Source organism: Vespa mandarinia, chromosome 23, assembly GCF_050613455.1.
Source record: "Vespa mandarinia isolate Hongniang chromosome 23, ASM5061345v1, whole genome shotgun sequence".
NCBI classification, from domain to species: domain Eukaryota; kingdom Metazoa; phylum Arthropoda; class Insecta; order Hymenoptera; family Vespidae; genus Vespa; species Vespa mandarinia.
In genome coordinates this window covers 1,589-145,767 of record NC_140832.1, presented here as the reverse complement: position 1 = coordinate 145,767, position 144,179 = coordinate 1,589, and the positions used below count along the sequence as shown (strand labels likewise).

The 144,179-nt window shown below is 39.7% G+C and overlaps 7 protein-coding genes across 17 annotated transcripts; 4 read left to right on the top strand and 3 right to left on the bottom strand.

The window, feature by feature from the left end:
* Positions 1 to 30,048: 30,048 nt before the first annotated feature.
* LOC146872271 (cytochrome P450 6k1-like) lies at positions 30,049 to 32,022 on the top strand. The gene is made up of 5 exons (XM_085663656.1): positions 30,049 to 30,593; positions 30,668 to 31,036; positions 31,111 to 31,298; positions 31,374 to 31,662; positions 31,740 to 32,022. Exons 1-5 carry the CDS (start codon positions 30,065 to 30,067, stop codon positions 31,910 to 31,912), a joined length of 1,548 nt encoding a protein of 515 aa, XP_085519782.1. The 5' UTR covers positions 30,049 to 30,064; the 3' UTR covers positions 31,913 to 32,022.
* A 923-nt stretch (positions 32,023 to 32,945) lies between these two features.
* Positions 32,946 to 35,403, top strand: LOC118450049 (cytochrome P450 6k1-like). The gene is made up of 5 exons (XM_035885431.2): positions 32,946 to 33,728; positions 33,838 to 34,206; positions 34,269 to 34,453; positions 34,729 to 35,017; positions 35,111 to 35,403. The coding sequence occupies exons 1-5, from the start codon at positions 33,209 to 33,211 to the stop codon at positions 35,287 to 35,289; spliced, it is 1,542 nt and encodes a 513-aa protein (XP_035741324.2). The 5' UTR covers positions 32,946 to 33,208; the 3' UTR covers positions 35,290 to 35,403.
* A 3,122-nt stretch (positions 35,404 to 38,525) lies between these two features.
* Pde9 (phosphodiesterase 9) lies at positions 38,526 to 93,842 on the bottom strand. 4 transcript variants are annotated; one of them, XM_035885404.2, is made up of 10 exons: positions 93,189 to 93,842; positions 74,203 to 74,401; positions 53,062 to 53,981; positions 48,817 to 48,941; positions 47,971 to 48,178; positions 47,452 to 47,566; positions 42,636 to 42,873; positions 42,159 to 42,545; positions 41,776 to 42,027; positions 38,526 to 41,651 (listed from the first exon to the last, which is right to left on the bottom strand). In XM_035885404.2, the coding sequence occupies exons 3-10, from the start codon at positions 53,195 to 53,197 to the stop codon at positions 39,651 to 39,653; spliced, it is 3,462 nt and encodes a 1,153-aa protein (XP_035741297.2). In that variant the 5' UTR covers positions 53,198 to 53,981; positions 74,203 to 74,401; positions 93,189 to 93,842; the 3' UTR covers positions 38,526 to 39,650. The 4 variants fall into 4 exon arrangements, with proteins under 4 accessions (XP_035741297.2, XP_085519776.1, XP_035741298.2 ...); XM_085663650.1 differs by lacking the exon at positions 93,189 to 93,842 and adding an exon at positions 77,664 to 78,230; XM_035885405.2 differs by lacking the exon at positions 53,062 to 53,981.
* A 2,580-nt stretch (positions 93,843 to 96,422) lies between these two features.
* Ada2a (Transcriptional adapter 2A) lies at positions 96,423 to 99,114 on the bottom strand. Of its 3 annotated transcripts, XM_085663654.1 has the most exons (4): positions 98,908 to 99,113; positions 97,341 to 98,705; positions 96,817 to 96,997; positions 96,423 to 96,668 (listed from the first exon to the last, which is right to left on the bottom strand). In XM_085663654.1, the coding sequence occupies exons 1-4, from the start codon at positions 98,969 to 98,971 to the stop codon at positions 96,494 to 96,496; spliced, it is 1,785 nt and encodes a 594-aa protein (XP_085519780.1). In that variant the 5' UTR covers positions 98,972 to 99,113; the 3' UTR covers positions 96,423 to 96,493. The 3 variants fall into 3 exon arrangements, with proteins under 3 accessions (XP_085519780.1, XP_035741315.1, XP_035741313.1); XM_035885422.2 differs by lacking the exon at positions 97,341 to 98,705 and having other exon boundaries at positions 96,433 to 96,668; positions 98,908 to 99,100; XM_035885420.2 differs by lacking the exon at positions 96,423 to 96,668 and having other exon boundaries at positions 96,856 to 96,997; positions 97,280 to 98,705; positions 98,908 to 99,114.
* Positions 99,115 to 105,786: 6,672 nt separating this feature from the next.
* Positions 105,787 to 119,658, top strand: Nep2 (M13 family metallopeptidase neprilysin 2). Of its 4 annotated transcripts, none has more exons than XM_035885411.2 (11): positions 105,796 to 105,945; positions 106,041 to 106,173; positions 114,220 to 114,365; positions 115,787 to 115,924; positions 116,017 to 116,262; positions 116,364 to 116,575; positions 116,664 to 116,840; positions 116,913 to 117,407; positions 117,488 to 117,779; positions 117,871 to 118,121; positions 118,233 to 119,658. In XM_035885411.2, exons 2-11 carry the CDS (start codon positions 106,142 to 106,144, stop codon positions 118,569 to 118,571), a joined length of 2,328 nt encoding a protein of 775 aa, XP_035741304.1. In that variant the 5' UTR covers positions 105,796 to 105,945; positions 106,041 to 106,141; the 3' UTR covers positions 118,572 to 119,658. The 4 variants fall into 4 exon arrangements, with proteins under 4 accessions (XP_035741307.1, XP_035741306.1, XP_035741304.1 ...); XM_085663653.1 differs by having other exon boundaries at positions 105,806 to 105,945; positions 106,020 to 106,173; XM_035885414.2 differs by having other exon boundaries at positions 105,787 to 106,173; positions 115,820 to 115,924.
* Positions 119,659 to 119,732: 74 nt separating this feature from the next.
* On the bottom strand, positions 119,733 to 122,041 carry eIF3g1 (eukaryotic translation initiation factor 3 subunit g1). Its single transcript, XM_035885423.2, has 3 exons — positions 121,885 to 122,041; positions 121,068 to 121,517; positions 119,733 to 120,993 (listed from the first exon to the last, which is right to left on the bottom strand). Exons 2-3 carry the CDS (start codon positions 121,513 to 121,515, stop codon positions 120,578 to 120,580), a joined length of 864 nt encoding a protein of 287 aa, XP_035741316.1. The 5' UTR covers positions 121,516 to 121,517; positions 121,885 to 122,041; the 3' UTR covers positions 119,733 to 120,577.
* A 42-nt stretch (positions 122,042 to 122,083) lies between these two features.
* Positions 122,084 to 128,052, top strand: scaf6 (SR-related CTD associated factor 6). Of its 3 annotated transcripts, none has more exons than XM_035885415.2 (8): positions 122,084 to 122,246; positions 122,616 to 122,786; positions 123,592 to 124,255; positions 124,330 to 124,401; positions 124,920 to 125,316; positions 125,395 to 125,798; positions 125,894 to 126,259; positions 126,378 to 128,051. In XM_035885415.2, exons 1-8 carry the CDS (start codon positions 122,228 to 122,230, stop codon positions 126,670 to 126,672), a joined length of 2,388 nt encoding a protein of 795 aa, XP_035741308.1. In that variant the 5' UTR covers positions 122,084 to 122,227; the 3' UTR covers positions 126,673 to 128,051. The 3 variants fall into 3 exon arrangements, with proteins under 3 accessions (XP_035741308.1, XP_035741309.1, XP_035741312.1); XM_035885416.2 differs by lacking the exon at positions 122,084 to 122,246 and adding an exon at positions 122,287 to 122,467 and having other exon boundaries at positions 126,378 to 128,052; XM_035885419.2 differs by lacking the exon at positions 122,084 to 122,246 and having other exon boundaries at positions 122,645 to 122,786; positions 123,654 to 124,255; positions 126,378 to 128,052.
* Positions 128,053 to 144,179: the final 16,127 nt, after the last annotated feature.

The window sequence follows — 144,179 nt, the reverse complement described above, 5'->3', positions numbered from 1 at the left end:
ATTTTTCTCTCCGACAGGGGGGCGCAACCTTTCCTAGTATAAGGACGGGACACGCGCGTTCCGAAGCCATTGAAAATTTATTGAGAAATCGAGAAAGTTGATCGCTACCTCGAACGCACACGATCAACTCGTCCATCCGGACGTTCTTCTTGCTGAGTGCCAGAAAAACAGAGAGAGAGAGAGAGGGAGAGAGAGAGAGAGAGAAAGAAAGAAAAGGGGAGCATTGTGTGAAATTACAGCCCTTCTTATGGTAATCGCGCCATCACCGATTCTTACGTGCGTATACGTACGTACATACGTGCCCGATAGCCAGAGTTACGAAAGATCAGGACGATCTTTGTCTCGCGTCGACTTTTACACGGCCCAGAACAGGAACGTTTCCATTCTCGACGACAATGATTTTACAATCTAAGCGCGTGCGAACGGCATCGAAATACCGAACGATTCGAATAGCCCGACTCGGACGCAACTCGGACGAAATATTCGACTCGAAAGGAAATAAAAAACATTTTGTGCAGTTCGCGGAGACACGGCAAGAAGAATATTCGAACGAGCGCGAGCTCGTCCGACTCTCATAATACCGATAACCGGACCGGCAAAAGGAGCCAATTTATCAAACGCGCTCCAGCCTGACGTTTCGAGGTCAGCGCCTCTTTTTTCGGCGTCTCGAACGATCGAAAGGTAATTAAAAGAAAGGAGCAAGGAGAATGTTTCGGAGGGAAAAGAAAAGAGGATATATCCGAGAGAGAAAGTCGGAAAAAATCTGCCCTCCCTGGGATCGCGTTTAAAAGTAACTCCACACCCCTTTTTCTTTGGCGTGAATTCGCGAGAGACTCGTCGGCACCATGGTTCCCACAACATCCTTTGTCCAGTTTGGCGCGGCGCGAGAAAGAGGGAGCGAGAGGGGGACAAGAGGGCGGCCGGACCTCGAACTAAAACTAAAACTAGTCTAACTGCATCCTGACGTCATCCGCGGCGCGATTCGCCTTAACCTTGAGAGTGCTCCTCTCTCCCCCGCCCCGCCCCACCCGCCCGCCTTCCTCCTCGCCGTCCCGTTCCCTCTCGCTCCATCTCATCTCGTTCGAGCGCACGCGCTCGTACAGCCTCTCGCGAGAGAGCGAGCGGTCGAGAGTGGTGTAGGAGAGGTGAAGAGCCGAGAGGAGGAAAACGAAGCGCGCCGTGCTTGGCTGAGAGGAGAGAGGAGAGCGAGGGGGATGCGCAGCTTCTTTTGTTTGGACCACCGCGGCACAATTAAAGTTCGTTCACACGTTTTCCTCGAAATTTAATCGCGATTCGCCCAGGTCCTCCTTCTCCTTCTCCTCCTCTTCCTCCTCCTCCTCCTCCTCCTCTTCCTCCTCTCTTCTTTCTCTATGCGAAACGCCGTCCACTTTAATTATCGAAGCCAACTCGAGAGAAGTAAAAAAGAGGAGCGTCAGAAAAATGAAGTATCGGGCGAGATAGAAGGACGAGAGGAGAGACAGGAGGAAGATGGGAAGATCGGGAAACGTGGTCTCGGCCGAATACTCGCGTTCGACCTCAACGATATTTTTTAATTATCGCTACAGTACCGTAGAGAGCGTTCGACCTATTGAAATCTTTCCAATCCTTTTGTTTTTCTTTTTTTTTTTTTATTTTGTAATATCATACGTTGACATTTTATAATGGAACGTAAAACTAATGTCAGCAAGCAGGTTTCAAACAAGCGATAATCTAAATAAAATAAAGAGATTGTAAATCTTTGTCGAAGGATGGAGCTCATTAAGCAAGTACGTTATATGAATTTCGCGCTGGCCAATTAGTTTTTATGATTCACGTCTCCTCGTATCGATCGATAAATCCGTGAGCGTCGGAACGGTAAAGAAAAAAGGAATCGATACCGATCGTCTCAGACTCGTATAACGGAGAACGTATATACGCGAGGACTAATTCCCGAACTAATAATAAGATCTACTACTACGCTCTGCTCATCTCAGGTCGGCGGCCGTCTTGACCACGACGATCCTCGAGCCGATCCATCGGCTCTCGTCGAGAAGGAAATAATTCAAACTGCGATAACCTATAATTTTCGTTCTGCCGTCCCGCGAGAGATCTTATCGTCGAACAAACGAAGAAATATCATCGATACTATTGGTAAATACAGAAATACCGTTCCCGTCGGCGAATACCGCGGGGACCAGTTTCGTGGTATTCACATTAATTTTCGATGCGTCGTCAATCCGCTGTACGAGAGACCGACTCGGATTTCTTCTTTTTCGTCGTCGCCGTCGTCGTCGTCGTCGTCGTCTTAGTCTTAGTCTTACTCGTTCTCTCTTTTTTCTATCTTTTACTCGCCGATCATCGCCTTTTCCACGAGTTTCATTCTCGTATGAACGCGAACTGCGAGAAAGAAAGAGAGAGAGAATGAGAGAGAGGGAGTGAGAGGGGGAGGCAGACGAAGGATAAGGAACGACAAAAATCCTTTGTTCGCGTCCATAAGCGAGTACCGATCGAAATTCAACTCACGCTCTATTCGCGTGCGTATTTGAAAACGGACGCGTACATTCTCGTCGAGGAGGATATATCGACCCGAGTGTCCTCCTTTTCTCTCTTTTTTTTTTTTTTTTTTTTTTTTTTTTTTTTCTATTATTTATGAATTTTATGAAATAACATAAACGTTTCTCGTAAAATAATGTCGAGAAAAGAAATATTTTCAAGTACGTGCGAGTAAAGAAAAACGTTCCTTCTTGCATGTTGATTGCCATGAAACGATTAGGCATCGGTCAAAGGAAATTCAGGTAATCATAATTATCATAACTGTATATCACGACGATTTAAAGGAACAAGTGCACTTGGTGCGACTATGAGGGCGACCGAGTGAAAGCGCAAGGGAGGGAACTAGAAAGAGAAAGGGAAGAAGAGAGAGAAGGTGGAGGCTTGGAAATTCTTTTGTTTCGCGAACAATGTTATATACTGGGTATTTCCGACGACACGGTAGGATCCATAAAAGAGCTTTAAAGACTGCCGTCATGTCGCATTGTATTTCAAAGTTCAGGTAGGCAAGAAACGGTATCTCGTAGGACTAAGCCGTACCAATAGTACTTTTCCATAACTTTCTCTTGACAAATACTTCTTTTAAGTAATTTCGTAAATTAATTTTTAAGACGATGATAAATTATGTAATAAATAATGTAATATAACAGTCAAAGTAAATTTAAACGTACATTGCAATTTTTCCAACTTAATTACTAAATCTATTTCTAAAATTACTCAACATTGATATATTGTAATATTTGAAAGATATAAAATTTTACAAAGGAGTATTTGAACTTGATTGAGAAAAAAGAAAAACAAAATGAAAATATTTCGGAATCGAGAAACTTTATAAAGAACGTTGGTTGCAAAGCTCAAAAAATGCAAGTTCTATGGATATAGAAGGAAGGGGAAAGACGGATAAAGAGGATGGTATCGGCGGCGACGATGATGACGACAATCGGTAATTTCTGCGGTCATCGATCATCTCTCGACGTTTGGCGATTGGTCGACCGTACGGATTTGCTGCCGAAATTCGGAGCGGCGATTGGCCAACACCGAGTGTGAGAAAATCTTCCGCAAGACTACTACTCAATGCCTGCCAGTCGAGAATGATTTATCCTGATGACGGACGCTCTTTATCCTTCTCCTCCGTCTCCTTTTCTCGCAATTCGTCGATATCGACACAACGCGAAACGATGCAAATTATCGTCAAAATATCGCTTTTTTCCTCGAAGCAATTCGCGCTTGGCTAGAATCTTTCATTTCAACTGGAGAGACCATTGCGTGCTCTATCTCTCTAATTCTCTCTCTCTCTTTCTCTATCTCTCTTTCTCTCTGGTTAGCCCTTTCGACAATAGGTAGTGATCGAGCTATTTTCATCGGTTGCTGTCACTCGTATTTTGGCCAGCGAATGAAAAAACGATGCATTGTTACGAACAAAATTTCGCGCGTAACGCTTCCGTTGCACTTACGCCACCAGTGCTTGTTACACGAATATATGCATTTTATCGATAATCGCGTTCGATAATCAATGAGCTTTCGACGTAACGATCACCCTGAAAAGATGGATCGTTTGGTTCGTTGATGCCATTTCACAACAAGGGGTAGATTAGAAATGGTAAAGATAATGAGATAGAGTGAAAATAAAACGTTGGAGTTACTAGTTGGATCGATTTAAAGAAGATTCTCATTCTCATTCTCTCTCTCTCTCTCTCTCTCTCTCGTTCCTTCGTTCGCCTCGTTCTCCGAAGCGATCTCGAAATAATGCAAACGTTCCGACGGTATCTGCTTACGAGAGCGCGGGATCTGCAGTCTCTTTATGAGGGTGCATGTCAATGACCCGCTCGTCGAGGGCTGACATAGGGGTGGTTTCGCGTCGGTGGGAGTACGAAGGCACGTTGCCGGCATGTTTCGGCATTTTTCCGAGCACCGACGGGGGAGTGAGCCGCTTTGCTGTCGTTGCGACTTTGTTGGGGTAGGTTCGTGAACAAACCTGGGAGCGATTGCATCCCACCTATATTGCGGCCTATTCATCGAACATTATAGCCAGTCCTCTATTCACATTGTTTCCACTTTTATGCTCGTCAATTTTTTCGAACGTGATGAATGAAGGATCAACGACCATACGATCCATAATTTTTTTTATCTCCTTCTCTCACCTTCGTCTCCGATAAATAATTAATTATATCGAAAATGAAATGGGATCGTTCGAAAGATCGATCCGATATTCGTATTTAAAATGACGAGGTAGGTGCCCCTTCTCGGGGCTTCTCCATAAGATTAGATACCGTAAATGGACACGGCTTATCTCGAAAGAACGGACGGCTGGAGCTTGGCTCTCGAACGATAAGACCGAGCTGAATTTCTCTTTCCCTTTTACGATTTCGACCTTGTCGGTTTAAAAAGTTTGCATTTTTACCGAATTTTCCTACTTCCCGGCTCTTCTTCCACCCTCATACGTCCGTTATCGTATCTCTCCGTTTTCTCATCTTTTTCTCGTGGTGAGGCTAAATTCGCGATGAATGGCGTTAGGTGGAATAGTTCCAAGTAAATCCATAAATCTAACGCGATATCGTCGGCGCTATCGTAACGCGTTCGAGTGGCAATGGCTTTGCTCTAACAAAAACACCATCTTCCGCGTGCACTTGGCGTTGACTGGACCAGGTGATGCCTGAATACATGTAATTTATATATATATATATATATATATATATATATATATATATACATGTGTGCGCGCACATACATATACATAGATACATATATATATATATATATATATATATATATATAATATATGGATATATACAAGGTCGTAAATCCACAAACGGAGGCCGAGCTAATAGTGGTCCCGTCCGTACAATGTTATTAATCACGCGAACGCGTTACCGAGGGTCTTGCGAACTTAATTAATTAAATCATATAATAGCCGGAGAAACTAGAGAGGAACTCCTCCGCGCGTTATTCCTCTTTCTCACCGGGCGCCTCTCCTCTCTCGTCCCTTACCTTCGACGGTACCCTTCAACGCTATCGGAAGCGTCCATCAACGGCAGCATCCCCGAGGCATTGTTTCTCCCTACTGTCCAAACCTCCTAGCGAGCACGGAAGATATCTTTAGAACGCGCTCGTAAAGGCCAAGTAGCCAATTCGCGAGAGTCGTCTCAAGACTGAAAATTAACGCTATACGAAGGGTATGGCTGGGTATCGCCTCGATAAAGCCGATCTTGGTAATATCTAAGATAAAAGTAAATAGGTCATTTATGCGCACTAGATATTGCGACTATCCTCTTCGCCGGGGCATTTTCTTTCCTTCGTAGCCACGTTCGTAGAAACGTTTCTTCTCCCGACGAATCGTGAATCGCAAGATGGGTGGAACGAATCGCGCGGACGGGGAAAGGCGTTATGCGGGAGAGAAAAGATATTGGCGAGAGTTTAACGCTCGGCAGGAGATTATCGCGAGCCCGATATTCTCGATCTCGAACGATACGGGGATTGGTCTCGCGTACCGAAGCGCTCCTTCACGGAGTTTCGCCTTCGAAACCGTGCGTAACCGTGCATAATGCCGGATGCGTCGGATCGATAATCGCTTCTTTCTCTACTCTCCCCCCCCCCCCGAACCCCACCCCTTCCCCGATAACCTTGGCCAACGCACGGAAAGAGATTCGTCTCCCCTTCTTTTTCTTTTCGCCCTCTGGTCATCGTTTTATCAGTGAATGCTCGTTTGGCGGCAACGGCACGCATCATTAAGCTTCCAGCGTGCCGTAACGTCGACGAAGCTCGCTCGCGCCAACTTCGGTACGTGCATGCCTCCTTCCCACTGCTCTCCCCTCACCGCCTTCTCCTCCTCTTCCTATCTCCGGCATCCCTCGACGAAGCCGCCCTCGCAAATCTCCCTCGCAAAGCACCCTTCCTCCCGTTTCCTTTTCTACGTCGGCTTCTCTCCTCGCAGATGACTCCTACAAGCGTACGCATACACCTACGTTTTCTCGTCCACCCTTTCGCATTCCTCCACCCTCGGAGCTTCAGCCCGATTCCCCTTAACGCTAATTTATCTTAATTACATTCTACGCGCGTTGGCGTGCACGAGTGTGCGTTAGTGTCACTTTCGTGCATGTGTTTGCTACGACTCTCTACGTTCGTTCGCTTAAATGTGCGCCTGGATACGTCTACGCTCGCGGCTACACGCGAGCTTTAATCTTCGCGTCACGGAATATCCGCTTCGTGTCCGTCCTAGGGCCGGATTTCGGCTCTCTCTCTCTCTCTCTCTCTCTCTCTCTCTCTCATATCTCGCGCGCGCACGCACACACACACACACACATGCGCGAGCTCTATCCTTGCCTTCCTCGTTTCCGCATCGATCGTTGCTTCGCCCAAATTTTCGGCTCATCCCTCGAGCTTCTTTTTTCCAGCGTATTTTATTCAGTGTCATTTGACTCGATAGAACTTATTTACGATCTTATTTTTCGTATATGTACGATTTCGAATCGGCGAAAGCCTGAAACGAATGTGGAGACGTATTTGCTGCACGTTAATCTCGAGATTGGCCATTAGGATTCAGTGTATGGCGTCGGCCTTGCCGCTGGAAGATAAGGGGGTAATTTCTGCTCGCCGAGGGGGTCAGAACTGGCCGTAGCTCATCTCTCGAACGGTTCAACATCCCCCATGGGGTGGTCGCCACGTTCTCTCTCGCACGGCCGAGCATCACATCCTTCTCCTTCTGCAACGAAAGTACTTCGCAATGATCTTGAGCCGAAAGCTCGGTCTAAGCTCAACGCCATCGTTACCACCTTCGTCTTTCCCATCCATGCAAATTATATACGCGGGATTTTAGGACGTACGAGGGGTCGCTCCTCGAAAACTTCATCGATCGATCAAATATTCTCCTAATAATCGCGTCCTTTTCTAAAAGTTACAGAGACATAATTTTGCACTCGGTCGTAAAAACTTTTGACCAGGTCATTCTTCGTTTATCCTTTATATTGATGTTTTTTTTTTTCATGTTTATGTTTATGCGCCTGCCTCTACAATGATACTATTAGACGATTAGATTCTTAGATAATTGTCAGGACCAGTGTTGGTGAAGATTTGGAAAAGGATCTTTTTATTTTCTTTCCTTTAAATCGTATTTATTTTAAATTTTCCAAAAATCAGTTTCTACATACGCCTCTTTTTTTCTCTTTTTTCCGCCTTACCGTACGCAGTTAGAGAATCGATTTTCTGGAATCGCGTAAGGTAGGAGAAAGGGGGTTTCCTTTTGGTAGGGGCCGTCGCCTTTCAGATTATTTACGAACTTCTCCCGGGGCTTGGTGTCCTCGTGGCGTTTTTCGGTGGCGCTGCGAGGTGCCGTAGAATTTTCGCGTGTGCCGTGGACGAGGTCCACCAACCCCTTTCGCTTTTACATCCGGCCAACACCCTCCTAGCCATTTCTCACCCCCGCATTGGCGTAAAGAGCCGCAAGTCAAAGTTGGACCGAGGATAAGGCTATAAAACGTTCGTTCCAAGTTATCGAAAATTACGAGTCGAACGGAAATTAACGATAATGAATTCGTTAAATCGAAAACTGTTCCTACAAGTTGTAATTGAGGTTGAACGAACTCATTATACCTCAGATTCAGAATGGTATCTAGAAAATTATTTCCCTCTTATTTCCATCTTCGATTCGATGATTTATAAAGCGAGGATCGACATACTTACCTAAACTTTTCTCTTGTTTCGCGATCTGTCAATCGGCTAAAAATACCGTACTCGACCGAGGTGAAATCGGTCGAGTACGCCAATGCTTGGTCCAGCCCTTGGTCAAGGGAGGTTTAGGTACAGTGCGGGCGTATAAGCACACGAAAGGGAGAAAACGGAGAAAAGACGAAGGGTGGTCGACGGGGGGGAGTCGGGCAGGGAGAGAAAGAGAGAGAGAGAGAGAGAGCGAGAGGCAAAAGAGATCGCGAAGGCGTGTGCGTGCGGACCTTTACAGAATTCCGTAGGATCGCACATTTTCCGTACGACTCGCACACTTTTCCATGCGTCACGTGTACCTACATATATACATGAACCTACATATATATATATATATATATATACACGGATATGCTCGTATGTAAATAACGTCGATGTGGAGCACGTGTGACTACGTGTGGGCGAAGTAGCCAGTGGCAGGCAAGCAGCAGGGAGCTTTACCCCGGAGGAACTTTCGACGGAGATGGAAAATGTTCGAGGAGAGGGATTGAGAGAGAACGTAAGAAGGGGTAGAGGGACGAAAGAGGGTTGAAAGAGGGAGGTGAGAGAGCGGCGAAGGGTGGCTCCATCTCCTGCACTCCTAACTAACATGTATTTTGCATAAAGCTTACATTACTTGAATTACAATGCCGTCTCGTACCCTTCGCCGACGTCCACCTACTACGTAGGATCGCGAGGAGAGGAGATGCTGCCATGTAAATTGCTTCCCGGAGCTTCGCCAAGTTTGCGCGCAAGTGCTACTCCGAGTATACACACACACACACACGCACGCATACACATGCTCGCCCTTATGTTAGGCCGGCCAAACCTTCCTAACGTCGCTCTTCATGTTTCACGCGCTTACTTTACGTTTCCATGTGTGTGCCTTTTCCTAGGTGCGATATCCTGAACACGATGCACCTTTGCTACTTCTTCTTAGACATCCCGAATAGCAGGGAGGAAAATTCGTTATCTCGATCATTCCGTAACGTCTCTCGACAATTATCGAGACCGATCTGCACGCGATCGATCTTTTTTTTCTGCTTTTCGAAAAGAACAATTTTCAAAGAATTTATCGGCTTTTTCAATGACCCACATTTACGTTACTCGTTATCAAAGAGACCGCGTTTCAAAATGTAAAGTGCTTTCTCCTTAAAGAGGAAAGAGAGAGAGAGAGAGAGAGAGAGAGAAGAAAGTTTCTCGAACGAAATTAATTTGTTTTTGAGGGAGGAACTTTCGGTGCGGTGGACAAAGGCTGTATCGGCTTTTCCCAAGCCATATCCCCCTTTTCCTTGCCCTCCTTACATTATTCACGCTACGCGCGTATACGCGCAGGAGCTTATGTGTGTAGGTACATACTATGTAGATACATGCATATGTACGTACGTTGGTGCGAGAGCTAGCTGGCTAGCTAGCTAGCTAGCTCGCTCGAATACACGAACGTAACGAGCAAAACTGGCACCCCGTGCCTGAGATAATGGAAGCTGGATGCTGGAAGGAGTTTGAGCCGTGTACGCGTGGGTGGTGGATAATTACGCGTCTGTGTCCTTGATGCCTGCCTGCCTCTGTCCTTTCTTCCTGGTAACTGACTCACGCTCATACGACAAGAGGGTAAGCAAAGAAGTTGATGCGATCTCCGTAAGGCGGAAGGGTGCCAGGGGTTATCGGCAATCTCGTAACAAGGTGTAAATCATCGTCTGGCTTCTCTCGTCGTTTCCAACGCGTCGGAAACGATAAGTCGATTACAAAGTTTTTAAACGATGCCCCAGACAATTTCCATATCGCAAGACACTCCCGTAGAATGTATCTTCGATATAGGTTCCTAACTTACAACTACAACTATTCTTAACCGGTGATATAATATTTCGTAGTTTTTCAAAAGAAAGAATTTTTCCAAGAAATGAGAAAAGAATAAGGAACGGTATAAGAAGGTTATTACCGAAGCAACGGCCTTCGCGGAGACGGTGAGAATACTTGGAATGTTTGAAAATCATAATGAAATTCCGTCGGCCCTGGAACCCTTTCGAGACATATATATATATGTCTATAATATATATATATATATATATATATATATATATATATATGTATACGCATATATACATGTACGTGCATACTATTATATGGTATATAAAGATAGCATATATATCGAAGGACGGTGCTCTTAATCCGTCTACCAGGAGTATACGTCGTGCGAGATAACTTATTTAAGTGGAACAACGTAGAAGAGGAAACCCGAGAACTTGCGTGCGTCTCGTCTTGGCGAGAAGCGCGGACCCGTTCTACTTTGTATGTACGCACGCTGACATCTTACACACCCTGGGCACCCTCCGTCCACCCACTTAGCCACCCTTCCTCCATCCAGCATCCTCCTTTCGCCGTGGTCGAGGAGTCGGGGCAGGAGGTGGGCCAAGAGATCAATACCGGCGCCCCCTGGACCAGAGCAGCCTTCGTCCTTCCACTCTCCTCCTCCTCCTCCTTCTCCTCCTCCTCCTCCTACCAAGCAGCTCCCACGTGTGTGAGCGCTGGACCTCTTAGAATCACCAACCTCCAAAACCCACTCACACCACCGCGTGGCAGCCACCGCCGTGGCAACCATCCTAGGGCCATCTACTCTCACCCACGCCAAGAGCTTTAAAGCGATGTGCTCGTATTAAACGGGTCTCCGTATCTCCCCCGTAAGTCCCTCGACTTGCTCGCTTCTGAGCGTCCTTTCACGTGCAATCTTCAATGGTCTCTCGAAATTTTAATAATCTAACCACTAAGAAAGTTATCACGTAAAATCTATAAACTCGTCTAATTCGCACGGTAAAATATCTATCGACCGCTTACGTTTCTCTCTCTCTCTCTCTCTCTCTCTCTCTCTCTCTCTCTCTCTCGAGCTTCCGCGCGCACTCTTCCCCGGCGAAAGTCCCTTTTGTATTTTCCAAGGACGGATTACCAACTGACATCTTACGAACCCTTCGTTCGACCGTACCACGTCCCCGGAGGAATTCCTAGATGCATCGCCACGATCCCTTGTTTAATCACGCTGATAACTTATGCTGCTCTCGGCCAGTCGACAAAAAGTCCAGCTTCTATGCTGCGGACGGTTGCTTTAGAGACGGACACTTCTATCATTTCGTTAGCCATCTCGAGTTTTTGCATTACAATTAATCCACGAACGTAATGGCTCGGATCCTGGCCACCTGGTCCTCGACGTTTTACAGGACAATGGCGCGTTCTTTGCTTTCCTTCTCTTTCTCTCTCTCTCTCTCTCTCTCTCTCTCTCTTTCTTTCTCTGCTCCCTCTCTCGCTATCTCTCTTCCGGTTTTCATTAGGGGGACGTACGAAACGACCTGCATCTCGAGTCGCAACTTCACGCGGGATCCTTCTCGCGTAATCCTCTGCCGTCTTTCCTTTAAGGGTGCAGACGAGTGAAGTTTCACGCTCGTCGGAATTTCGTCGAAAGGACGAGATGGCCGCAATCTTCGTTACGTGCGTCACGGTAAACTCTCCTTGTAATAGTAAAAGTATCCTAATACGGGAATATTTTAATTTTAATTTCGAGCGAAAAGTTATAAAATCGATAAATCTATTTGACAATATCTGATCGATAAATCTATTGTTCTAAGATATTCGATCGAATAAACCGAATGGAGAAAGAGCGCGAATCGAGGTCAAATCCTTCGAGTTTTTCCTTCGATTAACGGTTCGATCACGCTCGGATAGGTCAATTAATTCGGAAGAGCCGTTCAATCGGGACGAGTAGAGTAGGTACGGGGCCGTGACCTTACCGACGTGGCCTCGGCTTGGCCAGAGGTACGTTGCTCACCCTCTGACCTCTTGCCCGTGGTACGATTACACGCTCGTCAGAGTTAATGACACCGTAATGATCGTCCGGTTTATAGAGGCTCGCGAGCCAATCGTCGTACCGAGGGAGGTGCGAGGTATCCACAAGGGAGATTCTCCCCGATGACGGATGGTCATCGCACGCGGTTATCGAGGGAAGGACAGCGCGAGGCCAGGACCTTCGGATAATCCTGATTAATCGCAGGAACGCAAGCCGGCCCCCCCGATGAAAGCGGCTGCCTTTCCACTTTCGAGTGTTACAAGCCGACAACGAAGGGTTGCACTTGAACTACATTCCGTCCTCTGCGGTTTTCTCTTGCGGTCGACCCTTTCGTACGCTCGACGAAATTATAAATGTTTTCTCATCTATCACGTTTCTCGATGAAAAGAGGCGTCCACGTTAACACCGTATTTCGCCCAAGGAAAGGCCCCTTTCCCTTCCTCCTTTCCTAAAAATAAGCTTCCCTCGAAGTATTAATAAATTGAATTCGATGCGATTTGAAAACTCTGCCGATAACGTCGGGACTATCGGGAGAGTACAATACGCTATTCGATCGCTCCGACAAAGTGAGGAGGGAATTGGTTTACGGAGAGAATACTCTGAACTTTCTTTCTCGCGAGGCAAGAGAGAAAGAGAGAGAGAGAGAGAGAGAGAGAGAGAGAAAGGGACTCGAGGCGACGATAAAACGGTCTTATATCCGAGCGAGTGGAAAAACCAGATGGAGGAAACTAAATTCTTAGCTGGCATCTCTCGAAAAGTTCTATTAAAGAAAGAAAACAAAAAAAAGAATAACATACGCGAAGCAGCTTAAAGATTTCAAGCTAAAAGGCTCGAATTTAATCGAATGCAAAGACATTTTTTTTTCGGTGGATATAAAAGGTATTGCGAATGCCGAGAATATATTCGCGAGTATCATTCGTTATCGATCGAAATCGTCCGTGGTAAATGCGAGAAAGAGAAAAACAGATAGAGACGAGGACACGTAAACTTTTTTCCGATAAGAGTAAGCTCCGTGAACGAGTCGAAACGAACTGTCTTTTCTTTGAAAACTTTTGAAAAGGCGATATATTATGATTTGGGTGTTGTCATACGTAATCGAGTGGGAAGAGTTTTATCGACTTTTCGATTCTCTTCGAATCTTATTTAAAAATCCAAACGTAAATTCTATTTCAGAAAATTGAGCTTCCACGAAGAAATCAAAAAATTCCCCCGGTCACGATCTAGACGTACGTCTACGTACGTGTTACGAAGGGAATAAAGGAAACCGAAAAATCTTGGGAAGCGAACTCACGTTCTTCTAAATCCTATCGAGTCGACGTCCGGCGAGAAACAGAATGCCGAACTACCCCTTCTTCTCCCGATATTGGCCACCTTTTCGGGGGGAGGAGAGGAGCTCACGATCGGGCTGTCGGCCGGATCCTATCCGATTTCGGTTGGCAGGTCGACGGCACGCGGGCCCACTGGTCAGAATGTTTCTATTGTTCCTCGTGTAAAAAATTCGGTAACGCTCCTGGTACATATGTAAGTAGCATTCGATGACGAAGGTACGAAGGTAGGAACCTTTTTAAATGTTACCAAGGCACGTCTTCTTCTCGTTGCTTCTTCTATTTGACCATGGTCGATGATGACGATGATGAGAGAGAGAGAGAGAGAGAGAGAGAGGAGAAGGAGCAAAGGGTCTAGGTAGACAACGCCCGGCTTTTCGGAATATATGTAGCGAATCGCACACGGTCAACGGACTCGGCCAACCATCCGATGGAAAGAATAGCTACGGAAGAGATAGAGAGAGAGAAAGAGAGAGATAGAAAAAGAGACTCGGAAGAGAGAAACTCGAAAGATAGGCGACGGAAGAGAGAAAGCGACAACTGTCGTTCAACGGAAAGTATGCAAATCGCATGGATTTCCATGCTTGGCCCACTCTCGCGAGCAACGAACTTTGCCTTGACTTTGGCCGAGATCTTTGCCCGTGGCGTGTGTCCATTAAAGTCTTTCGTAATTTGTTCATTGAATGAGAAAAAATATTGGAGCCAATTACCAGGAACGTTGGACGTGTACGTGCGTACGAGAAAAGTACGAATCGACGTAAAGAAGAGAAGGAAAAAAAAGAAAAAAAGAAAAAGGAAATGCGTTCCAACGGCATATGAAGAATCTGTCCCGTTCCCGAAACGGTATCGTTTCCCTTTTATAAAAGCGAAAGACGTCGTCCTTGGTGTTGCGAGCTCGAACACATTTATTTCAAGCCGGCAGGTGTAACAGGGTCTTACACGAGCGTTGCTCATAATCGGCACTTCTTCCATGCTTGGTGGACCACGTCTCGTTCGAGCACGTGGCTGCGTTCCTCTTGGCGGGAGGTAACCGGTTCTTCTCTTCCTCTTGCGTTCTCGCTCGCGACAATGACCAATGGCCACTTTACGAGCACCGTCAAAGAGCTTCTCCTAGCACGTGCCTCCGATCGCTCTACCCCTTAATCCATCGATTTCATGAATTACCAGATCAACTTATAAACGTTTATCCGACGATCGAAGGAATTTATCGTTTCGACAACAACTCGTTGCCTTTTTATCAAATTACCTTACGTGCTCCGTGAGTTGAGTACTTCCTCGCAAGTTTGAAAATAAATTGTAGGGTGCACCGCGACGTGTTGTACACGAGCAACACCCCGCATTTTCGTTAACCTCGACGAAACGAACGGTACGAGTCCGTCGAGAAAATCATTAATCACTCGTAAAACCCAGGAACGCTTTCGTATCGCGCGTAACGACTTGAAATATTTTGCTCGTCGTTCGGCCATTCCAAGTTGTTATATATATATACATATATATATATATATATTTCTTTCGGTGCAAACCAATAAAAAGATTTTCGATGTTTACGATTAAGCTCTACACGATATAGAACGTATAAATATTATCCGTTATACGAGTCGTCGTATATCGAATAGGAAAGCGTGTTTAGGGAAGAAAATCTAAGAAAGGGGGTCGCGAGGTCTATGCAAAATCCGCGCTAACGATTCCAATGCTTTAATCCAATTTCCTTCATGGCCGTTAATATATGCCAGGTATTAGGATACGATCCTCTCCTCTCGGAGAATTCTAAGCCAATTCGGCCTCTCGCCTTTTCTCTCGCATACGTAGACGATCCTATCGTCGATAGGAGAGAAATACCCCAGGTACTCGATAATCCCGCGAACGTATTCGAAAATCGTGATCGAGTTCGCCGTTCAACGGCTTTCGCATTGATACTCTGGGCCGGTGGCATAACATTTCCTTAGAATTTCCTTCCTAACTCATAAATCGGTACGTTGCGCGACTAGAAAAAGGGGTAGAAGAGTATTGGAAAGGAAGGGAGATAGCCACTGAGGAAGGAAAGAAATAGCGAGGGAACATTATAATGTTAAAGGGATGCCACCTAGTCGTGGTGGATGGGAAGGAGGAGAGAATATAAAAGAGAGAGAGAGAGAGAGAGAGAGAGAGAAAGAGAGAGGAGGAAATAGAAAGAGACGGTGGATTTCGGTATATCGAGGAAGTGGGGAGAGACGTTTGAAAAGCCGATGCAAAAGGGGAGAAATTAAAATGTAAAAGGGATGATGTGCTCGGAGAATCGGAGCTAGGCTTTTTACTCTCTCTCTCTCTCTCTCTCTCTTTCTCTGTCTCTCTCTCTCTCTCTCTCTCCCTCTCGTTCGCTCGCTTGCAAGCTCCTACTTTGCTACTCTTCTTTGGTTCTCTTTCCCAACTCCATTCGACTCTTCCTCATTTACGTCGCTTCTATCCCTTCATACCTTTCTCCGCGTCGTCCATGCAAGAATAACCGTCAGATTCTTCCTAGAGAGACACGAATATTATTCTTGCGTTGAAACATTTTGCAAAAATTTTATAATAATAAGTCAAACATATATCTCGTTGACGTATTGATTTCTAGAGAAACCTTATCACGCTCTCGGAGGATCGACGACCCAGCTATATCGTTTAAAGATCGTCTTTATCTGACGGATATCGATCGATGGGGGGTAGAAAGATTCGTTTTTCGAAGGGATGCTCTACACAATGGCTACAGGTGATCTGCTCTATCTGTGAGAACGTTCTCACAGCATCCTCGGGAACAGTCACCCTTTCCACAAGGAGCAAGACACAGAGAAAGAGAGAGAGAGAGAGAGAAGGAGAGAGAGAGGGAGCGAGTTTTCGTTTCGTGCTTATTCGTGCGCTACGTTCTCTACCAACGCTTTTTCGACCGTATCTATTTTAATGCACGCGTACGTGTGTTAGGCAAGAAGCGTCTCCTTCGATAGGATGCTAGGTGCTATAGTGTTTTTGGCGTACCCCTTTTGAACGGATAAGTTCGCCCCTTGATCGTCGACGCTCCACGGATCGTATAATGGTAAACGGTTAGGGACATATTTCTTTCGAGATGCGTATCCGTCGATGAGAGACAATCGAGGAAGAAGGAGAAAGGGAAGATTCTACGTGACGTAGAATACACGCGAGACGACACGAAGAACGAGCTCGTTTTTATTATAAAATAAAAAGACTGACGAGGGTACTTTACGGAATCTCCTTCTTCGTCGGTTCTATTTTCTTATTTTCTGTAAAAGACGAGCTTACACAAATTACTTGTATATAAAAAACACAAAGGAATATCTTTCGTTTCTTTTTACCGCTCGTAAAATAAAAAAAAAAAAAATAAAAAAAAGAATTTTCTCTTTAATACGAAGCACTTTTATGTCAGAATATTTAAATAACAATTCGTTGAAAGAAGGGACCGAGTTTCGATACAGGATGCACCTGCGCGTCAAATTCAACGAACATTGTACTTAATGCGATAATTAAAAAAGTGAAAGGACGGTGAAAAAACGGATTGATCCCGTTCAAAGCGCGCAAAGATATAATTAATATCCTTGAAAAGATCTGTTCGACGACGATCGCGAAAAAAAGGACACGTTGGAAAGCCCTGTTAGTTTTGTCGAAAGTTCGAAGGTCGAACGTCGATTGACTCGTTCCGGCAGCAGATTCGAACTCGCGCGTCCATTGACTCGAATTGACCCCTAGGCCCCAACGTCCGGTTTCTCGTCTGGACCTCTGACCAACCAACAGGTCCCTGTCACGGTCCCATTAGGATATCGCTTCTTCGATGGTAACCCTCGGAGCAAGAAAAGAGAGAGAGAGAGAGAGAGAGAGAGAGAGAGAAAGGAAGAAAAGAGAACAAATCAAAGCTGGCACGATTTCGTGCGACGCGGCTGCAACCCGAAAGCTCGGATTGCATTTTGGGGTTGCCTCGTAAAAAAAGATTACACCGATCCAGTTTTAAACGAGGTACTACGTGGCGTTATACGTATGCAAATCCGTAGAAAAGAAAAAGAAACAATCGGAAAGATTGAATTCCGAGCGACAAATAATAAGAGTACGAGGTAGAAGACAATTTCTTCAAATATTATTTTCCTCCTACTTGATTTTTTCTTCGGACAGGGTCTTCGTTTTCTATGTCCAGGTTCTCTACGATCAGACTTCAACTGACTGATCGAGTTTGCGCTCGAGCAAATAGAATGAAACGAAAGCGGTCACCATGCGTCCCAGCGGTGACGAAGCGTTTATAAACATTCGTCGGAATATTTTTCAAATATTCATTCAAAGGGAACTCTAAGCTCCGATCTGAGCTCCTTTCGAAATTTAACGAACGATGCGGTTGTCGCAGTTAGCGTAATACGAAATGTACATAGGAAAAAAGGGAAGACGAAGAGCCAAAGGAAATTTAAGGACGACTTCTCTCTTGATTGAAGTCATCGTACTCACGGATGAGGACCTACCACAAACGTCTCCGAGCAATCGCGGACGTTTTCTCCGGATCCTGCGTCTACTCTTCGAAAGCAAATCCTTCCGGTCTTTCGTAAGTATCCGTGACTCTTGATTTTTTCCTTCTTGATGTATACCGAGCGTGTGCACGGATCCTATGCAAATAACGGTAACGTACACCTCTGGGAAAATTCCGACGATTTCCGAGGATTTAGCAAGGAATTACGACTTTCCTCGTTACTCGTCGAATAAACGAGTAAGATCTCTCTCTCTCTCCCTTAGATCGCCGTTAGACGATTACGAGCCCGTGTCGCCGTGCGAAAGCGACTATCTTGTAAATAAAGAAGGGAAAATAACGTCTTCATCCTTGTATCTCGGGAAACCGGACAACATAAGGAGAACATTGTCGGAAGGACAAATCCTATGCAAATCTATCGTATGACATAAAGCGACGAACAGAGTTTTTCAAAGGATCGATCCGGTCGTGAATAAGGGAAGCACGCGGAAGTACGGATAAAGAGTATTCACGGTTAACGAGTCTAATTACTCCTTCCTTCCTATCGTGCTCTACGATCCGACCATCCTGATCCTTATTGTGGCAATATGCGATACGCCTTGAGATAGAGCCGGTTAGCACGAGTTAGGGTATCGTTGCTCATCATCGATAGGGTCATCACCGTGGGATCAACGGGTCATCGGAGTCGAGCGATCGGCCCACCGACTACTTGACCGGTTCGAAGAGCGGAAACACGGAGCCGGACGATCGAGTCTTGGCTTCACGAGTGGTGGACAGCACGATCACGGTGGACAGCACGCGCGCTAGCCCGGTACAGGTTGCTTGATCCTCTTGACAATGAAATTCGTTCCAAAGTACGAGAGAACGAGAGGATCTCGATCTACCGGTCGCGCAGGTCCTTCCTTTAATTCGAAACTGAGCAAGACGTAAAGGAGACGGACTTTGATCAACGGTCACCTCCCCATAGAATCCAGAGTTCGTGAAAGGTCAACTCGTATTCGCGTGGACAGCTCGCTCGACCGGCTTTGTTGCTTTTCCAGGATCATCCAGGGAAGCTCGTTGACGGATTAAAAGACGAGCGCGGCTAATGTGGTCCTACGAATCGAATCCCGATTGACCCGAGCGTGAGACACGAGCGTGTAATCCATGTACCGGACGTATCGCGTAGGGAACTCCTTTCCAAACAAGTAATAAAAATGAATATACGACTGCAAACAGAAGGTAAATTAACGACAGGTACTGTCCGTCGACGAGCGTCTCGTTAATCACGACATAGAGTTAATCCGAAGAAAGATGGGGCTGCATAAAATATCAAAGACAATGACTTTTCAAAAGGATAAACACAGGCAAATGGCGCAAGGTGGGTTAAAAAGTTAAGCAGCTGCATGGAAGAGAACGAACGAATTCAGCGAAGGGTGGGAAAAGCGAAAGTCTTCTCGCTGCTCTTTCCGCTTCCTTCCAGTCGGATGCTGCAAGGGAGTGATCTTTCTCTTCTACTTGGTTCTACGTTACGACGACTGATTCTCACCAAGCAGCTGTTGCCGTTTCGCCGTCTCTGTCCTAAGATCGATTGGTAGATCGTTCCAAGTATTTGGAATCGAACGACATAAAGCGATTTCTGCGTCTCGGCTTTGGCGAAGCTTGCCTCACTTAGCGATATAGTAGTAGTCTACCTTTTGGAAAGATTCCAACGCGAGAGAAGAAGCCCTTTCGATGCGTAAACGATATCGGCAATATCAATGACTTTTTCCATCGCTCGCTAAACGTTCCCTCCTTCTTTTCCGATCTTCGTATTTCATTCTAAAACGACGATTCCACGTTGAAAACGAATCTAAGATACCACGTACCGCGAATGGTGTATTTATCAACCGTTACGATGACAAACGGCCGACGATCGCGCGGCGATGTATTTCTCGTTGGATCTTCGCGCATGGTACTCCTTAGAGAAATGAACCTGTTGCGGGGCTTCATGGACGCCATTAACATGGCCCCACGGTTAACTCCTTTCTCCTTCGTAACGTAGCATTCGTGATCCTCGAAACGTTGACGAGATTTGGAGGCCCTTACAAAAGCGACCTTTTTTCAAAAGACACACAAGCCTTAGATAACGTGCGCCTAACTTTATTTATTTTATTCTTTCTCTACTGTTGCATATCCATGACGTTGGAACAGCTGCAGAATCGGAAGAAACTAACCGAGTGTGCACTTGTTGCGCCTGTCGAATCGATGCACATGGACGATGCACCTGCGCACAAACTACACGATAATGTACGCGATCATTATGCTCGATTACAAACTTAATCGCATCGAACGATTATCTTTAACGAGGGCGTTTCTATCGAGATATGCGGATGGACAAGATAGGCGATAGGATTTTAGTATTAGACGATTTCATTCCATCGAAAAACGTATCGTTCTATCCGAAACTTGATCATTTCCATGTGGCTTAGGCCTTGTTTCTCGCAAGTTTGTCAGAGCATTGTCCTTCTTGGACGTAAAAGGACGCCAAGCTGTGAAAATAATTGCGCTCGGAAAGACAGAGAAGAAAGAGACGAAAGAGAAAAAAACGGTTCCCAGGATTCGAATAGCTTCGTATGTCTCCTATAAAGGGAAGATTGTTCTGGCTCTATTCTATGGGGTGGGATGGATGAAGCGGAGGGTTTTGATTCGTTCGTTCGTTCATTCGTTTCTTCGCCAAGAGGCTACGACGTTGATGCGCGAAGGGTGCCTTGGAGGGATGCTGCTGCATCTGCCCCTTTAGTGTAATGATATCTGGAAAAAAAGCATTCAAAGACTCGGCCATCAATTTTCATCCGTAAACGGGACATGCTTTCTCCTTTCTAGTGCGCGCGCGCGCTCGGAAAAGTAACGACAGATCGGATTTTACGTTTACTTTTATCCGCGACAAGTTTTAACGAAAAATGTTTTTTTTTGTTTTGTTTTGATTAACGTTAGCGGCAAAAGATGATTCGGAGAAACATTTAAATTCGCCGCCACGTCGAACGCGTATTTTTCGAAGGAAGCCGTCGCCAAACACTTGGCGAATTGTTGAGTACGAGTACTAAACTCTCAGGAGGAGGAGTTTTAAAACGTCGGTGAAGATCGTGGACAGATAGTACGCTTCGAATCTGTTGCCGTTAGAACGGCCGAAAGCGCATTTTAGAGAAAAAGAATTTTCTGTGCTTCCAGCTGAGTCAGGCACTGCAGGGTGCGGGAGAGGATGAAAAGGGATTCCTCAAAGAGGTTCTCAACCACGTGTTTTTCTTTTCAAAACGTACTTCCCTCTCGTATTCGTAAGGAATAATCAATAACGTTGGATCCATCGATTAGTCATGGATAAAATTTATTGAATACGTACGAAGTCGTACGTTCGTTTGTACGTCATTATTAAATATCGATCGGATAAAAATGTTATGAATATCAAATTATAGTAATAAACTCACTCTTAATGCGATTGAATGAAAGAGATTAATACTTTATTAGTTTTTCGCTATAGACAATACCTCGACCGTCTCACACCGATAATATCCGTTATCTTCGAAAAGGGGGGTGAGAACCTCGAACGTCTAAGACCTACAACGACGGAGTTTGATGCCGCGCTACACTCGGCAATTATATGGACTGTGGAAAGCCATACCTTTTCGTTTCTAAAGTTTCACGGAGCCGGTACTTCGCTACGAGCTCAAATTCCTCTCTAAATTCGTTACGCTATCGGCGAAACTATCAAAGTATGAATATACATACGGTCGCAGCTAAAACTTCAATTATCGAGAACTCGCATGGAAGCTCCTATGAATTTCTCGGTATGTTTGTTCTTGCGTGACAAACAATATCGTTATCAGAATTCCATAAATTCTGTTGTTTAAAATAACAATATCAAACAAATATCGACTCTGTTACGTTCTCGAAATGCAAAAGAAAAGCCATTAGTTTAGTCGATGTCAAGTTTGATTGTCAAAAAATGAAAATCGAAAGATCGAATGTCAAGATGGAAAGTTATCAGGGTGCACTAATGCGCCCAAGATCTCGAGTACAATGCGATTTTTGAAGAGAGACGCGTTGGAATGGTCATTTCACGGGCATTTTCGTATTGTTCCTACGGAATGGTGGAGAGAAGTGGCAGATAGGGAGAGAGAGAGAGAGAGAGAGAGAGAGGGAAAATGATGCGGAGGGAGAAGAGAGAGCGAGATGGAAGCGCAGGGTCGACACCCTATATTTTGGTCTCATTTTACTAAAAGGCGATCGTATTTCACGATTCCTCTCGATGCGAGGACAATACGCTTGCGTGCCGTTTTCAATTCTTCGCTTCTGCTCTTTCTCCCTTTTTCTCTCTATTCTCTCCATCTCGCTTCTTTGCGGTCCCGTCTCTCCTTCGTTTTCTCTCCCTCTCCTTCTCTCTTTGCTTCTTTTTCTTTTTTTTCTTCGTCCTTACGATACTTTGTAACACGACTTGGGGAATCAGAGTTTTTTCCCTATCGAATCCTCGCCGTTTTTCTTTTCTTTTCTTTTTTTTCTTTGTTTTTTTTTTCTCCCTAGATCTCGCCCGACATCGTTCGCGCATAGAGACGCCCTCATTTGTCCGCAATTTAACCAAAAATGGAGCCCTCTTTTAGACTATATTTATTCGTTCGTCTGACCGTACGTCTTTTTCCTTACGCGAGCGTGTTCTTTCTTTGTGGATAATTCCGCTCGAAAAACGATATATATATATATATATATATATATATATATATAGTATATAAATATATTGGCAAGAGATCGAATGGCACGAACCGCGACGGAGGAGCGTGGAAATTTGCTAAACAACATTCTAACATTCGTAACGGGCGACTTCGAATTTTGGCGTTTAATTCGCCAAGTACAACGATAAAAAAAGAAAAAGAAAGGACGTTGTCGTTTGTTAGATCCCGGTGGAAAATTCGAGCCAATGGTAGATCGTGAAACGGGTCGCTAGGAAGGATCCGCGCAAGGTGGACGATCACGAAGGACGAAAGGTCCTCGAAAAAGTCCTCGGTCCGACCGTACGTCGACCGTATGGCCACGCGCATCGAAAAGTTCCGCCTGACAATGGCCCGTCCGTTGGAAATAGAATCGCCCGAGGTATGTCCGCGTATGAACCGTTGATACGGATTTGAATATTAATTTAGGGTCGTCCACGGGAGACGTTGTCGTTCAGGGTGCCCCTAGGTCACTCTCAGGTCCTTGTTATCCGTTGCTTCGGGTAGCCTCTTAATAAAGTTCCGGTACCGTTTCGCGATACTGTAACGGAATCGCACGCATATATCCTCGGTCGCGTAGTCGTCGTTCGTACGTATTCAGGAGGCTGGACGATGCTATCGGTGTGTACGGAGGAAGAAAAAAAAATAAAAAAGAACAAAGACGAAAAGAAACGAAAAAGAGAGAACCCTGTTGAGGCCTCATGCGCTTGATACCTCAGGTTGGATTTATCGTAACGGCCGCTTTTCCGACCTGTTTACGAGTTTAGCGACGCGAGGATACACAAGAGAAATATCTAGGTAACTGGGCATTTCTCCATTGCCTACGTTCGATCTCATTATATACCAAGAATGATTCGAATGATCGAAAGTACGAATCGCGAGCGTTTTCGGGCTGATCTCTTCGGGATCGATTTTCAAGGAGATTCTCGGCCAAGCTGGTTCCCCGATTCCGGGAAAGGCTAATTAACTATTCGAGTTTCGGACGAACCTCGACTCCGCGCCGAGGAGTTATTAGAGTGTCGTAACAACAATGTTCGATTCGTAAATGACAGGGAGAAATTAACGTTCAAAAGATTGATTAACTCGGTTTGTTCCACCTCTTCCTATTTTTTATTATAATATCGCGGCCTTCCCTAAAGAGAAACGCGGACAGCAACGGCGCGAAATTATCGGACGCGAGCGTGGAAATCACAACGATGTTTCGTATAAATTCAAATTATCATATTAATGTCATCGTGTCATCGTCGCATTATTCACGTATCCCGCGACTAATATCTCATAATAACCGCTCGGAGCGTATAAATTCTACGACGGTTTCTTGGAAGTCGATAATAGTTGGTCGATGAATTTCGGGCCACCCGTTTGCCGAGAGCCTCTTTCTCTCTCTCTCTCTCTCTCTCTCTCTCTTCTTAGTTTCGTCTCCTTAGTATAAAATACTAAAAGGTTCAGAATCAATGTTATTTAAAAAACACAAGACTGGATGGAAAAATCTCTGTCTCTGTTTCTCTAAGCGATATTGCTCCGGCATACTTTTTCAAAATTATCGCAAGAACGATAGCCGCGAGCCTCGAAAAAGGACAAAGTACAAAGGAACGGTATATTATACCTACTTGCGAGTTAGTCTCTCACGCTTTCGAAAGTCTCGGGAGAATTTGTAGCCGCGAGACACAGGGAACGTTCCCTAAAAACAACGACGGATCGATCGCGCACAAAGGAAGAAGGAAGCGAGCGCGCGAACGAAATAAAGAAGGAGGAAGTCCACTTTCGAAAGCGAGCGTCGAGATATTTCAGGGCAATAATTCAATTAGCCCCGAAGATTTAGTATCGCGGACTCCATAATTCAAAAGCTTCGGTATCGCAGGAAAAGAAAGAGAGAAAGAGAGATGGCAGACTCGGTTAGAGGCACCTTGGCATAAATTAGAAGAACAATGCTCGGACCAAGGTGGACGAAAGGTAATGGCCGCGAGGAAAAGGGCCGCGTGGAATAAGGACGCTAATAATACGGACCGACGTGTTGGAGAAGAAAACGCAAGAGCAAGAGCGAGAGCGAGAGAGAGAGAGAGAGAGAGAGAGAACGGACATTGGCGAATATTCATGCGTAATGCATGCACGTCGTGTGTCTCGGTTGACCTCCCAAACAATTAGAAAGGGTCCGAGATACACGAGTATAAGCGCAAAGAAGCATCGCTTCTGAGAACTAGAAAGAGAATACTACCCTTCCTAGCTTACGGAGGGTTGCGTTTCAATTTTCCAACGAACCGTTATATCGCAACGTCCTTCCAAAAATAAAAACGTTTCGGCCATTTTAAAAGATTTAATCGTTTCGAGAATCGAGAAAGATGAAAGACTCGACAAGTGGAACTTGGAAATCCGTCAAGAGTCTTTTGGTTTCGTCGTTACTCGTCGTAGCTTCTCGCTTTAAGGACATATTTATCGGTCTCGGAGCCAGAGGGAAGGGAAAGGGTCAGGGAAACGAGGAAGGGACACGGCGTCGCTCGAAAGAAGTCTCGAAAAGAAAAAATGCTGACAGGAACCGGTAAGGCCCGTGCCTCGAATCGAGAACGAACTGATGTCGATCGACTCGCTCGCTTTCCGGCCCTAACTGTCCATCCTTTGCCGAGGAAAAGGTTACGGAGAACGTGGTGGACGGTGACCCCTTTTCTTCGGGGTCATCCGGAAGGGTCACTGATGTCCGACCGATGACCCGGGCCCGCCCTTACACTCCCGTCTACAATTATAAATGCATTAAACCCATCCCCTTTTACAAGATAATATTTAAATCGTAGCGGTGTCAGGAAGGGCGACCGCGCCCTTCTTCTTCTTCTCCTTCTTCTTCTACTACTACTACTGTTCTCTTCCTTTTCGAAGAAAAAAAGAAAGAAAGAAAGAAAGAAAGGAAGGAAGGAAGGAAGGAAAAGAAAAAAAGAGGATTCTCGCCGTTTGTCCGAGAGCGAATTTATACTCTCTCGCGGTGCGCCGTCGTCCGTACGATTTTTATTGCGTGCGTATTGGTGTTACCGTGCGTGTACCTGCGATTTTATTGCGTGTATTTTCTGTTATAAATTCACCGTAGGACTTTTGGGGTTGCGCCCGTACGTAGCGAGAAAAAGAGGAAGGCGAGTCCGCTATTTTCCTACAACCCTTTTGCTCGTGTCCGCGTACGTAAACTATGTTAGGAGAAGGGATAAATTTCTGCTCGGGAACTCGGGGATTATTTTTCTACGAGTACTTGCCCTGGGAAAGCGTCCGTCGAAAGCGATTTCGGATTTCTCGCTAAACGACGACAAAGACGAGTAAAAGACGAGTAGGGAGGATCCGGCTTGGCAGAGAGCGTAACTCTCACGAAAGAATCTCTCGTATATCTCTCGATGATCGCGTGGCGCCTTTAGAATGGACCGAGCTGTCGTCTCTGTGCCAATCGATTTCTTAACGATAAAACTCTGTCCTTTTGGTCGCAGTTTGGTTCGATCGAAGGGACATTCGATCGAGATAACTTCCTTTTTCTTTTTTTGTTTTGAGTGCCCGCATATATCGACTATATCAATCCAGAACGAATGATTTATTAATAATTTAACGATATATGTATCTTTGCCATTCGAATGAACCTTTAAGGACATATCGGATGAGACGAAATAATTGTTTCTCTTTTTAAGAAATTCCAGGATTAATTTTGTCCTCTCTCTCTATCTCTCTCTCACTCGTACTCGTGCAATGTCTCATGGAGACGAACGAAGGTAGATTGACTTTCAAGAGGAAATTCTATTCTCCTGCTTATACGTGCTCGGTCCGTATATACACTCAACGTGAGCGGCAAGCCAGCGGTAATTTCGAGAGGATTCCGCGTTCGCGACTGGCCGCTTCCGGTTTCGCTTTTCCTACAACCGTCCCGTTAAGTGACTCGACCAATCCGCGGTTGGTTTGTGCGCGTTGGAAAATCTGGCCGGCAGAGGAAACTACCTTCAACGAAGAGGGCGAGAGGGAGAGGAAGAGAGAGAGAGAGAGAGAGAGGGAGAGAGGAAGAGAGAGAGAGAGAGAGAGAGGGAGAGAGGAAGAGAGAGAGAGAGAGAGAGAGGGAGAGAGGAAGAGAGAGAGAGAAAGAGAGAGAGAGCGCTCACAATAGCATTCTCGAGTTAACGAGTAGGAAGCTTGACGCGTGGTATTAAGGTCGACTCTCGGTGCTTCCTTTATTGTTCGTTATTAGGAAAGTAAAGAAGAAAGTGAAATGTAATGTGTAATGTAATAAATTGAAAGAAAAGGAAACTAAACTTTCTATTAGATAGTTTTGGACTTTTGAAAGGGATAAATGGTATTTCTATTCTCCCCTATGATCGATTCTGCCGTCGCGGACCGGTCGAGATATCGAATAAGCAAAGTTCCTACGGCTCCTGTCGCGTATCGATCCAAATTCCGATTCAATTTTCCACGCCCCCGGCAAACGCGCTTCGAGCGGCATGCATTAAACATCGTGCATCGCGCATACCGCGCTACTAATCCACGGCCGGTTATAAACGCGCTCCGACAGACGCCTCCTACGAGCTACGCGAGCTTAAAATCGAGCACCACCGGGAGAGTTCCTCTCCCTATTCCTCCATCTCGAATGCCCTTCTTTCGTCTGCGTCTGCTAGAGTTTGACGATCGAATAGTCGTCGCGACGGAACTCGAGTATCCAGTCGGACTGATACGCGTATTATGTAATCGAAGTAATGCTCTCTCTCTCTCCCCCCCTCTCTCTCTCTCTAAATATATATACTAAATATGTATATATATTTATTCGCAAGTCGGTCAAAACTTGATAAAGACAAGGAACGTGCGAGCTTCCCTTTTTTCATCACACTCCATATCCAGCAGGATCCAGTCTATTATTAGACGTAATGGTTCGAGAAAAGTTTCATTAACTTGTTCGATGCCTAATTCATGAGACGACCGACTATCCCCGATCTAGACCCGATGGGATACCGTATAATCCGGTCTCCGTCGTCCGAGGATCGTTTCGAGGAAGGAAGATCGAAAGAGAACGCCTCAAATCGATATCTCAAATAGCACTTTAATAGAAACTTACAATTACATCACTCGTGAGCGAGTAACTTTGAAGGAACTATTTTAAACCTCACCGAACGAATGTAGAGTTAAAATTTCTTATTATAAGAATTACTATAAACGTTCGAATCTCATTTAAAAGTCGCGCCACGTATTTGCCATCTGACGGAGATCAAAGAAACTATTTGCTTTAGTTATCGAAATGACCGGTACGCGGCGCGACTCTCCTTTTCCGTAATTATCGACGATCAATATCGAATAGCGCCACTTTATCGACTCATCAAGTTCGTGCCTGTGTAATTCGAATCAAAGTCGCATCCTTTCGAACAATATTATCGACTTTACGCGGCTTCTCTCGTTAATCGTAGGTGTATGAAGGTACCTACGAGGTCAAAGGGCAATTATTATTTTAACAGTCATTATCGAGAAATAATAATGTTGAACAAATCGCTGGAACGTTTACAAAAAGAGCCTTAGCTGCGATCCTGTCGGATCCTTTTCTTCCTACGCGAAATCTACCGTTGGATACACGAGACGATTATCCGTACGATTTCCTACAATGTATACTACTCTCCTTCATTATCCTCGGCCCGCAACCAGGATCGTCACGAAGGAGCATTCTCGCGAGCTCGCGTGTAAGCCATACGTTTTGCGGCGTTTTACACGAGAAAGAGATTTACTAAATAATCGGACGATGGAAGATATTGCATGCGTATAGGTTGCGTACGCGCGTCTGTGTACGCCGTTTCGCCCACATCAGTGATTCTTCTTTTCGAAGAAAAATCTAAAAGAAAAATCTAAAAGAAAAATTTCATAGACCTTCAGACTCGAACTCTCGAAAGTTCGCGTGTGAGAAAAACGGTAGCTAAGTTCGAGGATTGAAACAAACTAACTTACATCTAAAGCCGTCTCTCCGCGGACGTTCTGTTAATCAGCGGAGAACTGAGCGAGCGAGATAGAAAGAGAGAGAGAGAGAGAGAGAGAGAAAGAGAGAGAGAGAGAGAGAGAGAGAGAGAGAGAGAGAGAGAGAGAGAGAGGGAGTAGTTAACTACTAGATAGATACTCGACGAAACAAAGTTTAACCTCGCGTGATTAGTCGAGTCGGCACGATACGCCATGAGACATGAAATTATCGCATCTAAGATTTTTTTCTTATTTTCTCGTGTTTGGAAATAACAATTTTATGAGTTATTACGATATAGCTAATATCGTATAGTTTAACGGGGTCTGAAAAAGAAGCGCAAAAGTCGTTATCATGTCACAATTTATTCTTTTTTTTTGCCATTATTCATTTACATAATATAAGTAATACTTATTATCAAAGGTTGTTATATTTTACGATAAATGCGTAATCAACATATAAACTAATGCAGAATTTTATTGTATTTTATTGTTTATTTATTTAATTTATTTATTTAATTATACCCAAAATAATTTTTCGGAATAATAAATAACCGTTTACTGTGTTATAATATTATCGCAAATTAAATTTATAATACGAAGTATCGTCTCTTCGGTCACTTCTATCGTTAAATTTGGATTTTTTCTAAAGTAGGACAGAGTTATACTTTCCCTTATACATCATTGCGAAAAAATCTCAAGTACGGATGCTTTCTCGATGGTAAGAAATTTCATGGACGTTATGTAAATGCAAATAAATAAGAAGAACGATAAATGAAAGAATAATAATAGAGCCTTTGGTCGAACGTTCTGAAATCATATACGAGATCGGCATATGAACGTTTAAGGGACGTACGGGGGTTTCAATATTCCGCACGTATACGTGACACGACATATTTCGTGACGTATAATGATTCGCCGTAGTAGTACGAAATTACTAAACTCGCTTAAATATCCCGCTAGAGATATCTATCTTTTACATATAAATGCGACGACGGTACGTCACTTTACCGAGCTATTACGTCCTAAAGAATCAAAGAAAAATTCATTTTCGCTATTATTATTTTCTATTCGATGGAAGAAAAAAGACGCTATTTTATTGTATTTTATTAACGACGATTTCCAATTATTTCAAGCAATAATCGATTTCACTCAGAAATTCGAGAAATTGCGTCTTGCTTGAAAATAAGAAACAAACAAAATTACAGATAATATTTGATAGTATTATGGATGTAGTGGAACGAAGATTATTTAATACATACCCTATCTCTATAAATTCCAACTAAAAACGATATCAACGCCTCAGTCGTGTTACAAAGTTTATTACCATAGATCATATTTTAGCAGTAAAGCGAATCAAATTATTAAAAGCAATCATTGCCGCGGTTATATTATATCAACAAAAAATAAACCGGCGCTGTTCGATAACGATTTCGTATAAAAACATCCTAATGCATTATATATCTTTCGAAAAGAGAAAGGAACGAAGTGTTGGTTGAAAACTCTTTTCGTGAAGGCTTTTTTTTCAAATATTTCCAAAGAAGTTCTTTCTGTGACGATGGGACTCATCGACGACTATTGGCTTTTCATTGGTACGATCTGTCTCCTCTTCCTTTTGACCCTTATAACGACGATATACATCTATATGACAAGAAAATTCGGTTATTGGAAAAAACGCAACGTATTGGAAATAAAGCCTATTCCATTGTTTGGTAACTTTGCCGATGGCTTTTTCATGAAAAAATGTCCTGGTGAATTCATAAAAAATCTTTACGACGAATCAAGCGGATCACCGTACATGGGCTTTTACATCTTCGATAAGCCTTTCTTTTTGATTCGCGATCCTGATCTCATCAAGCACGTTCTCGTCAAAGACTTTGATTATTTCGCCGACAAGTATTCTAAAACAGATATTAAGGATCGACTCGGTTGGGCGAATCTCTTCATGATAAAAAATCCAGCATGGAAATTTCTTCGATCGAAGTTAACGCCGTTTTTTACGAGTGGCAAATTGAAGAAGATGTTCGATCTGATGGTTCATATCGGTAACGATCTCGATACGCATTTAGAATCTCTTTCGTTGAAAGGTGAGATATTCGTTGAGTGAACAAATAAAATCCGACTTTATAAATATAATTCTTTCGTTTCATTTCAATCCTAGGCAAAGGGAAAACGATCGATGTTAAGGATATCTGTGCGAAATTCACGACCGATCTTATCGGCATCACGGCTTATGGCTTGAGAGCCAACTCATTGAACGATCCTAACGCGGATTTTCGAAGGTGCGGTAAGAAAATCTTCGATTTCACTTGGTGCCGCGGCTTCGAGATTCTCACGATGTTCCTGATGCCGTCCTTGATTAAATTGGTAAGGCCGAATTTCTTCGGAAAAGAGAATTGCGACTTCCTTCGAAAGGTTTTCTGGGAAAACATCGAGCATAGGATAAATACGGGAACGAAGAAGAACGATCTTATCGATCTTCTTATCGAGTTGAAAACAAATTACAAGGGACAAGAATTTCATGGATTCAGTAAGTCCAAAATACGAACTAATCTGATCCGATCCGATGGATAATGTCTGATCGATCGTTTGTCTCTCTTTTAGAATTTGACGGGGACGATTTGGTGGCCCAAGCGGCCGTATTCTTCACCGGGGGCTTTGAAACTTCGTCGACGACCTTGGCCTTCTCGTTGTACGAGCTCGCCCTGCATCCTGAAATACAAACGAGATTAAGAAAGGAAATTCACGAGGCTCTCGCGAGCAACGACGATCAACGGGTTACCTACGATATGGTAAGATAAGATTAATCCGTCTTTCATATATTATCCAATTGACTTTCTTCAAATATTATTTTGATTCGCTCGAAGGTCGTCTCCTTGCCTTATCTGGATATGGTCATCTCGGAGACCTTACGAAAGTATCCGGTATTTCCGTTCATCGAACGAATTACTGGCAACGATTACAAAGTACCTGGTCATGATTTAACTTTGGAAAAGGGAACGCCAGTTTACATATCCAGCATGGGACTGCATTACGATCCACGATACTTTCCCGAACCACATGTCTACAATCCCGAAAGATTCAACAAAGAGAATAAACAAAATATAATACCGTATACGTATCTGCCTTTCGGCGAAGGTCCTCACATGTGTATCGGTAAGTGTAAACATTTTTTTCTTCTTTTTTTTTCTCCTACAATTAGTCACTAATTATTTTTTATTCAATTCTTACAGGGCTCCGACTTGGTCTTTTGGAATCTAAATACGGTCTTGTACAGATATTAAGAAAATATCGAGTTTCGCTATGCGAAAAGACGCTGATACCTATACGCTTAGATCCCAAAGGATTGACCATTACGGCATTGGGAGGATTGTATCTAAACATAAGTGAACTTGAGAACGATTGATCATTTCCTATATTTCATATTATAAATGTATATCCTATATTTCATATTATACATGTATATAAATGTATATCCGTTGATACATATATTAGGAAAAAAAAAATATATTGCAAATAAAAAATGAATTTACAATGATTCATAGAAAAAAATATCAACGAGACAATAAGCATTAATATTATTACTTTTTCCCCCGACAACGCGATAAGTAATGTATAATTAAGAAAACTACAAAGGAAGAACATTGCTATGTAATTTTCTCTTGGAGGAAATATGCGTATGATGGAGCACTTTCAATAGCATCCTACTTAACATTTTTTTTAATCGTTCATTGACAATTATTACTCTGACTAGCCAATTATTTTTATCAAAGAGTAGAAAAAAGAAAGAAGAACAAAGCGAAAAATAAGAAAATCAACAAACGATCGCAAATTCCTCGCTCGGAGGAATATGTACATTTTATCGTAGAAATACGTTCGAGATGCTATTCAGATATTAAATCGAAATAAAATGAATTAACGGATAAATCGGATTAAATTGAAACGCCCGATTCTAGCGAGATGACTTTTTATCACCCGGCTATATGCACTTCAAATTTCAAAATAGTGCATTGTATAGATCGAGAAATCGGAATAATATTATTAGCAAAATGAAATGAGAGTTCATTGCTCAAACAATTAAGCATTTTATTTTAATATATATAATATAATATATAATTATATAATATATAATTATATTATATAATTATAATATACATATAATATATATGATATAATATATATTACATCATATGCATATCATTATATATTATATCATATATATTATATATATATATATATATATATATATATATATATATTCGATTAAGATAAAGTGAAATAGGAAATATTTTATAAAATCAAAATGAAAGTGTTTTATGTTTGTTAAATTATCCATTAACACGCACAAGACGATGATATAAGAAAATGAGATACGCTATTGGAGGGAGAACTGTTGGGAGGGATACGTATTCATAAATACAACTTCGCCAAACAAGAACGCAAAGTTCTTAACCTTCCGTTCTTTAGAAAGGTAATTCGCCTGCGTCGTAATGAGAAATTAAATCTCTCGAAGGAAAGTGAAAGTAAATAGATATTTAACTACAGTTTAGTTAGTGATATTATTTCGAATCGAGATAGATATCAATTACTCTAGGCAAATTTTTCGATCGACACAACATTTCTATAATTAAATAGATATATTTTTAAAAGAGTTCGGTTCAGTGGAAAGTTTTCAGTGCAGATTACATACGAGTTTGAAGAAATGGCGATTCTAACGGCGTACTGGGGCCTCGACGGTATTGTACTTTTCTTCTCCCTTTGGATACTCGCTTATCTCTATATGACGAGAAAATTTAAGTATTGGCAGAAACGCGGGATAATGGAAATCCCACCGTTACCGTTTATTGGCAATTTTTGGGATTGCTTCACCATGAAAAAATCTTCCGCGGAGTTCGTCCAGGAGCTCTACAAACGATCCGAGGGATTACCCTATATAGGCTTCTACATATTCGACAAACCCTTCATCCTGATACGCGATCCTGAGTTGGTAAAAAACGTTCTCGTCAAAGATTTCAATTATTTCTTCGACAGATATGCCTCCCCGGATGTGAACGATCGTTTGGGCTATGCCAATTTATTTATGATGAAAAATCCTGGCTGGAAAATTTTAAGGGCAAAGCTCACTCCGATCTTTACGTCCGGTAAATTGAAGAAAATGTTCGAGTTGATGATCGAGATTGGCAACGATCTCGATAAATATCTCGATTCCTTAGGATTGGAAGGTAGGATACATATTTATTCATATATGTACGTATATATATATATATTTTTTTTTTACGAATTAGTTGTCACTTAGAACGAATTGTAATCACAGACTCAATGTCTCTACAGATAAAGGAAAAAATATGGAGATGAAGGAGATTTGCGCGAAATTTACCACCGATCTAATTGGCACGACCGCCTTTGGCCTTCGAACTAATTCCCTAAGCAATCCGAATGCCGAGTTTCGTAAATATGGCCAAAAGATATTCGAATATAACTTTAGTCGGGGCTTCGAATTCTTGTCGATATTCTTTATACCGGGCATCGTCAAATCAATAGGCGCCAAATTCTTTGGGAAAGAAGTCAGTAATTTTCTTCGTGACACTTTTTGGAACGTTATCAACGAGCGAATAGCTTCTGGTAATAAGAGAAACGACCTGATAGATCTGCTGATCGAACTTAAAAAGACTTACGGCGATGAGGATCTCGGCGGATTTAGTAAGTAAAATCGAACAAACGATCGATAATAATTTACTGGCCTTATATACCTATTTCTTTAGAATTCGACGGTGACGATTTGGTCGCTCAAACGGCCATCTTCTTCTCGGGTGGCTTCGAGACCTCCTCGACGGTTATGGCCTTTACCGTTTACGAATTGGCCCTTCAACCTGATCTCCAGACGAAACTCAGGGAAGAAATCCTGGAGGCTATAGATAAAAATAATGGAAAATTTACTTACGACATGGTAACATCGTAAACTATAATTACAATTTCAACTGTGATAATATATAATTAATTTAATTCATTGCGAGAGCGTAATATCGATGAAAGAAAAAAAAAAAAAAGAAAAACAACTTTCGACACTTGAATTACATAACAATTTTTTATCTTTTCATTTAATCATATCTACCGCAGCAGCATAGTCGCGATTACGTTCAAGAAAAATTTCTGTAAATTTTTTTAATTAATGTCGCATGATGACGCAACGTTGTTTTTTTATTCCCTTGCTCGACACTTTAGGTCACCACTTTACCATATTTAGACATGGTCGTCTCGGAAACGCTTCGAATGTATCCACCGTTGGGTTTTTTGGATCGCATCGCCAATCAAGATTACAAAGTCCCTAATTCCGATCTGATCATCGAAAAGGGTACTCCTATTATGATATCGATGATTGGAATGCATTACGATCCCCAATATTTCCCTAACCCGGAAAAATTCGATCCTGAAAGATTCAACGAAGTTAACAAGAGGAACAGACAGGGTTACGTTTATTTTCCCTTCGGCGAAGGACCCCACGTTTGTATAGGTAATAACTATACTTTTAATTACATTAGGACGATTAGGAACGATTTCGATATTCATTAACTTATCCTTTTTATCGTTTTTCTTTTCATTTTAGGAACACGCATCGGACTTTTGCAGGCCAAACTAGGCTTGATACATTTACTTAAGGAATATGAATACTCTCCGTGCGAAAGTACTATTATACCGATGCGTTACGATCCGAAAGGCTTAACGACCACGCCTTTAGGCGGTATACAATTGAACGTTCGCAAGTACGTCCAAAATGTTGCCTGAACGTTTTTCAACTTTACTGGTTTTTAGACTTACGATATTTATATTATTTCGCTGATACATTTAAAATTCTTATGTCTTTAAAGAGACAAAATAAAGGAACAAATTATTAATTTACGTTTTTTCGCCTAATTTCTCTTATTAATATCCAATCTAACGTAAATCTACGAATGATGAGACAAATTTTTCGTTTCGATTAATGGAACAGCTTCTTCTTTTATTGAAATAATACCAATTTAAGATACACACGAGGAAATATTGTTTTTAACCCGGCTCGATCCTTTTCACGTATCTTTATCGTTCCCTTCGTCTCATTCGCACAATTACATTTACAAAAAAGACCGATCTTATGGCCGTAGAATTCAACCATGTATCGCTTGGACAATAATATTAGTATAACATTGTTATTATTACGACATATTGGAATCAAATGGATAGATAAGTACCACGCAATAGACATTATCATCGTATATACTTTATTCGCCTCGTTCTCATTATTATTTTCTATGTGTGTGCGTGCGTGCGTATGTGTGTGTGTGTGTGTGTGTGTGTGTGTGTGTGTGTGCATGTGCGTGCGGGTTACGATGATAATACATCGTTCTTTCGTTTTATTTTCTTTCTAAATGTCATATCAGCGTGTTAGCTGCGATCTATAACTGATCGTCAAATTTTTTTATGATCTAATTACCGATTTTGATTTAGAACATTTTACTTAGACGAGGAAACGAACGAGATCATTCGTGTCTTTATTTTTACATTTATTGGCACAAGGGCGAAATTCTTTAAACAACTATCGAATTAAATCTATCCACACGGATCGGAATTTATCGCCGTAGTTGGACAATAAGTCGTCGACGCATTTTCCGCAATGCGGAAATTCTTTTTTTTTTTTTTTTTTTCATGCCGTTTTTCTTTTTTTCTTTATACGCAGCTTCTCTTACACACACGTTACATCATTAGATTATCATAGTAGTAACTCGCCCGCGAGCTTAAGTTAACAGTATCCTTTTATTTCTTTCTCAATCTCTCCTCAAAGTCTCCTTAATCGTTTGCGTACCACGAACCATTTTCGCGCTCTTTAGATTTTGTGTCGAAAAAAGCCAGGACATTTGACCGAAACAGACAAATGACGACCCACCTGAAATTTGTCAAAACGCGTTCAGCCTTTCAGACGCATGTACGTCGCATCGCTATCAGTAATCCATTTTATATTTTGTAGTTATCTATTCTAAATTAATAGAATATATATATATATATATATATATATATAATATATATATATATAATAATATATATATACTATTAATATATATATATATATATATATATATATATATATATTATATATATATATATTTTTTCATTCATAACTTTATTTTATGTATTGCATATATGTTTGTTTACCGCATTGAACATGACAAGCGCTATCGCGCTCTTCGGCTTTTTTCGATATGTAATCGACGAAGCGCGATTATGCTCCTTGGCGTTTTTCGATTATGTTTTGTCTGATACGCAAACGGTTAAACTCTCGTATCAGCTAAATATATTTCTATCCGTACATAGAACTGTAATTCATGTATATATATATATATTTTTTTTTCTTTTTTCTTTTTTTCGTTCATTTGTATACTTATCTTTTTCCTTATATACGACATTGGGTCAGTTCGTGCTATTTTCATATGAGATAAAATAAGCAGTTTAATCTGTACTTTATGAATCTCGTTCGTTAATCTATGGATTGGGAAAGACGACAAACGGATAAATTTGTCGTATTGTTCGATAGGACCAACGCATGACAGAGGAGAATCGGATTCGACGGTGCGCTTAATAGGATTTTAATATTTCACGACACTAAAGTAAATTCTCTTTGGAGATAAGAGAAGCTGTGACAGAGATCGACCGGTTGTATTCCGTAATTGACAATGGTAATTGAAATATGAGAAGGACACGTAGTGCGAGTAAATAACGAATTGACAAGTGAGGGCGGTGTCGCGAGGATGCGACCCGCTTGGCCCATTTGATATCGATTTCAAAGTTTCAACTTTTTGATCGCTGCTCTCACTTTCCCTTTTTCTTCTTCTCTTCCTCTTAGCACGTATCACGCGCATTAACCATGCGCGGTCAGAGAATTATATCTGCTATTCGATCGACTCTAATTTATATATACTAACCGATAAAAAAGCATTAGTATTAAAGTGGACATTTAAAAATATATTTCAAATTTTTGTTTTGATGCTTTAGTTCGATTTTCGCGGAAACGCGTTTTTATCGTTCATACATTTCTCGGTTTTTAAGTAAAATCGTAAGACGCTTCGAACATTCGATAGAGATACGTTTTTAACGATCCATTTGGAATTCTATCGAGCGATATTGATTGTCCGGCTAGATTAAAAATCTTCTCTTTTTTTTTTTTTACCAGTTTAGTTAGAAAAATTGGCCCACATTTATTCGGCCATATGAGAAGAGGGTAAGATTAGTAATTAGGAAAATGACAAATAAATACGTAGGTCAGGCACAGATAGTGTTTGATAATTGATCATATATAGTCTATACATTTACTTTACGCGGCTTTCACTCTCTCTCTCTCTCTCTCTCTCTCTCTCTCTCTCTCTCTTGCTCTCTCTCTCTCACACACATACTCTCTCTTTCTCTTAACGCACGGCGTAGCACTCTCGTTCCTTCCAATTCTCATTCCACGATTTCGAATCCTTCCGAATTGCCAACATATACCGATATAAAAGGTAGTCCTTTTTTTCTACTCGCAATCTTTAGGATAAAAGTTCATACATCTAAAGGAAGTTTGCACATTTATAGTCGTAAGAGACAGACAGACGATCGACGAATCGATATACATACGTAGAACAATATTTGTTTAGTATTTCCAGGAAGTGACGATTTTTGATTCGATGAAGAGGCGTGTCTCAAAATTTAAAAGTATCATTAGAGTCAACTCGTAGACATTGCTCGTCGCATTCATTTGATTTCTCAATTATTTTCCTTCGATAAAACTTAACGAACCTTTTTCCTCGACGCAACGAAAGGAAAAGGTTGAAAGGAACGTTAGGCGCGTTAACGCAAAACGATCGTTGAGATCGTCAAAGTCGAAGGGTAAACTTACCCCCTAAACAATAAAGCTACGGTCGTTATTAAAAAAAAGAAAAAAAAAAAAAAAAAAAAAGAAAAAAAGAAAAAATTAAAAAACTAAAAAATACCCTAATATAGGTTCAGGCTCTCCCCCTCTCCTCTCCTCTCCTTCCCCCCCCTCTCTCTCTCTCAAAAACAATAACGTAAGACTAGAGTTCAACAATACGTGCGGTTTCTTAATCGCTTACGGACACGCCGATGTAATAATAGTATAAAAATATAAACATTTAAAAAAAGAGGAAAGCAGAAAAAAAAGTAATCGAAGATTAAAAAAAAAAAAAAAAAAGGCGCGTGTTTCAACAACGTCGAGGGATCGAGCGGTCGATCGTTCGTCGATCGTTTCACCGATCACAAATCAGAAAGACAATTAGGCTGCGTCTTTCTTATTTCCACTAGAGCTATCTCTCATACCTATATCTTTCGTTCGTTTCTGTATCATACACGCAAGAGTCGATCCGTCTACGAATCGACATTTTTTCTCTATCTAACTAGCATATCCTATGTATATATACATATATAAACTTGTTGTGTGTGACGTGTCTTATATGTACACAAATAGCTGCACACATGCGTAAAACGCGCTTAAGCGACACACGTATGCGTACACAATGTGTTGTCCGATGTCGAACGAGACGAATACCTTAAGGGCGTTTATTCTTCTACGCTTACCTCTTTTCCGTATATTCATATATATATATATATAGGTATATACGCGCATCTATTCAACGAACAACATTGACATTTACTCGTTAGGCTGTGCCATGATTCGACAATAAATAACCTAATCTATGTTTATCGAAAAAAGAAAAGAAAAGGAATGGAAAGTAAAGGGAGGAAGAAGAGAGGGAAAGAAAGAAAGAAAGGAAGAAAAACAAAATATAAAGAATAAAAAGAAGAAAGGGAGAAAAAATGGCGTGACGCGTAGGAGGTCGCGTAGCAAGGGAAAAATGAGATGCTACACCGAAATCCAAGGAATTGGAAAGTCTCGTTAGAAATTTGGTCGATTCCATGGTCGAAGCGCGACTCGCTGGAACACCGGGAAAAAAATTTGGTAGCGATTTGGCAAATCAAATATCGCGCTCGATCGCGAGCCGAAGAAGAGAGTTTCTTCTCGCGCTAAATTAGCTGTTGCAGCAGAACGGCTGTCGCGCCCACCATTCTCGACGCGACGAATTGGAAGATCCATCTCTTTCGGCTCCTCGATCGACGCGAAGGACGTATCACTTGATCTCATCGCGGCTCTGAGATTTCTGTGATTGGGGATGGACCGGGGTCGACGAGGACGGCAACTCGCTCGTCGTTTGTCTCTTTGGCCGGAAACTTGCGGCCAAGGAGGATATCCAACCGGTCTGAGAGTGTTGCGAGCCCTGATCGTGCAACGAACCGCTGTTGCTGTTGCTCCTGGTGCCGTCGATGCTCATGCCTGACTTGAAACGCGAAAAGAGACCCGGCGAGGATTTCTTCGAGGCGGCAGGCGATGAGAACGCGTTAATCTTTTTCCTTGCCTTTAACGACTCCTTACAAAGCATCGAGTCTAAACTACCCGTATGCTGAAGGTCCTCCGCTTTTTTTGCCTCCAAGGAGCCCAAAAGAATATTTTCAGTTTGCTTCGTGATCTTTGATATGTCCTCCATACTGGCGGAGCTCCGTCTGATTTCGACTTTTCCCATATCCTCGGCGTCCTCGTATCCGCACGGCGACGAGCTATCCGGATTAACGACTATCTCCGGTTTTTCCCGTTGTTGCTGACCGATGCCTCTAGAAGGGCGCACCTCGATCTCCTTGAACTCGATGTCTATGTCTATGCCGATGTCGATGCCAATGTCGAGGCCCTTTTGCCCCTTTGAACATTTACCTTCCGGATTCGATAGATTTCTCCGATGCTTCGATTCGATCGACTTATTCTCGCCGGGTAAAACTTCCAACGAGGCCGACGATTTTCTTTCCTTCGCGAAGACCGTCTTCCAACCCTTACTCTTCGAATCCTGCATCTTTCTCACTTTCGGCAACGTCATAGCCCTCTTATCTATAGCCCTCGACAGCTCGACTACCGTCGTCGGAGGGATCTTTCCGGCGTCCTCCTTGCTCGCTACTACTTTCCTGAGATTACATCGCTTGCAAATGCTCGGAGGATCGCGCTGCTGCTGCTGCTGCTGCTGCTGTTGCCGGCGCCTGGCGATAGCGGTGCAAGTATTAGCGCTCATGGAATTGTTTTTATTCAGACTTTTCGCCACGTGTTTCGTGGCTCTTGGACTAGGTGAATCTTTGGAGTCGAAACTTATGCTCAAACGATCCGTAAAGTTCCTCAAACGCGATAGCAACGACTTGTGATTATTCGAGGAGTTGCTCTTGTCGTCGCAAGAGCAACGCAAAGAGACGATCGATTCTCGTCGAATTATCGGAACGTCCTTGCGACCTATCCCGGAAGAGGATTGATGCTTCGAGCCATTCCTTCTGGTACGTTCCTTTTGGAAGTCACCGATCGCGTTCCCGTTACCCTCGACCACCTGTATCTCCTCGTTGATGACGTTCTCATCGAAGAAAATGGAATCGTCTCGCTCGAGTTCTTCGAGTATTTTACTGCCGTCGATCGATCTCACGCTAACCGGCGAGCTAAGATCACTCCCGAGATTGTTCTCGCCGCGGCTACGTCTCCTCTCCCTCTCCCTCTCGCGCTCTCGATCGCGCTCGCGCTCGTGTTCCCTCATGGCTCGCGCAAGCTCGTAATTGTGATAATCCAAGGAGGATTTCTCCTTGCTGCCCTTCCGGCTACCGGGATAACTCTTTCTGCCGGAATGCGTGGCAGATCCAACGGTCGTACCCTCCGTCGAGATTTTAAACTTTAACGTCTTCTCACTGATCTCGACTTCGGTTGCCGTCTCGGGATCCGAACTCTCGAGATTCTCCGCTTCCTCGATCGTTAGATCTTCCGTCGTAATGTCCTCCTCCGTCGAGCGCGATCTCGAGTGAATAGTACCGGCGGAACGTTTAGAGCGCATGCTATGAGACGAGGTAGATTTGACGACCGCCGTCGTTGCCGATGTCGACGTCGACGTCGACGTCGAGGCCGCGGCCGTTGAACTAGTCGCGACCTGGGCCAAAGACTGATTCGATTCTCCGAGATCTACCACGCTCTTACGATGATGCCGCTCGTCCTTTGCCGCCTCGTTAAGTCTTCGATAATACTCGAGAGCTTCTCTCACCGGTCGCACTATGAGATCCTGCAAAGAGAACTCCGTTTGACATATATATGGATATCTAATACGTACCTAATTATTTGATGTTAAAGCCGAACGACACGACAAACTGGTGGGTATCATCAGCGAGGAATATTGATTGCGTTACCTCGAGTTCGGGAAACAGCTCGCCGAGGGCTTCGAAGAGAGGAAGAAGAACTAGGCCGATAAAGCTGCACTGCGACGAGGGTTTTGTCACTTTGTCACGATCCATAAACGGAGTTACCGGAAGCCCTTCGAGTTTCTCCGCGTCGCTCTGCTTGAAGAACTCTTGAAGCAACCTGTCCAACCACGGTTCCGCGACTTCCATAGGCCGTGCCTCATTACTGATGTCGGCAACCTTTATCAGGATCATCGATAGCTACCGTAAACAGAAAAAGAATTTTATATCGTTCGTGTACTTGGTCCTAAAAAAGTGATTTTCCATCGTCAAGTTTTAAAAGAGGTTTTGTCTCGTTAAAACGACGAGATAAAATGATTATGAACGCATACCAGATTAATGTGGGCCCTGTTCGAGTAATCGAAGTCCGCGATGATGTCGGTGAATTGCGCTAGTATCTCGTTATGCCTTGCCATGTCGGTTGCGAGAATGCATCGTATGATACCTTCGCGCACCGTCCTGTAGGTCGAACAGTCCAAGGACGCCAAGATGTTACACTCGGCGGACTCTAGGACGCGAAAGGCCACCGAACAGTGATGATTCTCCAGAGGCGAGATATCGTTGTAACGCAGGGCCAACTCGGTACGCGCGTTTATCTGATAGATGTTGTTGTAGCCCGGATGATCGAGGTCGTGGCATATGCAGGAGACAATCAGGACGAAGACCTCGAGGTTGCCGATCCGCGACGGCAAATCCACCGCCCAAGCTATCGCGTACATCTGCGTTTTGCAAAATTACCTTATCTATACATTTATTCCTCGATCGCGCATATATATCATATGATTATTTGACGATTAAATCGTCCTTACCATCTGAGCGACGCAGAAACAATGCCGGAAGTTATGGAATGGCACCTCGTTGTAGTTTATGTAGACCTCGTATAGAAAGTTCCTCAGAACGTATAAGGGAATGTTGAACTTTTGAGGTAGGTCGAGCTCGACGAACATCGTTTGCAGCATCAGAAGGAGCTCCTCGTCTTCCCATTGTCGGGCATCGAAGGCCGGCGAGCGAAGCCATTCTCGAACGTTCGATGACATGGCCACATCGCTGAAACGATTCCCAAACATCAAATCAACGATATTACTTAAGGCCGCGTCTCGACGAAAGGAAGAGAACAGAATTATTTCAATGAAAATGATAACGAGCTACGCGCTAATTGCCAATCCAATAATTTAGGTCGGCGCACGAAATCGCATCGGCATCGTGATAATGCACGCTTCGCGACGGTCGCTATTATTGGTACGCCACATCTGATTATTAGTCGGCTAACGGCGGCTTAATAGCATTTTGCGGTAACGCGCTAAGAAGCTTACTACGTCGCCATGGCGAATAACACAATTCATTCCATTCCATCGTGACAATATGCGTATGCGTTTCTATGATTAGCTGTATAAACAATATAGATAATTATACGAGCGAGTTCTCTCTGTACAACTCGTTAATGATATTAAAAGATAAGTTTCGTCTTCTCCTCCCTTTCTCTCTCTCTCTCTCTCTCTCTCTCTCTCTCTCTCACGAGCTTGTTTTATCCATCGTGAAAAGAACTACGTTTTTCATTTATAATTAATACAACTACGAGTTCTCCTCGAACGAGGAAGAAAAATAAAAAGCATCCGGAATAATCGTTCTCCAATTATCTCACAATTATTATTCATTATCCTTCGTTAAGTAGCATGATTAATTAACGAGTCAGATTTAGGTAACGTATATTATCAAAAAGGTCATAAGTCACAGAATTTTCTCAAGAAATACATTGTAATAAACTTGAGATTCGCGTTAAGCAAGCTTTGCCATCGACTATTTGCCGTCTTTTTAGTCAAACCACGCAGGATTTGTGTCCCGTAAAGCAACGCTTCGAAGCACCCCTTTTGCTTGATAATCATCGACGAGGAAACACTGGTGAATTACGACAAACGAGAGCCCTACCTAATGCACCGTATTGAATCGAGTGCGGGAGAGTAAACGGTTAAAAGGGAGCTCAAAATCCTCGGATTATTGATGACCCGGAACCGACAGCAGGATTTACACATCGAGTGCAGCTCGGTACATGCTACTCGCTCTTTTCAAGCCGCATCGCTCGTGTTTATGTTCGCTGCTCGATAATACCGTCCAACAATGTATTCCTGCACGCGCGCGCGCGCGCGCAACTCTTACAGTGCTAAAAGAGTAAAGGTCTCAAAACAAAAAAAAATATTCCTTATAGCGAATTTAATTAATGTCTCCTTAATAATAATGTCCCTAAGTAAAGGTGGATATTCGACTCTTTAAAAAGCGTTAATTATTCTCAAGATTAGTTTACGCCTGATGCGACTCGACCCGAAGAATTCTTAATAGAATTTTTTCCTCTTAACGCGAAGTAATGTAATTCACGTGAAATTATGAAATCATTCTTTTTCTTCTTTTTCCTCTTTTTTTTATTGAAATCCTCGGCGTTTGTTTGCGCGGAAGTATGCTTCTCCAATGGGAAAATGAATTTTTTAAGCATCTAACGCGGAGAACGACGACATGAATTTTCCACGATTCAGTGAGAGTGGTCCACCCATTTCGGGATTCAATTTACGTCCCACGGTAGTAGGACGGTAATCTCGGATAAAGTACCAGACTCGTCGAGCTTAATCGCCTACGAAATGCTTTCTCTCGTGCTACTCTCGCGCATCCTCCTTTCCATATCGCTGACCTACGGGGACATTAGATTCCCCGTTGCTCTTATGTTGAATTCCAAGCTTCGAGTTAATAGCCAACACCATTGGGTGTGGGAGTAAGGGTACGACGTGGAATGGTGTCTTCTTTCTTTTTCGAGCCCTAAATAAATGTTTGTGGTGGCACCGAGCGGTAACATTCGAAAAAGAACGAAGCGACGAGAATCCGAAAGCGTATTGCATCTTTGATCTTCGATCTTTAATCTCCCCTTTAAGAGTTCATTGATTTCGATATCGCGCGAACTAAACGTAAATTGTACGATAAGTAAATCGATTTACTCTACCAAGTTCGATCACGCTTTGTAACGCTTTCTACGAAATGCACGATAGCCCACCCTCACGTTTAGTCAATTAATAAAGAAATTAACGCTGACCAGGATTTAATTAATTTATTGACACTTTGCAACTAATCGATTAAATTTCCACTCTCCCTTTGAGGAAAAATTATATTACAAGTTTCTCTATTATTAGTATTCGAAGTAAGCGTTCGGCTTACGCCAGTTTATAGCGTCACGTTATAAATACAATTACGTCGCGTATCTCGCTTTAATCGTCTCAAAGTTTAAACTCGCAAACGCAAGAACTGAAAGGTGTACCTACGTGTGCACCTTGGGACCGTAATAAAAGTAAAATCAATTAAGGAACACGCGAAAGGGTTGCCTCGGAGGCATCTATAAAGTCTTCGTTATTGGATCTATGGCAGAATGCCAGTTTTACGAAAGCTGCATAAATCGATATACACAACGGCGAAAGATGTGAAAACGTTGTATACCGGTGCCGGCAAAGGGTATCTCGGAGCTACATAGACGATTCTACGTACACGGCGCTACGTAGTACAACCACATTCCTCGACATTGCTCAGATATGCATATGCGCGAAAGCTCCTATTTTAAGATTCCCCAAGTTGTTCCGCGCTTCCTCGAATCACCATTTTCCATCAACGTGACTTCCATTTAGAAACGGACGCAATTCCCGGGGACCGATGTCGGCTTTCGAAAGATGATAACAATTGTTTTGGTGGGTCTTCCAAAGAAAAAACCAATCGCACTAACCTTTCCTACTAACCTTTATTACGTTGGGTTTCTCTCTCTCTCTCTCTCTCTCTCTCTCTCTCTCTCTCTCTCTCTCTCTCTCTCTCTCTCTCTCTCTTCTTTCCCTTCTCCTGTTTTCTTCTCACTGATATTATAAAGTACCTATGATGTATAAAACTAAATTCCCCGCTGGAAAATGAAAAACAACGAGCTCGACTTTCCTTTTTCCTCTTTCCCTATCGAGACGAAAGTCTCGACTTAAAAACTCGTTAGATCGTGGAAGAAAAACGAAACTACCGTTCGACGCAATTTTCGAGTATCAACGCTTACGACACTTCTTCGCGTCCGCAGGGTCTTTTTAGCCAAATGATTTTTGTTTTGTACTCTTAAAAAAAAAAAAAAGAAGGAAAAAAAAGAAGAAAAAGAAAAAAAAGAAAAAAGAAACCTTCTACGGAGTTGATAAAAATGACCGCATCACTTTCAATATTTTCTTCAAAAGCTAGACGAAAATCAACGATAACGAGGCATCGAATTGACGAGAAACGAGCGTTACAAAGAAACTTTTTAGATGGATTAAGTGTACCAAACATAAAAAGCTCGTGTAACGTCATACGAAGAGCAGAAAATCAAGAAGATCGTTTCGTGTCGCCTGCAATAGGGAAAATATGTACGTCTCAAAGACGTACATATTTTTAAAACTTTATGACGCGTCCGCTTTGGTCCTTGAGGCGAACGCATAAATTCTGCAATATTAAAAAAAGATTGGCAGCTGGCCAAAAAATTTTTAACAGGCTACGCGACGAATCCAAGAGATCTCGATCCTTCGTGAATATCGATTCGATCTAAACATTTTTCCTACGGCTATACTAAAAGCGCTATCGAATAAGCAATTCCACGATGCACTACGATACAAGGAAATAAAGTCGAAAAGAGAATTTCAAAATATTTTCCATCTCGTCCACTTGGACGTTTGTTCCAATTTCTGTATACGCGCCACTTCCATTCGATGGCTGAAAAGCTTTGAATGTGCGGGCGAGAGAGAGAAAGAGAGAAAGAGAGAGAGAGAGAGAGAGAGAGAGAGAGAGAGAGAGAGAGAGAGAGAGAGAGAGAGAGAGAGAGAGAGAGAGAGAGAGAGAGAGAGAATAATAAGCGCCAAGCATGGAACGAAAATTCTCTTCCATTCCGGTAGAAATTGAAACGATTGAAAGCTGCGAAATATCCGCGTCGAATCGAATTCTGTAATCGCAAATCGACGTCGATAGGTTACTTTGACGTTTCTCCGAAGCGTACAATTTTAACGGGATAATCTCGAAGCGTTCGAAAAAAAGGTATGATCTACGCAAGCAGAGATATAGGTACATTTATTACGCGTAAATGATACAAGACGCGTCGCTGGTAAAAATCGTAACGTTGGATAGGCTCTCAATCATACCAATTATAGCCAAGTACGATAGACAGCTCCTCGTTCGTATTACGATCGACGAAGATATAACCGGAAACAAGAACGTATTGTCGCTTAATAGATAGGATTATAACCGGTGTTTAATCGTCTTGGGCCACCGCGACCGATGATGACCCATTTCGAACACAAAATGCACCCTCCTCTCGGGTGGGTATTCCAATCAAACATTCGACCACCTATAATATATGGGAACAATTTTGTCGATGAGACCACGACGTATAACCAATGTTCATCCCAACGATATGCGATAACGAATCGACGATGATTGTGAAAAATTTTAATCCTCCGAATGGCGTATATCGATTCATCTTATTCTCTATCCATCTATTTACTAATGTCAAAGGATAAATGGAGAGAATGTTAATGACATTTAAAAATGTCTAGAAAGCGTAAGAAGACGAGTAAAGAAATTAGATCAAGTTCGTCGACTTACCAGATGTTGAGGAACTTTTCTCGCACTTTACGCTTTATGCCGTCGCTCTTCCGACGATATTGTAACCTTCTACATGCTTTCGAGGAAATGGGTTCTGGAAGTTGCTTGTAGAAACCTGAAAATGACGCGATTACAAAGCTGCGTTACTCCAACAATGATATCTCTTAATTATGATTCATGGATATTTCCAAATAGAACAAACGATATTGGTTAAGCCAACGAGGGAAAACTTAGGACTGACACCGATTATTCCCCCATTATTTTTCAACCGAAGTAACTATCGTTCGACGGCACGAAATAAATTTCGACCGGAGGATGGGCAAGAAAGAAAAACCATCAAATTGTCAAGGATGGTTTTCGGCCAGCTCTCGAATAAATATAATTTACTTGACCGTTCGAAACCGTCAAGGGTATCGGTTGGAGACGAAATACGAGAAGAATATTTCAACTCGATCTACCGAAAAGCGCGAAGTGAGCCTACCAAGGACGATCCTCATAATATCTCGTCGGCTTACTCACCCAGCCAGCTGAGGTGCTCGGTAGTCTCGAGCTTGTTCTTGAAGCTGTCGACCTGCCTCTTAAGTTCCCGAAGTGCCAACGGTGGTGACGCGCAAATGGCCTCCTGGTGCTCGCGCAGTTCCCGCTCCAGGCTCGCCACGCGGCTCTCGAGTGCCCGCAGAACTTCTAACTCCATCATCCCCGAGGAGGCGGGGTGAGCACCGACGACCTTGAACAATATCGCCCTCTTACAACGACACCCTTTTATAACGACACTCGCAGCGACGCCTTCCATTCTTTCTTTCCATTATTTTTACACCTTTCACACATGTCTCCTCATTATTTCTTCTCTTCCATTATTTCGGAAGAAGAACTCTTGATTCTCGCGAAATTTCTTTCAAACGTTCTGATAAATAGACCGCTCGATCACAACCTCCCGAACCCGATCCTCCTTGAATTATAATTATGCATTAGATTCTGGATTAGATTCAATTTTATAAAAGGGATCGACGACTTATTGCGCTCGAGCACTATCGAGCACTATCGTCGTCCTCGCAGTATTCGATGCTTATTCGTGCACGATTCGCGGGCCATTGAACGATTTGTAACGTTGTACAAAACCGATCCCCGTGCATTTCCCGACGTTGTTATCAAATCGGATTATACCGAACCGAATTATGCATGCACCAAATTATTCGACACAAGCTGGATTACTTCGAGCACGTTACTCGAGCACGTTAATACGCGAATATACATATCTACGAGGATGTAAGCGATCTATATATTCGAGGGATATATTCAAGCTATATATTCTCTTCGATAAAATCCATTGTTATATGTCGAATGTTAAAATTGATGTACTCTTACCTGAAGAACATAGGGCGTGTCGGGAGTATTTGCCGGCAAGTGACACGAAATATTCAGGAGCTTATCTCCCTTGCGAAGCTTCACGATATCCAGAGGTCCAGCCTCCGCAGCGTTTCTAAAGAGTTCTGAAATATTCGTAAAAAGATTCGACGATTAATCTACCTGATCACTTTCATGGTATACGTCGGCGATACGTAAGACGAGAGAGAAAGAGAAAGGGCTAACGATGCGAAAGAAAGAAAGAGAATAGATCGTAATAAAACGACCATGTGCTTATATTTCATTATAGATCCTTTACAACGTATACGGTACACGTTATCTATACGGTACGTCTAAGGATACTTTTGTCGTATGTCGTAGGTCGTAAGATGAAAAATGAATTTTGCTCAAAGTCCCTACGATATGTGTACGCCGTCGGATTATCTCGGTGATCATTTACAAATTCCTTTCGCTTCTATTATTTTCTCTCGCGTTTGCGCGTCGGATCCTCGTCTATGAAAGATCGTAAAAAAAGAAATTTCGCCTACGTTATCTCGCATTATCGACTGGAAAACTAAAATTCGAAAGGAAAGAGGCCGCTGATATAACGGCCATAAAGGCGCCTATAAACTGGAAAAACTTTATCCCATTTACGTTCGGTAATAAGACGCGCTTTGATTTTACAAAGGCGATGATGAACAACGAGCGAAAGAAGCTGGTAAAAGTGTTACTTGCATGAACTTTCGTGAATAAACAACGGGGCTGACGGCGGCTTTCGATCGAAAAAGAAAAAAAAAGAAAAGAAAAAAAAAAAGACTTCGCTCGAGTAAAGCTCGGAGATTAGTGTAATAGAAATAAGAGAAAGAAAAGGAAACGGGTTAGATGCGCGATCCTACAAATCGAACTAGGAGTATTCGGTTACTTGCAAACGAATAGACGGTGAGCGCGAGCTTGCGCGTCTTCTTTGTGTGTCGTAAGGTCACTCGACCATAACTCCTCCAGAGTAAACTTCGCATCGAGCGCGTTCATCGTTTGTCAAGTAAACCGCTCTAATTGATTCGAAAACTAGGAGCGGCCTCTATAAGCATAAGAGAAAGCCATGTTATCTGATTCTTAAGTACAGTTCGTATTTTTAGTCATGACGCTCGATCTTTGATCTTTTCGACCTTAGAATATTTCTTCGAAATCAAACGAATCGAAAAAAAAAAAAGAAAAAGTAGCGGAGCTATAACGCGCAAATATAGACGCACCCACCTCTATCCCACCGTATCTCCTGCATCCCTTCTGTCTGCGAACACCGGCCTGCCAAGACGAAAGATTTTATTCCTACGCATTGACTCGCTAAGCGGTTCTCGTACCTTGGCCGTTTGTGCTTTTCGGCAAGGCGGTTTATCCGCCAACGTTGCCGACGGTGATCGAAAGCGCGCGAACGATCGCCTCTCGGGACGATTTTTACGACCGACCGAATCTTACTCTCTCAATGTTCCTCCGGCGAAGAATAAACGCGTCCGCGACGGATAGTAGCGAGACCAAGAGAGAAAGAGAGAGAAAGAGAGAGAGAGAGAGAGAGAGAAAGAGAGAGAGAGAGAGAGAGAGAAAGAGAGAAAGGGAGATGCCGCAAGAGGAAGGAAGAGGAGAGTCCATCTTCTGCTACCCGTCCATTGGCTCTAATAGGATAATGAAACGTGAATCATGAACGTACGGCGGACGATTATATTTTTATTCTGACCCACGCTCAATTTATTCATTATTTTGTTGAGGCCAATATCATTGGGACGAGGTGCAGGAAGCCATTGTACTCGGAATGTATCGCCTCGCGAGTTTCTTGATCGTTGTCAATGAACTATGTACCTAACCATCCAACATCGGTTCAAAATGAAATCGATATATCGACAAACGTCGTATATTGCGCATAATGCGGTACGGCATTACACGCATAATAACTCGTTAGTCCCTTTTACGGTACCCGCCAACGATAGCGGAGAAGCTTGCGACACTTTTACTCTCTGCTTATGAAGAATCTTACTAAAAGATGCATTCGTTCGAGCGAAAGAAAAAAAAGAAAAAAAGAAAAGGATTGCTACAAAGAGAAATTAATTTGGATGCTAATTTTTATTCACTCCTAATAAATTTCTCATCCTTTCTCGATCTCGATTGGACTAGTCGGATCGTTAGTAAAATGGCTTTCAAAGGGCTACTGTTTTCAGAAATAAATGAGTGGAATTTCACGTCACGGTCGTTGGTAATGGCCAACAGGAATTTCCGGAAATTCTTGAACGAGAACGTTGATAATTTGTTAGCACTCGATTTCCGCTCGAAGCTCCCGTACTTTCGTTGCATTTCGTTGCTTTCCGGAACCACATGCGCGTAACAAATTTAGCAATCTTTGAAAAGTAGCCGGCTTCTCGCGTACATTTGAATTGCCTCTACGCGAATACGAGCTAGATGTTTAGAAACGAAACGAAAGTTTAACGATATCGTAAAGCCCAACGTTATAATAAATGTAATAATTAATATTCATTTTTCTCCATCTTTCGACAATCAGTCTATTCTTCACAAAGAGCTCTTCTATAACAAAAAGGAATTCATCATGATTATAAAACGTAATTATATTTCTTACTCGGCCAACGTTAAGGACCACTATTCATAATTTGTATAAGAAGCGACGACGTAAAAATCCTTTCTTCTTTGTCGCTTTTCTTTCCTTACAGATCTTTCATACAGACGCGAGAATATTTTTCTTTTCGAAAAGGAAACATCGAGATACGAGAAAGAGATACGAAAAAAAGGCATTTTCCTTTTTTTACGTTTCTTTTCGATGCGAACTCGCGAGATGAAAATGAAAGCGAAATCGTCGATATTCGATAGCGGCCCGGTAAATTAATGAATTTCCAAGAACTTCCTAACGAAGAAGAGCCCGGGAAAGCTTGTTCGGTGCTCGTAGTCGTTCGATCGATATTTACCACCGCCTACTATTTACTTCCACCTAGTAGTATTACCATTTGTTTCACGAGCTAAACCTAGTATAAATACGCATATATACGCGAGCGCTTACGAAAGGTCCGACGTAACGAACGGTCCAGTGTACCGTTCGAATGAAAAATTGCGTCCCCTGCGAGGAGCACGCGCACACGTGACTTTCCTCGATCGAACGATCCATCGAGGAACCATCTTTCGAAATTCTCAACTTTCTACGCTATACGAGTCACGCGCAAGATAGGTAATTATAAGTATAAAAATATATCTCATCTCGGTTATCCATTTCATATTTTTACGGGAATTTGCTTTCTCCGAGTAATTGAAACAAACTGTTGGCTCGAAACGACTTTTCCAACGAAAAACAGCTGGCGTTAAAACGAACAAGTTTCTCGTATGGTCGAAGGACTGTTCTCTTAAATAATACTATCCCTGGCCGGGTGGGTACACCCACGGGAGACGAAAAGCTATTCTTGCGAACGCATGATAGACTCGCCACGGAAGAAAAGATCGATACACCAAGTTGAAACGTGAAGTTTCGTTAAAGATTCTACCTATCGGGGCATGCACCTGTTATCGGTACTCATTATTTTTCTTAAATAATCATAATCGGTAAGGATCAAAAGAGAGAAAGACCGACTTTCGATCGGCGATCAAAAAGAGCTCCTATAATTTTCCATCGTACGCAACCGAGTACGCTATTTAAGCAGCCGAGAGAATGCAAGTTAATTAACATAATAATCTTATCAATGATGCCTAAGTAGAGAAACGTTTAACCGTTCGTTGTTTCTTCCGCATCCAAAGAGGTCTCTATCGAACGTGTCGAAGTACGATCGATCGTATGAAAATCAGTCGAATCAGTCGAATAGTTGAATCGTAGGTGAGAAACGTGACGAGGATAAAACGATTCGTCAAATATTCAAAGAACGGTACGTAACAAAGAGAGGAGAAGCACACGGTCGATAGGTCACGGCATGAGAGTGAAGTAAATACGAGTACGTGCAAACGTAACGCGTTTCCTGTTGTAGTAATCTAGACCGTCCTATTACGGCTTATACACGAGTACGTGTAACGTAAAATCAAAGGGACGTGTTTCCCGATAGGGACAGAACTACTCTTCAAACTCATGAAATTGGTTCCGACAACGAGCAATCGAATTCTCGCCAATTTCAAGTTGATGACGGTGGTACTTGAAATATCGAATGAAATTTGATATTAAAATGGATAAAGGAAAAGAGGTACGGAAAAAGAAAGTAAAAAAAGAAAAAATAGTCGAGTAGGAAGACCTACCCTTCAGCTCCTTGTCCGTAACCTGGTCAGAGCGATAGGTTGCCGTCTCTCTGCGGTCGCCAATGATAAAGTGAATATTGGTGTACTCGTCGTCGTCTTCATTGTTGTCAGTGCCGTTCCTCGTTTCGAGGTCCATGGCCGAAGGACGAATCGAAGAAACGTCGTCGCCGTCGCCCTTTCCGTCCTCCTCACTCTTCTTCTCGTCGTCGTCGTCGTCCTCCTCCTCGTCGTCGTCGTCGTCGTCGTCGTCGTCGTCGTTGCCCTCGTCGTCGGTCCAGCACCGGCTCGCTCCACCTCCCTTTTCCTCCTCTTCCCCCTCCTCCTCCAGGTCTTTACTCTCGTTAACTTTTCCGGAATGTAAGATCTCCGGCAACAATGACAACAATCGGAGGGCGGTAGATAGAAACGGGCGTGGAGTGCTAAAGATAATAGCGTCAATGGCGATGGTGATGGTAGTAGTGGTGGTGGTAGTGGTGGTGGTGGTGGTGGTGGTGGTGGTGGTGGTGATGCTAACACCCTCGACGAGCTCATCGTCGCATCGCCGGCCCGGCGGCAGCACCCGGGCCACCACCGATCGCTCTCGTCGAGCTCTCTACTACGGTAACTTCGTACGATGGCACCGATAGGGACCAATATGGCAAGGAGAACGACCAGAACGTTGACGAGAACCGATGCCGATCGGTTTTTTCTTCCGTTGAAAGTACAAGGATGTTGGTGACGCTGGACGATGACGACGGCGACGACGACGACGACGACGGCGACGACGACGACGACGACGACGACGGCGGCGACGACGACGACGACGACGACGACGACGGCGACGGCGACGACGACGATGATGACCAACAACGTGGCATCGGTGACGACGACGGTCTCGCTTCTACTACCAACTCGCACCCGTCTCCTTCATGTTCCATTCTCTGCAACACGTACAATAAACCACGGGTTAACCTCGGCCTGCGTTTCGCGCCGATCTGACAACAGGTGTCTATTCCGTATGGCACGAATTAAATTGAGGACCGATATCAACGGTAAATTTCTTGTTTCTCGTTAATATCCTTTAGCCATGTTCGCGCAACGTCAATGTAATCCCGACAAATTTACGATTTCTTACCGATTTCGCAGACGGAAATTAAAAGAGTCGGCGTGATCAAAGACGTATCGTTAAAACTATCTAACTAACCGTTCTCGTTTCAAAAACTTTGTCCGACCATATTTTCCACGAAAGAAAGATGCAATAAATCTGTTTGAACGTGTAGGTATACACGTAAGTACATTCCGTCGATCGAAAGACAAAGTGTATCCTCGATGTTCGAAATTCACGCGTAATTAGCTCGACTAAAACTTTACCGCAACTAGCGTGCAGCCGCAAGCCGCAACGCTCTCGACTAGGTGGTACGACGCAACCGCTCTAACGTTTTCATTTCCTACGATATATGGATGGTGTATATTATATAGCGCATAATATCAACCCAAGGCTATACGATATTCGTCATACTTTCGTTCAAAGTTTGTTCAATGTTTTATTACCGAGAATGGCATCGCCGATATTAGAAGCGTCGCATATTCGCGTGCTACCATGCTCGGTAACTTCCGGAGTCAGCAAAGATTTCTCGAGAGAGATCGAGGCGAGACATCGAGAGATAATCCGAGAAAGAAAATAATCTCCTGTTTACGACACTATCGGCGTTTCGATCGACGCTTCGTTCTATAACTTCGATAAAGTCTCTTATTCGAGTCTTTTGGCTCGAGGCATGCGACGACAATCGATCCGATCACTGCGTTTCTTATTCGGATTCTCCTCGGGAAAGACGAGTCCGAATTCGACGTCTCGAATTTTGTCCTTCATGACGCACACACGCACGCACGCGCACACGAGTATATTCAACGAGGCTATTTCAATTTTATTGAAGGCTTGGCTTCCTCACTCCTCCCGCTACGATAGATAGGATGTTAACCAAGATCGTACATCTTGGCGAGATACTCTCGGTATCAATCGGGAAGACGTTGTATTTAATTAGCCTTCGACCTTACCTCGCTTCGCGTATCGTCTGATAATGAACAATCAAGTAACTCGATTAACGCGATTCGCTGAACCAAAAGAGAGCCAGCCAGCCTCTTCACCCTTTGATATTTTTAACTTTGTTCTCACAAAAGGAACTCTTTCTTCTATCGTTACGATCCTCTTTTCGAAATATTTCTCGAATATCTCCTTGCCTGCCCACCTCCTACCCCCTCTCCCAATCCCTCACTCACCGTCTAATAATAATGTACGTACGTACATACGTATACGTATCGGTCGCACCTTAAAGATTCTATCTCGTAGGATCGAATCTTCGAAAGAATCACACAACTAGACGAGAAAAAACAGAGAGACGAAGCAATAACGTAGCCGAACGCTCGACGTGGTATATCCTTCGGCGCTTTGGCAGTCATTCATTTCATCCGATAAGCAAGCGTCTCAAGGTTCGTTTATTTAGATACGACAAACCATTGAACAACTCGATGTATACAAGTACGTATATTCTTGGAGCGAATCGCTGTCAAAGAAACACGAAGACTTTGTTAAACACGAGAAAGGGCTTGGGTTGGTAGCATCGATCGAAATATTTTATATCGGCGACAAATGTTTTTTTATAATGAACTCATTGAGGGTGAGCTCTACCTCATTGAGATCGCCGCTATATACACGTATGTATGTAGGAACGTACCTTTCTTCAACTCGTATAATCTATATTATGAAGTCGATAAATCAAGACAAGTTGGACAATAAATTTCAAACGCTGTTATTTATTTCTTCTTCGATCGAACCACCGTAATAAAAGTTCGTTTGAATCGCTGTCATTACTAAAGAAAAAGCACCGTTATGGTAAAATTATACAGCGCGAACGGTAAAGCTGAATCGAAGCGTGAACATCGGATGGATGCTAAAGTTAGCCGAACGTCGATCACCGATCGTATATAAGCAAGTACGTAAGGACCGCGTAATCGAAAAAATCCGTGCGAACCGAAAAACTCTTTATCGCGTATGACTGATCGTACGCTTTTACTTCCTACTACGGCTCCTCCTCGGTGCCATCTACGTTTCCTCGATGCGACGACTTCCATCGGGATGAGTCAGGGAAAAAGGAAACGTGCTAACGAGCCCCGGTCAGCATTAATTGTGACATCCTCTCGACGGTGCCGTAGCACTTCCGTCGCACGATCGCCTTGAAGCGAAGGAAGCTGCCAAGACCTCAACGCCCACGCGCGCCGACAAGCTCGAAAGGGCTTTTTCCTTCGAGCCCTTTTTTACTCTTATTCTCTCTCTCTCTCTTTATCTCTCTCTCTCTCTATCTCTCTCTCTCGAGCACTCTCTAGTCTCTCGGTTCATAGGTCGCAGAGCGTTTAACGCTCGCAAAGACGAACATAATTTCTCATCGCTCTTTCTCTCTTTCATTAAGTTTATCTTAATCGACCGTATTTCTCCATGTGCAATTAAACGTTCGGCGAATAAAATCATCGATAAAAATCAAATCTAAATCCAGAAACATGACTGGGAATATTCCTAGCCGATCGCGACGAAGTAGGATTCAATCTTCTCGTCACGTCCAAATCGTTGCAAGCAAAGAGAAAGCGTTCCGACAGAAACACGTTAACGGGAACCCAACACCCTCCTGTCGATCGGTCGGAGACGCGTGCTAGCTGCGCGCACGTCTGCCTTCACGACGCCAAATACCCAGGTATCGCATAGGTTTTTGCATATCGAGGACGCGTCGTCGGCGCGTCCGCAACTTCCGTGGGAATTACGTTACGTCGATAGCTCGTTTGAAACGTATTACGGTACGCGTCAGGCTAGACGCGAATACCAGGGGGCCTCTATTAAATTCCGAACGCGTAATCGAGCGTGCACGGCGTCTATCCGTGCCGACCGTTTTGCCTTTCGGCTGTTAACCTAACGACGAGCTCGTTGTCCCTCGAGCAGTTACGTTAGTAAGAAAACCGACTTCGATTCCCTTCTCCTAGGTTCGAAGAACCTAAGACCGGGGAGCGAGATAATTAAAGGAGAATCGCGTGAGAGATCTCCTGTCAAAGGGAGCGGAAGTTGGAATTGCTACGCGTTAAAAAGGAGAGTTTCGCTACTCCCCTTTCCTTTCTTCCGTTTACCTTCGACCGGAATAATAACGCGCCCGTGCGCGCCCGCGATAACGATATACCGGAATATATACTGTTTCGCTTAACGATCATCCTTCCTGCTCTATTAATTCTCGATGGATTCGAGGATAACGAGGTGCCTCTTGGCTTTGATTCTCGCTAAGAAAGCCTTACGATGCCTTACAACGAGAAGAGGTCCCCTACCTTAACACCTCTATTATATTATATTTATGCATTAATCGCTTCTACTCCTTTATCGTTTGACAACGCCAACGCGTTACGAAGAAACACAATCTTGCGATCCTTCGGATCGAACGTTTTTCAAACTTATTGATCTATCGAAGCTACGAGAGTAGCGTACTTTGAAATTAGAATTAAAGGCAAAACTGAGGAAAAGAGAGAGAGAGAGAGAGAGAGAGAGATGTTGGCGATCTAAAATTGCCTTTACTCTTCTTCCAATTTTATTTCTATCTTTTCCTTTTGCAAACGATTTATAAAGCCATCCGTACGAGTAACAATTACCAGCGAGTTCGTGCTTCGATCCTTTCGAAGAAAGTTTTTATTTGGCTCCAAGTTTGAACGAGTTATAAAAATCGAACACGACTCGTAACATTGCGAAAATAAATTGCTTCATGTTCGGGCGGTCAAAAGCCTTCTCTTTTTCTTTCTCTTTTTTTCCCTTCTTTTTCGATCGTAGTAACTTTACGACGAATCGAACGACATCCAGTTCCATTCGTGCCAAAGACGACGACGACAGCGGCGGCGACGGCGAATAAATCTTGGATATTATCGCTCGTGCGTCACACTTCTTCCTACAATCTGAAAATATAACGTACGATGCGGCACGAGATAACGCACATATATTGCATACTGAATATATAGATCTACGATATGCTATCCCGCGATGAAATTTTCCTTTTCACCTTTTACATAGATATAAATATATTGTTTTCTCGTCTTTTCAATTTGGCACGAAGGCGCACGAAGACGACTTCAAAGGACGAACTAATTTCATTAAAATCAAGTCTCAAGCTTGCCAACAATTTCAATGGCCCATATTTTATCCCCCGTCATTTCGCGTTTCCTCTTCGATCCAACAAAATATCATTTACAATGGAATTACAAAGTTTTCTTTGTCCTTTGCAATACTCCGTATACTCGCATACTTACATTACTCGCATTACATACCATCGAATAAGCGCTTGGGTACGTGAAACAAGATGCGGCGATAATTCTACGATAGTTTATAACGATTGCCATGATCTTGAAATATCTATCTATTCAGAAACATTACGAGGCAACGTCCTTGTCCGCTTATCACTCTTTACTACATATAGGTATAGTATATCTCGGGTTGATGACATCATCTCAAGAAAGAAAAGGAAAGAGGAGGGAGAGGGGGAAGGACGGAAGAGGATTATAAAGCAAGCCATACGCGAAAAACTCCAACGTCCGACTCGTCGCTGGCCATATCTGCCGAGCTAATAGTAGAAAAAAAATATTGTCCTTTTATCGACAAAGGCCGAAAAAGCTTTCGTACGATTGAATCAAATCGAAGGGCAATAATTTCAATCGAGCATAGATTCGATAGACGAAGAAGAAAACGAATCCGATGAAATATGAAAGCAGTCTTTCTTCCTTGTCCGCTTTACGTTTGCTTTCTTTACGAGAACATCTCTCTATTTTAATCGGCTTTTGTAAGGCTCGTGTACTACGATTTGACTCTAAGGTCACCTAATTGCTCGCGTAATTGCTTCCTCCCTGTAATAAACGACGAACAAGCTGGAAAGAATTATGCAAATACGTATATCAAAATGCAATTTTGGCATCGACTAAGGTATTAGACATTTATTATAGAGATTATCTTTTCGAAAGAATGAGAAGGAAGAAGAGTTTAAAGTGCCTTCGAAGAAGTTGTGTACAATTTTCGTGAAATTCCCAGCGATCCGCTAATTAAAATTGACTTTGCGATTAGTTTTCCCTCGATAAATGAATTCCCCGATAATTGTAAATACACCAAACTCCCATTAAGGGCCTTTTCCCATTTTATCATTGTTACGTGTAGTAATCGGCGAGCTTTAAACGGAGCGAGAAAAGGTTCCACGAAATGGAAACTGTGTCGAAAAGTGAAAGCGAGTCGAGGAACGGGATTGAGCTTTTCTCGACAAATTAAAACACGATCGTTCATGATGCGCATTTATCTATTAATCCCGCAATCGCTATGTCGCGTCAACTCGATCGGATGTAATAATACGGTAAAACGCAATCATGACGGTGCTAGACCTCCATCAAAGTGGATCGATACAAAACGAACGATTAACATTCATAGGGGATATCTTTAGAAATCAAATTCTGATACGCAACGACGTCCTTTGACCACGCGCGGTAATGTAATTGACGTACGGATAAACACAAGGAAAATTTTAATACCGCACGATGGAATGATAAACTATCGTTTGAATTTACTCGTGAGAACGAGCTTTTGGCGGATGATTTTAACGATGCATCGCTTTCAACATTTTGTCCGTGAAATCATGCGTTTCCACTCGATCGCTCGCTCTCGATAAAAGATTAATATTCAAAGCATCGAATGTGACGTTCGAGGGACTTCCACGTTTTAATTGTATTTCATTGTTGGCTGCATTCAATTCTATTTTCGATGAGATTTTCTTTTATTTTTCTTTTCCTTCTTTCTCTTTTTTTTTTCCCGCCCATTTGATTTCATCGCGTCCGTCCAATGTTTTTCACCTTGACTACGAATTATCCATATCCTCTGTCGTCGGTTGTTTTAGAAAGATAATTAAAGTAATAATTAAAGCATCGATCTCGATCGAGATCGATCTTTGAAAATGCACGTTATCTTCGATGGTAAAATGCACTACGCGCGACGTAACGGACTTGTCTAACGTGGTGGCCCTTATCTCGAAACAGGCATGGCGCTGTCGGTTTCGTTTATCGATGTCCTCGATCATACGACGATACAACTTTGTCAGATCGTAACGTTAAACGTGCGAACACGTACATTATATTATTATTATATAGACGATTAGAAGAATGAAAAGTTGTCGGATATGCTTTACCTTCGTTTCTACCTTCTAAATTGATCACGACTCCGGGACACGTTCTGACCGAAAAGTTCCTTTTCATTCGATAAAATCCATCTCGGCTAATCCCACCCAACTCGCGATGCTACCCAGCATTCGATCAATTTTCTCTTACTCTTTGCTCGAATTCTTTAAAAACGGATTACATCGCAACCCATCGATATCTTTTCGATAAAATAATTTCTAAGAAACTCCGCTGTAAATACTATTCGCTCGAGCACGAAATTCGATCTTTATAAATGACAGAGAATGACAGGATGAAGGAAGGCAACAAACGTTTCTCTCTCTCTCTCTCTCTCTCTCTCTCTCTCTCTCTCTCTCTCTTTCTCATGGAGCGGCTTTTCTACAAAATATTACATCTTCCAAATAGATTTGGATTAGAGCAACTATAATTAATTGGAGGTCTCGCACGGCGTGACCTAAATGAAATCCCTAGTCCGATGGCGTTTTTCTTCCGAAGACAAATTCTCGATTAGTTTCGAAGAAAAATTTAGTCGACGCGACCGGCCGGTCAGCTTCTTTCGATATTAATGAATGTTTCCTATCGTCTTCATACGCGAGTTTCGTCATTGAAATACTACTTAGAGCATTGACTTTGCTTAACGATCGGGATGATTTCACTTTTGATTAAGACAAATCGCTATAACGAGACGTCGTATATTTCTACGGTCTGGAATCGTTGAGGTAAATCGACGAACGAGAACCTTTTACCTTTAGAATTTCCCACTAAAGCAACTAAGGCATTTCCTACATGAACGGATACTTTGACGACGTATCTTAAAGCGATCCCGAAAGCATCGATACATCCGATCTCTCTTTTTTTATTTTTATCCTTTTATCGCGCATACGTGCGCAATTTCGTTCTCTTCGATCGCGTAATAAAGATGATTCTTCGACGGCTATTATACGATGCTTTTCGAATGCATCTGAACAAAGCGGAAATTTCCCGTTAAATTTTATGAAAATTTTTCAAATTTTTCCTTCGCACAGAATCAACCTCGTTCCATTTATCCGCGCGCTCGTGCAAAGCGATTTAGTAAAATTTCCACAAAGAAATAGCCGATTAAGCTATGATCAAGATCGTGGACGAGCGGGATGGAGATCCCGTCTCTCTCTCGTCGGACGTTCATTTTAAAACAAATAAGTAACGATATAAAAAAGACGGGTTTTTAAAGGCAAAAAAAAAAAAGAAAAAAGACAAAGAAAAAATTGTAAAAAAGAAGATACGATCGTTCGACAGGATATCGAAATACGCCGACACATTTTGCCATGACACAGGTGATGGCGGCGCACGGTCTCTACGACGATACGCAAAACTCCGTTGGAATAACAAGATTATACTAGTATCTCGAACGCTTCCGAGAGTCAATTTCTCCTCCTTATTTGCACTGGGAATTCTTCCCTTCGCAATGACGTCCTTTGCTTTACATCTTGCGACCTTCTACATATGCACCTTCTCGCTCACTCGCTATGTAACTACGCATCTTGGTCTCTCGCGCATCTCATTTTAATTACATTATTTCCTTTCCCCCTTTTCCCCCTGCCTTTTCCCTCTCTTTCTCTCTCTCTTTCTCTCGCACGCGCTCTCTTCTCTTCGCATTGAAAATCCTTGGAATTTATTTTCCTTCCGCCAACGTTCCCGAGAAAAGTCGTAAATAAAAGAAATAAACTTCTCCGTTCTTCAATTATTTTATATGAATTTTTCTCGAACTCGTAATAATACGTCTATATACAAACAAACGAAGAAGAAAAAGAAAAAATATGTAGCTACGCAATAATGAGCCTCGAGAGCGAGGTCAGAGTTGCGTATCGATTGCTCGTTATCGCTCATATTTTTAGACGGATACACCCACGACGAAATCTTTTACGAGCGTGCTGCTAAAAGAGAAAGGTAGAGAGCAGGAAAGAATTTAAGATCGTAAAAGTGGAAGAGCCAACAGCCTCGGGTCACGCTGTCGCTGATTAAACGTACAAGTTAGATGGGAGGTAGAGCAATAAACCGAGGAGAAAGGAGGAGCCAAAGCGGTAGTTTTCCATCTATAAAATTGTTAGAGCACTTTGGAAAATGAAGTCCCTCGAAGCTTTATCTTTTCCTTCGTCTCTCATTCCTTTTCGGAGTTTCGAGCGAAAGCTTCCAAAACATAACGCTCGAAACGTTTGTTGTCAAAGTGCGAAGAGAACGGGAAGAAGAAGAAACTAGTATAATACTAGTATAATACTAGTGTTTTCTCTCTCTCTCTCTCTCTCTCTCTCTCTCTCTCTCTCGCTCTCTTGTCTACAAAAGATGAAAGAAAGCGTAAGAAAAACGATAAGTGCCAAGAGATTCCGAGCTCGCCGGAAGAAAACAAACACTCGTTAACGAGACGCATCAAGGCAGATTGAAGAGATTTCCTGCCGCGGGTCAACTATCTTTTTCTCGTCTGTGCTATAGGCGCAACCTGACGGCGACGCCAACGACGCCGACCAAGACCAGAGATTAATTCATCGAATTAAACGTCGCACAATTGCGTTACAAGTCCGAGTCGTAGGGAGTTTTTGCGAGTGTCGTGGTTCATCTTTGTGAGGGATGATGCGCATTGATCAATCTTCTCTTTTTCTTTCTCGCACCATTTCTCTCTTCGTGACCAGAGCCGAGTTCCATGGAAAATCGATTAAACTCGAGCCGATTTTTATGATTCCTTTTGATTTCGATTTTCATACGTATACCTGGATATCTTTCTCGGGAGAGACGGAGGGTGGGTGAAGGGGATGAAAAAAAGCATAATTGAATCGTATCGATGGTTGTCGTGCTTAATGCACTCGCAAACGTCGACGCTCGTTAATCGTAAAATTAGCAAAACGATCATCTCGACTAGGTAATTAGCAAAGTTTCACCGAACCAAGATATGATCTCGCAGCGTTTAGAAAATTACTTATCCGTTGGATTAAGCCGAGCGAAGCGTCGCAAGAAATTAATGGAAGACGAGGATGATATCGTGTTTAATTAGCGTACGCTAACCTATTGTTCCACCGATCCGTGTCTAATTTGTTCTCGGTGTATTCACTTGACTAGAGATCGAAATAACTAAACGGTGTCAAGATCCTCTCCTGTCTCGGGGCCGAACGTGCTATCATCTTTATATTATTAATACAACTATTTCGTACTAATTCATTAAGACGTCTCTACACTACTAATCTACGTGATGTCGACTCGACTTACCAATTAGTCGACTATTGTACATGGTATGAAATACGTACGTGTGATTCAACGAAACGCAGATTTTCCCTTTAGCTCTCCACGCCAATTAACTTTATTTTACAACGGAGACAGAATCCTCAGAAGTGTTGCGTCTACGCGGAGTAGAGTATTAAAAGTTTGACTTTTAGGCAAGCGAGAGGGTGGATGATTGTAAGCATAGGAGAGCTCGTTTCGTTGTTGTAAATAAACTCTCTCACTCACTCACTCTCTCTCTCTCTCTCTCTCTCTCTCTCTCTCTCTCTCTCTCTTCTCCTCCTCTTCCTCCTTTTCTACTTCATCGAAGGCCATTAGATCGGACATAAAGCCGATAGAAAACGATGCCATAGCCGGGCGCGTACCCTACCGACAAAATGCATTATCGAGCGGTGCGAGTAGCTCCAAGGCGGATTGTTCCCTCGCTTGTGGTAACAGTATTTACGGAACACTTAAATGGTATCCTGTCTCGGGGACCACTCCTCCTCCTTCTCCTCATCTTCATCCTCCTCTCTACTGGTCTGTACGCACGGCAGGCCGCTCTGAAAGCGATACTATGCACATACAATCGTAAAGTATGCACTATTATTATGTCCGCGATAGCGCGCGTATAGACATTGCTTTTTACGCGAGCGTGAAAACGATTTGGTCGAAGAAAGGAAAAAAATGTCTGCTCGCCCAGGAAGAAGTTTCGACATTGAGAGAAAGAGAGAGAGAGAGAAAGAGAAACAGGATAACTTAAAATGCGCTACATCCTAGCGACATTCTCTTTACAAGCACGTTTATCGCGCGCGCCTACAAATGAAACTTTCAAACTTTCTGAGATACCTTTGAACTCTAAAGTAAACGTATCTAATTCTCGATAAAATACTACGCGAAACTTGTTAGAATTGAATTCATCGTGTAATATCGTTCCCCGTGTCCGCTGATATCGATTTATTAAATAATCCAACGTACACGTGTATTCTTGCGAGCGAAGTAAACGTATCGGTCTTATCGATCGATAAATCTCTAATTCACAATTAGCACGAACGTAGCAAGGTAACGTGTAGTGGACGTTATCGCCTCATGGTTGCGTGAAATATCGCGATCGTTAGCTCGCGCCGATAGTTTCGATTAGATCGACGAAATCTAGTCTTTTCGAAACTCTAAAGGTGCTCGCGCGTCGCGGTGCTACGTTAGCGTGTTTAACTTTGACTAGGACCAACGTACGTAATATACTTATGCTTTGGACACTTTCACGCGATCACTACGTAAATACATATATTTGTAGCATAGATATCGTACAAACGCGCGCGCGCGCGCGCACGCGCATACACACACACACGAGGTCGTTTGTCCCGGCCACTTTCCTTTTTCTATATAATTCACGCGATACCTGTTCTTGAAAGAGGGAAAACGCATACAACAGGCTGTAAAAATACGTCGAGTCACCTCGAGCGCTAACGTACGCGCTCGAAACAGAGCGATTTCTGAAAAGTGTAATGAAAGAAAAAATGGCGTTCTAAGTTGACGAGAAAAGAAATGGGATTCGTTTTCAAAAGTTGCGAACGATTTTAATACACCTTGATTAACTTTCCCATTGACAAACTTTCAATCCACTGATACGCCCTGGGAATTTTATTATTTTTGAGGAATGTCCGTACGTAGTATAGATTGCGGAGAAACAATGACCATAATACCTTTTGTTTGCGACGCTTTCTCGGAACGTAATCGCGCGATAATACGTACGCGCATTCGCGTAAATAAGCGTGGCGTCTTTCCTTACGATCAACACGACATAACATACGTAAATATGTACTTACGTTTCTTCGAGCGAGGGGGAAGAGTGGAAGAGACTTGAAAAAACAAAAACGTATCAACGACGACGTTAATTACACGAACATAATCATAATGATTTTTTTTCTACCGTATATTTATTTTCTCTTTTCGCGATGAAAGCAGCGATGAAGCATCGACGCCCAAAACCCGAAATTCTTCGATGAATGACCAACGACAAATACAAAAACAGTTTCATATACCGTGCGCCGATGAAAATGCTCATCGGTTGCGTACGTGACTCTGGGCTTTTCCCCCTCCCCCTCTCCCACCCTGTAAGAAAATAACAAAGGACAGTTCTTTTTATCTAATCGATCGCTTTCGACGAACCCCTCGATATATACTTACGCTCTTATGCTCAGATAATTTTACAATCATATGGACAGTGCGGTGGCGGCGAATCAAGAGTAACGTTCGAGTGCCAATAATGTCAATGATGTCAAACGTAGATTGATTTTTTTTATTTAATCTATTAAAATATGTAACAAAGAAAAGCTTAAACTATGACGCACGACGCGTACCATTCGATATTCCTATCTAGACTGGCCGGATTTGCGTTTTGTTCCTCGTAGCGTTTCTCGTTGTTGTCACGACATTACGTCGTGAGGAAAAAAGAAAACACGTGACCTCCTTTTTCATACAATGCCGAATAACAAAGCTATCGCCGATCGAAATGACTAATCCTCTTCCGAGAAAGACCCTCTCCTTTACTTCTCTTCAAGGTTACGTCGCACATTTGTCTCTATATATTTTTCTCTCGACAATTTCTATTTTTCCCTTATTCGAATGTAATATCGAAATAATGCACACAATGATGCACCTTGAACGAGGATCGAAAAGGAACCAGACAATTTGTGATTTCCTCATCACAAATATCCGACTCCTTTTATCCGGCACGTATATTCGATATTTCAGAACGACTTACACGTTTCTTCTCCCTCAATTTCATTTCTACGATTTTCTAGAATTACTAAATTCTTCAAACCGAATAAGAGGAGAGGGTCGCCTCGAGATGCAATCGTTGTTCTCTCTGGGGTCGAATTAAGAGAAAGAAAAAAGCTAATCGTAATAACAGTTTTTTCTTCGAAACTCTTTGACCGGTCATTTAGTCCATGTCGCAAGCCGCTTACGTAAGCGTTTCACTCGACGAGCGAATGCACTGGAAGATTACGGCTGATAAACGCGTTACATTCACGAGGTCAACCACGACGGCTTTTATGAATGAACGGTTATACGCGTCGCGGTCGTGCGCTCACCCGGCCGCGACAAAAGTCAGACAGAAGGCTCCCGACCGTAATCGATCGTAAAGCGGTGGATGAAAAATGAATCGCGATCTATTCTACTAGACATCTCTTTTTCCGAGTGTTTTTTTCAATGCGATAATTGCTCACTTTTTTAAGCCGCTTACGATTTGGAAGAGACGATAACGTCGGACGATAATGAGAAGATGCTAATTGCAGCTCGCTCGTTAGAGCAAAAAATCATCCATCGCCACGAATATAATAGAGGTAGGATCTTATAAAATAATATTGTTGTCGCTGAAGGAAATGAAATACGACAGATGAAAACTGTTTACCTTCGGATGGAGATAATTTAATCCATGCTTTGAACGCAACAACGGCTTTTGCAACCGAGAGTAAGGTCGTCTTCGGAAAATATACCTTCTCTCTTCAAGAGCGCTGTAAGACATCACGATCGATACGTATAACGACGATACGTTCTCTCTTAGATCGTACACGATAACAATAGATAGAACCCCGTTCGACGTCGATCTCGATAAAGTCTCGTAGGAGCCCCGAACAGCATAAAACGAACAAGACTTTTTTTTCGGAGATGGACGGGAACGACGACGACGACGACGAATTTATTTTCTTTTTCCATGGGAAGCCTTTAATACGACGTGCGATTATCAAGTCGTCGATTTAAAATTAATTTGGACAAAATTGAGAATAAGCGAACCGATCTGTCGAAATTGCGAGACATCGGCATTTCATTAAGCGTAAATCCTGCGGTCAACTTGAAACAGTAATGGTTTAACCTTTGACATATACCGGATAGTATGTATACTGGACGCGTCGATGTTGGTCATAGGCCAAAGGGTCCGACATTAAAGGGTGACATTCGAATCGATCTGATTATCCAGGAACTCTTCTTCCTTGATTAATAATCTTTGTCTATCGCTGCGAATATCAATGTTTCCGATCGATACGTGCATTTTTGCATCTTACGACGTAAAGTCCACCACGCCTAATGCTTTTTTAAATGCGTCGCCTTTAAAAGTATCGCGAAAGCAAAGCGATCGAAATTATCACGAGGGCCGGAACTATCTCTGTCCTACTTTACTACCCTTTTTATAAAGGCTTACAACGCGTCTAATGCTACGATACGAGATTGTCGCGTATGAATAGCAATAAGGTCGCGAGCAATCCTCGTATCCACGGTACGAGGATAGGCGTTTCTTTATTATCTATACCTTAATGTACCTTGCATGCATCTACTCGACATATGTACTCCTCTTGTGTAAAGAAATCGTTTTAAGAAATAACGACGACGGTAACGAATTCTTTTTTCGTCTATAACGCGTATAGCTATAGGAAAGAAAGTAAAAGAGATTCTTTACCGAGAGACGTCTCGCTCTCTTACGATCGATAAATTCTTCGTATATCTCGTCCGTTGTTTATGGAGCTCCCTTTTTCTTTTGATCTACCATAGGAAATACCTATCTCGTAAATATCATCTAGGAGTATCCTGAAATCGAAACGAGAAGCGAGAAGCGAGAAGCAATAGATAGAATTTATTTCTTTCGTAGTGTTTTACAATAGGAAAAGTGGAATTCGGTAAACAGTCAACTGCTTAATTGATTTAAAGGCATTCGTAGTGCGTACTCGAATTTCTTTTCTCTTCGAAAAGCGAGAAAATGTCATGACAATGATCATCTCAATAGTCGCATAATTTTTTAAGGCGAATCATTTGTGCTTTTACATTTTGTGATTACAACCTAATCCACATCGTTAATTCCTTCTCGAAACGGTCTTTTTATTCCAACTATAACTAACCGTGTAATTTCTATCGAGTATGCTTTAGCCATTAGTGGAACGTGTGCTCGATCGAAGCTATAGTTTGCCACGGTTTTAACCCTATGCCCGATATTCGCATATTCTCGTCCCGTAAGAACGATATGCTAATACGCATCGCACTATATGTATATATATATATATATATATATATATATATATATCGCGTTAACCGATATTTCTCTACACCGAGAACATATTAGCATACGTAAATACTTACGCACCTGTGCGATTAACATTTCGTGACTTTAGATAATTCGCCCTATTCGGTCCATCGATAGATCGACCGATCGAACGAATGAACGATTATTTATATCATAATAATTTATTCGTATGCGCTCATCGATTCGAAACACTTTGTCAAATCTAAAATAAATCATTTCATTTCAAGTAGCGTCCAAACACTGTCACCATTTCCTGAAACGTAAAGCTTTCCACGTTTACATGGACGCCTGCTCGTCTATACCGTAATATCCGTGATGCAATATTTTACCCTACTACGTTTAACGTTTTTATCAGCTCTTTAAATAAAGTCTCCCCGTTAGATTCCCAATATCGACGTCGGCATATTCTCTTACTACAACGTACCTCTCCTGTTAATGAAAATTAACAGTAGCTCATGATTTACTGGCAACATCCCCAATGACGTGTACGAAGAGCAATGCAATAGCATCAGACGCACACACATATATATATGTATATATATATATATATACATATATATAAAGTACATACAGATATGCCTATAATATTATACACATACACACACAGCATGTATGCGGAATATCGATAATCCACACTCGGAAACGCGTTGGTTCGTCGTTAATCGAAAACCCCTATTCGTTTTATGTCGAATGGGAGGTAATATTTTATTTCGTAGCATTAATCGCGTTTATTCGATCGAAGCCATTTTTTTATTGGCGTTACCACGAATCTAGCAGTAGCAAACTAATACGCGTAAACGTAAATGGTGCCTATAAACGTAGACGTACGTATCGTTGTCGTACTCGAAAAGTTCGTTCTACTTTGACAGTTACCGTCTTTAGAAATAATCGATTTATTTCTAAAATGTGGGACTCCAATAGCGGCAAGCTCCAATCGATATTATTCGCTATGGTATGCATATCGTGTGATATATCGCACGACAACATATCGAGCTAATGGCTGCTTAACTCTTTAAAATTATATTGCATTCCATATAAATAATTAAGTTTCGCGAGTAAATTTTATCGGAGATTTTTCTTTATTTCGTAGGCATGTACTTAGTTTTAATTAAAAAATTTGAAGCTACTAATCAAATTGGTTCTTTATCCCTCCGTTCTATTGTCCCTCATCCACGTACATGCTCGTACCGGTGCTGGACCAATTGGATTTTGGTCCAGCACCAATGATAGATAATTAACGGGAAGCTCGCGAACGGGAAACCGCACAGAAAGCAAATCTACACGTTCGATACTACAATAGGGTTTCTCAATATCGAGATTTTGTCAATTTATCGGCCCCAATTCTCACGCGACGAAACTGTTCATTAATTTTTCCTTTGGTCTCGTTTAGTCCCGCGCGCTTATCTCGTGAGATACGCCGACGAGGATAAGAAAATTGAATTAGTACAATTCGCGTTTCTTCGATAAAGTAATTTATAGGATGCGCGTAAGACGACCTGTATTAGAAAAAAGTTTTAATATTTAGTATAGGAATATTTGTATAAGCAAGTGTACATGTGTAATGAAGGTTAAAGTCTTGTCATGTAAGGTATCGGAGAGAAGGGAAAGTTAACGCGCCTATAAGCTGCATTCATGCAGACGGTGGCAGAAACACGTCATTCAATATTCCATCGAGTGCAACGCTTCGGTCCCTTGTACGACTGCAAAACGGAATATTTTAAGGCGCAACGGTTCCGTCTTATTGAGACAGTTTAGAACGTGATTGGTCTATCACGGCAGTCAAGTCGATTCATTTCCGACTCTGTGTGCGTATGATTTACAAAGAATTAATAAAGCTACGTGAAAAGCATTTGCTTTAATCGATCTACAAACGTTTACAACGTTTAATTAACTTTCTTAATCTATCGCTCGAGAGACATAAGTAATAATGATTCGAAGGGAAAAAAGAAGATAGATAAATAAACGAATGAATGAACGAATGAATGGGTGAATGAATAAATAAATGGATGACGGAAGTTGATAATTCTTGGATAAAGGAAGCTCGACGCGCAAAGAAGTAGCTACGCAAGCAGCAGCCATATGCAGGCATCTACTCCTCGAAGCAGCACTTCCTTGTTTGCCGTGTTTCTGCAAGGATAGATACGTACTACGTCTATGTATACACATAAATGCATAGTATACACATAAGCTGATGAGCACGTATGTACATGATGCGTACATGACAGGGTATGTGCGCCGCGTATGGTGCGTAAGCGGGACTTCGCCGTTCGTTCGTTAACGCGTGTGTGCGAACGTGAAACGAGAGGCATATAGTTTACGCCGTGCATCCAGTCGGGAAACGTGGCGCCAACAAAGAGGAACGAGCCGGCCCGTGGCTATAAATAGACATAAGCGCAAGATAATAATCGATACTCTGATGCCCACATAACGAATCGATTTATATACGATTTATATACGAGTTATGTACGAAGCCTTGTGTACATATGTACGTTAATGCGCATGACCGTGCATTCGTGTTCTCTCCTTTTCTCTTTCGTGCATGTGCACGCGCTGACACCACACACATATGTGCACCACGCAGTGGCGCCAAGAGGACGAAGGCGGTAGAACGCACAATAAATAAAAGGGGAAACGCGAGTTCGTCGTCGCGTGCGCTTTATATCTCAATCGTTTCGTCATCTCATTTCGATAATCTTTACTTCGAAAATACGACTCGAGAATGACTCTTCGACACGGACGATTAAAAAAGATACAAGAAATATTCCCGATTCGATAGTCTCGTTTAAACCGCTAATATCATTAATATTTATTAGTCCAAGAAGCAGCGCGTAGAATCGTTCGGCGATAGAGAGAGAGAGAGAGAGAGAGAGAGAGAGAGAGAGAGAGAGAGAGAGAGAGAGAGAGAGAAATCCTTCCTAGATTATCTTAATTACTTACTTGTTTACTGTCGCAGTATACACAGCTCGTTTGCATGGATGTATTCGAGTGCTGTTTCGAATGTTCGCCTTGACGAATGTTTAACGCCATTAAGTCGACGAGCTCGAAGCTTTTATACTCGAGATTCTCGACTAATACGGTTATAAATGGATCTTCGGTTATAAACGTAAATCGAAAAAGTTAATTTTTAAATCATTACGAAACAAGAAGCTTTTCGTTTTATTTACGAATGGTAACTCGAAACACTCGACGCACTTACCCTACGAAAAAAAAAAAAAATTACATTTCGGTACAAACATAGGGAAATTTCAAAATGTTTTCACGTCCGTTGTAATTCGAAACGTATCAAAGATATACGTTAAGCGATCTCGTTATGATCGCGATACCTTTCGCTCGTTATAAATCTCACCTGTATTTAGATTGGAGCCGCGATATAGGAAGAATCGAAAAATTTTCCAAATAATTTCCATTCTAGGTAGGAAACAGATACGTAGTTTAAACTTGCTACGTATTTCATAAAATCGTGTCGAATGTAGAACGCAAGGAATTTAAAATAACCTACTCCGAAATTCAAATGATATGAGTTTTAACGCGAAAGAGCTTCATTTCCCGTTTATTTGTCTGCGAAATCAATTTTACGTCGAGTCGTCGAAATATTCGACGAATTTCTTTCGTCTTTATGTAATCTTCACGAGAAGATGTCAAGAAATGGTCAGATATTTTTCTTTTTTTTCATCTCGTTACGATTCGCAATTCGACGCGATAGAGAAATTTTGTCTAAAGTCTATAGCGAGGAGTTTTCGAGGAATAACGTATTTCGCGCGTTCGGAAGTTGCACGAACGGAATGCATTATCGAAGGCTCGATTGCGCCTATTCTAGCTGAGCGCATTGTACCGGGCACGAGCACTACGTTTCATTATTCCTCGGAATCTCAAAGGAGGATTTTTGCATATTGCAATAAAAAGAGGACACCTGGCGAGAGATAAGTTGGAGAATAACGGATGTACCTACATACGTAGACATCGCACGAGATAGGAATTTTATAGACGAAGGGAAGGATTCGAGGGAAGGTACTTCTTTTTTTTATTCTTCTTTCTTTTGCTTTTTGTTTTTTTCTTCTTTTTTTTTTTCTATACCCAAATACTCACCACGTCTTTTTTATGAATAGAATAAAGAACAAAGCAACTTACAGTCGTAACGACCAATGGGTTTAGACTTCGTAGAATGCGAGGGTAAGGGAATAAAATTTCCAATAATTTAAATTAAACGATCATCGAGAGGCTCACGTACGATCAGGATAATACGAACATTGAGGATTACACGTATTTCTATCCTCGCATAGAGCTCTTTGTTTGGCTCGGCACTTCCATTTACTCGGAGAAAAGGAAACGAGATGCGTGGGTCCGTGCGTGCGTGCGTGCGTGCGTGCGTGCGTGCGTGCGAGAAAGAAAGTACAACCACGACCGAAGAAGCATCGCGTATAAATTCAACGGAAAACATAGATGTGGTCCATTACGGGAAAAGGCACGCCATCGGATAAATGGCAAATCCGGAAGCCGTGACGTAAGATAAAAGCTCTCGAGCGATTGGAAATCTGAAAAGAAAAAGTGGATTGCTTCCTACGACTAGCGATAGCGTTATCGAGACGAACCATTGAAATACAGCGAGAGCTAATAAAGTCTTCGAGTATGTCAAAGAAAGCGTTTAGCTAGAAGATTACAAGCGCGAAACTCGTTAAAGATTTTAAATGAGTACTCTTCGAAAACTTAGTACTTTTCTACGTCGATACAAAGATATTTTAAGTCGCAAAAGCAAAAAAGGTTAATATAGAAGAGGAAAAAGATTTTCTCTCTTGGCATCTCGAGGGCACGTGTAAAACGTTAGCATAAAGTAAGATGAACGGGGACATGGAGGAAGACGAACGGAGGCAATAGTTGTCAACGTTGAAAACGCGAGGGGTCAGCCAAGAGAGTCGATCGACCGACGAGCGCGAAGTTATTTCTCGCGTATAAAAGCTAAAACCACGAAAGGTTAGAAAAACCTTCACCTTGTCTTTCGGGTTCACAGTCGGATCCGTGATGGACCCGAAAGTACGACTAAAGAATTAATCACCGTAAAGCTCCTATTTCTTCGACGACGATATAAGATGTTGGATTTTTCTCTAAAGATTAATACAACCTCGGACATTCTTTGAACGAAGAGAATTCTATTGAAACATAGGAATGAACAAAGCTCCGTGCTTCAAGTAGTGTTCGCTTATCGAGCCAAAGTAAAACAATCGAACTACTACTACTACTACTACTACTACTACTACTACTACTACTACTACTACTACTACTATTACTACTACTAGTACTACTACTACTATTACTACTACTATTACGGTCTAGAAGATATTCTTGTAGCGTAAATAAATCTCTTTTGTTAACATTTCCGAGAAATGAAGGAATTCTATCCGAGGAAAAAATGGACAAAATGGGAAGACGGAAGAGTGAAAAAATGAACGAACGAAAAGGACTCGCCGTATCGAATAATTCTTTCTCATATTTCTCGAACCGTTATTCGAGTTTCCTTCGGCAAGACAGCTTGTTTCCTACGTTGAATATAAACATTACGTGCTCCCATCAAAGATCTGACGATAATATTTCCATGAAAAAGTCGTACCTATTCGTGAATCAAATGGACTAAGGAGTCTTACCTCTTATCCCGAACGGCGGCGATGTAGAGAAAGGAAAGTTCTCCGTCAAAGTTTCGCAAAAGAAATCAAAAGTACACGTCTAATTTATATGCGGAAAGAAGATCTTCCAAAAGATTTTGCGCGTAGACCACGGCCGAAGCATCGAACGTTGTTGAGCTTTCAAGATTCGAAGGCCATGGCTCCTCAATTGTTTCGCTATCTGGAACAAAATAGACACGATGTCAGATTAGATTAGATTAAAGTACTTCAGTTAACGTCATAACTTTTCTACGAACTTGCGCTTCGCACGTGATTTTTTCTCGATTAGGAAGAAGAAGATGAGTCGTGCTCTCGCGAAAGCTCGCATATTGTATCGAGAACGGGTAGTAGGGGCGTGCGTATCGACGAAATTCTATTGGAAACATTTCAAACGATTGAAAACAATGGCAATCAAAAATATAATAACGAAACGAAACGAGAGAAATTGCGGCGCAATACGTCTCACGTTCCTTTTCAAGGATCGTCAAAGAACGAGTCAATTAAAGACCACCCAATGCGGCATCTCTCCGGTCTCTTATTTTTCTCTCACCTCGCTCGACATCGTAAAATGGGAAACGTGCCAAGTCGACGAAGGAACATCGATTTTCCTACCTCTCTCTCTCTCTCTCTCTCTCTCTCTCTCTCTCTCTCTCTCTCTCTCTCTCTCTACCGCCTCTTAGTATAATCCGATATTTTCATATAAAATCGACGACTCGAAGGGACGTTGATTCCGTTTCTCGAGAGATTTTTCGTTAAAGACATTTTTTAATGATCCCAAAGGGAGTTTCCTACTGGTTTCGACTCGAATATCGAATTATACTCCAAATTTACCGGCGAATTTCACGTTGCGTGAAAGAGAACCAGAAACGCCGAGGGAGCTCTTCGTATTGATCTTCCTATTTCCCTACCTAGCTCCAAAGGAGCGGCCTGCACTTTCTGTTCGAAGGTAATAAATCGTTAAAGAACTTGACAGAGAAAGAGAGAAAGAGAGAGGAAGAATTTTCAACGAGTGTTCACGCGGAATCGCGTGTCCTCGAACGATGCCGCGTCCATCCGACGCTCGAGATAATGTATTATTTTTTTTTTTCTCTATAAGGATTACCGATTACGAGCAACGATCGCGAGAAATGTAGAAATAAAAATTTCAAGCAGGCTTATTTTAGCTCTCGAGGAAGCGAGTCGACCTCCGGATAATCCCTTCTCTAATCTTCCTCTCGATCGACGGTATCGACCAGATTCAATCTCATAAGACGATTCCTAGCATTTAAATGCTCGTAATATCGCAAAGTACCGTGCTTTACGAGTCTGAATGCGACTCTGGCGTGCTCGCGAATTGTCACGAGGACTTTGTAAAGATTAACTTTGACTCGTCGACTCTGATATAAAATAGTATTAACGTCGCGTCGCGTACGAAGACCCTTTAAAATAAATCAAATAAATTTAAACGTTTAACCGTACCTTTCAACGAATAAAAGACCAAGTTTCTCTTCGAAGAGAAAAATATGTTATGCGGTACGGTAGAGCGAGTCTCCGTTTAATTCGTTAAAGGCCATTCTCATTTTTTTTTTCTTTTCTTTTCTTTCTTTCTTCTTCGACCGACCAACACTGAACGCGTACCGGCAACGACTGACCTTTCGTTAGCACCGAAGAGTTTGCAAGTTGACTCCTGCGATAAATATTAACAGGCTGTCAAACGCGTACGCACGTAGCTCGTGCATATCGCGGAGCTGTTAAAGGATAGAAGAGCGCGCGGCGGTAAATGTTATGGATCGGGCACACCGCCGTTGAGGATACGCGGCGGGCACGATAAGAGCTTCCTTTTTGGCTTTCGCTCTTAATTGCTCATTTTTATCGCTCTTTTCTACCGGCCTACCGAATCGCCCCCGGACTTTCGTCCCGAGGTCGTTAACTCGACGGTCCGCCGCCTCTCCTCTAATGCCTTTCTATCGTTGATTCTTAAGCATACGATCCTCGTGGGGAGGGAAGGGGGAGAGAGAGAGAGAAGGGATTTAAAAATTTTCTCTCGTACACGGATTGGCTCGTATAGCTATTCAAATATTTATTCAAATTCGATTCCAACTTCCATAACCACATTTGCAGATTTTACAAAGGCCAAGAAGCTTCCCTTCTCTCGGGAATAGAAGAAAATAGCTCGATCTCTCTTCTGGCTCATTCTCGCGCCACCTTTCCTACCATACGCTAGCGTCTACGTACATAAGCGTAACTGGAATTTTCGCGAGTGAACGATCACGAAAGAGATTCCATGAATTCCATAAATTCTTCGCTCTTCTCTCCGCGATTCCATGCGTTTTTACTATGCGACCGCGGTATTTCCGCTTCACGTCGATCGAACTCGGAATGCGCGGATATTATTCGAATATGCTCTTTCGAATATAGCTTACTTCCGCCTCATGGGCGATGGAAACGGACGGTTAAAGATTTAACATTACGGACTGATTCTTTCCGATACGAATGGACACTTATTTGAACGAGTCTCTCGAATGTTATACCGCGAATGTTGTACTCTCGAATATTGTAGATCGAATAAATTCGAATTTCGATTTCTTTGTTCGAGACGACACTTGACCCAAGACGTCCGAGTGGATTGTTGAACCTACACTCGAGGTCTCTGACAGCGTGTCTGCAAGGAGAAAACGGTCTGGTTTCACCCCCCGGGGAGTGATGAGCGATGAGGTAGCCAATAGAGAGAGGTAAGAGAGAAAAAGCAAGCGAGCGAGAGAGAGAGAGAGAAAAAGCAAGCGAGCGAGAGAGAGAGAGAGAAAAAGCAAGCGAGCGAGAGAGAGAGAGAGAGAGAGAGAGAGAAATTCGGTAAGGGAAAGCGAATGATCGTGAGGGAGCAAAGATGAAACGAGGAAGAAGAGGTAGGAAAAAGAAGAAGCGTATACGTTATTTATATACCATCGATCGACTCGAAACTACTCCAAAGAAAAGGACGAATCTTAAGAAAGAACTGGCCAAAGTGCATAATCTTTACCCCGTACAATATCCGCGATTATTAAAGCGAACGTTTAAAATATACCGCGACGCGTCACGATATATTACAAAGACATGATATATTTTATCTTCTAATCGCTTTTCTGGAGATCTTCTCGTAAAAGTTTTGCGTAACGCGATCTCTTCGTTTGAAACATTAATCTTATTATTGTGACGATTAACGACGTTGATATATCTACTTATCTTCGGCGTAAAGTGTGCAACGTTATAATTCGTTTCGTAAAAAAATGTGCGAACATACTTTTGGATGAACGCTACATGATCATTTGTCTTCGACACTTAATATAATATCCTAACTACTAAGACATCTATTTGAAGGATACTGTCGATCGTGACTCTTTTTTATCAGGTATATAGTATTAACGATCGCATCTTATGATCGGTGCCATTTCAAAAACTCGATAAGATCGACTGATATTTTCCCTTACCTCCCTCCACACCTTTCACGTTCGAGACGGTTAAACGCACCGTTTGCTTCGTACGTCCGTCCGTTGCTGCATCGATCCGCTCGATCTCTCTCGCTCTCTCATCCATCTATCTCTCATCCATCTCGATGGTCCAGAGCCTGTGTGTGTACTCCATCAAGTGTATATACCCTGGCGCGTCAATTAATACTTTGCCAACTAATCGAATTATTGCATCGTCGAATGGAACACGCCATGTCATAGAAGATATAGAGAAGGTTCATTCGTTGGAGAGAAAAGCAAGCTTCTACTTGTCTTTCAAACGATACCTCTCTTGGACGAACGAGCGTCTTTTCCCATACACGCCGTTTAGAGCGAAACCTATCTCTCCCTTTGTTGGACAAATAAGTGATGATATCTTCGACGTCTGCGGAATTCTATTCGCAAATACTTTTCCCTTTGTCCTTTCGACAAGAAAAGGTTCGATCGGTATCGCAAATTAAAAGAGATCGTGTACTTGTACAAAATACGTCTACTTTTCTTTTTCTTTTTCATTAAAGGATCAAACCATTAGATTTTTTCGATTTATAAGTACCTAGGAAGTAATTACAGAATAGTATATATTGTAAATTTAATAATACAAATGGACGAATAAAGTTGAAAATTTAAAAATGGCTTGATCGGTTTGGGGATTAAAAACAGTTTTGATCGATTTGCAACGGATCAAAAGTGCGAGCCGTTGAGGATCGAAGGAAAGGTAAGAAGAAGGTGAGAAGCGAACCGGGGTCGCGACCTAGCCGAGGAACGCACTGCGGTACCGTAGATAGAGAGGAGGCATCGTTTTACAAGCTGCATAACGCCTCGTATCGTGTGCACCGCGGTCGATCGGTCGGTGCACCGTCCGATGCATCTCGAAACGTCGCACGCAAACCTTCCGTTGCGCAGCGGTCGCCTTCCTAAGTACATGCCCACAGGTATGATATACCCGCATTGCAGGTACCGATTGAAATTTCCCCTTTCCAAGTCTAAACGTTGTTCTCGATCGTCGATTATAAAACGGACGAATCTGACGACTCGTTAATCAATTAGAAATATTTTCAAATACAATTTTATTGGAGGACCTTAGCGCGACACAACTTTAGCCATTTAATAATCGCGAATCGTTTCCTCGGTATTTCGAAATGACTTTCGAAAAAGATTCAAAGGATTATCGGACTAGTGCCGGTCACGACTCGATCGTTCCTAGATTATATCGATTCTATGCTCGCCAAGTTTTATCGATTATTTTACTTTCCATCGGGAAAGTTTTATTCCCGTGTCGACGAACCCACAGATTCGTCGTATCAACCTAGATATTTTCATTGCACTTCCTACGTATTTTCCGCGGAAACTCCTTGAAACTTTATGAATGGAGTAGAAAACTGTCTTTCCCAATGCTCTCTCCCATACTTTTCTCCATCTCCGATAACTTTAATTTTCATAGCATACAGTATTCTCTTTCGGTATAAATCTTCAAACTTCAATCTTCTAATGTAAATCGAATCGAATTTCCTGCCGGAAATTGTTAGGACGAGGAGGAAAATTACAGCGACCGCTGCGGAATATTTAGGATATGAGATAACGTGCCGTTGCACGGATTGATATCATTTTCTATTGCTACGCGATACGTCTAGTTGTTTTCTTATCGCAAATTAAACCCGGTGATTACGTCGCTTTGATATCGTAGTAGGTGATCGTTAATGTTGCCCGAGGATGACGACGGGATACAGAAGAGCGTGATTTTCTAGAACGACCAACGAGAAACAAAGAAACGAAGGAAATAATGAAAATGAAAAGGGAAATAAAGCTTAACAACGATCCTTCTTTAAAGAGAAAAAGATACAATAACTTGTTGCAATGCAGCTGCAACCATTCTCGCGTGAATATTGACGAGGCTTCGATCGCTCTCAGAAAATCGATTTTTAATGGATTAGAACGAGCTTGTTTGACACCGTGAATCTTTGCTTTTCCTAATCGTTCAACGATCGGACGATTTTCCTATCTCGAGAAACTCTCGATGGTATTCGATTTAAAAGTAACAAATTGTAACTTATCTGATAAATCTAATGCATTACATTTTAATTTCGTTGCACGAAATAACGTTGTTATACGAAACGACCATTACCATAATTGTCCCTGCAATTAACGCGCTCCGATCCGAGAGAGAGAGAGAGAGGAGAGAGAGCTTAATTATTTTTATTATTATAATGATAATAATAATAATAATTCTCGATTAATTCTAACGCATCGAAACCAGGATACGAGCAAGCGTAATTCGATTACAGAATTAAGGACGGTTTTCTCATAAAATCAAAGGGACAGGAACGCAATAAGAGCGACTAAGTACCTGAGAGCGACCGGTGTGGTGCTTTGTCGAACGAGAAACGACTAATTCCGATTAGCGTACCTTCGTTAAGCAAGCTCTGCTTGCTTTCTTTCCTCGATCGTGCATTCTAATCTCGAGGTGAAAAGGAAGCCGACGAACCTACGGCTCGCATCGAAAGGTGAACGTTTCTAAAGAAATACGACTAACCTATTCGAACGACGAGCTAAAACGTGCTTCATATTTTCCGTTTAAACATTCGTAAGGATTAAATCCCTCTCATAGCGATGCTAATGAATTTATCGAGTTTAACGAATAAATATTCTTTTCCGTGATAATTTCATTCGAGAGGAAGTTTGTGGGGGCGGAAAGCTCTTGGTCCGATAAGGAGCATCGTAAATTATTCATGTTGGTAAAACTGCAAAGCCTGAAAATTATACGGCGTCGAATAAAATATTCAAAGGTAATGGATTATACGACTCGATCATATACTGTAGAGAGAGAGAGAGAGATGTAAGGTTGAGATTATTTCAAGAATACAACAAACAAAAAAGCATATTAGTGATCCCGCCGATACGATCGATAAGAGTTTAGTTTGTTTGCCAAGTTTAACCATCCTGCGACTCGTCAGAGAGAAAGAGAGAATATCCTTAGTCGGGACGATTTTCGAAGGATATTCCATTGAAGAAGGACTCAACTTGTAATTGCCTTTCATGACGACGCGAGAATTCTTTCTCTTTGCGAAGGCTTACGCGATTAGAAAGGCGTAATAGAACCTGTCCGGATTGCGTCTAAGAGTCGCGATGCGCCGCCTTTCGCGGAATAGCGATATGAGTCGGTCTAACTAGGATAGCGCGTCGCGTATGTAATTGCTTAATAATATATGTATGTATGTATACATATATATATTGCCATTATTATGTTCAAGTCGGAATCGTTCAGAACTGCGAAAAAATGTGAAGAAAATAAATGGCTCGATATTCATCGCAACTTTCAAGGTGGGATAGACGATGAAATAGAAATATTCTGATAGATTTGACTGACAAAAAGCTTTTTCGACGAATATTTCGAAAGGAAGAAGAAAGCTCTCTTTGGCTCTCTCGGTTCGTTGGTTCGGCATTTAATCCGACTATCGGAACGATACAACACCAAGCGGAGATTTCGAGGGCCAACATTTTTGCTTTTTTCGATTCTCGACTTTATCGTTCACGACTAAAATCTCGTCGTCTCTCGAGAGGTAAAAGTCTTTCTGATATAAACGTCGAGAAGAGGTCGGTTACGACTCCGTAGGACCGATAAGCCAGTAGTCTTACTCCCGAGATACGGATTATAGATCTAACGTGTAAGATACGTGCGAGGATTATAACTCGTACATATGCCAGAGAATAGATATTTGCACGTAGACGCGTAGTCGAGGGAATCTTACAAGGTGTATCCGCGAGTCGCATCTGCGAGCTAGGTAACGACGTACAAGAGATAGAGAGAGAGAGAGAGAGAGAGAGAGGGAGGTCGCCTACAGCTTATAGGATGCATCGATCAATAACTCGAACCACACTCGGCCGTTGCTATCGGTTCTATGGATCTTAGGTTAGTTTCCTCCCTCTCGGAGGACTCTCCAGAGCTGTCCCCTCTAACGGCTGAGAACGAATACGCTTGCAAGCACTCGATAAATAAACTCGATAAAGAGACGTAGAAAGAAGAAAAGTAAGAGTCTCGTGGTCACGATCGAATATATAATACATTATTATTCGACCGAGGGCAGTTCCATCGGATATAAAAAGAGCAGCCCTTTCCGAGAACTTCCGTGTTGCTCTTCCACGCCGAGGAAATGAAAATTTTCACGTTGGAGATAATCGATTGGTACGGTAGTATTAAGCCGCACGTCCCTGTCAACAAATCCTTCCCATTTCGACATGACGTTCGAGGGTGGTGATTGGAGGGGTGGTCTCCTCTTTTTTAATAAAAATTTTTCCAAAAAAATATTTGCTTTTAACGATCCGTTCGATCGCGTAACGCGACCGAATTTTTTCTAAGATGAAAAGATACGAAACGATTGTTCCACATTTAATTTCCTCATGCGATGACATTTGTCTCATGCTGGTATTCAACGCTTTCCTTCCAAAGACAAAAGGTACGATCCGGTCGATAGATTAGTTATATCGGTTAATTTTTGCAAACGGCGAGAGATAGAGAAAGGCGGAAGAACATAATGGATATGGAGAAATGGATAGAGAGAAGAGACGTGGAGAGGAGAAAGGAAAACCACCAGCATGCGGCTACCCCGGTCATAAATTTCAGTTGCCGTCATCGATGGGCACGTTTTTACGAGAATGGTGGCGTTAGATAAACGACGCCGTCTCTAATGTCCCTATTCCAAATTATGCGAATCAGAGTTAGACTCAATTTGATCTCTTCTTCACGTATCTTCGCAATTTTATTCGATCTTAGGCTTGCGCTCAGCCTCCTTCCGTAGAAGAAGAAAAAGTCTCCCGATCGTAGGTTATTGCGAGCGATTATTTTTCAAAGAAACAACATTACTGTAAACCGTGGAAAAAAAAAATAATGAGAGCGGAAATCGTTTAATTCGTTGCATTATGCGCGTTTATCACGCACATTAGTTTTCACCATCACATTAGTTTCACGCACATTAGTGTGTTATCGTCTGTCATTCTCAGGGTCGGAAAATACATTAAAAGCGAAAACGTACGAAGCTCGAGAGAAGAGGAGAGAGACAGAGAGAGAGAAAGAGAGAGAAAAAGAGAGAGGAAATCGGAAGCAACGAGGTCCGATTTAGTATAGTCATAAATCCAACCCACGTACGACACGCGTATTACCTATGTATTTACATACTTTGCCGAGTAATACGTATATAGGTACTAGCACGTGACGTTGAAAACCTTCTGTCTACATCTTGACATACTGCCGCGATACCGCATCATAAACGTAGTACGCTTACCAGTTTCACTTTTCGTGAACGTACGATGGAAAGATACATAAATTAGCGAGCAAGAAAAAGAGAGCAAAAGAGGTGAAAAGAGAGAGAGGAGCTAGGAGATAAGTATTCTGCGCATAGAAAACGCTAAAGAACTCTTCTCGCGATCATTTGCTCACGTGAAACATTAATTACTCCGTTAATAACGGATATATTTCGTCGTTTCGTAACGACGATAAATTCGTAACGATCGAGAAAAACGCTAAGACGAATTCTTATGCAAATTCCTTATGGAAATTCATTGCTGCAAAGTTTCCGCGAAGAACGGCGCTTATGTCTTTTCTAGTTTATTTTCTCTTCACGTTCTCTCCATGTTTCTTGTTCACGCTAGTTCCACGATCAACGTCCTTGCTCTAAGTTTATAGACTTTTCTACCGGACGCGGTACGTCCCGATTTCCGAATGCATCCCAATTCCTGTAAAGCAATTACTTCTGCCCAATATAATAACACAACTATGTTATTGCCTCTCGATAAGAAGAGGTAGAAAAAGATAGTCGTTTGAGTTTTATATATCGAGTTAGCGATAAGGGAGAGGAATCCGGTGTTTTTTTCTAAGAAAAGAAAATAAAAAACCGAGATTTCGATATACGAGACGAAAAGTTATTAGAGAAAGACGTATAAATGCAAAAGAAGTCATTTAAGTGCACGTACTTTGAATGCAGGAATAGCGGAATCGTCGATTCGAGCGTTACCGCATCTCCATAATGCTCAAAATATTTACTTGCTCGAGAAGAGAAGATGTGGAGGCAGCGGCTTTGCCCTACCCCTCCCCCCTCCCTCTCTCTCTCTCAACCTTTTTCCTCGTGCGAGGTAGATAGCGTGCCTAAGCCATGTTTGGTCATAACCGGAGGACTCGTTACTCCCGGTTCGTTCCGTAAACGTTCGTTCAACGGCGAAGAGTTGCTTATACCGAATCTCACTGAAAGTAAATTCTAGGGACGTCTGTTACCGGTAAATAACGCGATTTCCCTCGCGCCTCGAATTCCCTTTTTGACGCCATTGGAAAAGAAAATTCAAAGTAAACGTTCTTACGGAGAAAAATTCAAATAAAATGGGAAATAATTCTAGAGGCGAATATCTGTCGTAAATTTCTTCCTTAAAATAATGGTAAATTGCATACTCTTTGTCGCAACGCAATGCAAGATAATAATGTGCGTCAAAAGAGACCTTTGATGTTTCGAATTAGTTCGTTGGAGTTGGTTTTCGTCGATCCCAAGACGATCAATCTTATTACTACGTAATGTTGTGATTTTTCACAGGACGTTAAACTTTTTGTTCTTAAGAAAGAATTTCTTACGTAAACCTTTATCTCCCTATTTCATTTTCTCAACTATTCGTTTTGCGAATAAAGATCGTATTTCTATCTTGTAAAGTAATTTCAAAAATAAAGATGCTTTGAAATATTCTAAAACGACAGTTGTAGACACGATCTATCTTGTAATTGCCTAGCAACTCTACGCGATGCAAATTGGAGATAGCAAAGGACGAAGAATGGCGGAGAAAGAAAAGCCAGGATAATGATGCGTGATGCTGACCGTATGCGGAGAATGCGTACGCGATGCACCTGCTTCGATTCGAGCGAAGAGAGGGAAAATCTTTGCCCGCAGATGGGAACGCGCGCGGGAGTAGGAGAAGAAAAAACGCAAGGATGCACAAGAGATCTATAGAGGTAGAGGTAGAGGTAGGGGTAGAGGTAGAGGTAAAGGTAGAGGTAGAGGTAGAGGTAGAGGTAGAGGTAGAGGTAGAGGTAGAGGTAGAGGTAGAGGTAGAGGTAGAGGTAGAAAGAGAGAGAGAGAGAGAGAGAAAGTAAAAAGCAGCACAGTTTGGTCATGCAAGAGATTCGAGACTCGATTCCGACGAGCACGTTGTACCGCGGTACGCTCATGCATGCATGAAAGAGCAACTCGCGCGAGAGAAAGGGGCGTTTTATCTGGCTGAAAGTGAGGCTTATTGACCTGCCGCTAGCCGTCGGCCACACCGATTCGCCTTGTGGCCTTCTAAAGGCGCGCTCGCGACCCTAATCAAGTCTACGTCTACATTGAAATGTAACAATTTAAAGCGACATAACCAAGTATTATAAAAGGAACGTTACATCCTACATAAATCATAGATGATCTCGTGAGAAAAATTTTTTCACTTCGTCCGACTAATGATCGAAGATTTAATTAATCATTCGACTCTTTAAATTTATTCAAATTCTCCTTTTCGCGGTCGCGTCATTGTAAAATGGAACAAAAATATCGATTGCAAAATAAAATGTCCTCCTTTGTTGAAATACAAGGAAGAAGGAAAGGAAGCAAGGAAGGATTTTTCGTATTTAAAAAGAATTCTATCCTTTAGGAGGAGAGAAAGAAAATAGCATTCGATCGGAAGTGAATTCAAGGCGAAAGAAGGCAATCGTTCGCGTCTTTAAAGGTAGCAACGACACAACATCCACGCTCGACAAAAGATCTCGTTCCTATCGAATCGATATAGACCGTCCTAAGGCAACCGAGACTCCATAGGTTGCAATAGCACTTTATCTTCCTGTAAACCCGGTTGCGTCTCGCGATATACTTATCTTACTCGGCGCGTACCCTATTACGACCACGGTTGTTCTCGCCTACGTACGGAAAGAAAGACAGAAACGGTAGCGCTGAATTCGCCTTGTAAATAGACTTTACTTTCTTGTTTTTCCATCAATCGAATTATCGATAAAATCCGAGAAAAAGAGAGAAAGAGGAGGATTTAAGTACTTATCGGACTCGAGTAGATCGAGATACTTGGACGCATTTACGCGGCTTATCGCACTACCAAGTCGTGATTCGCTGGGAAAACAAAACTTGATTTGACGTAGAAAAAAAAAACAACGTCATAATCGAGATCGGGAAATACAGAGGAAAATACAAGTTGCGTCGAGTGGTCAGGCTCGCTAGATATCGTAGATACTCGTGTAAATTCGATATCGCTGAAGCGAGACCGATAGACGGTTTACACGGTCCGTTCGAAAGCGGCCGATCCACGTTGTAATCTCTATATCGAAATCGATCAAATAGCCAAACGAGATTTAGATAGATTCGGATCGATTCTTTTGTCGAACGTTTAAAAGGCCGAAGACGAGACGAAGGAGGGACGAAACGCATATATAAATATGCGTCTATCTATATTATATTTTACTTCGATTCGAATCTCTTCTTCTTTTTCGAGATATCAAAAGCGCGATCTCTTTTCTATCATTCCGAAGGCAGTCATGTCTTGAACTGGAAATGTAAGTAAGATATTATTGATCCAACGACTCGCCGATAATCGGGAATATTTAGGTTCGTACGTAAGAGCATAAAAAAAAGGAGCATTCCTGGTCTATCGTTTTGAAAAAGAGCTTGGAAATTCCAAGCGGTCGATTGATCGATCGATCGATCGATCGATCGAGAGAGAGAGAGAGAGAGAGAGAGAGAAAGAAAGAGAGAGAGAGAGAGAGAGAAAGAAAGAGAGAGAGAGAGAGAAAGCGGTGTCGCAGGAACGCGTGTCGTCCTGGAAGCACCATCCAAGGCACGTTCTTTCAGCGGTGCTGATCGCGTGGGCAAAGACCCATCGGGAGACAATAAAAGCGGCGCCTTCGCCAGACGCTTCTGGAATCCGGCCAGACCTTCGCGATTCCCAGCTAACGTTCGTGTCTTACCTCTTCGTGTCTTCACCTATTGCCTCCTAGAAAATGACGCGACCTAGTCGAAAAGTCAATTCCTATCTTTACTAGGGATATAATGCTTTTGCGTTTGGCGCATCAACGCGACGGAATTTTTACGAGGGTAAAAGAGAGCTATCTCTCTCATTCTCGAATCTCGATAACGTTACGACGTTAATAACTCTCGAGGTGATCCTTTCGTTACGGCACTTTCCTTTATGTTTATACGTCGAAGCTACGAGAGCTACGGTCCATAAATTTTACAACTGCTCCGATAAAACGAAGCCCAAATGGCCTATCTCGTTTATTTATTAGTTATCAACGTCCAAGTACGTTCCTCTCGACGTTATATCAGAACCCGTTGTACACCTAATTCCGGTATAGACCGTGTGCGTACCGCTGGATCCCTATCATCCCTGTTGTTCCGCTACCGTTCTCGCGAAAACCTTACCTTTCCCATTAAGCAAGAATGACGATTCGCGGCGCGAGAGAAACCGATATGCGCGGCCCGCTACCGGTTATACATAAACATAACGTATATAAGGTATATCTTTCTAATTAAGACAACGCTTCATTAGCGAGCATTATTGTAGGAGACGCTTCGGCGAAAGAGAAATAAACCCGTTTATCGAGCGCTTTACAATGTACGTACGTATTCTCTTGGAGGAACGTACGTATTCTCATTGTAAAGAAGAAATAAGCAGGATAAGGTTCGAAGGTCTCGAGATAACGGTAACGGAAAGAGATGGACCATAATACGCATCCCCCTATGAATTTTCTTCTCTTCTTTCGCCCTTGCCTTTTCTCTCCTTTCGCGAGAGAAAAATGGAACGGAATATCGGTACCGTTCTTTCGCACTCCTTTCATCCTCTAACAATATTACATCCTCTTCGACGATCGAATTTATCGTCCCTTAATTCCTAAACGCGTCCCGGTAAGTGATTTCGATAATCGTAATTTAAGGCCGTCCAGTCTACAATTTCGTCGTTCGAGGGAGAGCCGGTCAGTCAAGATCGGTGTCAAAAATCACTATAATTTATAGCGAAATTGCGCCAGGAGCGAGTATAAATTTGATTCGGCGGCTCATAGGAAGAGAATACGTCTTCTCGTTTCGTCGCGAGGGCTTCACAGGAGAAAAGAAAAAAGCCAAGTACTTTGATCGATCTTTGTATCGTAGCGAGGGCGATACAAGTTAGGAAATATATTTTTGCGCCGGCGGCCGAATAAATGCGAACGACTCTCGATGAAATTTCTTTTGGAAAACAGAGACGTCGTCGTGAACGAGTTGACGCGAGTGTTAAAGCCTTGCCGTTCCTAAAGACGGCCGAGAGGAAGATTCTGTTTCGTTGATTGAAACGAAAACGAATATGTTGCAACGTGTTTTTTTTTTTTTTCTTTTTTTCTTTCCCTCAGAGACAAAGACATAATAGGGATAAAAAATAGACATAATAGATATAGAAAACTAAATAGAAAACTAAGGGAATCGACGATGGAGCAATGGGAGCAAGGTGGTTTCACGACGCGGCGTGTACTCGGCCAGGTAATTTTAACCGTCGTTCCACCAGCCAGTTTAACCACCGTATAGCAATTACAGAGATCGAGCGTTATTATCATCGGGGCCCACCTGCGGGGTCAACGACACATATCGCGGCTGCATCTGCATCGTCACCACGTTCTCTTTAAACGAGCGAATTTAAAACGAGCGAATCCAGTAGGGGGATTCCCTTCGATCGAGCATAGCGTTAACGCAACTTTTCCGCACGATTTTTCCTTCTCGCTCGTTTCAACGAGCAAACGCCCTAGAGTTCCGAGCTTACCACCGAGAGATAGCCAACTCGCGCTTCTTCCTTGAGCGATAATAATCGATTAATCGTTTCGACATACATTCGACTCGGTCTCTCGCATTAATCAACTCTCGAATCACAGTTGGATCGAGATTGTAATATAATATAACCGCCCGTGAGATATTCCCTTTTATTGGCTTTATTTAATTAAATTGTACTCGTCGATAAGCGCTACATGGCGCGCGGCGTTTCTCCTACATACGGGAAACGTTACTTTATTACTTTAATTAACGCGAGTTAACCGCAAGAAATCGTTATTTTAGCACGGGGCCGGTCGTGAGGCAATTTTTTTCTTCAATTCTCCTCTTTTCTTCGAGTTTTGGATCATCTCTTTGGAAAGAAATAGCGCAAACTTTGTCGCTCGCTTTGTAGCTCGAGAAGAGCTCAATATCGGATCGCACCGTGATCGATAGATGATCGTTAGACAAACGGATGTTTTGTCTCTCGAAAAAGTCACGCAAATCAACGCTCAAACAGCACTTATTTGATAACGTTCTAGAAAAAGAGCGTTACTAGATACGTGCGCATGTTCAAAGACCGATACAAATGATCGACATTTATTATATCCCTAGTCTTTTAGCTCGATACAATAAAATATGCTTGTCAATAGAGCAATCGTCGTCGTTTACAAGCTTGGCGCTCGATTCGAAAAGTCACCTATCCAAAAAATAAAAATTATTATCGGGAAAGATCGTTCGTTCAGTTCTAGATGAAAGCGATCGCATCGAAGGAAACAAATAGTTGCTATGGAATTTAGAGAAAGAAATGGATGAGAGCGAACTAGGTGAAAGGTTTACGCACTTATATTCGAACATCCTCTTTGCATCTCGATGGAATAACAAATAGACGTGCACGAAATTACATAAGACGCCTATCGCTCGACGGTATTGCGCGGTAAAAGGTTCCGACAAACGACCGATATTCTCTCATTTGATCTCGAACTTGGTTGATTTTGTCTCCGTCGGACAATTTGTATAACGTTTTATTGCATACCAGTTACTTCGAGTCCCAGCTTATACATCTTCGATAGATGCTGACCGATAAAGATTGACTCATCGTCGTCGACGAGATTAGAAAACGAGTATAGTATATTTGCCGAAGCGTAAACGAACGACGCTTTTAAGGGAATTCGTTTGTGCTATTTCTCTCTTTCAATATCGAATAACGAGAACCGTCAGCCGTAAACGTAACTCGTTAATTAATATCGTAAAACGTTGCTATCGTCTACGCACACGCTTCGCTATATAGATATAAACGCTAGAAATTCAGATAATATTAAAGAATCGTCAATATTTGTTAACGCGATATACAGAGAACACTGGATTGCGTCGTGACGATTTCCATTGAAATTCGACTTTGACTTCGTTGTAAATACGTATTACGAATTATTCTCCTACGTCTTTTAAACATTTTTCCTTGCACCTTGTCTAGAAAAGATATCGAAAACGTTTCTCCTGACACGTCATTCATTTATACGACGTTCGCTTGATTAATGGGATGTCCAAAAATGATTAACAATAAGCTTTTAAGAATATCCGACGGTAACGCGAAAACGTTGTTGAAGACTTTAAGACACAAGGAACGGTTCGAACTTTAGTTGCCCGACTATCACAAACTTTTTCTCTCTCTCTCTCTCTCTCTTTCTCTCTCTCTCTCTCTCTCTCTCTCTCTCTCTCTCTCTCTTTCTCCCTATCTTTTTCTCGCACGATCGAGCTAGATTTTCGAGGTCATGAAATACGCGTCACGCGGACGTCGCGGAACTTGTACGTGCAAATAAGTAGGCGCTTTGAGATCCTCAACGGCCATCTTCCTTCTCTCTTTGCTATCACTCTTTTCTCCTTTCTCGCTCTCTCGCGCGCACGATCGCACGCTCTTCTTTCCGTCTCTTCGGACTCGATATACATATCTACGGGTCGTTGATATCGTTAGCCTCATGTTTTCTCGGATAACGTAAGTGCCTGCGTATATGCATATACATGTATATGCGTCCGCGCGTATATGTAATAGCTTTCTCGATCGTTTGCCACGTACTTTGCGACGTGATGTTGCATCTCGAGGAAGAGACACGATCGATGTCGACGAGAACGGCGATAATAATTATCGATAGATGTGATCGAGGGCATCTTCCGCCGTTCCATTCTTATGGAATTGAAATGGTTGAGTTGAATGAGAGTACCTCTACGTACGTGTACATTTTATTCGATTTATTCGAGTAAAACTGTTGAAACATGATGGGTGAGGGGGCAGAGAGAGAGAGAGAGAGAGAGAGAGAGAGAGAGAAAGAGAGAGCAAGGATAAGAGAAGAGCCGTCTCTGGCGCTACGAATTATATCAACAAACTCGCTCGTACCAAAAAGCGTACGAGGTTTTAACCTTCTTCACGTTCTCGTGCAAATGCACCTGGCTGAAAGCTAGAAAATAGGATCGCATCCTATGTTTGTTTTTCCACGACGAAAACACGGGGCGCGTACGAGTGGATTTGATTTCGGGGAAACGCAAACTTTCAACGCAACTTTTCACTACAAAAAGTGCAACGAAAGCGCGTATTTTTATGCAGTTTTCGCGTACATTTCAGTGCGTTAGGGGAAAGAAAAAAAATCCAACCAGAGGCATAAAGGAAGACGAGAGATCGTGGAATTGCTCGCTCGGCAGAGTTTCACGATGTCACGAGCTAGTTTTGACATTCATAGAATAATAATTGAATTAGAATAACAATGGAAGTAGCAGAAACCTATATGCAAAACTGTTGGACGTTTTCAATGGAAACTGAGACCATTGAGAAAGCTGAAAGAGAGAGAAATCTACGAGTGGATCGAAAAGATCGAAAAGGAAAAGTTCGTTCACGAACCTATCCAAAGTTCAGCGTTGACGTATCGACTCGTTGTCTTTCGCTCTCCACCATTCGCTCCGACATATCTCAATTAATGCGGAGCGGAAACTTCTTTTTTCGTTTCGAATACAAGTTCTTAGAAATTCGTAATTAGAAATTCTTACAAGATCGCAAAAGGAAATAAACACGAGAGTATAGAGAGCATATGCATATCTATATATAAAGAAAGTGCGATCGAGCCGTAGCGATTCTCTTGCAACAGAGAGTAACTCGAGCTTTCGCGTATAACAAATAGTGCTTCGCAATATGAACGCGTCGCGATCTGTTGCCAGCAACGTAATATATTACGATAGAGATAATGCGATGCCGCAAATCCGATACCGGTACGATACTACATTGGAACGTTGCCGATGACAAACGATCGCGCGTAAATGTTGGCCGCTTAAATTTACTTGCGTCGAAAAATGAATTTTGATCGATTCGATCGATCGCGTGTCCGTTTACACGGTTAACCTAGTAAAAATACAATGTATCGAGCTTGGTCGTGTTTGGTCGCTTCCGAGGAAACGAGGAAAGGAATGCAAGTTTGAGAACGGATAAAGACCAACGAGTCTTTAATGGATTTTCCATCTTTATGCATCCGCTTAGATATTTGACACGATTCTGTGACCTCTTAATGAATTCTATTTCTCTTTCTATTTTCTTATCGTTAATTTGCTAATCATACAAACTAATCGTTTTTATCGTTAAAAATTCTTCAGATATAAACGGACGAATAGAAATGGATGATATATGATACAAAGATTAAAACGAAAGATTTAATAGTTTGCTCGGTGCACACCGGCAATGACTACATTAGCTTAATTAATTAACACGAACTAATAGTATACATCGATCGACCTAGAACCTATCTTATAATTTATAAAGAGTACCGACGTCGACGGACGGTGCTGTTGAAGTTTGCAAGCCGTTCTAGCCGTTTTTCAATGTTTCAATGAAAAAGAAACATGCCGAAACAAAAGGCAACCCTCTTTTACATACGTCTTTCAATAATGGCAGAACTAGGAAAAGAAAATTTGTAAAAGTAATGACTCGCAAGAAACCAAACTTCCTCATAAAATATTCTATAATCGGTTATACGAGTAACGCATAATGATAATTGTACAAATATACATACATACATACATACATACATACATACACACACACACACACACACACACACACACACACACATATATATATATATATTTAGCATTGGATAAAACTATTAAAGGGGATTCAAAGAAGATTAAGAGAGAATGTAATTTAGCTGGATTGTAAACTCTTTGAAAAAAAAACGCGGCCAACAAAGCGGAGAGGACGGAATAATCGTGATTTTCACCGTGATTGCCATCGTGGCTAAGCCAAGAGCCACGATACTATGAAGATCTTGGCGAAAGATGCACTTTGCGAGCTCGTAGAAATCGACGATGCGGATTCGCGGGAAGCGTCGCGTCGCGTCGCGACCAAGTAAACGACCTCCTCTCCTCTCGCTCGCTCGACACTCTGTGAGAAAGAAAGACAGACAGACAGAGAGAGAGAGAGAGAGAGAGAGAGAGAGAGAGAGAGAGAGAGAGAGAGAGAGAGAGAGAGAGAGAGAGAGAGAGAGCGCGAGCGAGAGAGAGCGAGAGAGAGCGAGAGAGAGCGAGAGAGAGCGAGAGAGAGCGAGAGAGAGCGAGAGAGAGAGAAAGAGAGAGAAAGAGAGCGAAAGAGCGAGGGAGAGAGAAAGAGAAAGAGAGAGAGAGAGATAGCGAACTCTCATCTCGACCTTCGGCCATTTCATTCGGTATCACGACGACATTGCTGACGGAGACTCACCGATCTCTCTCGTGGGAAAAGCTCCGATCGTCGATCCTCCTTCCTCCTTTCTAGTCACGAGCGATAACCTCCTCCTCCTCTTCCTCCTCCTTCTCCTCCTCTGTTTTACTTTTTTTCACAGAAAAATCCTCTCTAGCGGAGAAAAGAGTGGATGGCGTTTACGACTGGGCTCACGGTCAACCAAGAGAAAGAGCCTCCTCTCTGGCACGCACGGTTCTCCTCTTTTTAAGAGGATCCTGTATCCTCTAAGATCCTCCTGTATCTTCTTCGACGCTCCTACGTCGAGGAAAAGTGAGAAAAAGCGAGAAAGAAAGAGGGGTCGAGGGGTAGGGCAGGGATGGGGTGGAGGAAGGGGGAAGGGGAAAATAAAGAAACAGAAAGAGAGGCTCTTTTCTCCTCTCGAAGGAAAAAGCGTCCAACTATTTTTCTTTCCTCGGAAAACGCTCGTGCGAGCATATAATGTATATTATAGAGTATATCGCGAAGCGTCGTCTTACGACCGAGAGAAAAGAGAAGATGCGCGCGCAAACGAAGGAGCAAACGCGCGAGCGAAACGCGAACGGCACGTCGCACGCTTCTTTGCAATACACTGAATATATTTTGAGCTGTGCGCCTCTCTCCGTGGAGACTCGCCGCCTGGCGCTTTGCGCGCGCTCGCTTCCCCTTCGGCTTGGGCTCGGTCGACCTCGGTATTCTTCGGTCAGATCCGGTGACCAATCGCTCAGCTTCCCGGCCGGCTTCCCTCGGTTTGCCTCGTACACGTTCGGCTTGACGACGAGTGCAACGCGCGGCCTCGCTCGATCGGAGCTCGAGGAGCAGCGCAGAAGCGCAGCAGCGCATCAACGTACCCATATCTTGTCCTCTCCTATCGAGTCGCGCTACTCTCGACCGCTCTCGGCTGCTCTCGACCTTTCCAATCCTAACGAACCTATTTTCTTTTTTATCCTCTCTTTCCTTTTCTCCCAACGTCGGCGATTTTTCTTCAGCTTTTGTAGCCCGATTAGGTTTTGGCGAGACAAGGAGCTTCCTCTTCTTATTCAACCACGTACTCTCTTCTCGTAATCCTCGTCAATTTTTCACACCCACTTTCTCGAATATTCCGCGTATCTATTTATCATCGCTACGCTCGTTGCTATACTACAACCTTCTCGTTGAACGAGACATCATGCACGGCTTGACGACAATAATCAAAGAAAAGTAAACTGGTCGGTTTAAAAGCGACCTCCTCGAGAAAAGGAGATGATCTTTATCCTTCGCGTCCGATCGTGTCTCCGCGATCGATAGCTATTTCATTGCGCGAAAGAAATTGCAAAGATTTCACATTTGTGCTGAGACAAAATTCCAAAATAACTTAGCGCGAACGAGAAACCTCGATTCGATTTTTTTCGATCCTACGTACTCTATATGTGCACCATGCACTGTTACAATTAAAATATCTATTCTCCTACCGTTCTCTAATCACTCCTCGTTAGATCCTAAAAAAAAAATAATCGTACGTAAGATCAAAAATTTTAAGGATTCGCCGATTTAAAATTCGCCGTCGGCGATCTTTATCGTTATCGTCAACGTATCCGTTAATACGTACCAGTACATACGGCCGATGTCGATATCATACGATATCGTCGACAGAAGGCGTCCCCATTAGAGAATTCATTGTGGAACGTACACATTTGCGCGTATACATTATGCAAATTGATTCCATCGATTGCCCGCTTAACCCTACCTTACGCGGAAGCGTAAAACTTGCATTAAACAATTTTTCATCGGATCGCCGATCAAATTGTCCAATTTACAAAGGAACGTCTGCACTAGGAAAATCCATTCACATTGCCGAGTAGACGAAAAATTTGTAAAAGAAACGCACGTTATTGCGTCGCCTAAGAAAAAAGAAAAACTTGTTCCAAACCAATACACCAGGATAGGGTTATTTAATCAAAGGCGTAAAAAGCTATTGCCGAGGAGAACGGAAAATACGTCGAAAGTTATAGTAGCACGCATGCTCGAATAGCACTTGTTTCTAGATAACATTTCTCTCGAAATCGACACAGTTTTTCCATCTTCGCGCGAACCTTTCCGATTGCACGATAAAATTAGTGGTAATTGCTTCGGGTTTATAGTCGATTAACGATCAACATAATTATCTTGAAAGGTTTGCGCGTAGGAGCAATCCCGACGATAAGTACAGTGAATAGGCATACGGACGATAACGCCCACCGGTTCAGTCACGTGCGTCAGCACGATTTTTACGAAAGATCCTTAATATTCGTACGGGCGCAATTAGATTCATTCGAAGTATTCTACGTTTTCGCTACGGACGTGTTCGAAATGTTTGTATTTGTTTTTCTTCTTTTCATAGAATGCGCGACTATAATCGCTTTACCAAAGGAGACGCATTTACATACGAGTTAGGAAAGATGGCGCGACTCAATGGATCGGATCAAAATGAATGCGCAGTCGATGGCGCAGTTTTCTTTCTTTCTTTCTTTCTTTCTTTCCTTTCTTCCTTCCTTCGTCGCCCAATTTCGCTAAACGTATATGTTACGTGTATGTCGCCTTCTTAGATCGCACACCCAACGCGCTGGTCATTATAAACAACGTTTCTCTTTTTCCTTGCCACTCGTTACGCTTGATCCTGCTGCGATCCCTCCGTTACATTCCGTCGCATAGCGCGAAAAAATAAAAGAGAGATGATACGGCGCGATAGAAGAAAAGTGCAATTCGCAACGAGATAGATGATATCCATGGAGCGTAGCACGGTGGCCAGAAGGTGCCCATTAGGGCGTGTTGGACGACGTTGGACGGCGCAAAGGAGAAAGACTGTACGATCCTTATCGCAACCCAGACGCTTCGGCAAAAGAAAGCATCGCGAGAGAGTAGGGGGATGTTGTTGGCGCGATTGCTTCGTGGGACGATGATGAGCGTGCAAAGTCAACCCGTACGCAATTACCTGACTGTTAATGTGCGGTTGTCGGTCCTACGATTAGCGGTTTTCTCTTCCTCTCTCTCTCACAGAGGATGATGCTTGCCTTCTCACCCTGTCGCAAATCGATGCGCAATTGTGTAACTGGACGCAACATTCTCCCGGCTAGTTGATAAAGAGAGAAAAATGAATTAAGTAAAGGAAGAGAAAACGAAAGAAAAACGAAGAAGAGAGGCGATTTACTTTTATTGAAAAATGGAATGAGTGTTGTCGCATATCTCGAAAGGAATACGCAGATATATATATATATATATATATATATATATATATATATATATATATATATAGATATTTACAGTCGTGAGATCGATCGTAAGGGAAAGGATCAGTACTGCAAAGATCTTTTCGTTTGTATATCTTCCAGGATCGTTCGTAGCTCTTCGTCCTCGAGACGTCCTTCGAGACTGGGAATCAAGGCTTTGGCTTCCTCCGGAGTTTCCGGGCACAAATTTGCCAACGAGGCGAGTTCGAACTTGTGTAATTTTTTTTGCATCAATAAGCTGCAATGTAATTAATCGATATGGCTTTAATAAACACGATGTAGACACGGCGTAAGCATCCGTGTAAACGCTGGTGAAAATACGTTAAGAGGACGTTAAACTCGACTCTTTCAAAGTTCGAATTAAAAATTGTCGACGAGAGTATTACCTTCGGACCGCTGCGATGGTTTCTTTATTTTTAAATCTTCCAAATCGATTAGTATACGTTAAACTCTTCATAAAGACTTCCGAAAATTCTTGTTCCTCTTCCGCAGACTCGTTTTGAGCTTTCCTATGTTCCAGCAGCATGTATACTTCGGATATTAACAGCGTTTCCGCGTTCTCGAATTCTATAAAAAAAAAAAAAAAAAAAAAAAAAAAAAAATTATTTTGGTCCAGAAAATAAGATAACGGTGAATCTTGGCCGAGCAAGTATCGTAACGACGAATAAACACGTTTACGATATTAATGTTATAGAAAATTTTTTGTTATAGGAATTACAAATAATACGGCTCTTTCTTGCAGATTCTACAGATATCTCGATGCGCCATACTATCTCTCTTTAATGTTACAACTTAAATTTAGCCTGACTAATGGACACGGCGATAAAAAATATACGAAAAAAGACTTACGCGTATTTAGTATCGTCCGATACACGTTATCGTGCCATTAGAAATCATTAATTTGGTTTATTTATATATCCTTCGTCCGTCAAGAAATCATATATCTTACGCGTTTTATTAACATCGATTTTAAGAAGAACGCGAGCTTGTGCCAAACGCAGAGAACCACATTTTTTATTTTCCGTAATTAATATATGTTTGTAATCCAAATAGCTCGCCGGTACCACCCTTGTCACGGAACACAATAGCTTTTCGTCGCTGGTAAGCCTTTCATAGCCTGGCAGGCCGTTAATTGCGAGAGGCGGGGCCGCTCTTCTCTGCGGTATATTATGTCCCATCGATATATTAGAATTCGCAACGTTATCCGGTAATACGCTCTTCCAACTATATTCTGGATTATTTAAATATTGCTTTCTATCTCTCTCATTCTCCTGGCGTAGCTTCGATAATTTTTGAAATATCGAAACACTATGAAAACATCTTATACCGTTGATACGAAAATCGACGAGTTTATTGATATAATTTTTAAGTTCGCCAACGCGATGAAGCCCTTCCATAAGATAATCGAAATCCATTCCCCCCGTAAGTTGCATGAAAATTAACAGCCTCTCTGCAAGAGTACGCGTTATCGTACATTCGTACCTCTGCAACCAAGATATCGTTCTCCTTATCGCTATTAATCCGTGATCTCGTATGATCTTCCTTCGTCTCTTACGTTCCTTCAATCTATTGTTGTAAGCCTCAACGATAGCTACTTGCAAAGACCTTCCCAATTCGTTGTCCGAATCGTCCGAATCAAATTGATCGTAATTTAAATCGGATACGAGTAGCTCCGCGTGATTATCAAAGTTCACTTCGAAGTCGGACCTCGCGGCATTATATCCGGCTAACATTCTACAATTGAGGGTATCTGTGGCAAATCTAGGTGGTTCCTCCAAATCGTGCAATTTGTAATAATACGGTATAGGTTCGGATGCAAATAAACTGCCTCTAGTTTCATTAATCTTTGGCAATCCGGGCAGGGTCTGATTATCTACGTAGTTCTCCAAGTAATGCGCCTTACATTCCTCGGTAGACTTGCCGTCTATTCTTTTGGACACGTCAACCCAATTACCAAAGCCGCATTCTTGTACAACATTTAATAATTCCAACTCTTGCTTCGCCGTCCAACCGCTACCATCTACCAGTTCGAACTCATTCTTGGCGATAACGTAATCGTGATAGTTCCTGTGTTCACCCATTTCCCATCCCTTGGAGAAACATGAAGGACACAACTCCACATTGACGCAGGCCGCACACCTCACGTAAGGCTCTCTCAGATTGGTTTTGCACGCGCAACAGATTGGATCTGAAGTAAGGATTTCGTCCTTCACGACTGACACCTCGACGAGTTCTATGTCATGGCCAATATTCTCTGTTCTATTCGACGGGCAGTCTGAAAGAGGAAAATGTATAACCTTACTTTAGACCTTTCATGTTGACGCGTACACGCTCTCGCATATCTATTTATTATTAGTCGTTATTGAAACTTTTTCGAGTAGTATCGCGATATTCATTTACGACGCCTTCATTTTCTATCTCAAGAGGTTATGATCGCTCGATTTAATTTTCCTTCAAAAAAAAAATCGAGTACGTACCTTTAGGGAACTGCAAATCCGCCGCATCTTCCTCCGTCATATCCGTTAGATTTGGATTGGCCATATTATATTGTTAAATCGTATGCTTTATCGAAAATAGAAAACAAAACGGCCGTCCACTTCGATCTCGTGTCGTAACAAATGCGGAACGTATGTTTTCCGTTGGGAAGCCGGTGGCGCTTCGTAGGACGTTGCCAGATGGCGCTGCAAAATATTCTTCAGAGATACGGAAGATCGATATTAGCGTTATTTTGATCCCTCGGTAATGCAGATTATCTCGTATTAAAAATGTACATCGAGAAAATTCAAAATTACGAAAAGTTTTCCGTTATTAGTTTCCCCTTTATTTCTCATTTCGATCTCGTTCAAGAACTCGCGAGGACTTTTATTTTCTTATATATCGTTGTCAATATCGATATATAACGATTCCCAGATGATTATTAATAATTGATATTTTCTTTAACGACGCGCAAACCCGGAAAACGAATAATACACGATCTCTCTCTCTCTCTCTCTCTCTCTCTCTCTCTCTCTCTCTCTCTCTCTTTCTCTTCTAGTATTCCTCGTACGGGACGTGCTCGTGAAAAAGGAAAAAAGAAGAAGGAAGAAAAAAGGAAAAAACCTTGAATGGTGGAAAATGCAATGGGAGCATGGTGAGGATAATGAAAGGATAAATAATGTAAATACGTCCAAGTACTTACATTATGCATATATTGCGTATGTTAATCGTTTGATTATCTAAGCGTTAAATTGTCACGAAATATTTCTTGTTTCATTCGCAAACACGGCATTCTCATTTTATTGTTTCATTATCTAACACACTCGACTCAATTTCAATTTTTCAATTTTAATATGTGTATTCGATAATAATTCGCAAGAAAATGTTATTAGGACAAAAGTAATCTTCGGCCATTGTTTTAACGGCCTTTTCGTTGTTTCAACGATTTTCGTTGAAATTATACGTGCGACAACTCATACATATATCAAATGAAGGCGCTTTAAAGAAGCATTGTTTATTCCGCGTTTCGAAGTAAGCGTTACTTGCAAGCCATTTAAGAAATAATTAACAGTGACCTTCGATGTTAAGAAATATTCGAATGCGCAGCTATAATTTGACGCGAAGGCAATCGTTCGAACGCGATTACCTGCGCGCACAAAGCGAATAACGAAAAGCTTCGATAAGTGGTTAAGCATAGAACCGGTTTGGTATTACTATGTCTTCCTATGAGACTAGCTGTGGCAGACGGAAAGAAAAAAATTAACGCCTTCCTTGCCGAGAATTTATGCCTCGCGCATTATGTTCCGGCGCACGATTTTCATTGTATTTATTTCTACGTCGGGTAACGATAGACCACGAACTTTGTGAATTTTTTCGTTAGATCGATTTTGCATGATGGAGGAGAAAATAAGACGCGTTACGGCAAGTGCCACGTTAATAAGTGATACGGCCTGGCCCCGCGGTCGAGAACGTAAAGAATTTCAAACACAGCGCTACCGTTATTCCAACGTATAATTCCTCGCTCGAAATCTTCCTCACAAGCGGTTCCGCCGATGCGACGGTCAAAGCGGTGCTTTTGACCGTCTTATTCAAAAATTCAAAAAATTATAGAAAAAATCATCCAATTATACGTACCAATTTCCCTTCGACATACCTACATATATATAGATGCCTACTTATTAAGAGATACCTAAATAAATGTGCTGCCAATAAGTATAGCGCGGCCTTTATGCGAAGCGTCATAGAAAACAATGAAAGATCGCGGCCTTGCTCGTCGTCAAGGAATCCGTTCGTCTTCTTGCTTTTATCTTCGAAGATAAGAGTTTTTGAATCTAAGAGAGATTACGCGTTAAGATGCTTGTCAAAACGATTGACGGTCAGTGACCGATATCGCGAATTTCTCTACAATCTCCATCTTTCTCACATGTCGTTCCTTCGACGTTTTCACGGTAATATGTATATATGATATGCATATATGTATATACATATACATATATATATACATATACATATACATATATATATATATATATATATGTATATAACCTAAATTCGTAGCAATTCAATCGTAGAAACAAGATGATAAAAAACGAGCCGAAGGCAACGACGCTTCGATACCACGACTTCGATGTTGGAGATGGCAACAGGAAGGACGATGTTCTCGATATAGCTCGCGCGTGCTTATACGATAGGGTTTACGAAGGGACTACCATGAGAGGGTAAGTTTTATTACGACTCAACGATTCTATTTATTACCCGTTATATTCCTGACCCGACGAATCGTCTTTTTCGGCGCATAATTATTTCTATAATTAAAAGGAACGATCGCGAGTCGAGAGAATGGAGGTGAAAGAACGATTCCTTTCTAAGGGGTTATCGGACCTTTTACGGTTCATTTGTGACTTCAATTTATCTCATTAACATCGCCGCGGGTATTACTATATAACGGGACACTCACTAGCACCGAGTGCATCGAAATGATGCCGAGCTTCTTTCGTTACGAGCGCATCGAGAGAAGCTGCGTAGGCGTCGCGATACTACTCGATATGCGCGACTCGGCTTATATTTTTAATCGTCCATCGACGATCATCTTCTCGAAAGGAGGACGTGCGTGCGATAGAAAACCAACGATCATATCGAATATTACCGATCAAGTACGATGCCAAGATTGCACTTTGACATTCACGAAGCGAACGCTGTTCAACTGGTTCCAATAACAATACGTCTGCAAGAAATGCTTACGACTTTTTTAAAATGTCTACACTGCCAAATTCGTACTTAAACGCTTTTATCCTAACTTTCTTACGGCTTTGTAACGAAGCTTAAAGTTCATTGCACCTAGAAGAGAAACGTCGTCAACGAGGAGAAAATGCTGTCACGGCTGTCGTCCAACATTATAAGAGCGTTTTAATAGTTTTCTTTCTTTCTTTTATGCCTTTTGTATCTCGTGTCCCATCACGTGACTCGAATATACTTCCTATGTATCGGCAGTAGAATGAGTTAAATTCTTACGTTCTTATTTATGGACGCATTCATTACGTTTATCGGCGATCGTAAGGATAGTACGAATGGCATAACCGATCGAAAATAAAATAAAATGATCTTTTTCGATCTTGAGGAGGAACTCAAAGTTGTTCTCCTTTTATCGAACATGTTATTACGGTCGAGGTAACGTAACACATCGTTATCGTAAAGGTGGAGTCTCCATTGATCAAAATAAAAATACTCCTCGTAGATGATCGCCGATGATTATCGTAGTCGAGCTATAAGTATAACGGGATAATCTGGATGAGTTTCCTTATCGTATCTATGTACAAGTTTATATCTAAGACTCTTTCTGGTTCAACTTGGCGCCTATAGAATCTAACGCTATTTCTCATAAAAGAATCGACCCAGTTCGATCTATCCCTTTAGCCTCTATATAGGTTCTCGCAACAAGAACCGCAACAACTTTCCTAACTGATTGTAATCGGTTTTTCTGCCGTATGGACTTTGTTTTCTTCCTCCCATATGCAATTGAAACTAATTTAGCACTACTAATTCGCAGAGATTAACTGTTTCCTCTCAAACCGTCGCGTAGGTTAACTATTAAATTTATTTATTGTCCGATTTCGAACGGTTACTGGTCTGGCTTGAATCTCCGACGAAAATCCGAAAAAATATGAGCCCTCAGAAAAACGATATGGGTTATGATAAATATTTATGATGATAGAATTAATTAATAGACGATAGAAATATAATACATTTACGTGTAACGCGTAACATTTGAATAACGAGACGAATTTATTTGTTAGAATACTAACGTATGTACATTGCGCTTTATTCATATATACGTATACTTGCGTGCGTATATATGTACACACGTATATACGTCCTAAATAAGTATTCCTGCCTAGTAAGATAATGACTCAGATAGGTGCGCACCATCTTCAAACTAGTCGTGGACGAGTGCATAATCGCTATTTCGAGATATTTCATTTGATCTTTTGCTAATGCAAATTCTTCTCTTAATCTTAAAGGTCTCTTAATCTTAAACAGCCCGTCGACGCTTTTATTTATTCGTAACATGCTCATATTGAGAGAGAGAGAGAGAGAGAGAGAGAGAGAGAGAGAGAGAGAGAGAGAAAGAGAGAGAGAGAGAGAGAGAGAGAGAGAGAGAGAGAGAGAGAGAGAGAGAGAGAGAGAGAGAGAGAGAGAGAGAGAGAGAGAGAGAGAGAGAGAGAGACAGCGTATAAAATGAATTCATCTATTGAGTTGGCAACTAAGAAGTGATTGCAGATTTTGTCGTTTCCTTCTTATTTAAAATCCGCAATCACTTAATTGCCAACCCAATAGAACGACCGGATAACTATTTCTTGTCTTTTGTGCAATGTACATTGTTTCTCTATAATTATGCGATTTTATATACCTATTCGTTAAAGGATCAATGAAGTTTCAATTTTTTCCAATTTCGTGATTACGCGCAAGTGTCACTCGATAATCCTTTGAGATAAATCCAACGGAGATTTTTCTTTGTCAGAATCGACATACTATTCGTCAGAGTTCATCGACCTCTTCGCAATTCTTGGAACCTCGTCGCATTTCATTTTTCATATTTTTCATACGAATTGTCGTGTGTGCGAATGGAAGAAAAAAGAAAAACGATGACACGAATGTATTCCCCCTAAATTATCGACTTGACAGACCGAAGATGGATATGATATCTACATATGTCTATATAAAATGCCATCGATTTTGGGTACCTTGCAATCGATCAAGATGAGAACGACTTTAGAAAGAATCGGAGGTGTAGGTAAAACGTCACGGTTTCCTCGCAGGCAAGAAAAAATAAATGATTAAAATAATACAATGGCCATTAAGTGGTAATCGAGCAAATGGAAGCGGTAATAAAGAGACAAAGGAAAAGGAAAAGAAGAAACTTTTATCGACAGTAGTGCGCTGATATGAGTCGAAATAAATTAGAAATAGGAGATAATGAAATATGTCCGTTTGTCCTTAGTCATTCTGATCTTTAACGTTCAACCAATTCTAAGCGTTCTGTATCTTTTGATACGAAGTTTCGACGTACAAGAAAAAAAAAATCGGGTGAAGCCCGATAGGGGATATCGGATCGCCGGACGTTTAAGATCTCGAAACGCGTTCTTGTTTCTTGCCTTTGAAATAGAAAATAAGTAAAATTGATGCGATTCGTCTTAAATATTGTTTCCTTTTTTCTTTTTTTATTCTTTTTTCTTAAACCTGAGCCAGAAACGACACGATATGAATGATTTTCCTCTTAAGCAATCTTTCTATCGTAAAACCGCAAGGTCTTTGTAGATGAACCGTTGCGCGTCGTACTTCCTCCCGTCATACCTCCCTCCATCTCTCGCAATTAAGCAAACGTGTTTTTCGATAAATACTCACGCTCTTATACTAGTAGTCGATTATAAATATTCAAACGTTTGTCAATCGCCTTGATTTGACGTCAATTTATTGTTAATAATTTTTAACAATTAACCAATGTATTTGTTATTAATGAAAACTCGTAAAAAAGCAAATGCTTACTTTTGTTTTTGTTACGACCGACGCGCAGAAAATTACATAAATGTATCCGTACTTTCGGACAATTGGCGACATCCGCGAGGTCGGCATTATTACGCGAAACGCGGACGATAAGAAAGATTCGCGGCAAGAGCGTAGATCAGTCTTAGTTTTAAATGTAACCATAGTTACCCGGAACATTTAAGTGGAACACTTACGAAGCTGTTTCTAGGACAGTAGTTTTGAACTTTATACACAATGGACCTCCAAACTTACAACCCTATGTCAGTGGTGTTGTCTAAACTCCCTGAAACTCGGTCAAATTTACGCACGTCCAAAGCTTTTCTATTTATTCATTTGACATTAAAACGCGAATATCGGTGGGCCACGACTTAAATAAAATCCTTTCCCTTCGGTAGGACGATTAAGGACGAAGCGGCGATTATTTCTTATTTCGATCAGCAAGCAAGAAACATCTCTTTCTATGCAAATTACCATGAGTCACGATCGCTATTTGACCATCCTACAAATTTATTGTTAGTTTTTCATACTAAAACGAAGAATAAGAAGAGAGAAGGACGTTTCAGGGAGAAGCATTGACGTTTCTAGCGTCTAGTCATTCGATAGAGCCGTTCGACTCGTTAATCGCATATGGATAATTAATGAGACCCACCGAAGGATCTCTCTCTCTCTCTCTCTCTCTCTCTCCTTCTCTCTCTCTCTGTCTTTCTCTCTCCCTATGGATGGTCGTCAATCTATCCTGTAACGCAACCGGTCGAAACCAGTTTTCTCTCTTTTCTCGTAAAGCCTTCGAACGTTCGATCTTTGTTGGAACTCGCGCTGCGACGTAGACTTTCTAGACTTTTATTAAATAATCACTCTTTGCCATCGGCTATAATCGTTGTATTTGTCATAAGTTTGGAAAAACTTTTAATATATTTTTTTTTCTTCTAACTCAATAAATAGAAAACGATTTGGTTTTCGTTAAAGGTAACATAAAAAGGTTTCCTAAATTAGGATTGCTTTATGGAAAATACAATGAATCCGCCTAAGTTTTAGCCATTCGAAGTCAATCCGAGTGAAACGTTTAACCGAACGAAATGGTCGGGTTTCGATTTAAGCGTACAAAGAATATATCGATAGAAAGGATATCGATATGTGCGAGAAGGATAGCGATACTGGATTAATACGTCTGGCGTAATTTTGATCGAGCGCGCCTTTTCGCGTCGAAAGCAACATGGAAAAGCGACGATGAGGACGGAGAAATAAGAGAAAAGGAGAGTCGTCGAAACTCCGTGGCGCTAGGAACGAGAGTGACTGAGAGAGAATCAGTGAGGTAGGGAGAGGGCGTTTAAATACGAGGAGAAACGCGCGCGGCCGTTCAGTCCGGCGCCACGCTCCAAACCGTTCCGCATACATATGCATATACTCGGACTCGAGCAAGATAAAGAGAGAAAAAGAGAAGAGAAAGAGAAGAGATCCATCCTTTCGTAGGATAACCTCGGAAGGAAGGGAGACAGGTGGATGGGAAAATTTTCTATCTAACCCAATGACATTGTAAACAAAACAAAAAAATTAAGTACAAACTTTTTAGTGTGTGTTTATCATGTGCTAGTGAGAAAAGAGGATAGGCGAGCGAGCGAGCGAGTGAAGAAAACAAGAATTACACAAAGATTTGAGAAAGAATCGAGACTGGGGCAGAGTAATAACGTCAACATGACAAACAGTATGAAGCAAACCGTCATTAAGTGAGTTTTAGATTTAACTGCAATATTTCTTCTCCTTTATCATGCGTAATCAAGAGAAACGTTTAGTTATTTCGTTAAGAACTTGGAAGAGAAGTGATAGCTGGCAGTAGGCTAAAAGATTCTACAGTTCAAATAAATATTGTTGTTTTACTCTCTAAGATTAGATCCAGTGTCTAACGAAATTGAATTCGATTCGATTAATAAATCGAAGAGGCCTATGACTAAAATGCGATAAAACTCATCAAATAAACGTTTAAATCAACAGATACAGGAATCATATTTTTTTCAATCGCGTAAACGAAGAAGCCGTAAGACATCGTTTTTACTACAAGCGCGCAGCATGCGATTTTTACGCGATTTATACAGAGAGAGAGAGAGAGAGAGAGAGAGAGAGAGAGAGAGAGAGAGAGAGAGAGTGGGGGAGGGGGAGAGAGCAACGCGAGTTGCTCGATCGTAAGATGCAGCTTTCCCGTATCGAGTTTTATGTTTCTTTTCTTCCCGGTTGATTTTTACGAGGGACCGTTCCCGCCTGTGTATAGTAGAAACCCGCGCGTACCGCTATTATCGGCTAGATAGGTCTACCGATACTTTACGTAACGCCGGTAAAAAGCCGCCGATCGGTCGATCGGTCAATCGGTGAAACCAGTCAAGTTCGATCGAGAATAAAAAGTATATCGCGGAAGATGAAAGTTTAACCAAGATTGTTGTTCTTTCAACAATTCGAATCTACAGAGTATCTTTTTTCTTTACAACTAATTCTATCATTTCAGTCGTTTTATCCTATCGTAATTTTTCCTATTTCTCGAGATATCGCAGAAACCTTGAAAAGAATAAAACGTGCAGCTTGAGGAATAATTATTATTCGAATAACCGTACAGCCATCATCGACGAGAAATCGAACTGTAAATTTCGAAACTAAAGACTCTGTTGGCCCTCGTCAAGCTTTGCCTTATCGCTACTACATCGCAATTAGAAGATCTTATCTTCAATTTCGTTCGGCAACAATTATATCTCGAAAGAAATCGGTCTCACGTGGGTCTTCACGACGATCAAGATGATCGTACATATGTCTGGTCCATATTATCACGTCGCTTCGTTTAGAGATCTTGTTTTCTCTCACATAAATTATCTTGCCTTACGAATTCGAATGAATAAACTAGCGATAAAAGTAGAAATCTCGTGATTTCAATGCACGTCAGGATTCTGACGATAATAAAACACGTCGGCCAGGCATCGATGTTACGCTCGAGAACTTTTCTTTTATCCTTTGATTTTAAAAATGCAATTATCGCTTTAATTTCGCCTTTAAGCTCGATTAAAATATACCAAAAAGTTGACTATTTCGTCGTATCGTAGATCATTAATTCTCTTGGGACTACAACGAAAGAATGGATGGAAATTCTTTCAAAGAATATTAAAGCACGCGCGCGCACGCACGTGAACGTACACGTTGATCGATTCAATTATCGAGGTCTTACTAACAATAGAGCTGCATGTTAAACGCACTTTGCGCCAAAGTGGAACGAAATAAGACGATATGGTATAGCACGTAAAGATCGAAATTCAGTTAGCAAGTTACATTTGTCTTTCTCTTCGCGTATCATATATATACATATATATATATATATATATATATATATATATATATGTATATATATATATATTACGGATAATAGATTCGCGATACAATCTTTAATCGTATTTCGTACCTCGCAATATACCTAAAAAGTTATATAATAAAGGTACAATAAAAGGTATGAATGAAAATGAACGAATAAGAAGTTCGGATTTTTCAAGGATTTCGTTTAAACCTAAATTTAGATCATTACCTTTATCTAATTTTCGATGAAACAAAGCGCACGTATCGTTGAAAAGAGAACGACACTCAATGCTCGCTCGTAAACACTTGAAATTTCCAAAGCCTGCTAAAGGTCGAGTCGCGAGCGTAGTGAAAGTTCCACGATCCCGTTTATCCTCCAGACACTCATTGCCGTTCATGGTGCAAGTTTACAAATGTCTACCAAGTCGCAAAGCGTTATAACAATAAGCCGACAGAACGAGATTATTTCCTATGAAGCTATTAGACTTCGATATTCTTCGTGATAGTCTTGCATTAAAGTTTGATCTCGCCCGATGAAACGAAACCATTTTCTATAGCCGAAATAATCGGCGACATTTTCGTAATATCGCCAACAATAATATTATCTTCAAAAGAGATGAATATAACGCTATAAGTCGTAAGCACGTTTAAATTCCTTTTCCAAGGTTCGCCGAGTTCTTCTTTTGTTTGAAAAGCAATTACGATGCATCTCGTAAAACAACAAACGATATGCGTGACGAATATATGTCGGATACAACGATATTTTCTTTAAAAACTACTTTCCTTCGATTAATCTATTACATAAAGATTTTCATGCTGCCCCTATAGACGTAAGTACATAGTAGATACCGGCTAATTGTAAATCGAAATGAATATGTATATGGTAAAATCGTAATGGCATCCGTGCATACCTATATCACGGATGCGAAAGGAAATCTGGAAATACCGTAAGCTTTGATGCGTTGAAAAAAAGAAAAAAGAAAAAAAAACAGAAAGAGCCGAGGAAGACATAAAAGAACAAAATGTCCTCTCATATAAATTCTGCGATAACGAGCGGCCAACGAGCCGTTCGATAAATGATCTCGTATCTCGCGCAATTATCGAAATTGATTTATCTTCCCCGAGTAATTTCGGATGAGAGTGGATTCTCGTTTCAATCGACGTTGCAATAAATCGATTCGTTGCTGGATGAGATAGGACGCGTTTGCCGGTGAGAAAAACGAGAAGGTGGTAATAGAAATTGACAAGTAAAGGATCACGCCGTTAATGATTAAAAGGCACATTTTACGATTAACTTATGGTTACTTTTGAATCGCGCTGAGATAAATCTCATGGCCCGGGATTCGTTTAATCGTACCTCTCCTCTATCGTACGGGTCATATCCACTTGAATTAATTACCGGTGACTCCTCGTAACGATGTTACGACGTTACGGCGTTACGGCGTTACGATGTTACGGCGTTACGATGTTACGGCGTTACGACGTTACGGCGTTACGACGTTACGGCGTTACGACGTTACGGCGTTACGACGTTATGCATATCGTTTAACAGCAGTTACAACGAACGTAGTCATACGCGATATTCCGAATATTATCCATTAGATAAATATTACATAGTAGTTATCTTTAAATTAAATAGGGTACGAAAAATCAGTTGGCTCGGAAAAACGCATTATTTCCATTTATACATTTGATTAGTAATTATGTGTGATGCAACTAAGGATATTCTATCCACGTGATAGGATCGTTGGAGCGTTAGCACGGAAACGTGCTTTTGTCCTCGAGCTCGGTTAGGAGTACTCGCGTGTCCTACGTATATTTCTTGCGAAACCTCACAATATCGTGGTTCCGCAAGAGAAGGTGCTAGAAAAGAGCTACGCAGACGTTGCATTCGATAATTTCCGCGATATCGCATCGCCTTGTCGGGATTGCATAATCTCATGTTTGCTAGGTGCACATTGATGCGTATATATATATATATATATATATATATATATATACATATAATATATATACATGTATATATATATACATATATATATATATATATATATATATATATATATGTGCATGTACATATATCGAGAAGGAAAGAAGGAAGAAGCGAAGGAGGAAGTAAGAGAAAAATAAGCGGAAGCTTCGTGCATTATTATATCGGACGAAAAGAAAAGCACGCGAGACACGATTTTGTATAAGAGCCACTCTCCTCGAGTATTACTTTTCCTCTTGTTCACAAGTCTTTGCACTTGTAAAAGAAGATAACTCATAGGTACGACGAATAAAACATGGTTCCGATAATAGTAATGAAATTATAATCGTTTTTCAATAATTATTCAAGATACGAGTTACCATATCTCTAACATCTCGACGACCATTGGCAGACACGCCTTTGCGATTATTCTTGCTCAAGGGAACGTTACGCAAGTCGATTTTAAAAATATTTTCTTTGGCAACGTAGCTAATAAAGCGAACGATCAGTGTATCGCGACATCTCTCACTCTTATCATCTTCGTACGATAAATCTGACGGTGGCCATATCGGCCACGAGTTTATTCGTTTCCTCGTATTACGAGTCCCGACTATTCTCTTTTTCTCAGATTCATGTTAACAGTCCGTTTCTACAATTTCGAGCTTCCCAAGAGATCGTGCACGATCGGTTCAATAGGAACGAATATTCTCTCCTTATCGGTTCTTTTCTTTCATGATTCCATAAGCAGAGTCTTACTTTCTACAGGAAACGACGTTTCCGCCTGTCGAGAAGCAAGCATATACGATCCTGTATTTTGCGAACCAATCAATGTAAGATACATAACGTCGTTTATTTACGTCGATTAAAAGTATGCCATCGTTTGTAAGTAAGTACGTATTTCAAAGAGATACCTTGAAATTTTGTATGCTTATAACAGACTCGATCGTGCGCGCACACGCGTGCGCACGTGTATATGTGTGTGTTTCCCGTCGATTCGTACGTATACCTGTAGACGTATCGAATAGAACGGCTGGCTTCCTCTCCATACAAAATTACTGAACGTACACTGATATTTATAAACATATATCGTTCTAGAATAAGACCGAGAAGGGATAGCATGAGACACATATTGTAAGAGAAATTTGACCGAATGGAGAGGGAACTACCATTATACGCCGTTTCTCTCCGCAGGTATATACATACCTCAACTTTTAGACTCGCGAAGCAGCCGAGAACGAATTCGTATTCCGCGCACCTTTCGAATCGTTTGTACTCGAATCGCATTTGCCTCTCGTCGAGTAACTGGCCTAGAGTTCGGAATAAATTTCGAGCCACGAGGTCTCTTGCCTTTCTTACGTAGCTTATACCTTGCATTCTATGTCGAATCGAAGGAAAAGCGAGTCAAAGGAAAAATTTCATTTGAAAATCGTGAAAAAAGTCACGTCGGGACGAAATATTATCGACCTTGATAGTAATTGGCAAATCGCGGGAGAACATGATTTAATAAATTGCCATATAAAATTCAAGTGAGCAAATTAATTCCATTTAAAGGAGTCTTCCACGATCTTGTAATTTGCGGAAATGAAAAAATCTACTATTATCACTTACCCACTGTATGTCGCGTAAGAAATTATAAAAGAGATTGAGAGAAGGAGGAAAAGGTAAAAGATGAGAATCAAGAAGAGGAAGACGAAAGATTTCGTTGAAGGACATTGTTTGAAGATGAAGAAAAAGAAGGAAATGAAACGAAACGAAACGAAACGAAACGAAACGAAACGAAACGAAAGATGAAAGATGAAAGTACCGTCCGAAGGTAGTATGTTCGACCAAGATGATAACACTCGTTCTTTTTCGGATTAATATATATACTTTTTTAGCGTATATACTCGATGTGCTGACGCGGTCGGTTGGTCGGTCGGTTCGTCGCTCTTTGTTTGTTTTTTTTTTCTTTTTTTTTTTTTTTTTGATGAAAAGTATGTTAAACGATCGACCGTTCGATTCGAGACGCTACCAGTCGAGTCGTTCTATCAAAAGGTTACCGTCTCGACGTCGAACGAGACTCGATTACAAACACAATATATATATATAGCAACGACATAAAGGCAACGATATATACCAACAATAGCTTTCTATTGCGAGGCTGATACACATAGATATTATATCTAAGATCGAAGACTTTGGGATCGATATTTATCGAGATTCAGGATCAATTTAACCGTTAGCTAATTTATTATTCACGCTCGCATTATATCTAGCCGCGTTAAAATCGTTATAAATTCATAATTATCGATACTCGTTTCTCGTTGGATCGATCTCGTTTGCGATTTCATGAGCGTAGACTCGATTGACTGATCACTGGACCGACAAATTCGAGATCGAACGCGAACCTAATTTTGATATTCTGGCAAAACTGATGCGACAACCGTATCTTCGTCGATGAACCTCGTTCCTCGTAAAACGATGAAAATTTTCAAATCATTATCTAATGTAATCTTTTATGGAAATATGACTGTTCGTTCATCGAGCATGGTGAAGAATTTATGATGAAAGAGAAGAAATTGTTTTTAATTATAATTTGAAGGATAGGCCTTACAATTTTCCTCCTTCTAATTCCTACACATATTCTACATAAATATATGTAAACTTATTCACGCCGAGGACGAGAAACCTGTTGCATTCTTATGATTTTTACGATTCTTACGACGTTTTTACGACTATTGCAAATCGATGTCGATCAAGCGTCAAAAGAAATCTAATTGTAAGCTTTTCCCGTCGTCTTTCTTAAACTTCCAGCGATCGGTAAATAAAGTAACACCGGGACTTTCTCGCAATTATTCAACCGTGGCGTGGCCGATATATCCGTACGAGCTCTCTCAAACGAACGTTGAATTAAACGCCGTTCAAGGCAATAACATTTCGATCATTATTACAGCTCAATACCTATGATATTACCATAAATTCTAACGAAGCAGGCATTGTACCTAAATTATATATATCTTTATTATCCTTCGCCACTAATATAATATTCCCTGTATACGTTGATAACGTTGTATACTATGATAACGTATACTCCTGAAATCATCAATGTTCGCCCGTATACTTGCTTTTGCAATGCAATAAAAAATATATACACAGGTATAGGACGTACATATGTGCGTCCGAAATCTCGTGGCATTGTGCAACGCACCAAACAGGTCATTACACTTGCATCGTCCCGTAGATGAAACTCTGTTGCGTTGCTCGGCATTTGCCCAAGTAGTACCTACACCTACAAGATATTATATCTTTAAGTTATTCAAGTAGGATATGTATATTCATGTGCGTGCATGACGCGAATCACTTAACGGCCATTTCAGGCCATAAACTGACCTGAAAGCTTGGATACAACAACCTTGGATACAACAAGATGCATTTTATTTTTCGTTCTAAAGAACTCTCCTTATTTTGTTTTTACTTATTCTCCATTTACGATGTTTCATTTGCGCCGTTACAATATTATTAATTATCATTATCGCATATTAATTATTATAATGAAACTTTTTCTCAGAAAGAGAAATCGAAAGTGCCATCGACAAATATAGAGAAATATTCTCGGCTTAATGTTAAAGTGTTCCTATACTCCCTTTTCACTATCGCGAAATGACTAGCCCATACGTCGGCGATAACGATACAAAAGAACGTGCGAAGCGATTGCGATATTCCAACTGAGTAAGTACTTATGAGCTTTATCGCAATTACCTCGAGCGCGGAAAAAGGACGAGTTTTCCCCTGCGTTTAATTCTCGCGCCGAAGATATTTCTCGGTGCGTTCCTTAACGCCGATTTATTATTCTTCGACTATTTCGAACGACACATGGTTCGTCTTTATCGCTTTGGATACGTACACACACACACACACACACACACACACACACACACACACACACACATACATACATACACACATGCGCGCGCGCACATACACATATATGCGTGCGTGTGTGTATATCGGACTCGCTTTCAAGTCCTTCGATCGATCTCGTCGATAAAATTGGCAAATCGCAAAAACCATCCTTTCTTCCTTTCTAATCCGATAGAGACACGCTTAATCGAACTCTAACGAAAAACATTATCGGATACCAGTCGCTTGCGACAAGAAATTATTCAATCGTAAAGAATGAACGGACGTTTGGGGAGTAAAAGAAAGAAATGTCCAAATCATTTATCGTGTCAGTTTTCTTTCGTTTACGTAACGACAAACAGTTTGAATAGGAAGAAATTTCAATCACGACCAAGACAATTCATAATTTTACCAGGTCGATAGGAATAGCATCGCGAATTCGTTGTACGATCGATTGTAAATTACGATTCATTGCAATTCCGAACCTCCTCGTACACTTCTATTACCAAATGAATCGTCATAAAACAAATGTATATATGATAAACGTCCATAGGAAACGTACGAACGGATTGTTTTTTACCTTCGTCTGCGTTTCCAGAAACCCAACATGGTGGAAGAGACGATCGGCTTTGGAACGTGGATTAACGGTAATCGCAGTGTCCGGTGTCCTCTTATGCATCGCCCTGGCCGTCGCGCTCGGTGTATTGGCCGCGAATGCAGCATCTTGCGAGCAATCGTCGAACGGTAAGATATGTTATTTGCTATCTTTTTCTACAATGCGCTTCTCCATTACACGCCCGATTACTAATCCAATTCTCAATTAATAATAATTAAGCTCTTGATAAATATTGTTGAAAGAATTGTCTATGCGATTACAAATCGTGCTGTTCATTCGGCGCAACGGAGAACGGAATGGATTGCGTGCGATCGAATGATTGAAAAATAAATAAAGAAGAAAGAAAGAAAGAAAGAAAGAAAGAAGAAAAGAAAGAAAGAAAAAAAAAAGAAAAAAAAAAGAGAGAAATATATTAATTCCATTCTGCTGATTCTGACGCATATCAGTATATTTTTGGAATCGTCGATTACAGGAATCGCGTCAGAATCAATAGTGTTTTGAAAGTTAGTCACTAACCACGGTCGGTGTAATCGCGTAAAACTATAAAATACATAAGCATTGAAGGCGATAACGCAGTAGAGTGTTTTAAAATATTTGAGTTAATTTACATTAACATCCGTAGACCGTGATATTTTTGGTTGTTCGACGTTTCCTACGACATCGAAAAGATTTCGAAAGATTGAAGAAAAGAGAAAAAGAGACGAAAGAAAAAGTTTCGATGCTCCTAATGAATCATTACGTTGGATAAAATCGCGAAACGACTAGAGCATTTGATTTTGATTTGGCATCGTAAAAGTACAAGAACAAGCATACAGGTATAATATTATATGAAGGACGAAGCGCGTCTATTAACTGCGTTCGCTTTTATTAACGCAATTATTCTACGATAGTCAACAAGCATGGAGGAATAGATCGCAACGATATCTCTTTCATTTGAGCTGGTTGATCTTGCTTTGTTTATCGCTCATTTTGTCACTTGTAAAACCGTTCGATAATCTATGTCGAACGCAATTATTTCATATCGATTAGGCGTTGAATTGGCATTAAATAGAGATCAATCGCGATCTCTTCGTCTTTCGCGAAACCGTAGCTAGGTAGCACGTTCACCATTAAGTACAATAAGTTTCGACGCAAGAAATTTATCAACAAGCGTTATCTCTTTTCGCAAATGTATATTTTTTCGCTTTAACAATTAAATACGCGCAACGCGTTCACGCTCAGTTCACAGTTCCATTGGCTTCGAAAAGCTTGGCCGCGTCGCGCCGAATATTTATCTTTGAAGCTAAGAAAGTGAAGAATTGGAATCATTCTGCTTTGTATCGGCTACTTGAATTCATCAACGAGATGTCGATAGAGAAACATTGGGAAACATTAATACATCATTGCAATACATACTTTACTATTTTTCGTTTCTATTCCCGATCGTTCACGTTTATAGAGATGGGAATAGCTTTAGAATAGCTTTGCAGTAATATCATGTAATGTTGCATATAATTTTTTGCACTCGCCAATCCGCATCTGCACGTACAACATCTGCACGCGCCATAAGTTGCCGTTAATTCAGAGCAACTACCGTCCACAGCGGAAGCTCTAAAAGTAATCAAAGATACCGCCGCCGCCACCACCATCGATCGTCAACCATCGGAGAAAGAAAACATATGCTTCTCTCCAGGATGCGTTCACACGGGTGAGTTTTGATAAAGATGTAAAAGAAAGATTTTTTTCATTAAAAAAAGAATGCTTGATCGCATTGACTCTCCTAAACGTTTATAAATAAAGCGTCCAAAGTATTGGAGAATATGGATCCCGATGTTGAGCCCTGCGACGACTTTTACAAGTTCGCCTGCGGTGGTTTTCTCAAGTCAACCATCATTCCGGACGACAAAACTAGCGTAAATACATTTAGCGTTATCAGCGATAATCTTCAGCAACAACTTAGAACGAGTATCGAGGAGAAGAGTCCGTCGAATGAACCACGCCCGTTCACATTGGCCAAGATCTTTTATAAAACTTGTATGAATAACAGTAAGTAATACGGCTCTTATTACGAAATTTGTTTAAAAAATCATCCTGCCTATCCAAATCCGAAACATATCGTATCGTTTTTTTTTCTTCTTTCTTTTTAGAGGCTATCGAAGAGAAAGGTTTAGAACCGTTGCTTAATATTTTGCAAGTATTAGGCGGTTGGCCTGTACTAGAAGGTGACACCTGGAAAGAAGAGAATTTTAATTGGAAGGACTCGGTATATAAATTCCGAACAAAGGGTTATTCTGTCGACTACTTCATAGACTTTAGCATTGGCGTTGACTTGAAGAACAGCACGATACGTATTATCGACGTAAGTCGTACGATTAATTCTATCCTTGTTTAATCCTAGTTTGATCAAGCAACAACTAACATTCTAACGTTCATATGCTTGCTTGCAGCTAGATCAAGCGTCGCTCGGTTTGTCACGCGAGTACTTATCCAAGGGCTTCACTGATAAAATCGTCCAAGCTTATTACAGTTACATGGTCGATATAGCTGTAATTCTTGGAGCCGACAAGGGTAGAGCCAAAACGGAACTCAGAGATTCTCTGGATTTCGAAATGAAACTCGCTAATGTAAGTTTTACGCGGTTCTTTCATTTTACGCCACATATATCATTTCGATATTTATCCTTTTCCTTCGAACAGATATCGTTGCCAAATGAAAAACGACGTAACGCCACGTTATTATACAATCCAATGACCATAAAGGAATTATCAAATAAATTTCCGAGCATACCATGGATGGAATATTTTAACACGCTATTGGCACCGACCGTTCAGATTGAGGAAAACGAGGTGGTGATCGTCAGTGTGCCAAGCTATATAAAAAGTTTGGAACAACTTTTGAGTGAGACACCGAAAAGGGTACAAGCAAATTATGTCATGTGGAGGGCGGCTGCCGCATCGGTCAGCTATCTTACGGAGGACATCAGAAAGAGGCAGCTTCAATATTCGACGGCTTTAAGCGGTAAAACTGAGAGAGAGGCCAGATGGAAGGAGTGCGTCGACATAGTTTCCGCAAGTTTATCCATAAGCGTTGGCGCGATGTATGTTAGGAAATATTTCAAGGAGGACGCTAAGAAAAATGCCCTTGAAATGGTCGCCGACATTAGGGAAGAATTTACTAAAATTTTGAAGAAGGTAAAATAATATCGTAATAACTTTGAATGATAATAATAATAATAATACATTATTATTATTTCGCCGCGGACTCCTTTTAGGTTGATTGGATGGACGAAGAAACTAAAGAGAGTGCACTAGACAAAGCGGCATCGATGTCCAGTCACATTGCTTATCCTGACGAATTGTTGGACGACAAGAAGCTCGAGGAATTTTACGAAAAACTCGAACTGACCGAAGGGAATTATCTCGAGAGTATTTTAAACCTAACCCATTTCGGAATAGAATATTCTTTTAGCAGACTTAGAAAACCAGTTAACAAGAGTGACTGGAGAGCTCATGGGAAACCAGCGATCGTAAATGCGTTTTATTCGTCAATAGAAAACAGTATTCGTACGTTATTCTTATTACCTTAAGGATCTCTCATTTATCACATTGAATAAAAGTCGCACGACTGATATAATCTTTTCAAACGTATACGCAGAATTCCCAGCTGGAATTCTTCAAGGAGCTTTCTTTAACAATGATCGGCCACGATACATGAATTATGGTGCTATCGGATTTGTCATTGGTCACGAAATTACGCACGGTTTCGACGATCAGGGCAGACAATTCGATAAGGAAGGAAATCTCGTCGATTGGTGGGCGCCAGAGACCAAAGAAAATTATCTGGAAAGAGCAGAGTGCATCGTTCAACAGTATGGAAATTATACCGTCGAGGAAGTCGGTTTGAAAGTAAGAAAATTTCTCCCTCTCACGTGTTATTCATCGAGGCCTTATTCAGACTTTATTGTTTCATTCTTCTGCCGAGCCTGCTATCGCATTAACGTGCTCTCTTGCTTATAGTTAAATGGGATTAATACGCAAGGTGAGAATATCGCAGACAATGGTGGCATCAAGGAGGCCTACTTTGCATACAAAGAATGGGTTAAGCGAAATCATCCTGAACAGAAATTACCAGGACTTTTCTATACGCCCGAACAAATGTTTTGGATAAGCGCTGCCAATACTTGGTGCAGCAAATATCGGCCCGAGACCATGAAGCTTCGTATCACGACGGGATTCCATAGTCCTGGCGAATTTCGTGTTTTGGGTCCGTTCTCGAATATGGATGAATTTTCGAAAGACTTCAATTGCCCGGTTGGTTCCAAGATGAATCCCGAAAAGAAATGTTCTGTTTGGTAGACCGCGTCGATCGACAAATACCTTATCTTATTACCTTAGTCACAATGAATCCAACGACAAACGACGTGTTTTCGATGTACATGCGTAGTTATCTATGGTACATCGTTGATTTAGCAGACCTCCAATATGCGTCCTTAAAAGACGCGAAGGTCCGCTTTAAAGATGCTTTATACCAATAACGACGAAGATGTTTCGTAAAGTTTTTTTTTTTTTTTTTTTTTTTTTTTAATGTGGTTAAACGTCTAAACTTGAAAATGAATATATAAGATTATCTATTGGTGTTTCTGGCAATGGTCAAATGATTTCTAATTGATTAGATTATAATCGATTAGAATTTTATGTGTTTATAGATAAATTTGGTGTTTCAAACGCTACATTTGCCAACGACTATTGCCTTTTTATATATTAGAAAAAAAAAAAAAGAAAAATGAAAAAAAAAGAAAAAAAAAGGAAAAAAAAAAGAAAAAAGAAAAAAAAAAGAAAAGAAAAACTATATCTCGTTTATGCTACGTGTTATGTAAATAAAAGTGAATGGTAGATATCGTCTAGCTACAAGCACCGTTAATAATTATTTTTTCGTTAAATTTTACATTTACACATAAATGACGAAGCAATTGTTGCACACGCGCGCGCGGTAGGTTGTATTAAATTTTCTATCGTTAGTTTATCGTTAATAATCTTCATTAATCTTCATTATCCAATATTAATAAGGGAATATATGTATTGGAATGAAATATGGTTTTATTTTGTAACAATTTATGAAAATCGATATATCACTTTTATGGGATTAACTTCCTTTGATATTAGAGAGTAACGCGAGACTGTTAAAGTTTCTGCTGAGAAAAAAAAATGTAAGATTAATTGTCTTAAAGATATTCCTTCGTATTAGTCAAACAACGACAATACGTTCCGTTGGTACTTTCCTTTTTAATGGTAACTAAGCTCATTAGAGAACCATACGATTGTTAACTACAGTTACCGTCTCAAAGTACTTAGACTATCTAGTATTAATCATAGTTATATCGCACAACCAATAAGAAAAATATATGTCCTTGGTTTTTATATTATCACACTATTTTTGTATATATGTCTATGCATTAGCATTTATTTTTTATCCTTCAATTTTCTTTTTACGACGTATCTATAGCACCGCAATGTAGCATTTTAACAGTTAGATATTCAATAATTATATTTATTATAATGATGTATTATTTTCTTTTACTATTCAAATAGACAAGTATACGTATGCATATGTTGAGTATAAACTTTTAAATATGAGGGCGTAAAAAGGAAGAAAAGAAAAAACAAAAAAAATAAAAATAAAAATAAAAAATGAACAAAAAGAAAGACACGCAGATGACCAAGTGAATACAATTAAGTCTCCTATTAATTTCATAAACAGATTCATAAACAGATACTTCATGAGAAGACCTAATTATTTAACAATACAATGTGCAATAAATTAAAAGTACATTGTAAGCGAGCTCACTTGGAATTAAATTGGACAATGAATAAGAGGATAGGTATCTCAAATGTATCTCCTGCTACATTACAAAGTGCCAATATAATTGGGCTGTTAAATGATCTTTAATTACATGTATAGCAATGGTCAAGACCCGTGTGTACATATTCTCTATTTAAAATCAATTTTAATTATAAAACAGTTAAAAGAAAAAAAAAGAAAAGAAAGAAAAACATGATGTTTTCAGAAAAAATAACTTGAACCTTGCGAATTGAAAAAGATCCGTGACAAGCGTCTGTGTAAAATAAAGAAGGAACAACATAATTTTTTACCTTATTAAACTTCAATTTGTAAGATTACAAATTAATTTCACTATGTATTATATCATTTGGAGATATCGAATGTAAAAGTGGAAAATACGATATACCATAAAAATATTCACTACTTCTGTTCTTGGGCCTCACAACTTGGAAACGCCCATTAAGTCCAGCGTTTTGCTGTAAATATAGGTCATGTTTCTCTTATCGTTACATATCAAATTGAATTAATTATTTTGTTGTTGCGGTTTGGACCATTCTACGCTTAAAATAAGATGATCGTATCCATAACCGTCAAGAGTAGCAATTGCTTTGGCGGCCTCTGCTCTATATTTGAAATGGACATATGCGAATCCTTTGCATAAAGTAGTTTGTTTCTCCTTTGCTAAATACTGTTTTACAACTGTTCCAAAAGGTTTAACAAGTTCATCTAAATCTGCATCCGTAGTACTTTGGGACAAATTAGAAATACGAATGGCTGTGGTGTCATCCCTGCGTTGCATTTGCATCGCATCGCCACGCTTATTGCCACCATCTCGCATACTCGGCGGTACATATTTACTTCCTTGCGGTTTCAATTCAGCTATTGCTGCACCAGGAACAGCTGGGTTGACAAGGGGCTTCTTATCATCCGGAACTTTTCCTAAAAATAATAATACTTATAGTTTGAAATCTATCCTTTTGGAATCTATAAAAGGTCCCTTTAAACATACGTACCACCGGCAAGTACGGTATCTTTGTATGGACACTTTGACGTCCAATGATCTCCGTTACAATTACGACATTTAACAACACCTTTGTCGCCCATATTTTTCAATTTATCGAGAGTATCTTCTTCTACTTTATTTTCTTCTTCTTTACTAGATATAAACTGCATAAAGACATCTTCTGCACCAACTGTAGTAGCAGGATTGGGACCTGGCCTGTCGTCGGCAGAGTCTCCAAATTTGGCCCAATTCTTTCTTGCAGCTATAGTTTTTGATACTATACGACGTTCTATTTTATACGTGCGCACAACTTTTACCTTCTTATTATCTTGATTATATTTGTATTCTGTAAGTATCTTAAATCCATTCTCATAAACCTCAGAGGGCGGAGGCAGTACTCCTCCTTCTTCTTCAACTTCATCCGCCCAACTGGACTTTATGTCAGATGCTACCGGCATTTCTACAATATACAAATTGTCATTATTATTCAAATATTATGTGCCAATGAACTATATTGCCAATATATACAAAAACATATACAACTGCCGTATGAAATTTTATTTACGCATTTAGGTTAGGTACCTCAAATATGTACGTATGCATGTATGAGGTTAGAAAATCATTATTCCGAAGTCTAGATAATATATAAAACTCTATTCTAATCTAAATACGTAATAATTACGAGTAATAAATATTATTACAGGGAAATTGAAACTATGTTCAAGGTTGCAAGGAAAGTTTTATTCTTGCACAAGACATATCGGAATACCGTGAGATTAGTCTATGGGAGATAAATGGAATGAATACTTAAAGAATTCATACGTAACCTTAGCGATTTGTTCTTGTAAATCGGTAAAAATCTATAATATGATTAACTTGAAATATAATTGAAGGATTGAGAAAGTCCGGGCGGTATGTCAACCAGAAAATGTGATACTTATAAAAATGGTGGAACTTCCGCATGTAAAATGTCCAGTTATTAGAGCAGCGCCACTCGTAGCCAATCAAGAAACTATCGGTTAATGATGGCGACGTCTAGCGTCTTGTGTTGGTTATAAAGAAGATAATGTTTTTCGGAGCCGTATTCCGATCATACAAAAGAGAAGGTCCAATTTTATAAAACGTACAATCGTTATTTAACTGTGAAAGTACTCGAAAGAAGTCGCGATAATGGACCAAGCACCCGCAGGTAATTACAAACTGTATTAGGCTCGACGGAAAGTCAAGCCTGTGGCGCGCGATCTCGCACTTTCCAGCATAGAAGAAAGCACAATTTATACTTCGCTTTCGTATTAATCGAAAAATATTTATGATTAATCGTCTTGGCATTTTATTTGCTCAAAGCCGTAGATCGGTGTGTAATGTGTCACCGTTACGTGATATTAAATATCAGCAGTTCATAATTTTCAGGTTACAATGGGCATATTTTAGGAGAGGGTCATATTTAAACAATATTCTTTTATATTTATAAATACGTTCCTTTTGTTTCTTTTTAGTGGATCTTACATTAAGCATTAATCGATATTTCTAATCGTTTTTCTTTTCGTATAACGCGTAGATACAGAATTACGGAACATCATTGACAAACTGGCACAGTTTGTTGCCCGCAATGGACCCGAGTTCGAGCAGATGACCAAAAATAAGCAGAAGGACAACCCTAAGTTTGGTTTCCTGTTTGGCGGGGAGCACTTCAACTACTATCAGTACAAAGTGACTACAGAGCAAGCCAGTAAGTGGGATACAGCCCCTTAACAGCTACAACAATTGAGAAGCATAAAGGCCATGCTTTATTCAACGAACAAGGAATGACTTTGACAAAAAAAATAGAATAAAATAAAGTAAAATAATAGATAATAGCAATAATAATAATAATAATAATAATAATAATAATAATAATAATAATAATAATAATAATAATAACAATAATAATAATAACAATAATAATAATAAAAGTAATAATAATAGTAATAATAATAATAATAATAATAATAATAATAATAATAATAATAATAATAATAATAATAATAATAATAGTAATAATTATAATTATAAAAGAGATACGGGTGAAAGGAAATTTCTGAATTCATCGTACAAAAGTATTTATCACCAAATGTGAGAACTTCGTATCAAGATTTTGGGATTGCTATTTGTTAAGCAGAACACTTTTGCTAAAGACATCTTGTATTCCTCGACAATGGTGATTTTGAGAAGACGTAGCTTTAAGATTCTTACTGGAGCTTATCTGATACAGAGTATATTGTCAGTGTATCACTTAAATCTATATGGGACATATCCATTCCCCATAATATACCCTGTAAAACGCTAGTAGTATAGAAATATAAAACAGGGAAAGAATATAGTGCTCCCAAAAGACTTACCGCATTTTCTGATATACTTCTCTAATAACTACCAAGAATTTTATTATGCACTGATAAAAGATAAAACACAACAGAAATTGGACTATTTGTATACTTTTTCAATAACAATTGAAGAAATCAAACATCTTACAATAATCCACCGTCATTCGTTTACAGTTTTAAAGCAAAAAGGAATAAATCCAATGCAAAATGCAGACCCACGTTTAAACGTTTCGCAGCAGCAGCAAACAGCCGCTACCGCCACGCAGCCACTGAATAACGTCAATCTAACGTCTGGCCTAAATACTCAGAACAATGGATTAAATCCAGTGGTTGGAATAGGGCCCGTGGGAAATTCGGCTGGTACGGTGATACCAGGAGTACCTGGACAAATTGGAGGACCAACAAATACTGGACCACCAATTGGATCGGTACCATCTGGCATGGGAGGTGTAAACCCACCCATGGGTGGAGTGACACCAGCTGTTAACATCGGTGGCCCACCAGCATGGCTTCAAACAGAACTGGCCAACCTTCAGTCGCAACAGACGACTCTGCAGGAACAAGTTAGACAATCGGAACAAAATCTTGCTGCCCAACATGCTGCATTGATGGCGCAACAACAAGGCAGAGTAGAGGATGCTGTCAGACAAGCTCAGGAAACGGCTCTGCAAAATAGTGCACAAAGCACAAACACAGATCTTACCGCATTTGATACAGTTCTGCAACCTATTATTGATAGCTGCACGAAAGATAGCATAAGCGCGGGAAAAGCTTGGATCCTTCAAAATTCTGTAACACCACAAAGCAATCAAGTAGTTGCCGACCATTTATTGAAAAAGTATTGTAGAATTTTCATTAAATCATAACTTTCAATTTGAAAATATATTCTTACACGGTACTTTTCTATTTCAGAGTTATCCAAGGATCTACGTTTAGTCATAAGCTTCATATTATATATTTGGTAAACGATGTCCTGCATCATTGGTGAGTATACGAATGATTTTTTTAAGAATACGAATCTGTTATTTATATTATATTTTACTAAATGACTAGTATTCATTAATATTAGATATTATTTATATTTTGTCCGTCCTCCCTCTTTGTGTTTGATAATTAATTAATAATATTAGGTGTATCATTAAGATTAAATAGAGGTCTTTATTTGATTGCGAAATTGTTTAATATATCGAATGTATAATATTTCTATAATTATATGTATATATATATATGTATATATACATATATATATATATACATATACATATATATATATGTATATATATATATATATACATATATATACATACATACATACATACATACATACATACATACATACATACATACATACATACATACATACACACACACACACACACACACACACACACACTATGTGCGCGTGTGTGTGCGTGCGTGTGTGGGGTATGCCTGTGTGTGTTTGTGTGTGTGTGTGTATGTATGTATGTATGTTTGTGTGTGCAACATATAACATTTCTTAGTGCTAGAAAAAAATCTATGGATCTTCGGAAGGCAATGGAAAGTGTTGTTGTTCCCATGTTCTGTAATACTTCATTAGCTGCATCCGAAGAGCAACTTAACAAGCTTAATAAATTGTTAAGCCTTTGGGAATCGAAGAATAATTACTTTGACGAAGGGATTATAGATAAATTAAAACAACCGAGCGCATCTTGGTCCGAATATCAAGCTAATTTGGTATCGCAACATGCAAGTGCTATTACTCCGATCACAACTTCTACGAAGCAAACATTTGATAATTATCAAGCGCAACATCAAGCGTTTGTTACGCACGCTTTGAGACAAATTCAAAATATTGAACAGCAAAAAATAGCGATCGATCAGCAACTTAAAGCACCACCCCCGCCGCCCCCGCAAATGGTACTACTTTCGTTTCGTTTTACCATTTCAATTGATTATAATATTAATGCTTATGAAATAATGGGATTGTTTTCACAGAATCAACAGAACATGTCATTACCCCCCAATCATACTGGCCCAAGCGGACCGATGGGTAGCGACGTTAATTTTAGCCAACCTCCGCCTGGTTGGGGTGTAGCGCCAGGAAACGAACCACCACCATTCGCGAACGTTCCTTTACCGGATTTTTCTAAGCCTCCACCAGGATTTGGCCCACCTCCTGTCATTCATGAACCGTCTGTCGAGGATTTGATGCCTAGCATGCCTTACTTTGAGTTGCCTGCAGGTTTAATGGTTCCGCTCATTAAACTGGAAGACGGAGAGTATAAACCTTTGGATCCCGACGCAATCAGACTTCCACCGCCCGCACCACCCAGTGATCGATTGGTTGCAGCCGTAGAAGCATTTTACGCTCCTCCAAATCACGATTCACCGAGAGACAGGTGAAGAAGTTATAATAAATAATTTTAGCCGATATATAATCAAAGTGCATGTAATATTCTGTGCCTTAATTTAATTATTTATTGTATTTTATTAGCGATGGATGGGAGAAACTTGGTCTCTACGAATATTATAAGGCAAAAAATTCTGCCCGTAAACGCAAAGAGGAAGACATTGTGGCTGGCATTAGACAAAAATCAAAGTCTCCGTCGCCTATTTTAAGGCCAAGATCGAAAAGTCCTAGCCCACCAAAGAAACGTTACAGAAGCAAATCTCGTAGTAGATCGAGATCTAGATCGAGGGGTAGGAGTAGATCGCGATCACCAACGGCGAATCATAGACGTAATAGCCGTAACAGTAATCATAATACCAGGAGTCGTAGAAGAAGGAACAGTAACAAAGATCGAAGTCCAGAGAGGAGATTAGACAGACAAGATCGCAGTCCAACTCCTCCGAGTTTTCTGTAAGTTATCAATTTCATTTACTTAATGAAAATTATTTTCTTTCCTATTGAATCTCTAAATTGTTTTTCATATACATATTTTATTCCTGCAAACGATTATCTTTTCGGATTCTTTTAGTGGATCGACGTATAGTAAAGCTCCGCAAGAAATAAGCCTAGACGAAAGTAATAAGGGGCACCAGTTGTTAAAAAAAATGGGCTGGGGTGGTGCAGGACTAGGTGCCAACGAGCAAGGTATCGAGGCTCCTATATCGGGTGGTGAAATTCGAGATAAAAACGATCAATACAAGGGAGTCGGCATCAATTTGAACGATCCGTATGAAAATTTTCGGAAGAGTAAGGGGCAGGCGTTTATTACTCGAATGAAAGCAAGAGCGGAAGAGCGTGCCGAAGAAAGGGGTGAACGGGACTGAGTATATATATTATTAAACGAATGTATATGTACGAAGTGTTATCGGGACAAAGTGAGAGATGGGCTTATTACCGAGGATGAGAGAAAATTTATTCTGGCTTTGAAAGCAGATCGACACAATTTCTGCCATTTTTTCGCCTATAAGGGCTCCATTTCAATATACTTGTCCATATATTAGATCCTATTGGTGCACTTGCAACTACTAATTTACTTTTACGCGTATCTTTACGAGATATTGGCATTAATAAACGACATATTTTACGTTACAATATATTCTAGCCAAATCGGAGGATTTTATGATTTAGTTACGAATGATAGCTGAATGTTTTAGATTAATTTTAGGAATTTTAATTCACGATAAATCTATATATATATGGATATATATATATATATATATATTTGTATTAAAATTGTGTCGATCTCTTTCGTAGACTAAATCATTTCTATCCGTCTATCTGCCGGCTGTTACGAAATAATTTTTAATATCTACGAGGCAAATGATTTATAATTATTCATAAATTTATAAAGAAATGAAAAAAAGCTGGCAATATATATGTGTGCGTATTGTCTTTTCTTTATTTCAAAATTTAAGGGAATTCGTTAATATATTGTTGTATTATCATTGTACATTTCTTCGATAAGAAATTCAAATAATTCATTCATTAGCCTAATGTCAGGCGTAAAAAGAATTAATGTTTAAATGTGAACATTTAAATGAAAGAGATCCTTGGAAAGTCACGTAGTAAAAGGTTTTTATAGCAACATTCTGAATGTATACGTTAAAACCCTACTTTACAGTTTGCCCCGCCTAAAAGTTAATTATCTTGAGAATTACTCGAGAAAATTGCGCTCTTAATGAGTGTGTATGAGAGAGTACAACCGTCGTGCAGCAAGTACACGAGACGATTCTGCATGAAACTTGACGCTAAGTATATATACTTGTATTTAGTAAGTTAATAAATAATAATTATATTAAATATACATATATATGTGTACATATATATATATATATATATATATATGTATATACACATACACACACACATAGACACACACGAGATTTCAAGAGTGAATATCGCATGATCGATAACCTTCTTTAGTACTTTGCATAAAACTTTTATTTCATTCATCATTCAATATTAACAGAAAATCAAAGAGATTAAGTTTTACATAATTGTTTAAATCGTATCGCATCGTTAAACCACGATTTAATTCTTCTATCATCAACTGGACATCGTTGGAAATTTATGTGCGCAGCAAACAATCATGAATATCATAAACTAATTATATATTAATCTTTAATTTTTACTAAATACACAATTACAACTAAGTGTATAAACTGTTCGTTTTTTTATGAAATTTAAATATATTGCACAGAGCACGTTTAGTACTTTTTTAATTAATCCTCATCATAAGTTTTTTTTATTTTTATTTATAATCTATACATGAAAAATCGATAAAGGATTCAACGATTATAATATTGTTTTGCATCATTCTGAATCTCGTCTAATTATGAAACATGATGTGAGTGAATTAATGTGAAGCATTGATTATATATAGACGGGTATTATAAAGAATTTATGTAATAGATAAAATTAAACACGAATAGAAGAGAATAATATTGCTTACCTTGAGTGTAATAAAACTCCATTTGTTACGCGCCGACCTTCATTTTTTTTACGAACATGTGACAATGAAAATTTCAGAGTCGCGTTAAGAGGAAAAAGAAAAAACATAAACAAAAGAAGAAGATTCCAGGAATATTTTTCTTACAGAGTTTGTCGATCGTTCAATGTCAACAAAAAAATATCCTTTGGAATGGCCGTGCGAATTACTACGTCGGTAGTTTTTTCGTACGCCGAGGAGTAAACGTCGAAATGAAAAATCTACATTCAATCGTCTTATAGATTCGATCATTTTATAATTATAAGTACAGTGCACTCGGAGGTAATAAACAATATTAGATTGCGTAAAGCGTTGCATAGCTCTTAAGATTAATTAGATAGAATAGTTTGTTTTTTCAATTTTCGTCATTCGATAATTCAACAAGAAGGACATTAAACTGGAAGGACAATGCGAGTTACCACGTCATTCTTTTTTCGTATTCCGAGAAGAAAACATCGAAATAGAATCTCTCCGTACGGCTACATTTAATTATCTTACATATACTACCATTTTATAATTATTTAAACAATTTACAACGTAAACGAAATGCGACAATGCAATATTTAAACAACAGTGTATTTCGCTAAAAATCGTATAGCTCTTTAGACCCGTCTCTAATGGACGCGTAATAGAATAAATTAATATATGATCAATAGTATATTAGTTTAAACATTGAGAAGACGGCAACGCACGAGAACCTTGAAATAATTTTAATATAATAACTTCTATACTTTCAAAATTTAGTCTCAGAGTAGTTGACCTTGCATAATATAAATTTAAAAGCGCTTTTTCTTAACTTTGACGATAACTCAGTTTTCCGTTTTATTCCGTCGTGTGTACATCACATTCTCTCTTTCTAAACGTGAAAATTTATAAATTAATACTTTCAGTTTTTCAATTATTTAAATAATCTTTAATGTACGCGAAATAGAATAATCTAATATTTAAACAATAATACATTTGTTTAAATATTAAAAGAACGGAATCGCGCGAGAAACTAAAAATAATTTTAATTTAATATTTCAATACTTAAATCGAAATGTAATATAACCATAAACGATCTTTTCATTAACTCTAACGATTACGGAGTTAGTTTTGTTTTGTACTTCGACGAATGCACATTACACTATCTTTTTCTTAACGTGCAAACTTGTAAATTAATACTTTCGATAACTTTTTTATTATGCTGTGTACATTAAAATAATATTTAAACAATAGTACATTCGTATAAACATTATAGATGTATAAACATTATAAAGATCGTAAAGCGTGAGGAATTTAAAATAATTTTAAAACAAATGCCAATTCTTAAAAATTTTAATCTCGACGTTGGTGGCCTTGTGCAATATAAACATAAACAATTCCTCGATTAACTTTGAAAATTACTGAGTTAGTTTTACCTTTGCACTTCGACCAGTGCACATCGGATCTCTATTTTTACACACGCGAAAACTTATAAATTAATATCCTCGGTAATTTTATAATTATTTAAATAGTCTTTAATGTACACGGGATAGAATAGAGTAATATTCAAACAATAGTATATTTATTTAAATGTTAGAAATACGAATACGTGCGCGGGACTTAGAATAATTTTAATATAAAATTCTATTACTTTAATATTTTAATTTTGGGATAGTTGTCTCGTGTAATATAAACATAAATGCGCTTTTTCTTAACTTTGACAGTTATCCAGTTAGTTTTTTCTTGCACTGTGATGAGTAAGGATTGAAATTCTGTCTTGTTATTGACTTGGACGATTACCAGATTAGTTCTCCTTTATCCTTTGACGAGTAAACATCAAAAGCCTTTCAGGATGTCTTTGCTGTAAGTATCAATGAATATTTGAGGTAAATATGTTTTTATATCGCACGTTTCTTCAATAATTTATACAGTTTCTTATTATAACAATTATATTAATAATTTTGTTTGAATTTTTTTGTTTCAGAACATCATTGCAATCATGTACGAAATAATGATGTAATCGAATATTTGTATCGCTTAACTAAGAATATCGAGAAGTAGAAGCAGTATTCGTTTCGTTCACGTTTCGCGATTTAAGAAGCAAAAGTTTTTGCATCGTCTACGTGCAATGCAGTCGTTAGAGTCAATGTTTGTTCGCAAAGTTTATTAATTTTTTAACAGTCGTACAGACTGTATTTATTAAAGACAATAAAGTTTCACGAAGTAAACTCAATGACCGTTCGTTAAAAAATAACTATCGCGTAATAGAGTCAGTGCATCATTGAAGAGATTCTTGATCAACTTCGATGTCATCCTATCTAATTTTCAGTCACATACGAATCATCCACTCTCAATTTCGATATGAACGAGTGTTTTGGAGTCATCACAAAACTTTTTAAGTAGTGACTGAATTTTTAAGTCCCTCCAATCATTCAATCATATCGAGGACGAAAGGTCCAAATCGGCACGGGTGATTGGTTGTAATTAATTAGTAGAAGAGCATTGAGTGACCACGAGTAAATTTCTTCGGAGATTTACTCGTGTATGGTTTCTTATTTTTTGATTTATTTATTAGATCAGGATGGGGTCTTTTTGCTCAAACGCGTTTATAATTATTTGAGCTTTTAAATATTTTAATACATTTTTAAATATTTTACTCGCGCGGAAATAAGTAAAGAATCGATATTCATGAATTCTAATAAAGAATGAGCAAGAAGATATTTGTAATATATAGTTTCTAGATTACAAACGAAACTGTGGATGATTTTATTAAAATAATTAAAATATTCGCTTGTAAAAAGGAACGTCTAAGGATTTGCTTTATATTTTTAAATAATTATTAATTAAATATATAATCAATTTAAATTGATAAAAGAAAAGTCTTGATGGAGTCATTGGTTTTAAAAGAAAAATCGAGTAGAATGATTGCTAAAAAACAAAGAGACGTAATCCGTAAGCCTAGATGATAAATTAATTAATTTTTAGTTTAGGATATTCAGCAATTAATATATTGATTCTAATTTCTCTTACCCTGCTAAAAAGTATCTTTCGAAAAGATAATAATGAATTTTCAGATACGTTAGGATTGCGATTTTCTTTCATACCTTAGAATTTGGAATCAAATTTTGTCGTTACAGTTTTAGAGTGATAATCGATTAGGTTGGGGTACGAAGCAAAGAAGAGGCTATATACCGAAGAGGCTCTCACAACATGTGGCTTAAGAGGACAACTATTAGGCTATTGAGTTATTTTCGAAGGTTCACTAGAAACTTTCTAGAATGGCTTTTAGTCGTATTTTAATTTTACCATGTTGTCATTCAAAATGCTCTTATGGTGATGGGTGTAGGGGTGTAGATTTAAAAAACTGAGACGAAGTAACATTCCGTAAATAATATTCCCACATTGCCACGCGTACGCGAATAAGATTATTTCGTATTTTATGTATTTTTAATATTAAACTCGAGATATAAATTTTACACATTTTCTCTTTTCTAAAATTCAATTGAATTTATAATTCTAGTTTAATAAAATCAAATTTTACGTTAAAGTCAATTGATAAATTTTGTACATTTTTTCTTTTCTAAAGTTCAATTAAATTCATAATTTTATTTTAATAAAATCGAGTTCTATATAAAAATCATATATCTATAAAATGTACAAGTAATATAATACTTCTTTTAGAGAAAATAATATTTCTTTAGATCAGTGTTCAGCATATTTTATTTTTTTTTAATTAATCTTTTATTTTTCTTATGTTTTAATTAAAATTAAATTCAAAATTTTATCGTTCGTATAATTATTGGTTCGTTCGGAAAGTCATTTCGTTTTTTTTGTGAAAATGAAAGACAATTTTCGTATAGTGAATAAATATTTTATTAAATTATATATTGGCCATTCTGGTCCAATACCTTTTGCCATCTTTTTGGTAGTAGCATGATTCCACGCTCATAAAATTTTTGGTCTTTGCTGGCAAAAAACTGATCGAGGTGGTTTTTGACCTCCTCATTTGAAGTGAAGGTTTTACCGTCTAAAAAATTTTGCAGTGACCGGAACAAATAATAATCCGAAGGTGCCAGATCTGGAGAATATGGTGGGTGTGACATTGTATCCCATTCAAGCTGTGAAAGCTTTTGGCGAGAGACCAAACTTGTATGAGGTCTCACATTATCTTCGAGGAACACTACACCTTTTCTGTTGATTAATTCTGACCTTTTCTGTTGAAGTGCATCATTCAGTTTGTCCAGTTGATGACAGTAGACTTCCGAATTAATTGTTGTTTATCCGGTAAAATCTCAAAAAAAAAAACGATTCCTTTAAAATCCCACCAAACAGACAGCATCCTCTTTTTTTGATGGATATTGGCTTTGGAAATGCTTTGAACCGGTTCATCTTTTTTGCTCTATAATCTCTTACGTTTGACATTGTTATATACAACCCATTTTTCGTCTCCAGTAATGATGCGCTTCAAAAATGGATCATTTTCGTGACGTTTGAAAAGCGAATCACAGACGTCAACGCGACGACACAAATTTCTCTCCGTAAGAACATGGGGAACCCATATATCGAGCTTTGGGGTTAAACCCAGGCTTTTCAAGTGGTCATAAACAGTTGAATTTGATAAATTTAACCTCTCAACGTGTTGTTATTCGCCGATTTGCATTAACTAATGCCTTTATCGTGTATTTATCAGCTTCAACCGGCCTTCCAGAACGTGGTGCATCTTCGACATCAAAATTGCCGGATCGAAATTTTGCAAACCAGTTCTGGCACTGGCGTACTGTCAACACATCTTCTCCATACACATCGGTTAATTTTTTTTTGGCTTGAACAGCATTTTTACCTTTTCTATAGTAAAAAAGTAAAATATGACGAAAATGCTGCTTATTGTTCTCCATATTTAAAAGGATATCAACCAAAAAGCTACTGCGTAGAATCAATTGGACTTTTTCACACACAAGCCTTGCTATATTAGCTCTCAGAACATATAATGATTATGCGGCTTAAGTGTGAAGTTGGGTGCAAAAAAAATACAATTAAATCCTCTGTCGGGAAAAAATGTAATTACTTTCCGAACAACTCAATATTTGTTCCGGTCACTGCAAAATTTTTTAGACGATAAAACCTTCACTTCAAATGAGGAGGTCAAAAACCACCTCGATCAGTTTTTTGCCAGCAAAGACCAAAAATTTTATGAGCGTGGAATCATGCTATTACCAGAAAGATGGCAAAAGGTATTGGACTAGAATGGCCAATATATAATTTAATAAAATATTTATTCATTATGCGAAGATTGTCTTTCATTTTCACAAAAAAAACGAAATGACTTTCCGAACGACCCAATACAATATTTTATCGTTAACCCACGCATTTAATCTTCGTAAAAACTTTATATTCTATATTCTGCGTCGATAAAATGCGATATCTACAAAATCGGAAGAGTTTTCAACTTTTCGTATTTCACCGATAAGCGTATACGCATGAAAAATCGTTCATCGTAATAAAGAAATGTTAAAGCTACGGATTTGTTGAAAATAATGCAGTAACTTGATCTTATATAACACAATGTGCTGAATCGAGTGATAAATCCTCCAAACAGTCGTGCATGTACATTCGAAGTTTTTAACTTTCTTTAATTATCGGTATCGAAATTCGAAAGTTTCGAATTCATCACACAACATATTATCGTTAATCCTTGTATTTAATCTTTGTAAAACGTTAAATCCTTGTTATATTTTTTATTCTACGGTCGATAGAATACGATATCTAAGGAATCGGAAGAAATATTAACTTTTCATATTTCTATTATGAGCGTATAAGCAGCAAATTCGTATAACGTAATGAAATAGGGTTAAAAACCAATAACAATAACAATAACAACAATAAAAACAACAATAGTATTAACAATAACAACAACAATAACAATAATAATAATAATATCTAAACAACAACAAAAATAACAACAACAACAACAATAACAACGACAATAACATCAACAATAACAACAATAATTATAACAATAGCAATAATAATAACAACAGCAATAACAACATCAATAACGATAACAACAACAATAACAACAATAATTATAACAATAGCAATAACAATAACAACACCAGAAACAGCAACTATAACAATATCAACAATAACACTAATTATAATAAAAATAGCACCAATAATAACAATAACCACAATAATCACCACAACTAACAATAATAACAATACCAATAACAATAACAACAATAACAATCACAATAACAATAATAATAACAACAATTGCATGTACAATAATAATAACAACAATAACAAAAACAATAACAACAACAATAGCAATAACAAAAACAATACAAATAACAATAATAACAATCGAACAACGATAACAACAACAACAACTGCAATAACAAAAACAATAACGACAATAATAGAAATAACAAAAACAATACAAATAACAATAATAACAATCGAACAACGATAACAACAACAACAACTGCAATAACAATATCAATTACAACAACAATAACAACAATAACAACAGCAACAATAACAACAGCAACAATAACAACAGGAACAATAAGAACAGCAACAATAACAACAGCAACAATAACAACAGCAACAACAATAACAATAACAATAACAATAACAATAACAATAACAATAACAATAACAATAACAATAACAATAACAATAACAATAATAACAATAATAGTGATAACAATAATAATAATGATAACAACAATAATAACAATAATAATAATAACAATAATAATAACAATAAAAATAACAATAATAACAATAACAATAATAATAACAATAATAACAATAACAATAATAATAATAATAATAATAGCAATAATAATCTAATCGAGATAATCTAATCGAATTTTCGAACAAATAAAACGAAATCCACGGTAGGACCTTTAACCGCGCCCTAACGACCACGTGAGTGTAGAATAAAAATGACTACTCTATTATCCACGTTTCGTCGCGAGCAGTCAAATGAAGTTTAATCGCGCCCGAGAATACCCACGCCTGTATCCGCCGACGGCGCAGCAGTGTTCTTCCTATCCTTTCCGTATTATCGCGTAGAATTCGATGATGAATCGAACCATGCGACGAATCATTCGACCGCAGATGAATTTATCCTTTGATGATCTATACTGGAAAGGAAGAACCTAAGGAGAAAATAAGAGAAAGAAAAAAAATATATAAAGTAGAAAATGATATGTATATATATATATATATGTATATATATATATATATATATATATATATATATATATATATCTATATCTATATATAAATGGGATATATATAGATGGGTCCTACCTAAAGTTTATAAATCATAATTAATAAGAATATATTAGAAACATAATTAAAAACATAATTAAAAAGAAAAGTATGAGATAGAAAAAAGAAAAAAAGAGAAACAGTTCTACACGATGCTGAGACAGCAGCTCGCACAGAGGCTCAAATCAAAATTAATAAGAGTATATTAATGACATAATTAAAAATAAAATTAAAAAGAAATAACGTAAATAAATATTTAAAAAATATAATAAGAAAAGAAAAATATGACATAGAAGAGAGAGCCACAGAAAGATAAGAAAATAGAACAGTTCTACGCGATGCTAAGATAGCAACCCGCACAGAGATCCTCACCCATGGGCCCATCCCATGGGTCTCACCTGAGATATATAAAAGATAATTAATGAGGGTAAATAAGAATAAATAGAAATGACAGCGAAGAAAGTTTTCTGTGTGTTTCAATTTTAAATTGACAGTATATTTATTAATCAATAGTAAATTGTAGTACTTATATATGATTTTTATAAAGCTGCTAAGAATATTCTATTATTTAAATATTAATGTACATGAGTATATATGAACGTATGACGTGCGTTAATACATTTGTGTGAACTTATATATCTATGTATATAGCTTTCGCTTAGGAGCTTAGCTTCGATAGATTCTTGTCTCTGTTCCTGCAAATACCATATCTCATTTGTACCAAGATAGTCGAATTTAATGAGTGTATAAAATATCTGGTGTAGATTTGAATGAACGTGGTCTTCTTCTTTTCTGTAAACACAATTTTAGAAATAATAGTTAAAATCTGTAAAAATTTATTTGAATAAGCGAATTTTTCAAATATATATATCTTACTTCCAGATTATTATGAACTAACTGAAAGTGTTTTAGACATTATTTCTCGAATAACTAAGAAAAATCTTCCCAAAATTTTCAGGCTAAGATTAACGTGTAGTATTGTTAAATTTCAATCAAGATAATGGAAAATCCGATCCATCGCATTACTAATAGTATCTATTATTTCTGCTCCTTACATCATAAAATACCTACAATGCTAAAATATCTTTTTTTTTTAATTTTTCGGTGAAACACTTATACATTTTATTATAACATATATATAATGCGACATTTCATGCGCAACAATTATTATCAATAGCCTGTAATATGTCAAAATTCAACAGCTCCATCGATTCGTTCTTAAGCCTTGTATATTGCAGTATCCAATTAATGCAGTATCCAATAAAACCACCTCTAAACCATCAGTCGTGATAATTCTGTATTTTCCCAGATTCCAAGTGTCTTTCGGCACAAACTATTTGGCCCAGTCCATAAAACAATTAACTACTTTAAAAAGGATACGTTAAATGATTATTAAAATAATTCACTGACTTTATATCTTACATAGCATTAATCGTTCAAGCGTGAGATAGAATTCGAACAAATTCTTACCAAGCCTTAACCAACATAGATTTCATTATTACTATGAAATTTTATGCGATTATACCTCGGCAAAACACATCTTCCACAGCATGCATGCCCATGTAAATTATTTTACAAATATGCACACATATATTTACACATATCTACAGTATGAAGATTTATATAGTTTACATCAACATAATATAAGACAACTAAATTACTTAGAGTTTATTATATACTCAATATAATTTTTACATCAATAAATTTAGACACAGTTTTCTCAATTAAAAAGAAAAATCTTAAGATGAATAAATAAAATAACACTTACGAAGTCATGAAGACTTTGCAGGCCAAACTTTCATTAAGTAAAAGATAAATAGAATGCATATAAACTTTTTCCTACAAAATATCAATAATTTTTTAGCTTATTTCATTAAAAAAATTAAATTTGTAATATTTTATAGTCATCTTATTAATATCAAACATGGTTCAATTCGAATTTGTTATAAATAGTATTGTTCTCGATGAGGATTCTCGTTTTTCACAAAACTTGATATCCTCCTTGACTTCGTCTTTTACTTAAGATCCTTCAAAACGACCCAGAACATAGCTAAATACTCTTCCATGTAAATATTGATTACGTTTATAATATGTTATTTTGTTAAAACACGCTTATTACTTCATTAATTATAAAAAAAATTAACAAAATTTCCCTTATGATTTGAATTGTAAACAATAAAATATGATACATTATATATAGATGTGTTTGTGTGTAATCCAAATTTTTTTTAAAAATAAATGTAAATATAAAGAATGTTTGGAAGATTAAAGTCAAGTACAATAAAAATAACATTTCTGACATTTCCATTTATTTAGTCAGTATTTTCATTTATCAGTTGAGTGTATTTTAAAAAATAAATAGTCAATGTATACGAATACTATGGTCAGTATAAATAATTAAACAAGACGACGTCACTTATATTATGCATTGTACTAACATTTCATTATATGCATTTATGAATTCGTTAAATGTTTAAAATTATTGAACAAATAAATCGCAGTCCTTTTCTCATATTCATATTATTTATAAAAATTAGTACGTGTAATGTATAAATATATATATATATATATATATATATATATATATATATATATATATAAGATTATACTAAGATTTAACTATATATATATATATAAGATATATATATATATATATACATATTTAAATAATATATATATAAGATATATATATAAGATTTAAATAATGTATGAATAACTAAATGACTTAAAGTCGATAATGCAATAATTTTTTTTAAATCATTCTTACAATTTGATATTAATCCAGATATTATTATTGTACATCTAGAAATATATAATATTAAAATCATTAAATGATTACCGATTTAAAAATTATTATAATGTATTAATAAATAAACTCCTGCTGTTACTAAAGTTGATGAATGCACTAAAGAAGAAACTGGAGTAGGAGCAGCTATTGTTAATGGTAACTAAGAAGAAAATGGTAATTAAGCCCTCTTGGAAATGCTTTTAATGTTATTACTAAGGATATATATATAAAATCTAATTTATAAAATATTCCATTTCATGAACATAAAATAACTATTAAACTATTTATTATTAAAATATCAACATCACCATTTTGATTTAATAAAAGAGTAATTATTCCAGAAGAAAAAGACTAAATTTTGATAATAAATTACTAAACAATAAGAAATTAAACCCAATTTACCTCATCCTAATAATAATCCTATAATATTAGGACAAATAATTAATAATAATATTCTTAAAACAAATATAATTATTAATAAAAAGAATTGATTAATATTTTTATCCACATCTGTATATTTTAACCTATACAATATAACAAACCTAGAAATTCTTAAGACTAATCTAAAAAATATTAATGATACTCAATCTATATATATAATAAATTCTATACTTATTGAATTAACTCTTATATATACTCATTTTATTAATAAACTTACTTTTATTAACAAAAAAATTATAGATGAAATTATAAAAACTAATGTTAAAAAAAATATTTATAATTAATATAATTTAAAATATAATATTATATTTTTAGATCCACAATCTAATATTTAAAAAATTTTAACTATTTAAATCCTTAATTAAAATTATTATAAAATAATAATCTTTAATGTAAAATAAAATAAAATAAAATAAAATAAAATAAAATAAAAAACTTTATTTTATTTCTATTACCTTTAATAATTTTTACATCTACCTATATATCTTATTAAAATTATTAAAAAAATTTGTAAACCTCTACTTATTATCTCTTCTTTATAATTATATTATAAATATTCCTAATCTTAAAAATAAAAAGTTTAAAAATAAAAATTAAAAATAAAAGTTTAAAAATAAAAACATAATTCATGAACTAATATTATTATTAATCGTCCAAATAACCCAATTTTTGATCAAGTATCTATTTCACTAATTAATAATCTTATATGAACGTCGTAGTTTGGGCGCGCATATCTGTTCTATTGTCTATGCGTCTATGTGTACGGAATCCCTAAACTTTGTTACCTTTTTTTTCTGTAATCACTAACGTTTGTGAAGTATAAGATATGAAACTGTGAAGTAAAGTTGATGGAATTGAGCATTCGTGGACTCAGTTTTACATTAGTGATATCGTGTGACTCCTCCTTATAGAAATTTACTTTAAGTCACCTACGCGCGTTCCGGCGGAAGGACCTCTACGGCATCAGCTGCAGCGCTGCCATTCTTTAATATTTTTCAATAATATTTATAAAAGAGATAGTTTAAATTATAAATTAGCATGTAGCCAAAAATAAAATATATTCGTTTGATACTTTTGAGTTTATAGATTTTTAAAAACAAGACCATTTTTCGAGACCCACTAATGTTGTATTGTCTAACCCTCTAAATTAAAATATATCTCTTGAATTAATAATTTTATATCTGCACACATACATATTAGTAGTGGATTAATATATTTTTTTATTTTGAATCTTATTTTCTTTTTTTATGGAAAACTACGAACTCAACAAATCAGAATCAGAATCAAAAATTGTCGTTGATGGAATAAGATTTCGTTGAAAAGAAAAACAAAAGGACAAACACAAACAAAAATGAGAAAATCGACTTCAAATATATCATTTATCAATTTGCATCTGCAGAGAAAATTATTACTTATTACTAATACGAAGTTTTCTAAATCGAAGTTCTCTAAATATTTCTAAAAAGAACGGAGATAATCGAAATTGATCGAAGTTTTTGCTTCACCATCTATATCTTCTTTATATTTGTGTTTCTGTGTACGTTTCCATGTAAAAGAGAAAGAGAGAGAAAGAGAGGGATAATAAATTGAAGTAGAAGTAAGAGGATGATAGCAAGAACGATTATCAAGAGATATTCAGAAAGTTCTTCATCTGGACGACGAGACAATGATAGAAAAGGGATACATAGCGCATAGGTATGTAAGTATAAAACGGAGAGAAAAAGAAAGAGAAAAAAAAGAAAACTATACGGTTTCCAAATTTAGATATTTCCCCGTTTTTATTCGAGTTCTTTTATCTTCGGTTACTACTTCTTGATCGTCTTGTATTTGTACTTCGATCATATTAACATACCTTCGTCGTATTCTTTTCTCTCTTTTCTTTTCTTTTCTTATTTTTTTTATCTATTTATTTATTCATTCCCCTTCTTTGCCAATTGTTTGATTTTCGAATAAATATTCGTAAATTGATATGTATTTTTTTCTGTTAATTTCATTCACGCTATAATTATCGACAAATAAAATTGATCGTACATATACCGTCTATACGGTATAATATCGTTTAATAGAAGATACATGAAATGTGCTTCGACGAGACTAAAGTATACTACGTGAAATTTAAAAATAAAAATTTGTACAAAAGAAATAATTCGTAGAAATTAATTAAAATTTGTATCGATTAGAAAAATTAATAAATAAAATAATCGATGAAAAGAGTTAATTCTTCGACGAATAAGATATCATAAATTCTGCCGAAATATAGTTTATGTTAATTTCGTGATTAAGAATTCCGTTTGTTTAACATGTTGTAAATCGATGTAAGATCGATGTTCTACCTCTACTATTAGAATTCTATATCAAGCCGCGTTGCCGTTGTCCAATTCGATCATCTTATAAATATCATCCTATCCTCATTTGACCATGCTCGTATAATAACAGCTCTAAGAACGGGGCACGAATGATAAAGACCATAGTACATCTATACGGAATATGTACATATTTATATATACGACAAAAGTACATAAAACACGAGTTTGCAGCAAATAGTTAAATATCGACAACACCGAACATGATGCTTCGTACTATTTTCGATAAATAATAATTTCAGTACCAAGAAATGAAATTCTCAATGTATTTCGATACTTAACGAAGCGGCAACGATATCAAAGATTTTTCATGTAAATTTTTTTTCATCTATTAATTTTCTTCTCAATATTCTTCTTCTAATTAATTATAACCAATCAATCACTCATGCCGATTCAGACTTTTTGTCCTCGACATGATTGAGTGTGATCGGTGAGATTCGAAAATTTACTTACTACTTAAGAAGTTCTGCGATGGCTCCAAAACATTCCTCCGCGATAAGGTCGAAATTGAGAGTGATTGATTCGTAGCTAATTGAATAGGTCGTCATTGAAGTGGTTGAAATCCTCTTAAATGATACACTGACTCTATTACGCGCTAATTATTTTTTAACGAGTAGTTACTAAATTTACTTCGCGAAACTTAATTGTCTTTTATAAAGACAGCCTATACGACTGTTTATAACGAAAACTTTGCGAACAAACAATGACTCGCATGGACCCCATTGCACGCAGACGATGCAAGTTCACTTGTGTTAAAATAATAGCTATCATTTTAAATAGCAACACGCGACGAACGAATACTGCTTATATTTTAAGATATTATGTATATTTTAGCGACACAACACTTGAATTGTACAAATTATTTAGCAAGTGCTTAATATAGAAATATATTTACTTTAAGTCATTATTTTGAAACTAACACGAAGAAGATCCTGAGAGAGAGAGGGAGAGAGAGAGAGAGAGAAAGAGAGGGAGAGAGTGCTCTGATATTTACTATTTTTGTTTACATCTCAAGTAGTCAATGCGACTGCGACATTAAAATAATTAAGTATAAACAATATAAATTAAAATTAAATTTAATGAAGGCAAAGAGTTGGAATACAAAATTGAACTTATCGACATTTTAAATAAAACTTATTTCATATTTAACGCTTATTCCGAGCTATGAAAAGATTCAGCGAATCTACAATTGTTTCAGTATTTGTTTATTGTTTTGCATTAAAGATCGTTTAATTAATTGGAAAATTATCAAACTTGTAAATTATTGAAGTAAGTGTATGAAAAGTAAGTATTTTGATGTTTTCAATATTCTCTAAAATCTCCACATTCCATGTCTCATCCGTACCAATATTGTAAAATTTAATGACTGTATGAAGCATCTGGTGTAGATTAAAGTAGAATGAACGTGGTCTTCTTTTCTGTAAACACAATTTTTGATATAACAGTTAAAATCTGTAAACGTTTATTTGAATAAGTGAATTTTTTAAATATATATTTCTTACTTCCAGATTATTATGAACTAACTGAAAAAGTGTTTCAGACATTATCTCCCAAATTACTAAGAAAAATCTTTCCAAAATTTCGAGGCTAAGATTAGCGTGTAGTACCGTTAAAATTTCAATCAAGATAATGGAAAAAACCGATGCATCGCATTAGTAATAGTATTTACTTCGGCTCCTTACATGAGACACCTACAATGATAAAATATTAAAAAAAAAATTTGTCGGTGAACTACTTATACATTGTATTATAACCGTAAGAAGGAATTTTACTTACCTCCTGTTGCAGGTAACATTTTATGCGCTACAACTATTATCAATAGCCTGTAATATGTAAAATTCAACAGCTCCATCGATTCATTCTTAAGCCTTATATACTGTAGTATTCAATTAATGCAGTATCCAACAACATCATCTCTAAACCACCAGTCGTGATAATTATGTATTTTCTTAGATTCCAATCGTTCTTTGGCATAAACTATTTAGTCCAGTCTATAAAACAATTAAATATTTTTAAAATAATACGTTAAATGATCATTAAAATTATTCATTGACTTTATATCTTACATAGCATATCGTTGAAGCGTGAGACAGAATTCGAACAAATTATTACCAAGCATTAACTCAATATCATATTATTATCGACTTCGATGTGTTTCAACCTCGGCCAGTACAACTTCCAGAGCAGGCATGTATGTAAATGTAAATTATTTTTTTCTTTTTTTTTATACATAATATACAAAGTGCTTCTATAACGGAAAATAATTTTTCTACAAATTAAATTTATACAAATTAACGAATATTCAACATAAAATAAATACCAATAATAACGATATATTTTTTCATATAACCCCCTTGATGAAGACAGCCTGTCGTAACAATCTTCGTAAATCTGCTACGATTAAGTGTATTACATAAATTTGATATCTGAATAGAATTTTTGTTCGATTTATTATCGGAACTAATATTACTTGCTGTGTATTCAAATCTTTTAATATAATAATATATAATCTTAGAGTATGGTATGTTACATATATTCAGATCGCCTAATAATTGCATAAAAGAAAGTAATTATAAATTATTGTAGAAACAACTCACTTATTGGCCACTAACATTTTATTGTGATTGTCGAAAAATATGTGAATTGTCGAAAAAATTGATTACATTTGATAACTCACAATTTATCAATTATGAGACGTGACGGTTACAATCACGTGATTGTAAAATAATAATTCAGATGAAACAAACCTGAAATTATGGTGTTAAATTAACAAAACAATGTAAAGCGTTCGACAAGGACGTATATACAAATGATTGTGAATATAACTTTACTACTAACAAGTCGCAAATCTTCTGCATGATATAAGTACAAAAGAAAAAGAAAAGAAAAAAAATTAAAAATAGAATAAAGAATGTAAAACCAATGATAATACTTTCACAAATAAGTTTAAAATTTTACACAACGAGGTATGTAAATCTCTCTGCAACCTTAATGATCACTTTC

Bases quoted from the DNA above. Each gene is read 5' to 3' on its own strand.
- LOC146872271 (XM_085663656.1), top strand. From the start codon at position 30,065: ATGGGACTCATCGACGACTATTGGCTTTTCATTGGTACGATCTGTCTC. The intron at 31,037-31,110 runs GTAAGTCCAAAA...TCTCTCTTTTAG, and splicing joins ACAAGAATTTCATGGATTCA to AATTTGACGGGGACGATTTG. The intron at 31,663-31,739 runs GTAAGTGTAAAC...CAATTCTTACAG, and splicing joins AGGTCCTCACATGTGTATCG to GGCTCCGACTTGGTCTTTTG.
- LOC118450049 (XM_035885431.2), top strand. From the start codon at position 33,209: ATGGCGATTCTAACGGCGTACTGGGGCCTCGACGGTATTGTACTTTTC. The intron at 33,729-33,837 runs GTAGGATACATA...ATGTCTCTACAG, and splicing joins CGATTCCTTAGGATTGGAAG to ATAAAGGAAAAAATATGGAG. The intron at 34,207-34,268 runs GTAAGTAAAATC...CTATTTCTTTAG, and splicing joins TGAGGATCTCGGCGGATTTA to AATTCGACGGTGACGATTTG.
- Pde9 (XM_035885404.2), bottom strand. From the start codon at position 53,197: ATGGACCTCGAAACGAGGAACGGCACTGACAACAATGAAGACGACGAC. The intron at 42,874-47,451 runs GTAAGTCGACGA...GAATCGTTTCAG, and splicing joins GAAAAGTTCCTCAACATCTG to CGATGTGGCCATGTCATCGA. The intron at 41,652-41,775 runs GTAACGCAATCA...TTCTCTTTGCAG, and splicing joins AGCTGTTTCCCGAACTCGAG to GATCTCATAGTGCGACCGGT.
- Ada2a (XM_085663654.1), bottom strand. From the start codon at position 98,971: ATGGCCAATCCAAATCTAACGGATATGACGGAGGAAGATGCGGCGGAT. The intron at 96,998-97,340 runs ATAAACCAAATT...TTTTTTTTATAG, and splicing joins GACGGACGAAGGATATATAA to AATTCGAGAACGCGGAAACG. The intron at 96,669-96,816 runs GTAATACTCTCG...ATTACATTGCAG, and splicing joins ACCATCGCAGCGGTCCGAAG to CTTATTGATGCAAAAAAAAT.
- Nep2 (XM_035885411.2), top strand. From the start codon at position 106,142: ATGACAAACAGTATGAAGCAAACCGTCATTAA. The intron at 114,366-115,786 runs GTAAGATATGTT...ACGCGCCATAAG, and splicing joins TTGCGAGCAATCGTCGAACG to TTGCCGTTAATTCAGAGCAA. The intron at 116,576-116,663 runs GTAAGTCGTACG...GCTTGCTTGCAG, and splicing joins GCACGATACGTATTATCGAC to CTAGATCAAGCGTCGCTCGG.
- eIF3g1 (XM_035885423.2), bottom strand. From the start codon at position 121,515: ATGCCGGTAGCATCTGACATAAAGTCCAGTTGGGCGGATGAAGTTGAA. The intron at 120,994-121,067 runs GTACGTATGTTT...TATTATTTTTAG, and splicing joins AGATACCGTACTTGCCGGTG to GAAAAGTTCCGGATGATAAG.
- scaf6 (XM_035885415.2), top strand. The intron at 124,402-124,919 runs GTGAGTATACGA...AACATTTCTTAG, and splicing joins AACGATGTCCTGCATCATTG to TGCTAGAAAAAAATCTATGG. The intron at 125,799-125,893 runs GTGAAGAAGTTA...GTATTTTATTAG, and splicing joins CACGATTCACCGAGAGACAG to CGATGGATGGGAGAAACTTG.